Here is a 144,179-nt window from a genome sequence, read left to right on the forward strand (position 1 = left end):
AGTTGGTATCTTGTTTTGTAATTACTCTCTCCCTCGTATAAATTCCTTGAGTCTCATGTCATTTTATCCCTTCCTTGTTTCTTATTCTTGTCTCTTGGATCTATTACTAGTAGGAATAAAATAAGATTGTATTGTCTTGATTTAGAGTTTAACTAGTTCTTAAAGAACTTGAGCGGGAAACTCTTGAGGTAAAAGGCAAGGGAGTATGGGACTATTATTAGGAAAAAGTCAATTAAGAGTGAAACACAAGTAGAGTGTCAATATTCGAGTGTAAACACATAAGAGAGTGTGTGAGGTTTTTACTAGTAACATTCTTTTTGTGTAGCGCATTACGATGTCTCACAAGAGTGACTTATCACCAAGGGGGTGGTAGACAATTCATTTTTTGTGTTGCAATACATGCAACAAAAGTTTGAATGGTTGAATTTGGTGTTGGAGAAGTGAGAGATAGGATGAATCAATGAGGTGCAATGATTAGAAATCTGAAAGGTGGGAGAGATAGGAGGAGACGTGAGCCTAGTATTGAGAATATGCATGTGTATGAAAAGTATGGCGAGTCTCTTGTTATCAGGGGTGCTCTCAATACACAAATCAAGATGGATGATATGGAGTAGTAGAGAGAATATTTTTCATATTAAATGCCACATCAGCAACAATGTATGTAGTATGATCATTGATGGAGGGAGTTGTACTAATGTGGCTAACACTTCTTTAGTTGAAAAATTGAATTTACCTACCTTGAAACACACTAGACTATACAAGTTGCAGTGGTTGAATGATTGTGGGGAGGTTAGGATAAATAAGCAAGTACTAGTTTCTTTTTCAATTGGAAAGTAAAGGGATACGATGCTTTGTGATGTAGTGCCTATGCATGCTGGCCATATTTTGTTGGGAAGGACATGGCAGTATGATAGGAAAGTGATCCATAATGGGATAAGGAATATGTACAATTTTAAAAATGATAGAAGAACAATAAAGCTTGCTCCTTTAACCCCAAAACAGGTCCATGAGGACCAACTGAAACCAAAAAGTGAGGTTGATCAAAGAAGAAAGAGTGAAAGTGAAAGCGATAAAAAAAGAAAGAGTGACAGTGAGAGTGATAAAAAAAGAAAGAGTGAAAATGAGAATGAGCAAAAAAGAAAGAGTGGAAGTGAGTTTGAGGGAAAAAAGAAACAGTGAGGTCAAAAATGTGTGTGTGTGTGTGTGTGTGTGAGAGAGAGAGAGAGAGAGAGAGAGAGAAAATAAATGAGGGTGAGGCCTAAACATAAAAAAATTGGATTGAAAAAGAAAATAGAGAGGTGGTTGAGAGTAAAGAAAAAATAGTGGAGCCATGAGAGAAAAAAGAAAGAGAGCATGTAGAAAGAAAAGGAAAAATAAAAGTGAGTTTTTACGCTAAGGAGAGTTTTTATACTAACGAATTTAATGATTCTTTGCCTAGTGTTGTTGTTTTTTCGTTGTAGGGATATGAGGTCATGATTCCTAACGGAGTGTTTAGTGGATTGTCACATATGAGAGAGATAGAGTATTACATTAATTTTGTGCTAGATGCGACAATTCCTACCTGACCTTTCTTTGAAGAGCATGAGTCATTGATGCACCTAAAGGGACAAGGTAAGTTGAATAGAATAAATGCAAAGTGGGTGCAATTCATTAAGACCTTTCCTCATGTATCAAATACACACAAGGTAAGGAAAATTTTGTAGTTAATGCATTATGAAAAATGTATGTCCTTATCTTTATTTTAAATACAAAGTTATTAAGATTTGAATATGATAAGAAATTGTATGTTAATTAATGATGATAACTTTGCTAGTTGTCTGGAGTATGTAAGAAAGTATCATTTGGTAAGTTCTATAGACTAGATTGGTACTTGTTTAGAGAGAATAGACTTGTTGTCCCTAATAATTCTATGAGTGAGGTTCTTGTGCGTAGAGCACATGAAGGTGTTTTGATGGATCATTTTGGTGTAAAGAGGACTTTAGACGTGCTGCATGACCATTGGTGGGAGTTTTGTTTGCCATTCATTGAGTTTGTATATAATTGGAGTGGTCAGTTTGGTGTGAAGAAGATTTTTGACGTGTTGCATGAATGTTTGTAGGAGTATCATTTGCCATTCATTGACTTGTTCCATGCACGTTTGCGGGAGTATCATTTGCCATTATTAGAGTTTGCATATAATAGGACCATGCATACTATTATTTCCTATTCTCCTTTTGAAGTTATTTATAGTTTTAATCCACTTCCTCCGTTAGTTTTGATGCTTTTGATTGTTGATGACAGAAGTAGCTTGGATGGACTTTCCCAAATTCTTGATAAAATTAATGATAATTCTTATCAAGTGGATCTTACAGGTAAGTATCATGTTTATGCTATTAACATTGTTATTGATCTTTTTCCCTTTGATGCAGGTGGAGATTCGAGATCGAATCCTTTTGAGGAGAGGGGGATGATAGGCATCAAAGGTGGACCAAGTCTTAAAGATCCTTTGCAAGTTCCAAATGGGGCAAGCACAAGATCGAGAGCTAAAAAGCGTAAGGCAAAAATGCAATGATTCCACTTGGGACAAGTTTAGCAAGAGCCCAATATTCAAGATGGCCTTGAGAGAAGGAGATCCACAAGCTATGAAAGAGTGCAACATAAATTAGGGCCTATTATTATGCTTATATGATTGAAGGCCTTGGACTTGTTCATTTCATTAAGAGGGCTTATTTTATCAGTTATAGGAATTAGTCTAGAATAATTGGGCTTAAGGATGCTTAGCCCATATATGTTTTATTTTGTTGAATTAGGATTTTGAGAGGCTAAGTTACTATAGCGGTATTGTAGCCGATCATTGTTTACTCAAGGAAGTTTTTGGAAGTTGGGGATTTATTTTGGCTAGGGTTTTAATTAGGTTTTTGTTTAAATACTCTTTGTAGCCTCATTTTAAGAAGTTTATGAAATTTGATGAATTTTATTCATTGTCAAATGAGTTTATCTCCTCTTGTTCTTGAATGAACTTTTGAACTTGTCAAAGGTAAATTACAACCTTTGTGACATTCCTGCTTTGTAATCTGGGTTCTTGAGACAAGTTCTTCAACAGGTCTAGATTTTCATATAATCTAGGTTCTTGAAACGAGTTCCTCAATAGGTCTAGGTTTTTCCGTTGACTTGATCTTGGCTTTCTTGGGTGAATCTTTAAATTGGTTGTGGGTTCAAGCCTCAAATGACTCGGTTATGCATATGTATTCGGGTTTACAATATTGCTCTTTCACAATGGTATGCCTTAAATGCTATTGCCTATGTTTGTGAACTAAGTATTTGAATGTTCTAATATTTTCAAACCATAACATGAGATTTTTAATGTTGTGCCACATGTTTATATGAAATTTGGAATTTACATGTCACATGGTGCATAAAAAGAAAAGTGTCATAAGTCTTATGTCACATGCATTTGGGTTGTGTACTATTTTCAAAGAAAAGAGTCTTTACATGTTTTATCACACTAGGGCAGGAGAATGTCCTGGTGGAACTCCTCTACCACTCTGGAGTGCCTAAATTGGAGTGGTAGCCCCTGAGTCAACAAAGTACCATCGTAGGTCCTTGAATGGATCCTTATGAAAGGGATATTGGAGCGGGGTAACAGTAAAACTAGTGGGTGCCACATGTATTATATGTGGTGAAGGTGAAATGGTGAACTGTTGCATAGTAAGAACTATGATGTAGTCACCACGGTCAAGTGGGTCGTTGGATGATGCGGTAACTAGCGGGAATCAAAGGTGCATAGGGGACTTGTGAGGTATACAAATTACATGTTACAAGAAGTGAAACAAGCAATGAGTTGAAGATGTGTTATATGTAACTGTGAATGTGTTAATGAAAAAGATGTTTTATGTCAAAGGATCTCTGTCACATGTGTTTGAAAAGTCAAATTGCATGAACTTAGTTTTGTGTCAAGTACATGTCCATGCATTCATTTCATGGTTTGCCCTTTTATGCCTATATTATTTGTGGTATGTTGTTTGTTTACTTATTGAGATTTCTCGAAATCTCACCGTGGTAGTTATCACTACCATTCCTAACCTGGAATGATATAAATTATTACAGGACAAGAGATCGAATATGGTGAAATAAAGAGGTCGGCACTCCCAATAGTCAATGAGGCCCCAAAGAGCCTTGAGCACTTGGAGGAGCCATCCTTAGTTGAGAGGCTAGAAGCCGCTGATCAATTCATAGTTGAAGTTCTAAAGCTCTTTGAGGAGTTGAGGAAGATAATCAACAAGGATAAGGCGAAATAGAGAAGGCCTACTAGGATTTTGAGATGGATCCTAAAATTTGTAGTTAAAAGAGGGAATGGTTTAAGTTGTTGTCCTTTGGACCCTCTTGTATTTTGGGATGCTCAACATCGAAACTTTTTGGGATATTTAGTTTTTATGGTACCATGATATTTTGCAAAATTACTTTAAATCTTACTTAGATTTACGCGAATTTTTGTTGCGATTTATTGCATACTCAAATTACAATAGGTAAATTACATTTTAACTATCACCTACGGGGATATGTAGCCTTGGGTTACATGTTCCAATGCTTCAGTCACTGTCTAATTCCAAGTGGGGACTGAAGGGCATCACATCCTTGGTTGAGTTGTGCGAACTTTAAAAAAAAAAAAATGAATCGAGGTCACATGTCCAATAATGACCTCTTCCTAATTTTATTAAAAATCCTAACTTCTAACCGAGGAATACCATGGAAACAAAACAATTCACCTGAGAGTTTACAAAATATAACTGGAAGAAACAAAACTCAAATGCCAAAAATCCAAGGAAGACCAAATAAACATAACAAAAATAAACAAAGCAACCCACCAAACCAATAAACCAACAACGTCTAAGATAAGGAATGCTGTGACACCCCCAAATCCCACGTACGGACACGTGGAAATCGAGACGCGGGATGATGACAACACGGGTCACCATCCCAGTGCCAAGTGCCAAGTGTGTGTACATGCAGCAAGTGTGCAATTAAAAACACGCAGCGGATAACAAAAGTCCCATAAATAAGTACCAGAATTTTTCTTTGTTTAAAACAAACCCGCTCAAAACATACATAATAAAATATTACAATCCTCAAATATCGTTTCAAAACCAAACTACAAGGCATAAAACTCCAAATCAGTACTTTGGCGGAGCCGCCTCCTCGGGCTCAGCCTCCTCCTCCTCGATCTCTGCATCAAAATCTACGGTACCAAAATGATGCCGCAGGTAAGTAAGATCCAAACGCCATAAGATAAAAACATATTAAGCTCAACAATATGCATGAAAGAATGCAAATGCATATGTCCCATAAAAACTACATTTTTCCACGTACGCCAAAATCCTATTTTGGCCCAAAACATAACCTTTAAACCAGTCCTTACCATTATCCCAGATAATGGCCCAAAACAAGAAACCACAATTTTCCCAGAAAATGGATCATAAAGCCTCAAGCATAACCTTACAATTTTTTCAGAAAATGGCCCGTATCCAATAACCAAAACCTGTTCCAATTATTGCATGCACCATGATCTCTCCTAGGGATCATCCACACACTCTGGCTCCTGTACCACACCACAGGTAACGACTACGCATGTGACACCTAAACGAGCGATGCCCAGTTCTCGCGCCCAGCGTGTACCTAGACCAGGCCATCCTCTAGTCCCCGCCAACCTAGGAACCACGGAGTCGACACGACAACGTTATCGTATTGTCCGATCCGGTCGTCGCCCAGTGACAACCCAGGGGATGTCACTCAGTATTATCCACTCCCGAGTGACCAGAGGAGTTCCACTGAGATAATACCTCATCCCGGCTTGGGGTCGTGATATACACGCACCCGAAAATCCATTTACACAAATAAAACCAGTTTTTCTCAATTTAAATAAAAAGCACATGAATGCATCATGCAATGCACACCTCAAGATACAAATTATCCAACCAATCACAAAATCAACAAAACCAAGCAACTCTGTCCTCAATTCATCCGACCCCCGAACTCCTCGAACTCAGTCCGGAATCAACCAACCAGTCAAATAATTAATTGTAAGAGCAATAATATATTTAAATCTAAAATAGAGTTTGAAAAATACTTACATCGCTATAAGGTATTTTTTGAAGGATCACGACGTTGCAAAAGGCGGAGAAAAAGTAACGTAACAGTGTATTTTACACTGTGGCCATGGGTTGTAAATTACCCACTTTCGAACGGGGACAAACCAAGACTTGAAATTGATAGGGAATGGCCTAAATATATTTATGAAGCTAATGGAAGTGAGTTTTGGCAGTGGGTGGTGGTGGAAATGGCGGTGGAAGCGAAAAAGGAGCAAATCGTAGTTGAGCTCGTGGGAGCTGCTTCGACAATCAATCGGGGCCAGAAATGGGTGGGTTAGGACGGCAAGAGGTAGGGGATGAAGTGGTGAAGAGGTGGTGGCTGGAGGTGGAGCGATGGGGCTGAAAATGGCCAAAAACGCCGCGGCTTAGATAGGCTCTAGGGGTTTAACGGCGGCACGGATGTGGCTGGTTTTTAGTGGGGTGGTGCGCCGGCCGTGTGATGCCCGCAAATTCCCACGCACAGACACAGGGAAATCGAGACATCTGGATGATGACATCATGGGTAACCACCCTATCAACAAGTGCCAAGTGTGTGCATAAGCAAGGAATGTGCACGAAAAACACGCAGTGAAATGCAAAGTCAATAACTAAGTACCAGAATTTTTCTTAATTTAATATAAAACTATTTAAAACATACATAATAAAATATTACAAAGCATAAATATATTTTTAAACCAACAACAAAACTTAAACTTTAACTTCAGCACCTCGGCGGAGCCGCATCCTCGGGCTCGGCCTCCTCCTCTTCTTCGAACTCTGCACCAAAATCTATAGAACCAAAAATGGTGCCGCAGGTAAGTAAAATCCAAACACCACTAGATAAAAACATATAAAACTCAAACAATATACTTGAAAGGATGCCAATGCTCAAAACCCATAAAATCATATTTTTCTACACACGCCAAAACTCCCATTTGGGCCAAAAACATATCCTTACCAAATATCATGCCAAAAGTCACATTTGGCCCATATCCAACTCATATCCATTAACCAATTAATCCGTATGCACCATGACCTCCCCTAGGGGTCATCCGCACACCCTGGCTTCTGTGCCACACTGCAGGTAACGACCACGCGTGTGACACCTAAACGAGCGATGCCCAGTTCCACGCCCCGCGCGTTCGTAGCCAAGCATCCTCTAGCCCTCGCCAGCGGAGGGCCACGGAGTCGATGCGTAGAGCGATGCCCAGTTCCGCGCCCGGCGCATTCGTAGCCAAGCATCCCCTAGCCCCCACTCCCATCGTAGTCTTGCGACAACTTAGGGGACGTCACTCAGTATATTACGCTCCCGAGTGACCAGAGGAGCTCCACCGGGATAATAACCCATTCCGGCTTGGGCTCGTGAGACACACGCTCCCAAAATCCATTTACGCCAATAAAACGGAATTTTCTCAATTTAATTAAAATGCACATGTATGCAATATGCAACACACGCCTCATGGTACAAATAACCAAGCAATCATAAACAGCCAAAACCACGCACTCCGTCCTCAATCCACCCGACCCCCGAACTCCTCGGACTCAATCCGGAATCAACGAACCAACAGATAAATATTTATTGTAAGAGAAAAATACATTTAAATCTAAAAGTAGAGTTTGGAAAATACTTACAGCGCTATATGGTATTTTTTGAAAGCTCGTGGCGTTGCAAACGGCAGAAGAAAAGCAACGTAACAGTGAAATTTCACTGTGGCCGTGGGTTGTAAAATACCCACTTTTGAACGGGGACAAACCAAAGCTTGGGATTGATAGGGAATGGTCTAAGGATGTTTATGAAGCTAAGGGAAGTGGAGTTTGGCCGTGAGTGGTGGCGAAAATGGTGGTTGAAGGGCTGAAATACCCAAATCGGAAACTAGCTCGTGGGAGCTGTTCCGGCGACGAAATGAGGCTGGAAATGGGTTGGTTAGGACGGCAAGGAGTCGGTGATGAAGTGGTGAAGAGGTGGTGGCCGGAGGTGGAGCGACGGTGGCAAATCGGAGCAAAAGCTGCTTGGCTTGAAGATGGTTTTCCGGCTAAACGGCAGCACGGTTGGGGATGAAAGTTGGTGGGGTGGTTCACCGGAGGGAGGGGAAGAGATTGGTGGTGGTGTTGTGATGCACGGTGGTTGGCGGCAATGGGTCTGGGTGGTTGGCAGCTTCGGCGTGAAGGAGAGGAGAGAGAGAGAGAAACGCACGGGGGAGGGGGAATCGCACGGGAAAGAAAAGAGAGGGAAAAAGAAAGAAAAAAGAAAAAGAAAAAGAAAGAAAAGAGAAAAAGAGAAAAGGGAAAAAGAGAAAAGAAAAGATGGAGGAAAGAAATGAGGTCCAGTCCTCACTTCGAAAACCAAAACAGATTCGCCGAAAACGAGATTAAAAACCGTAAAACGACTAAATAAATTAAACACAACATCAAATAAATTAAAAAAATTTAAAAGAAAAAAATTTAAAATAAATAAACCAATATATTAAACAACCCTTTAGTGAAAATACATGTAAAATCGGATCATCACATCCCCCCCCCTTAAAAACAAATTTCGTCCTTGAAATTTGCAAGGTCAAACACCAACTTGAAACAAGCTACATAATATCACATAAACCACTTGTGACCAAGATTAAGAAACGTACCATCATTACTCAAACAAGTATGGGTACTGCTCCCTCATATCTGCTACTTGCTCCCAAGAGAAATCTTGAGCTAACGGATCTCCCCATGCCACCTTAACCAAAGGTATCGTCTTGGACCTCAACTATTGCTCCTTGCAATCCATGATCTGTGACGGAACAATCTCATAAGTAAGGTACGGTTGCAACTGAATACTCTTTGGGTCGACAAAGCGTGGCTCTTGTTGTCCAAAGCTCTTCTTCAAGGACGATACGTGGAAGACATCATGAATATCCCCAAAATATACTGGCAAAGCAACTCTATAGGCGATGAACCCTACCTTCTCCAAGATCTAAAAAGGGCCGACATACCTCAGATCCAGTTTCCTCTTTTTACCAAAATGCTTAACTCTTCTCATGGGAGAGACTTTGAGATAAACCCAATCACCTTCTTCAAAAGATAACTCTCTCCTCCTGGTATCAGCGTAGCTTTTCTGGCGACTTTGAGCTGTCGCCATTTTATCCCTGATGATACGAACTTGGCTTTGCATCTCTTGAATTATTTCGGGTCCAATTATCCTACTCTCCCCGACTTCATCCCAACACAAAGGCGATTTGCACTTCCTCCCATAAAGAGCTTCATAGGGAGCCATCTGAATGGTCGCATGGAAGCTATTATTATATGCAAACTCTATGAGCGGCAAATGATTTTCCCAACTCCCTTGAAATTCCATGACACATGCTTGCAACATGTCTTCAAGGGTCTGAATGGTGCGCTCTGATTGGCTATCTATCTGCGGGTGATATGCAGTACTGAACTTCAGCTTAGTACCCAATGCTACTTGCAAACTCTTCCAGAACTGAGACGTGAACCTTGGGTCTCGATTCGACACTATACTCTTCGGTATGCCATGCAGCCGCACTATCTCTTTCACGTACAAGCGTGTCAACTTACCCAAGGAATCGGTGTTATTAATAGGCAAGAAATGAGCACTCTTCGTTAACCGGTCAACAATCACCCAAACAGAATTTTTTCTATTAGGCGTCCTCGGCAAGCCCACTACAAAGTCCATCGTGATGTCATCCCACTTCCACTCAGGAATAGGGAGGGGTTGGAGCATACCTACGGGTCTTTGATGCTCGGCCTTGACTTCACGGCAGGTGTGACATTTTTCAACATACAAGGAAATATCCTTCTTCATTCCATCCCACCAATAAATTTTTCTTCAAGTCCCAATACATCTTCGTACTGCCAGGATGAACTGAATAAGGGGCCGCATGAGATTTTGCCATGATCCGCTCCTTGAATTCTGAATTTTTGGGGACCACCCTACGATCTCGGAACCGAAGAACTCCATCTTTATCCATACTATAGTGCAACGGCTCTCGAGATTTTCTGACTCTTTTTCTGATATCCAGCAGCTTCGGATCCTTCCTTTGAAGAGTCTTCAATTCTTCAAAATCAGTTACCCGAATATCAAGAACTGAAGATAAAATCTCTTCTTGCTGTGAACTTTCAATAAGGAGTCTTCTCATCCCACAAAGCAAAGAATCCAATTCTGATGGCTTGGCTTCATCTTCCAAGTGCGATTTTTGGCTCAAAGCATCAGCAACTATATTTGCCTTCCCCGGATGATACTTGATCTCGTACTATAGTCACTGATTAACTCCAGCTGTCGCCTCTGCCTCATGTTCAGATTCTTTTGGAAAAACAAGTGCTTTAAGCTCTTGTGATCGGTGTATACCTCGGAAGCTTCCCCATACAAAAAGTGCCACCAGATCTTAAGAGCAAAAACAATCGCAGCCAATTCCAAATCGTGCGTCGGATAATTCTTCTCATGGTCCTTTAGCTGACGAGATGCATAAGCAACAACCCGTCCTTCCTGCATAAGGACACAACCCAATCCGAATTTAGACGCATCGCTGAAGACTATGAATGGCTTATGCGGTTCTGGGAGCGCTAACACTAGTGCAGTCATCAACCTGTTCTTCAATTCTTAAAAGCTTCTCTCACACTTATCTGACCAAACAAATTCTGCATTCTTCTGAGTCAAAGTTGTGAGAGGTTCGGATAGGTGAGCAAATCTCTCCACAAATCTCCGGTAATATCTGACAAGTCCCAAGAAACTCCGGATCTCGCGCACTGTAGTCGGACGCTGCCATGACAAAATGGCTTCCACCTTACTAGGATCAACAGCCACTCCGTCTCGAGAAATCACATGCCCAAGAAATCTGACTTCCTCCAACCAGAATTCACACTTGCTGAGCTTGGCATACAACTGGTGTTCTCTCAATTTCCCAAGAACTAGACGAAGATGATACACATGCTCTTCAACATCTCGGGAATAAATCAGAATATCATCAATGAATACTACCACAAAGGAATCCTGATAAGGTCGAAATACCCGATTCATTAAATCCATGAAAGCAGCAGGGGCATTGGCTAATCCAAATGGCATCACCTTAAATTCATAATGCCCATATCTCGACCTGAAAGCAGTTTTGGGCACATCTTTGTCTCTGATCCTCAACTGGTAGTATCCCGACCTCAAATCTATCTTCGAGAACACAGCTGCTCCTTGAAACTGATCAAACAAATCATCAATCCGTGGGAGATGATATTTATTTTTAATGGTCACCTTATTTAATTCCCGATAATCAATACACATACGGAGGGTTCCATCTTTCTTTTTAACAAACAGAACTGGCGCATCCCACGGCGAAGTACTTGGTTGAATGAACCCCTTATCTACCAGCTCTTGCAACTGAGTCTTCAACTCTTTTAATTCAGCCGGTGCCATGCGGTAAGGAGCTTTATGTACAGGAGCTGCTCCAGGTTCCAAGTCTATAACAAACTCCATTTCTCGAACAGGGGGTAGTCCAGGCAAGTCATCCACAAACACATCGGGGAATTCTTCCACAACTAGAATGTCAACCAAGGACTTCTTCTCAGACGGCGTGGACACCATCTAGACTAAGAATGCATCCGCTCCCCATGCAATCTCTCTTCTTGCTTGAATTGCCGATATAATTACCGGCTTTTCTTTTAACTTACTCATCGTAAATTTCAGACAATCAACATCTGGAAGCTGAAAGCTAATTACCTGACTTCTGCAATTAATACTCGCAAAATATCGGTATAGTCAATCCATCCCGAGGATGATATCAAAACCCAATAGCTTAAATACCACCAAATCAGCATCCAAGAACCTTCCATCAAAATTTAATGGGCATCCCAAAGCAACCTTAGAACACCACACCATTTCACCATTGGGTAGAGCCACTACCAATGACTTCGGCAAAGGTTCCGTGACCAAATTACACATCCGCGCAAACGTGGAAGATACAAATGACTGTGAAACACCCGAATCAAACAAAGTGCAAGCATAAAACTCATATAAATAGACTCTCCCTGAACCAAACACATAAACCCATGAAATCCAAATACACAAAGAAATCAAAGCACACCAAAAATCAAATCCAACATTAAATTAAATTAAATCCATACCTGTAATTACTCTAGTATCATGGGTCGCTGGTGCCTCATCATCCACATCTCCGGGTGTGACAGCATAAACCTGGGCTTGCACTGCTTGTCTTGGATTTGTCCTTCCACCGCATCTACCTCCACGGCTTCCTTGAACTCTGACGGGGCACTCACGAGCAATATGTCCCACTTGGCCGCATCGGTAACACTGGGGTCCACCACTCAGCCGACACTCGCCCTCATGAGCTCTATTACAAACTTCACAAATTGGCACCCGTCATCCCATACGAACACCTGAGGACACTTGCGGTCGAGTTCCGGTCAGCTGAATAAATTTCTGAGGCGAACCCGAGCTGCTTCCTTCACCAGAAAAACTCTGCCTCTTATGTCCCGGAGGGGAGCCCATACTCAGATATTCTCTAGCTCTACAAGGGTGGCCACATCCACTAAGTCCTGAAAAGTGGATATCCGATGACTGACCACCATAAGGCATATATCAGGGCATAGTCCCTCCTGGAAACGCTTAGCTCGCATTTCCTCTATGGCGATGAGGTGGGGAGCAAATCGCCCAAGTTCTATAAGTCTTCGGGTGTACTGTTCCACTGTCGTGCTCCCTTGGACCAAATTTGAGAACTCTCTTGCCTTTCGCTTCCTTACAGAAGCGGGAAAGAAGCGATCATTAAACTCTTTCTTGAAGCACTGCCAGGTCACAGCGGCGAAAGATCCCAATTCTGATTCCAGCATTACCCTCTTGGCATTCCACTAATCAGAAGCGGTGCCTTGCAACAGATAGCTGGCGTAGAGTACTTGTTGCGCCTCAGTGCAACCACACACCTCAAAAGTTCTTTCCAAGTCTTTGATCCACTTTCCAGCTTGAAGTGGATTCTCTTCTCCAGTGAAGTGTGGAGTTCTATGCGCTAGAAAGCGCTCATAGGTGCATTCGGCTTGCACCATGCTACTAGGCCCTCCTGGGTATAGCCAAGACCCTCCCTGATGTGGCCAAGGACCTCCTGGTTGTGGCCAAAGCCCTCCTTGTTGTGGACAAGGCCCTCCTTGTTCTGGCCAGGGACCCCCTTGTTGTGGCCAGGGACCCCCTTGTTGTGGCCAAGGCCCTGCCTGCTGTGGCCTAAAATTCTGCTGCATGAACTCCGTCATCTGCCGTATTGCTTGGGCTATGGAGTCATCTCTCGATGTATCGTCCCGTGGCTCCTGAGTAGATTTCCTTGGTCTCACCATTTTTCCTACCACAATACAACCTTTGACCCCTTTAAGAAAAACAAAAAAAACCAACATAAAACCAAAAACCAAAACCAACACCACATAGCAAGAAACAAAAGAAACCAGCATGCAATAACATAACTAAATAAATAAATAAAAAAAAAACAAGCAAACAAGTTCAAACAAATAAAACAAGTAAAACAAATCAAATAGCAACTTTACTTAACATAATTTTTAAAACACAACTTTAAAAATATTCTGGTACTACCTACGGGACATGTGGTTTTACTCAGAGCCAAACTGGTCTGATACAACCTGTGACGCCCCCAAATTCCCACGCACAGACACTCGAAAATCGAGACGTCCGAATGATGACATCACGGGTCACCACCCTATCGACAAGTGCCTAGTGTGTGCATATGCAACGAATGTGCACGAGAAACACGCAGCGAAAAGCAAAGTCAATAACTAAGTACCAGAATTTTTCTTAATTTAATACAAAGCTGTTTAAAACATACATAATAAAATATTACAAAGCACAAATATATTTTTAAACCAACAATAAAACTTAAACATTAACTTCAGCACCTCGGCGGAGCCGCATCCTTGGCTTGGCCTCCTCCTCTTCCTCGAACTCTGCACCAAAATCTACGGAACTAAAAATGGTGCCGCAGGTAAGTAAAATCCAAACACCACTAGATAAAAACATATAAAACTCAAACAATATGCATGAAAGGATGCCAATGCTCAAAACCCATAAAATCATATTTTTTCACACATGCCAAAAATCCCATTTGGGCCAAAAACATATCCTTACTAAATATCATACCAAAAGTCACATTTGGCCCATATCCAACTCATATCTATTAACTAATTAATCTGTATGCACCATGACCTCCCCTAGGGGTCATCCGCACACCTTGGCTCCTGTGCCACACTGCAGGTAACGACCACGCATGTGACACCTAAACGAGCGATGCCCAGTTCCACGCCCCGCGCGTTCGTAGCCAAGCATCCTCTAGCCCTCGCCAGCGGAGGGCCACGGAGTCGGTGCGTAGAGCGATGCCCAGTTCCGCGCCCGACGCGTTTGTAGCCAAGCATCCCCTAGCCCCCGCTCTCGTCGTAGTCTTGTGACAACTCAGGGGACGTCACTCAGTATATTACACTCCTGAGTGACCAGAGGAGCTCCACCGGGATAATAACCCATCCCGGCTTGGGCTCGTGAGGCACATGCTCCCAAAATCCATTTACGCCAATAAAACGGGATTTTCTCAATTTAATTAAAATGCACATGTATGCAATATGCAACACATGCCTCATGGTACAAAAAAACCAAGCAATCATAAACAGCCAAAACCAAGCACTCCGTCCTCAATCCACCCAACCCCCGAACTCCTCGGACTCAATCTGGAATCAACCAACCAACAGATAAATATTTATTGTAAGAGTAAAATACATTTAAATCTAAAAGTAGAGTTTGGAAAATACTTACAGCACTATATGGTATTTTTCGAAAGCTCACGGCGTTGCAAACGGCGGAAGAAAAGCAACGTAACAGTGAAATTTCACTGTGGCCGTGGGTTGTAAAATACTCACTTTTGAACGGGGAAAAACCAAAACTTGGGATTGATAGGGAATGGTCTAAGGATGTTTATGAAGCTAAGGGAAGTGGAGTTTGGCCGTGGGTGGCGGCGAAAATGGTGGTTGAAATACCCAAATTGGAAACTAGCTTGTGGGAGATGTTCCGGCGACGGAATGAGGCCGGAAATGGGTGGGTTAGGACGACAGGGAGTCGGTGATGAAGTGGTGAAGAGGTGGTGGCCGGAGGTGGAGCGACGGCGGCAAATCGGAGCAAAAGCCGCTCGGCTTGAAGATGGTTTTCCGACTAAACAGCGGCACAATTGGGGATGAAAGTTGGTGGGGTGGTTCACCGGAGGGAGGGGAAGAGATTGGTGGTGGTGGTGTGATGCACGGTGGCCGGCGGCGGTGGGTCTGGGCGGTTGGCAGCTTCGGCGTGAAGGAGAGAAGAGAGAGAGAGAAACGCACGGGGGAGGGGGAATCGCACGGGAAAGAAAGGGGAGGGGAAAAGAAAGAAAAAAGAAAAAGAAAAAGAAAGAAAAGAGAAAAAGAGAAAAGAAAAGATGGAGGTAAGAAATGAGGTCTAGTCCTCACTCCGGAAACCAAAACAGATCCGCCGAAAACGAGATTAAAAACCGTAAAACGACTAAATAAATTAAACACAATATCAAATAAATTAAAAATCAATTTAAAACACAATAATTTAAAATAAATAAACCAATATATTAATTAAATTAAAAACAACCCTTTAGTGAAAATACACGTAAAAGCAGGTCATCACAGGCCGGAGGGGAGTCGACTAGTGGGGGCAGTGACGGCCACGTAGTCGACGAGCGGTGGCACTGGGCTAAGGAGCCGGACGACATTAGTGATGAGAGAGGGAAGAAAGAAGAAGGAAAAAGAAGAAAAAAAGAAAAGAAGGAAAAGAAAAAGAAAAGGAAAAGAGAAAAAGAAAAAGAAAAAAGAAAAAGAAAAGATGAGGGAAAAGAGATGAGGTCCAATCCTTGCCTCTGGAGTCCAAAAACTGATCCAACGAAAACAACTTTAAAAGCTATAAAACGATTAAAATAATTTAAACACCACATCAAGCTAAAATATAATAAATAACTAATAAAAACAACAACATAATTTTAAATCCAAAAACAAACTAAAATAAATTCAATTAAAATACAATTAATTAAAAGAAAAGAAGCAAAATATTAATTAAATTAAAATACTTCTTCAGTGAAAATACACGTAAAAAGGGGATGTCACATCCTCCTCCCTTAAAAAGAAATTTCGTCCTCGAAATTTGCAAGGTCAAACATCAGCGCCAAAATAAGATACAAGATACAACTCCGAACATATTTGAGAGATACACATCATCAACAACTTCCAACAAATTCCAATAGTTATTAACTTCACACCATAAATTGCTAATATCGACAACGTCTCTGCTTTACCTTCCGAATTTTCATCCTATTCCAACTTTGGTAACCTAATAGCCACTTCCAAAGTTAACCATCAATAAATGAAATTTGCACGACCAAATGATTAATCTCCCATTAAAACTTTGAATCACTACTAATTCCTCAAAATCAATACAAAATTTGAATTTCTAAGTATCTCCAAAAATCATGCTTTCGCGTGCACTCTGATAACTCGCCAAAATACATAAAGGTTATATCCTCATAAATTAACATCATCAAGTACAAACTCAATCCACACCTAATCACAAGAAAACCTTTACCACATTTCCATAGAAAATAATATACCTCCAAAAACCACAAATCTCCACTCATTCCTTAGTTGGCCATCGCAGCCCTAATAAAAAATCAACATTCTGCAAAAAAATATATCCATTGATTGATGACAGAAATCACTACTAATCAACCTCCAGGCCCCAAATTGAAAACACGTAACATTATCCCAAAATACACCTGTCTCTTCTAAAGATAAGGAACATATCCAAAAGACCCAAGTCCTTCCCGGCCAACCAACGAGAGCGCCTATAACCTCTATCCGATATCCCACACTTCAAGCTCATTACCTATATTTTGAATAGCTTCTTATCTTGCAATAACTAACTCACTATAAACTACCATTGACTTCACCTAGACATAATCGAAACGCTCTTGGTAACTCACCCACCTACTTGTACTTTCAAAAACTCTAGTTTTAGCACAACTAATTCCTTCAATAGCACTTCACAAATAAATCTCAAGACAGACCATACTGTTTAAATCTTCAATCCATCAAAAACTATTAAACAACACTCATGGATCCTAATGCTTTATTACTTCATACATATGATTATACTACCCACCGTTGATGCATAAGTTTCAACTTCCAATTTTTTTTTTTTTTTCATTCACCACATATGGTGACCTAACAATCTCTTTTCAAGTTAATTGACAATATCCCTAATTCTCCCAACTGGATACTTGATCTCCAAAGAAAAGTATAGCCTCACAAATTTAAATTCTTATGACTTCAAGTCGCAATTAATTCTCAAGATAAATACAACAGTTGTTTCAAACCATCATCCCAATGGGTAACCCGCTTTGACTGCACATTCCGTTCAACTTACCAAACAACTCAAAGCCAAAATCTCTTGAATTTAATATTATCACACAGATTCCTCTTCAACTCTTACCAAGCCAAAAATAGATGAGACTAGGACCAACACTCCCCGAAATCCATACACACTTACCATTACTACTCATCGATCTCATGCACTCTTAGCCAACACCAAAAATCATTCAAACATACAAATGATCCATTACCACATTTCCATCATCTGGATTTATATCCTCAACTCAACAAGAATCATTCATGAATCTACTCAACTTATATCCTTAAATCAGCAATTAGCCATTGTTTAAAGTTTGGTACCGAGAATGACCTTAAACCTGCTAAGAATCCATTCCCAAAAGTCTACGGATCATATAGCCTCAAAATCGTATTCAATATCAACACAAAATCTACTATTTCCAACACCCTGATGAACCTATATCTTTCGAATCAATAAAATCATTTTCTAAAATCTGCTACTACAACCTTGAGTTAACAATAATTATTTTCTAAACTAGCTCGATATCTTTAATCCTCAAAGAAATACACGAACTAGATCATTACCTCCAATCCTCAAAACAATCTACTCTAGAAAAATTTTCATATCAATAACTCAACTCTAATCAACCCCATTTTAATGGTTACAAACTAATCACTCACTATAGTAGATCAAGCTACAACACTAAGTCTGTAAAACTAAGAACTCAATTCCTATTATAAATCAGCCCTTCAACTCTGCAATTCTAAAACTTTAAATCAAATAAGAATCATCTTCCGGAACTTCTAAGATCAATGAACTTACATCCTATAATAGAAAAATCGACTCCCAAATCTTTCAAATTCTAAAACATTAATGGATAATAAATCATTTTCTGAAATTCTCAAGATTGGTGGCTTTAATCCAAAACATTCACCTTAAAAGCTTGTAAAATCTAAAGCCCCAATTGCTACCAAATTACTCATCTGAATCAACGAAATCTACAACTTGAAATTTAATTATTTCCCCAAAGCTTGTCGGACCTAACACCTTAATTACCATAAACTTATTTTCCTAAAATCTATAAGGCCCCAAACCTTAAATAAAATTCCCTTAAACATATCCTTAAAGTTCGCTGAACCTACACTCTCCTATCCTATAGCCTCGTTACATAAATTCTACAAAACCTTGACCTCAATCATCTTAAGCGACTTAAAGCTAATTCCGCTCCTCATTGCTACATGAGTTCCCACCTTACAAAGATTGCCTAAACCATGACATTCCCTTCAGACCTCAACATCATACAAGCAAACCACATCGCTAAAAATTCAAACCTACTACACTAAATATTCATGCCTAATATATCCTCAAGTATACTGCCTTCCTGCCATAGCGTAACCCTTAACCCCAATTTCAACTCTGAACAAAACAAGTCAAAACAAATAAAACAAATAAAACAACATACTTCCAATTCCAATAAGATCAAACCAAACCAAACCAAACCAAAACAAATGGAATTAAATCAAATAAAATCGAATCAAGTTAAATAAAAACAATTCAAATTAAACAAACAAGACAATATCAACTCGAGGTTTTAAAACTTTCTGGTACTCCACCTATGGGACATATGGTTTTACCCAGAGCCGAACTGCTCTGATACCACCTGTGACACCCCTAAATCCCACGTATGGACACGTGGAAATCGAGACATCGGGATGATGACAACACGAGTCACCACGCTATCGCCAAGTGTCAAGTGTGTGTACATGCAACAAGTGTGCAATTAAAAACACACAGTGGATAACAAAAGTCTCATAACTAAGTACCATAATTTTTCTTTATTTAAAACAAACCCACTCAAAACATACATAATAAAATATTACAATCCTCAAATATCGTTTCTAAACCAAACTACAAGGCATAAAACTCCAAATCAATACTCTGGCGGAGCCGCCTCCTCGGGCTCAGCCTCCTCTTCCTTCTCGATCTTTGCATCAAAATCTACGGTACCAAAATGGTGCCGCAGGTAAGTAAGATCTAAACGCCACAAGATAAAAACATATTAAACTCAACAATATGCATGAAAGAATGCAAATGCACATGTCCCATAAAAATCACATTTTTCCATGCACACCAAAATTCCATTTTGGCCCAAAACATAACCTTTAAACCAGTTCTTACCATTATCCCAGATAATGGCCCAAAACAAGAAACCACCATTTTTCCAGAAAATGGATCACAAAGCCTCAAGCATAACCTCGCTATTTTTCTAGAAAATGGCCCGTATCCAATAACCAAAACCCGTTCCAATTATTGCATGCACCATGATCTCTCCTAGGGATCATCTGCACACTTTGGCTCCTGTGCCACACCACAGGTAACAACTATGCATGTGACAGCGTTACCGTATCGTGCGATCCGGTCGTTGCCCAGCGACAACCCAGGGGATGTCACTCAGTATTATCCACTCCCAAGTGACCAGAGGAGCTCCACCGAGATAATACCCCATCCTGGCTTGGGGTCGTGATACACACGCACCCGAAAATCCATTTACACAAATAAAACCAGTTTTTCTCAATTTAAATAAAAAGCACATGAATGCATCATGCAATGCACACCTCAAGATATAAATTATCCAACCAATCACAAAATCAACAAAACCAAGCAACTCCGTCCTCAATCCATCCGACCCCTGCACTTTTCGGACTCAGTCCGGAATCAACCAACCAGTCAAATAATTAATTGTAAGAGCAATAATATATTTAAATCTAAAATAGAGTTTGGAAAATACTTACAGTGCTATAAGGTATTTTTTGAAGGATCACGACGTTGCAAACAACGGAGAAAAATCAACTTAACATTGTATTTTACATTGCGGCCGTGGGTTGTAAATTACCCACTTTCAAACGGGGACAAACCAAGACTTGAAATTGATAGGGAATGGCCTAGAGATGTTTATGAAGCTAATGGAAGTGAGTTTTGGCCGTGGGTGGTGGTGGAAATGGCGGTGAAAGTGAAAAAGGAGCAAATCAGAGTTGAGCTCGTGGGAGCTGCTTCGGCAACAGATCGGGGCTGGAAATGGGTGGGTTAGAACTGCAAGAGGTAGGGGATGAAGTGGTGAAGAGGTGGTGCCCGGAGGTGGAGCGACGGCGCCGGAAATGGCCAAAAACGTCGTGGCTTAGATGGGTTTTAGGGGGTTAACGACGGCATGGATGGGGTTGGTTTTTGGTGGGGTGGTGTGCCGGCCGGAGGGGAGTCAACCGATAGGGGATGTGATGGCCACATCGTCGGCGAGCAACGATGCTGGGCTGAGGAGCCGGACGGCGTTAGTGATGAGAGAGAGAGCAGGTCGTGTGCGAGAGAGGGAATTAGAAAGAAGAAGCAAAAAGAAGAAAAAAAGAAAAGAAGGAAGAGAAAAAAAAAGGAAAAGAGAAAAAGAAAAAGAGAAAAGAAAAAGAAAAGATGAGGGAAAAGAAATGAGGTCCAATCCTCACCTCAGAAGTCCAAAAACTGATCCAACGAAAACAACTTTAAAAGCTATAAAACGATTAAAATAATTTAAACACCACATCAAGTTAAAATATAATAAATAACTAATAAAAACAACATCATAATTTTAAATCAAAAAACAAACTAAAATAAATCCAATTAAAATACAATAAATCCAAAGAAACCAATATTTGCATACTCCTGATGCCAACCATCCAACTAAAACAATTGAATCCGACTCTGCGAATATATCCCTCAAACCCAATTGCTTGCACAATCGAAGCCCAGCAAGAAGAGCTCTACATTTGGCGATGGTATTAGTAGCATGACCATAAGAATGAGCAAATCCTGCCACTACTTCACCTATAGAATCTTGAATAATACCACCCCCACCTGACTCTCTCGGGTTACCATGAGAGCGTCCATCCACATGCAACTTTACCTTCCCTCTCTCTGGCGGCTTCCATGCAATTAATTTTATTTTCCTTTCATCAATAGGAATAATTGGGCAAGCTAACATGTCCATTACCGTCCGATCATGGTCTCCCAAACAATGAAATTTTTTTATCTTACTCAAGATATCTCTAATTAAGATTTTAACAAATCTATCATCAGGAATGAATTTTATACCTTCCATTCTGGCCGCACATCTTACTCTTCATAACGCCCAATAAATTACAATAGGAAGAACACCCCAAAGCCACCCAACGTGCATAGACATTGATGCTCTTTGCCACCAAAAACTCGTCATTCCCTCCCAATTCTGAATTTGTGATATTCTTATGTGACAAGCGTCAGCAAAAAATGTCCAAACTTTTTGAGCTCTTTTGCCTCACATAAAATATGTTGCAAAGATTCCATTTGGGGTTGATCACAACACTCATACTTAAAGACTAGAGGAATGCCTAAATGCTGAATAATGTCATCCACTGGAATTGCCCTCCTTTTAGCTCGCCAAACAAAAAACGACATTTTCTTTGGTCGCCAATTCTTCCAAAGCCATTTCTTCCATGAGCATAAATCACCGTGTTGATGAAGTAATTGCCAGGTGGACTTTGTGGTGAACTCTCCATCAATGGATGGCTTCCACACACACATATCATAGCCCTGCCATAACCTTATACCGGAATCACAAATCTTCCAGAACACATCATCCGGAACCATCTCCCTCAACATGTGTAAGTTCGGCCCAGTATCAGTAAAGACTTCCGCCACCCTCAAATTTATATTTCCTATTATAGGTATAGAAGAAATCAATGGCCCATCCCCTAACTAGTTATCCAACCAAAACTTAGATTGGCCTCCCCGAATAATCCACTTCGAATTGTCTAGAACCTTCGGCATGAGATCCATGACACCCTTCCAAAAATGAAAGCCTTTCCCTAGTTGCATCACTAAATAGAGATGAGAGTTTTCAATAAATTTGGTAGTAAAGAAATTCGACCACATCAAACGACCTTTAATTAACTTCCAAGCAAATTTCATAAGTAAGGACTCTTGGACCTCATGAAGAACCCAAATACCAAGTCCATCCTCTTCCACTAGCAAACAAATTTTCCTACATGATATCCACTTCCTTTCTTTATTCTCCATCAAAGAGCCCTAGAGAAGATCTGAAAAAATTTCTTAAGCTCCGATAACACTCCTTTAGGTAAATTCAAGATAGAGAGCATGTCAATACGCATACTATTCAAAACATATTTGATTAGCACAATTTTACCTCCAAAAGATAGAAGCTTACTTTTCCACCTAGCCAACTTCTTTTGAACTTTTTCCAAGAAAGAATCAAACATTCTGATTGTCATGTGGCCCACAAATAAAGGAACGCCCAAATATGTGCAAGGCCATCTATCTTCCTCAAAACCCGAAGTCATCTTCAATCCATTCTTAAGGTCAACTAAAATAGAGGATGAAAAAAACATTGAGGACTTACTCAGATTAATCATCTAACCAAATATCAATTGATACCTATGCAATACTACCATGAGATTTTGTATAGATGACTTCCCACCATTAGCAAAAGTTAGAATATCATCTGCATAAAGCAAAAGAGAAATCAAAGCTTCTCCACCAAGATGGAAAGGCTTAACACAACCCAAACTGAATGCTTTACTAAGCATCCGAGAAAGGACCTCCTCCAACAAAATAAATAAATACGGGGAAAGAGGGTCACCTTGTCATAGTCCACGTGAAGCCTTGAAAAAACCTTTAGTACACCCATTAAGTATCATCAAGTAAAATGGGGACGAAACAACATTAAAGACAATATTTTGCCAATTATTAGAAAATCCCAATCGATGTAGAATCTCTAGTAGAAAGCTCTAGTTAACTCAATCATAAGCTTTGGCCATATCAATTTTCATCATTACATTTCCACCTCTCACTTTCCTATTAATGCCTTGTACCAATTCCTAGGCCAAAAATATGTTTTCAAAAATACTTTTGCCCCAAATAAACATTACCTGCTTAGGGGATTTAATTTTATCTAGAATCAGAGCGAATTGGAAAACCATAATCTTCGACATAATTTTATAAACAACCGAGCAAAGACTGATTGGGCGAAACTGGCCAAAACACAAAGGCTCATCCACCTTTGGGATCAAAACCAAATTTCTAGACTCAAAGAAAGTAGAAATCGGTTGCCCTACAAAATAGTCTTTAGCCATCTCCAAAAGGTCATCTTTAACAATATCCCAAGCCATCATGAAAGAACTAGTATGTTGCCCAGATGACTAACACAAGAGGGGAGAGTGAATTGAGTTGTATTAAAAAAAAATAACAATTATAAATCAAATATATAATATAAAATATAAACAAAATATGAAATAGCAATAAATATAAAGAGTAAGGGTAAGAGAGAAGCAAACTCAGTATGTTAACGAGGTTCGGCCCCACTGCCTACGTCCTCGCCTCAAGCTACCCCTTGAGGATTCCCAAATTCACTATTCAACCTCCTTCAGGTGGAGATAGAAACCTATTACACCTTTGAACAACACCGCTACAAAGGATCCGTGTAGAACACCCTCTACACTTGCAATCACCTTACACGTAGTGATTTAACTATTCCCCGTGTATAACACTTTCTACACACACAAGGGTTATACACACCCTTTTTCTGATACAAGAGCTGATATTGGGTAGGTTATCAGAAAACACTCCTCAATGAGTGAAATAAGAACAATACAGTGCAAACTATATCTCTCAAAATGAACAAGGATTAAGGCTCAATACTTAGAGAAGAGAGAATGAAAGCTTTGAATGAATATTGTATGCTCTTGATGTTGTAAATGTGAAACTCTCAAATGATCTATTTATAGGCATATGAGACCTCATATTCAAATTTAAAAAGATTCACATGTCAAAGACAACATCATTCACTTTTTTCAAAAAAGTCAAACCCAATCTTTTACTTTTGGCATATGACAAAAGGAGCACACTTTCCTTTTCAAAAAATTCAAACCTAATCTTTTACTTTTTGTATATGACAAAAGGAGCACACTTTACTTTTCAAAATTTTCAAACAAAATCATCTACCTTTTGTATAAGTCTAAAAAAGCATCAATCACTTTTGAAAATATTCAAATAAAACATGTACATGTGAAAGATGACAATCAATCATCTTTCAAAATTTTCAAATTTAATTTTCAAAATATTCATGCACATGTAGAAAATGTATTTTAATACTTTATGATAAAATATTAATTTTGAGCCTTAATCCTAATTTCGAATTTTTAAGAGATTTACAACATTACTCTATAACTTTAATGTGAACTTGTTCCCTTCTTGCTCATGCTTGTTTCCTTGATGTGCTTGACTCCATTGTATAGACAACTTGAGCTTGAGACTTCTTTATTACTTGAATTCATTTGTTATCATCAAAATCCACGTATAGATATATAAATACACAAAGCTTGAAACCTTGGGTTCAACAATTTCCCCCTTTTTGATGATGACAAATACTTGATAGAACCTTAAACCTGTATTAATATTTAAGCTCCCCCTGAGAATGTGTGTTAGTTTTTCAAGCAAAAGTATAAATATAATTCCAAGCATATATAACAAGTTTAGCAATTCAAACAATGTTAATGTTCTAGTCTAACACTTCTCCCCCTTTTGGCATCATTAAAAATGATCCGCAACAAGTAAATGGACTGAAGAAAATGGTGCGTTAATAGACACTATAGATAGTTGAAAAAAAAATCCGTTCGTGACCCGACAAGTGTGGCGGGAGATTTGAAAAAAAATCGCCTGATGTTGTTGACAAACGAGATTGAAGGCTCCGAGTTTCTAAAAAATGTCATTTTCACCGATCGGGAAAAAAAGTCACATTGCTTTGACTTGGATGATAGCTCGTCTGGTTCTTTATGTTATCTCTATAAAATTAGTCTTAAAATTTATCCAATCCGCATCAAGTTTTCTTCTCATCTCTATAACTAATCTGCATTCCTTCAACATTCTCGTTTTAAGCCTTCTATTCTATTCTCAATGGCTCATTCTTCTAACATTTCTCTAGATCCATCCATGAAGCATTCTGCACCTCAACCTCCTGTCCTTTCTGCAGCTACCATTGGTGCCATGTTGCAGCAAAAAATAATAATCTGACTAATAAGTTAGATTCTGATGCTATCTATGACTTGGTGAGTCTTGGGACTCGCTACTCTTCCTCTATTGTTGCTTTTTCCCAGTGGCTACAAGCCAGAAATCATGAAGTTGAAAAGCTCAAAGAACAAATTATTGTACTTCAATGAATTGTTCAAGAGTCTCACACAAGGGAAGGAATCATTCGGCAAAAGAATAAACAGTTGAAATCTTTATTAGATTCTTCATTCCGCTTGCCAGTTCCCATGGATAAGAATGACATGATATTATATGAAGAGAATGAGCGTCTCAAACATGAGGCTAAGAATCTCAAGTTTATGTAAAAGTATTTAAAAAATCTATCTCTATTTTTATTGACTCTGGTCTATCTTTTAAGATATATTCATAGCATGCATCATACCTATTTCTCTTCTGATCATACATAATCTATCTTTTGGTAAAGGTTTTGTGAAAATATCTGCTAACTGATCATGTGTGTTTGTGAACTCTAGTATTATATCGCCTTTCTACACATGATCTTGAAAAAAATGATATCTTATTTCAATATGCTTAGTTCTAGAATGTTGTATTGAGTTCTTTGAAAGATTTATAGCACTTGTATTATCACATTTGATTGGAATGTGATTATACATGAGTTTAAAATCTTCAAGTTGTTGCTTCATGTAGAGAACTTGAGCACAACAACTACCTGCAGCAACATATTCTGCCTCAGCAGTAGATAGTGCAACATAATTTTGTTTTTTACTAAACCAGGAAAGTAGTGCATGACCTAAGAAATGACATGCTCCACTAGTACTTTTTTGATCTATTTTACAGCCAGCATAATCTGCATCTGTGTAGCTAATTAGATCAAAAGATGTGTGCTTAGGGTACCATAACTGTGATGACCCGTTTTTACGTGTATTTTCACTGAAGGGTTGTTTTTAATTTAATTAATATATTGGTTTATTTATTTTAAATTATTATATTTTAAATTGAGTTTAATTTATTTGATGTTGTATTTAATTTATTTTAGTCATTTTACAGTTTTTAATATCGTTTTCGGCAGATCGGTTTTTTAGATTTCGAAGTGAGGATTGGACCTCATTTCTTTCTTTTCTCTTTTTATTTTTCCCTTTTTCCTTTTCTTTTCTTCTTTTCTTTCCTTTCTTTCTTTTTCTTCTTTTCCCTTCTTGGTTTCTCTCTCCCCGTGCAGCTCTTCTTCCTTTTCTCCTTACCATTGCCGCCCCTTTGACCGCCAGGTGCGCTGCTGTCCGGCCGCCGTGTAGTGCACCACCCCCACCATTCTCTTCTCTTCCCACCAGAGATCATCCCCACCAATTTTCAGAGCCATCAAACCAGCCGTTAGCCGCCACGAGCCCCTGGAAGTCACGGCACCTGCTTTGTTTTTCCCCCTGTCGCCGGTTGCTTTTGCAGCCCAGAATCGCCGGTTGCTAGCGGCGTGGCCTACACCACCCATCCAGTTTTCTTCCCCTCTCACCGGTGAACATCCCCACCAAGTTTCACCTCCATCCGAGCCACCATTAGCCACCACTAGCCACCACGAGCTCCTCCAAGCCACACGATTTTTCACCGATTCCGGCGCCGTCGCACCACCTCCGGCCACCATCTCTTCACAGCTTCTTCCCCTACCTCTTGCCAACCTAAATCACCCATTTTCGGCCTCGATCCATTGCCGGAGCAGCTCCCACGAGCTCAACTCCGATTTGAGCTTTTTTCGCTTCCTCCTCCATTTCCACTGCCAACCACGGCCAAAACTCATTTCCTTTAACTTCATAAATATCTCAAGATCATTCCCTATCAATTTCGTACCTTGGTTTGTCCCCATTCGAAAGTGGGTAATTTATTACCCACAGCCACAGTGTAAATTACACTGTTATGTTGCTTTTCCTCCGCCATTTGCAATGCCGCAAGTTTTCAAAAAATACCATATAGCGCTTCTTCAGCTCTATATGGTATCCCTTACTAGTCTCAACATCTACACTCACAGGCTTCTTCAGCTCTGGTCTCACTACCTCTGATTCTTTCTCAACTTCATCAGTCTCTGTTACATCTTCAGGTGTAGGACCAACTACCTATGTGTCTATAGGCATCTCTGGTTGGGGAACTTCCTTCCCACTTCTCAAAGTAAGAACTGCCTTCGCTATCTCAATAACATCCCTTGAGACATTATGCACTTACTGTTGTTGCTGCCTGTATACTTGAGGATTAGGCTGAGGCTATGCTAGAAAATTCCCTTTCTCTAGGGTGCTCAAGGTTGTATTCATCTTATTAATAGTGCCTCACAACTCATTTATGGCCTGAGTGTTCTGATTATTTGTGGTGGCCTGAATCTGCATGAATTGCTGAAGTGTATTGACCATCTGAGCCATACTGTCATCTAGAGTCTTCTTTGCAGATGATGAAGGCTGAGAACTCTATGCAGCTACATGGAGCTAAAATCCAGGAGGAGCTACATAAGGATAGCTCTGAGGATTCTGATATGGTGGATACTGGTGCTGAGGAGCACCCTAATTAAATGGCTGCTGCTGAGGTGGTGGGGACCGACCAGGCTGATCATTTCTCCATGAAAAATTTGGGTGATTCCTCCACCCCGGATTATATGTGTTGGAGAAAGGCTGATTCTGTGCTCTATTAACCCAGTTAGCTGATTGCATCTGCTCAGACCCACCTTCTTGAAATACTGGCATAATCGGGCAGTCTTGGGTCTTATGGTTTGAATCAGCACATACAGAACATGCCTCTACTACTTTCACAGCCTTCACTTTTTCCATTTTCATGACCTATAGTCTTCTAGTCAATGTAGCTATTCGGGCTTGAACATTAGTGTCTTCTTTAAGCTCATATCTACCCCCTCTAGAAATAGCCCTCAGTGGCTGTGCTGCTAATGGAACTCAATCAGTACAAGTGTTCCACTGTTGTGCGCTCTCAGCAAGGTAGTCAAAAATGATAGTGCTTCATCAGGTTCCTTACTGAAGAACTCCCCATTGTACATTGTCTGAACAAACTGCTTACATTCTAGAGTGAGACGAGTGTAAAAATAGCTCACCAACCTCCAAGATTCAAAACCATGATGTGGACAAATGTTCACCAAATCTTTAAATTTTCCCAACTGGCCTGAAAGGTCTCATCAGGTCTATGATTAAACTGGTTGATTTGCTCTTGCAAAAACTGAGGTCTCTGAAAAGGGAAAATTTTTTGTAAGAATTCACGCTGCATATCAGACCAACTAGAAATAGAATTAGGCCTCAAAGAATTAAACCAAATCTTCGCTTTATCCTTTAAAGAGAAAGGAAATAAGCGAAGTCTAATAAATTCATCAGTAATAGCCCTAGCGATAAAAGTAGTGCAAGCCAACTCAAAATCTGTCAAGTGCTGGTAAGGACTCTTAGAATCCATCCCGTGGAACTGAGGTATCACTGACATCATGCCATGCTTAATAGAGAAATTAGATGCATTTTCAGGTAAAACAATGCATGAAGGTGTAGTGGTGTGAGTGGGTTGCAAATAATCCTTAAGAGTGCATGGTGCAGGTGCAGCCATGTTTTCTGGTTCAATTTCAATTTCCTCACCTGACTCACTAATAGAAAAGACAAAAGAGCTATCTATCTCCAAACTGTGTATACTACTTTCAACACTCGATGTGACTCTAAGCAACCTATTTGAACTGTCCCTCACCCATGACATGAAACATTAGTTTAAAGAGCATAACAAAAATAACGAGTTTAAATTTAAGCTAAAATACTTTCCTCGGCAACGGCGCCAAAAACTTGACTCACTCAAAAATGAGTAGAACTAAAGCTATCCCAAGTGCAGGAGGATGTCGTGTAATAATTAGGAATAAATTCCTAGATCATCTCCTCAGGGAAAGTCACTTAAAAATCAAACTTGTTGAAAAAGGTGAAAAACTTCACAAAGAGAAAATAAAATGATGCTATGTGCAATGGATGGAAAAGGGTACTAGCCATGTATTAGATTCATTTTTTAGATTTTGATTGTCGGATTGGAATGTAAAGGACTAATAGATTAAACTCAGAAATTAATGAAACTAAATTAAGAATTAAATTAAATTAGGAAGTAATTGACAAAACATGCACTGAAAATTGAAAAGCCCCAAAATCAATGTTCTAGGGTTCATCATTCTATTCAAATCACAAATTCTCAAATTAAACCACAGTAATTATAATCACTATTAAAATGAAAGCTTAACGAAATAATAAAAATACATAACATGAATTAAATGAATAACAAATAAATTACTCAAACGTCTAAATCAAAATTCTCCAAAATAATTCAGAAACTTAAAACTGAAATGAAATAGCAAGTAGGGAATTAAAAAGATCAAGTCAATTGAATGAAAATGAAGATTCAAAACGGTGGAGGAGGCTAAGCTGCAGTGGCAATTGGACCCCTCAAGGAGTTCTTCAATCTGCTGCAGTGTGAGTGAATGATCCAGTGGAAATTGTGTAGCTGCGTGAATGATCGATTGTATGAATCATCCTCTCCGAATCTGAATGAAAATCAATGGAAAATAATGAATTCTAAGTGTTTCTCTACTCAAAACTGAGTTTTCCAGCCAAAGGTTCGTCCTAAGATGTAAAAAAAACATATATATACTTTGACGGCGGAGTAAACCCTGATCTGTAAAATACGATATTCGCTCGAGCGGTTTGTCGAGCAAACATCGAGCGTTCGACTCTATCTGAATTCGCTTGAGCGGCCTGTTGAGCGAACATCGAGCGTTTGAATTTGCCTGACTTCGCTCGAACGGCCAGAAGCCGCCGCTCGAGCGATATGTACCATAAACCATATTAATCAACAGTTGATAAAATTAGAGCAAAAATTCATGCTTTTAATCAATTAAAATCACAACTTTGATTTATTCATTTTTCGATATAAAACCAATGATAAAATAATGAAAGAATTAATATATATTGGTTCCAAAAGCATTAAAAATGCAATAATTCAGCTCAATCAAACTCACGTAGCAATGAGGAGAGGAATTAGCTTTAAGTCGCTTAAGATGATTGAGGTCAAGGTTTTGTAGAATTTATGTAACGAGGCTATAGGATAGGAGAGTGTAGGTTCAATGAACTTTAATGATGTGTTTAAGGGAATTTTATGTAAGGTTTGGGACCATATTTATGCAAAATGGTAGTTTGCCACCGGGTTACAATATTTCAGGATTTAGTGAATTTGGCTACTCTAGCAGAGCGTGAGGTTAGTTTGAGTGTGGGCTCCCCTCTAGGACATAAGAGGCAGAGTTTTTCTGGTGAACGAAGTAGTTCGGGTTCGCCTCATAAATTTGTTCAGCGGATCGGGATCCGACCACAAGCGGCCTCAGGTGTACGTATGGGAGGACAGGTGCCAATTTGCGGAATATGTCATAGAGCTCACAGAGGCGAGTGTCGTCTGGGTAGTAACAAGAGTTTTGAGTGCGGTCAAACGAGGCATTTTGCTCATGAGTGCCCTAGTCGAGTTCAAGAAAGCCGTGGAGTTTGTCGCAGTGGTAGAACTAACCAGAGGCAGTTAGCTCGGGTTCAAATGTACGTAGTGACTCTTGGTACCATTGGAGGTGAGGTTACGGAGACTCAGAATGTTGAAGTCATGGCAGGTAGGGGCTAATCTAATCTTTAGTGATGAACACTTTGTGTGGTTTGTTTTTTTTTTTTTTTTTTTAACATTATCGAGGCTTGGAGAGAATGGCATGATCGGGGTGATCTTTTAGGGAAGTAGAATAATTGAGTTCTTTGGTTCCATGGAGTTTATGAAATGGTCTATAACATAGTAGGTTGTGAGTTCAACAAATTTCGATGTTAGATTTTATGAAGTTTCAGCAAAGTTTTAAAGTTTGGGGCCTTATAGATTTTAGGAAAATAAGTTTATGGTAATTAAGGTGTTAGGTTCGACAAGCTTTGGGGGGGGGGGGAATAATTAAATTTCGAGTTTTAGATTTCGTGATTCGGATGAATAATTTGGTGGCAATTGAGGCTTTAGATTTTACAAGCTTTTAAGGTGAATTGTTTGGATTAAAGCTACCAATCTTGAGAATTTCAGAAAATGATTTATTATCTAGTAATGTTTTAGAATTTGAAAGATTTGGGAGTCGTTTTTTTTTTCTTTTATGGGATGTAAGTTCCTTGATCTTAGAAGTTCTGGAAGATGATTCTTATTTAATTTAAGGTTTTAGAATTGCAGAGTTGAAGGACTGAATGATAATACGAATTGAGTTCTTAGTTTTACAGACTTAGTGTTGTAGCTTGATCTACTCCAGTGAGTGATTAGTTTGTAACCATTAAAATGGGGTTGATTGGAGTTGAGTTATTGATATGAGAATTTTTTTTCTAGAGTAGATTCCTTTGAGGATTGAAGATATCGAGCTAGTTTAGAAAATAATTATTGTTAACTCGAGGTTGTAGTAGCAGATTTTAGGAAATGATTCTATCGATTCGAAAGATATAGGTCCATCAGGGTGTTGGAAATAGTAGATTTTGTGTTGGTATTGAATATGATTGAATTTGAGGCTATATGATCCGTAGACTTTTGGGAATGGATTCTTAACAGGTTTAAGGTCATTCTCGGTACCAAACTTTAAGCAATGGCTAGTTGCTGATTTAAAGATATAAGTTGAGTAGATTCAGGAATGATTCTTGTTGAGTTGAGGATATAAGTCCAGGTGATGGAAATGTGATGATGGATCATTTGTACGTTTGAATGATTTGTGGTGTTGGCTAAGAGTACATGAGATTGATGAGTAGTAATGGGAAGTGCGTATGGATTTCGGGGAGTGCTGGTCCTAGTCACATCTAATTTTGGCTTGGTAGGAGTTGAAGAGGAATCTGTGTGGTAATATTAAATTCAAGAGATTTTGGCTTTGAGTTATTTGGTAAGTTGAACGGAGTGTGCAGTCGAAGCAGGTTGCCCATTGGGATGATGGTTTGAAACGACTGTTGTGTTTATCTTGAGATTTAATTGCGACTTGAAGTCATAGGAATTTAAATTGGTGAGGCTATACTTTTCTTTGGAGATCAAGTATCCAATTGGGAGAATTGGGGATATGGTTATTTAACTTGGAAAGAGATCGTTAGGTCACCATGTGTGGTGTATGAAGTAATGAATCTTGGAAGTTGAAACTTATGCATCAAAGGTGGGTAGCATAATCATATGTATGAAGTAATAAAGCAGTAGGATCCTTGAATGTTGTTTAATAGTTTTTGATGGATTGAAGATTTAAACAGTATGGCCTGTCTTGAGATGTTTTTTGTGAAGTGCTATTGAAGGAATTAGTTGTGCTAAAACTAAAGGTTTTGAGAGTACAAGTAGGTGGGTGAGTTACCAAGAGCGTTTCGATTATGTCTAGGTGAAGTCAATGGTAGTTTATGGTGAGTTAGTTATTGCAAGATTAGATGTTATTCAAAATGTAGGTAATAAGCTTGAAGTGTGGGATATCGGATAGAGGTTATAGGCGCTCTTGTTGGTTGGCTGGGAAGGACTTGGGCCTTTTGGAGATGTTCCTTATCTTTAGAAGAGACAGGTGTATTTTGGGATGAGGTTATGTGTTTTCAAATTGGGGCCTGGAGGTTGATTAGTACTGGTTTCTGTCATCAATCAATGTATGTATTTTTGCGGAATGTTGGTTTTTGTTTAAGGCAGCGATGGCCAACTGAGGAATGAATGGAGATTTGTGGGTTTTGGAGGTATATGATTTTCTATGGAAATGTGGCAAAAGTTTTCTTGTGATTAGGTGTGGATTGAGCTTGTTCTTCATGATATTAATTTTTGAGGATATAGCCTTTATGTATTTTGGTGAGTTAACAAAGTGCGCGCGAAAGTATGATTTTTGGAGATTCTTAAAAGTTCCAATTTTGTGTTGATTTTGAGGAATTAGTAGTGATTCGAAGTTTTAATGGGAGATTAATCTTTTGGTCGTGCAATTTGGTTTATGGATGGTTAACTTTGGAAGTGGCTATTAGGTTAACAAAGCTGGAATGGTATGAAAGTTTGGAAGGTAAAACAGAGACGTCGTTGATATTAGTAATTTATGATGTGAAGATAATAACCATTGGATTTGTTGGGAGTTGTCGATGATATGTATCTCTCAACTAGGTTCAGAGTTGTATCTTGTATCTTTTTGGCGTTGATGGTTGATCTTACAAATTTCGAGGACAAAATTTGTTTTAAGGAGGGGAGGATGTGATGACCCGCTTTTACGTGTATTTTCACTGAAGGGTTGTTTTTAATTTAATTAATATATTGGTTTATTTATTTTAAATTATTGTATTTTAAATTGAGTTTAATTTATTTGATGTTGTGTTTAATTTATTTTAGTCGTATTACGGTTTTTAATATCGTTTTCGGCGGATCGATTTTTTGGTTTCCGGAGTGAGTATTGGACCTCATTTCTTTCTTTTCTCTTTTTCTTTTTCCCTTTTTCATTTTCTTTTCTTCTTTTCTTTCCTTTCTTTCTTTTTCTTCTTTTTCCTTCCCGGTTTCTCTCTCTCCGCGTAGCTCTTCTTCCTTTTCTCCTTACCGTCGCTGCCCTTTTGACCGCCTGGTGTGCCGCCGTCTGGCCGCCGTGTAGTGCACCACCCCCACCATTCTCTTCCCCTCCTACCAAAGATCATCCCCACCAATTTTCAGAGCCATCGGACTAGCCGTTAGCCGCCACGAGCCCCTAGAAGTCACGACACCTGCTCTGTTTTTCCCCCTATCACCGGTTCCTTTCGCAGCCTAGAACCGCCGCTTGCCGGCGGCGTGGCCTACACCACCCACCCAATTTTCTTCCCCTCTCACCGGTGAACATCCCCACCAAGTTTCACCTCCATCCGAGCCACCGTTAGCCACCACGAGCTCCTCCAAGCCACACGATTTTTCACCGATTCCGGCACCGTCACACCACATCCGGCCACCATCTCTTCACAGCTTCTTCCCCTACCTCTTGCCGACCTAAACCACCCATTTTCGGCCTCGATCCGTTGCTGGAGCAGCTCCCACGAGCTCAACTCCGATTTGAGCTTTTTTCGCTTCCTCCGCCATTTCCATCGCCACCCACGGCCAAAACTCGTTTCCTCATAAATATCTCAAGACCATTCCCTATCAATTTCATGCATTGGTTTGTCCCCGTTCGAAAGTGGGTAATTTATTACCCACGGCCACAGTGTAAATTACACTGTTATGTTGCTTTTCCTCCGCCGCTTGCAATGCCACGAGCTTTCGAAAAATACCATATAGCGCTGTAAGTATTTTCCAAACTCTACTTTTAGATTTAAATATATTTTGCTCATACAATAAATTATTTGCTATTATTGGCTGATTCCGAACTGAGTCCGAGGAGTTCAGGGGTCGGATGGATTGAGGATGGAGTTGCTTGATGTGTTGATTTGGATTGGTTGGTTGTTTTATGCCTTGAGGTTTCATTTATATTGAATTTATGCTCATTTGATTTTAATTGAGAAAATCGTGTTTTATTGGCGTAAATGGATTTCGGGTGCGTGTCTCACAAGCCCAAGCCGGGATGGGTTATTATCTCGGTAGAGCTCCTTTGGTCACTCGGGAGTGGATAATACTGAGTGACATCCCCTGGGTTGTCGCAGGGTGGCGACCAGATCGCACGATACTGTAATGCTGTCGTGTCGACTCCGTGGTCCCTAGAGTGGCGGGGACTAGAGGATGGCCTGACCAGGTACGCGCTGAGCGCGAGTCTAGGCATCTCTCGTTTAGGTGTAGTCTGGGCATCGCTCGTTTAGGTGTCACATGCGTAATCGTTAATTGTGGTGTGGCACAGAACCAGGGTGTGCGGATGATCCCTATGGGAGATCATGGTGCATGCATAATTGGATCCTTTTTTTAATGGTTTTTGGATGCGGGCCATTTTCTGGGAAAATGACGAAGTTTGGTTTTGAGGTTTTTGATCCATTTTCTGGGAAAATGGTGGTTTGGGCCATTATCTGGGATAATGGCGAGGCTTGGTTTTAAGCGATATGTTTTTGTGGGCCAAATGGGTTTTTGGCGTGTGTGGAAAAATATGGCTTTACGGGACATGTGCATTGGCTTTTCTTTCATGCATATTATTTGAGTTTTATATGCTTTTATCTAGTGGTGTTTGGATTGCACCATTTCTGGTACCGTAGATTTTGGTGCAGAGATCGAGGAAGAGTAGGAGGAGGCTGAGCCCGAGGATGCGGCTCTGCCGGAGTTCTAAGTGGAGTTTATGTTTTGTATTTGGCTTTGAAATAATATTTGTGTTTTGTAATATTTTAATATGTATGTTTTGATCAGTTTTGTATTAAACTAAGAAAAATTCTGGTATTTAGTTATATGACTTTGCTATCCGCTGCGTGTTTCTTCGTGCACAATTGTTGCTTATACACACACTTGGCACACGTCGTTAGGGTGGTGACCCATGATGTCATCATCCGGACATCTTGATTTCCCCGTGTTCGTGCATGAGAATTTGGGGGCGTCACAATAACCCTAGGTTAAATGTACCACTAAGATATTTAAGAATGCGCTTAACTGCAATTAAATGTGATTCTTTTGGAGATGATTGAAAGCGTGCACATAAGCACACACTAAACATAATATTTGGTCTACTGGTTGTTAAATATAATAAGCTACCAATCATACCTCGATATATTTTCGAGTCAACTGGCTTACTGGATTCATCGTTATCAAGTTTAGTTGATGGGCTCATTGGTGTTCCAATTTCCTTGGCACTTTCTATCCCAAACTTTTTCAGTAATTCCTTAATGTATTTTGATTGATTGATGAATGTCCCAGTTTTTGTTTGCTTAATTTGCAATCCGAGAAAGAATGTAAGTTCTCCTATCATACTCATCTCAAATTCTTCATGCATAGTCTTAGTAAAAACTTGACACATATTTTCATTAGTAGCACCGAATATTATATCATCAACATAAATCTGAATCAAAAAAATATCATCATTTTCATATTAATGAAAAGAGTTGTGTCGATTTTTCCTCTTGAAAAACCTTTTCCAATCAAGAAACCACTGAGTCTCTCGTACCAAGCTCTAGAAGCTTGTTTAAGTCCATATAGTGCTTTTGTGAGTTTGAAAACATGATTTGGGAAAATATGATTTTCAAAACCTGGAGGTTGCTCAACATATACTTCTTCATTTATAAAACCATTTAAGAAAGCACTTTTAACATCCATTTGAAAAAGTTTGAAATCTTTATAACAAGCATATGCAAGTAGCATTCGAATAGTTTCTAATCTTGCGACTGGTGCATATGTCTCATCATAATCGATTCCTTCTTCTTGATTAAAACCGTGGGCTACAAGTCGAGCCTTATTTTTAGTAATAACTCTGGACTCATCTTTCTTATTTCTAAAAACCCATTTTGTTCCAATAATAGTATGATTTTTGGGTCTAGGAACAAGTATCCAAACATCATTTCTTTCAAATTGATTCAACTCTTCTTGCATAGCTAGAATCCAAGATTCATCGAGAAGTGTGTCATCAATATTTTTGGGTTCAATCTGAGATAGATAAGCAGTATGATTGCAAATATTTCTAAGAGATGATCGAGTACTTACACCTCTGAAGGTTCTCCCAAAATTTGTTCCACTGGATGATCTTTCACAAATTTTCACTGTTTGGTTGCATCTTGTATTAAATTTTGATGATCTTTCCTGATGGTTTCATGTTGAACTTCTTCTATTGTGTTCTCTTTGTTGAGATTGAGACTTTCCGTGTTATTTATACCTCCTGTTTCTTCATCAATAGATTTCTTGGAGAGTGGAGAATTAGATACATCAAATACTACATGCATAGATTCTTGTACAGTTAAAGTCTTTTTATTGAATACTCTATAAGCTTTACTATTAGTAGAATATCCGAGAAAAATACCTTCATCAAATTTTGCATCAAACTTGCATAAATTATCCCTGTCATTCAAAATAAAACGTTTCCATCCAAATACATGAAAGTAACCAATGTTGGGCTTTTTCTCATTCCAAAGCTCATAGGGGGTTTTATCTAATTTAGACCTTAGCACAACTCTATTTATAACATAACCTGCAGTACTTACCGCTTCGGTCCAAAAATAACTAGGCAAGTTGTTCTCATTGAGCATTGTTCTTGCCATCTCTTGAAGAGATCTATTTTTCCTCTCTACTACCCTATTTTGTTAAGGAGTTCGAGGAGCAGAAAAATTATGTACAACACCATTTTCATCACAAAATGTTTCAATATTTTTATTAACGAACTCTTTTCCCCTATCATTTCGGATACTTGAAATAGTATAGCCTTTTTCATTTTGAATTCTCTTGCATAACTTGGTAAAGGCATTATGTGCCTCATCTTTATGAGCAAGAAAGATGACCCAAGTATATCTAGAGAAATCATCAATAATAACAAATGCATAATATTTTCCTCCTAGACTTGCAACTCTATTTAGTCCAAAAAGATCCACGTGTATCAGTTGCAATGGTCTAGTAGTGGAAATATGTTTCTTGGTTTTAAAAGAAGTTTTTGTTTGTTTACCAAATTGGCATGCATCACAAATTTTGTCTTTAAGAAAATATGTTTTTGGTAAACCTCTCACAAGATCATTTTTTGAAAGTTGAGAAATAAGTTCTATGTTGGCATGACCTAGTCTTCTATGCCATAACCAACTAGTTTCATTTTGAGCTGAAAAACAAATTGCATCTTGTGAGATAATTTCTTTAAAATCGATTGTATAAACATTGTTACTTCTAAAAGCAATAAAACAAATATTACAATTATGATCATTCAAAATAATGCATTTATCCATTTTGAAAGTAACTGCAAATTCTTTATCACATAATTGACTTATGCTTAAAAGATTATGCTTTAGACCTTCAACAAGTAGAACATCTTCAATTATGAGAGAAGATTCATTACCAATTTTACCTATTCCCACGATCTTCCCTTTCGAGTTGTCTCCAAATGTCACGTGTCCTTCTTTTTTAGATCTAAGATCAAAGAACTTAGTCTTGTCTCCCCATGTGTCTTGAACATTCACTATCTAAAAACTATTTGTTTTTGCTTGTGGATGACTTCATGCATACCTATAAAAATAATTAAAATGATTTTTCTTGGTACCCAAGTTCTTTGGGTCCTTTATTTATTAGTATTAGAAGAAACAAGATTTTTAGGTACCCATATGGCCCTAATAGTCATTGTATGATTTCTTCTAATAGGACAAGTATGATAATTATGACTATTTCTATTACAAAAATTGCAAATAGCATGTGACATATATGAAGAACTTGAATGATTATAATAATATCTTTTTTTGACAAAATTATTTTTATGAAAAGAATTTTGAATATTGGTTTTTGATGTAGAAGGATTATCAAAGAAATTTTTATAAGGTTTGTATTTTTGTTTTGGCATATATCCCAAGCCTGCCTTGTCAAAAACACATCTTTGACTACCAAGAAGTTTTTCAAAATTTCTTTTTCCATTCATAAAGTTTTCAACAATATTTTCTAAATCAGTTTTCTTCTTATTCAACTCAAGATTTTCATCTTTCAAAATGATACTTTCTTTTCTTAAAATATCAATTTCGTTTGTTAAAGAAGAATTTTTCTTTTTCAAAGCAGTATACTTGATACCCAATTTTTCAAATTCCTCGTATACCTCTTCTAAAACATTTTGCAATTCTTCATATGAAGGATTTTCAATATTATCAAGATTTGTTACCTCAATGTCATCTTTAGCCATAAGATAAAAATTTGCTAGTTCTCCATTGCTTGCTTCACTATCTGAGCTACTTGAATCATCATCCCATGTAGCTTTCATTGCTTTCTTGCCCTTGTTTCGATCTTTCTTTAGCAGAGGACAATCTGGCTTGATATAACCAGGCTTATTCCATTTATAACAAATTAAAGTGTCATTTTTACCTGAATCTTTCTTGGAAAACTTTTTGAAGGATTTCCTCGGAGGAGTTCTATTTTTCTTCAAGAACCTCTGAATTCTTCTTGTTATCATCGTAACTTTTTCATCTTTATCGTCATTTTCCTCATCTTTATCACTTTCACTTTCATGAGGAACAGCCTTAAGTGCTAAGCTCTTCTTTGGCTTTCCTTCTTCTTCTCCTCTTTTCAATGTGTACTCATGGGTGATAAGTGACCCGATGAGTTCATTGACTTCGAGCTTCTTGAGGTCTCTAGCTTCAAGAATCGTTGTAACTTTTGATTCCCAACATTTTGGTAAAGAGTTAAGAATTTTTCTTACTATCTCCACCTTGTAATAAACCTTGCCAAGAGCTGTCAAGTTGTTTATGATGTTAGTAAAACGAGTGTGCATACTAGAAATAGATTCATCATCATTCATCTTAAACATTTCATATTCATGAGTAAGAATATAAATTTTTGATTCCTTGACTTGCGAAGTTCCTTCATAAGTTACTTCCAAGTTATCCCAAATTTCCTTTGTCGTAGAGCAATTCATTATTCTATTAAGAGCATTATATAATAAATTCATAGCAGTTAAATTTAAAGTATAAAGTCTATCGTCTTCACGATCAAACTCTTCTTCTTCCTTTTTGCCCTTTACTCCATCAACCACTTTTGTTGGAATATAAGGTCCATTTACAATACATTTTCAGATTTCTCTACCTTGAGCTTGAAGAAATATTCTCATTCTAACTTTCCAGAATGAGTAATTATCTCCACAAAAGAGTGGAGGCCGACTGTTAGATTGACCTTCATCAAATGAAGCTGTAATGTTAGCCATAAGATCTTAACTCAAAAGATAGTTAATCTTATAATAGAGCTCTTAGCTCTGATACTAGTATGTTGCCCAGATGACTAACACAAGAGGGGGGGTGAATTGAGTTGTATTAAAAACAATAACAATTATAAATCAAATATATAATATAAAATATAAACAAAATATGAAATAGCAATAAATATAAAGAGTAAGTGTGATGACCCGCTTTTGCGTGTTTTTTTCACTGAAGGGTTGTTTTTAATTTAATTAATATATTGCTTTATTTATTTTAAATTATTGCGTTTTAAATTTGGTTTTTATTTGTTTTACGGTTTTTAATCTCGTTCTCAGCGGATTTGTTTTGTTGTCCGAAGTGAGGATTGGACCTCATTTCTTCCTACATCTCTTTTTTTTCCCTTCTTCCTTTTTCTCTTTTTCTCTTCTCTTTTTCTTCTTTCTTTTTTTTCCTTTTTCTTTTTTTTTTCCTTCTTTTTTCTTTTCTTCCTGCGCGTAAACCCCCCCGATCGTCTCTCTCTCTCTCTCCTCTCCCACGCCGGAAGCACCCTCAGCCCCGACCCACTGCCGTCCGACCACGGTGGTCGACACCACCCCCACCGGTCGAACCCCCTCCCTTCGGCGCACCACCCCACCGAACCCCAGCCCCATCCGGCCAGCTGTTTGGCTGGAAAACGCCCAACTAAGCCCCAAGGATTTTGTCCCGATCTGCCGCCATCACTCCACCTCCGGCCACCACCTCTTCACCACTTCATCACCGGTTCCTTGCCATCCTAGCCCACCCATTTGCAAGACCACGTGTTTTCTAAAAATACCGTATAGCGCTGTAAGTATTTTCCAAACCCTACTTTCAGATTTAAATATATTTTGCTCATTCAATAATTATTTATCTGTTGGTTGGCTGATTCTGGACTGAGTCCGAGGAGTTTGGGGGTCGGATGGATGGAGGACGGAGTTGCTTGTTTATTTTATTTATGGTTGGTTGATCGTTTTGTGCATTGAAATCGCATTTACATGGTGTATGCACGTGCGTTTTATTTAATTTGAGAAAAGCCTGTTTTATTGGCGTAAGTGGATTTTCGGGTGTGTGTGTATCACGACCCCAAGCCGGGATGGGGTATTATCTCGGTGGAGCTCCTCTGGTCACTCGGGAGCGGAATAAACTGAGTGACGTCCCCTGAGTTGTCGCTGGGCGACAACGGGAGCGGGGGCTAGGGGATGCTTGGCTACGAACGCGCCGGGCGCGGAACCGGGCATCGCTCGTTAGGTGTCACATGCGTGGTCGTAAACTGCGATGTGGCACTGGAGCCAGGGTGTGCGGATGACCCCTAGGGGAGGTCATGGTGCATACGGATCAATTGGATAATGGGTTGAGATGGATATGTTTTTGGGCCAAATGGGATTTTTGGCGTGTGTGGAAAAATATGTTTTTATGTGTTTGAGATGTGGTTTATGAGAGATGTGCATTGGGCATACTTCATGCATATTGTTTGAGTTTTATATGTTTTTATCTGGTGGTATTTGGATTTTACTTACCTGCGGCGCCATTTTTTTGGTTCCGTAGATTTTGGTTCAGGGTTAGAGGAGGAGGAGGAGGCTGAGCCCGAGGATACGGCTCCGCCGGAGTTTTGAGTTGAAGTTGTGCTTTGTAGCTGTTTTTAAAACTATATTTGTGTTATGTAATATTTTATTTATGTATGTTTTAAACAGCTTGTATTATATTAAGAAAAATTCTGGTACTTAGTTTTATGACTTTCGTTATCCGCTGCATTTCCTTTTTGCACATTTGTTGCTCTTACACACACTTGGCACTCATCTTAGAGTGGTGACCTCGGTTGTCATCATCCGGGCGCCTCGATTTCCCCGTTTCCGTGCGTGGGGATTTGGGGGCGTCACAGTAAGGGTAAGAGATAAGCAAACTCAGTATGTTAATGAGGTTCGGCCCCACTGCCTACTTCCTTGCCTCGAGCTACCCCTTGAGGATTCCCAAATTCACTATTCAACCTCCTTTAGGTAGAGATAGAAACTTATTACACCTTTGAACAACAACGCTACAAAGGATCCGTGTAGAACACCCTCTACACTTGTAATCACCTTACACGTAGTGATTCAACTATTCCCCGTGTATAACACTTTCTGCACCTACAAGGGTTATACACACCCTTTTTCTGATACAAGAGCTGATAGTGGGTAGGTTATCAGAAAACACTCCTCAATGAGTGAAATAAGAACAATAGAGCGCAAACTATATCTCTCAAAATGAACAAGGATTAAGACTCAATACTTATAGAGGAGAGAATGAAAGCTTTAAATAAATGTTATATGCTCTTGATGTTGTAAATGTGAAACTCTCAAATGATCTATTTACAGGCATATGAGACCTCATATTCAAATTTAAAAAGATTCACATGTCAAAGACAACATCATTCACTTTTTTCAAAAAAATCAAACCCAATCTTTTACTTTTGGCATATGACAAAAGGAGCACACTTTCCTTTTAAAAAAATTCAAACCTAATCTTTTACTTTTTGCATATGACAAAAGGAGCACATTTTACTTTTCAAAATTTTCAAACACAATCATCTACCTTTTGTATATGTCTAAAAAAGTATTAATCATTTTTGAAAATATTCAAATAAAACATGCACATGTGAAAGATGACAATCAATCATCTTTCAAAATTTTCAAATTTAATTTTCAAAATATTCATGCACATGTAGAAAATGTATTTTAATGCTTTATGATAAAATATTAATTTTGAGCCTTAATCCTAATTTCGAATTTTTAGGATATTTACAACATTACTCTATAACTTTAATGTGAACTTGTTCCCTTCTTGCTCATGCTTCTTTCCTTGATGTGCTTGACTCCATTGTGTAGACAACTTGAGCTTGAGACTTCTTTATTCTTTGAATGCATTTGTTATCATTAAAATCCATGTGTAGATATATAAATACACAAAACTTGAAATCTTGGATTCAACATAGTAGAAAATCCATCCAGGCTCGGGCTACTATTTGCAGGAATATACCCTAAAGAAATCTTGACCTCATCCATAGACGGAATAGCACACAATGCCTCATTATCTGCCACGGAAACCACGAAATTTAGCAAATCTAGATTAGCCAAATCCCTCTCAACAGGTGAGACTGAAAGGAGCTGCTTGAAAAATAATACCACACCCTCATGCACCTCATCCATCGAATCAAGAGTTCTTTCGTCATCAAGCCTTATCTTCTTTATTTTTTTGTCTTTTTCTCTTCAATCTCTTGGAATCATGAAAGAAACTTGTAGTAGAATCCCTTTCGGTGAGCCACTTAATCCATGATTTTTGACATGCCATAACATCCTCACGATGAACCCACTACAGATGGTCTTGCTTACATTCAACAAATCAGCCTGAACCGAGTAATTGCTGGACAGATCTAATTCTAGCCCAATAATACAGTCTTCCAATTTTTTTTAACTTTACATCTCCTCAAACAAACACCTCCTTATTCCACGTCGTCTAAGCACTTTTGAGCAACTTTAACTTTCTACTGGTTAGTTTCATAGCTTACTCTTCCACTTTGTTATTCCAGATCGCCTGTACTAAAAGGAATAAGCCCCTTATGAGAACCCTACATACGAAGAAATTTGAATGGCTAAACAATTGACTCTCTTTCTCTAATTAGCTGCACAAGCATCAGTGCGTGACTGAAGAGGTCCGAGGAAAATACGTAAACATAACATCCCAAAAGCAATTTGAGAATTGCATATTAATGAGTATACAATCCAAACATGCCCAAATTCTTCAACCCCCTAACCTCCCATTACACCATGACAATCGATTTCCTTCACAATGGAGATCCACCAAAGCACAATCATGAATACACTCATTAAATTCCCTTTTTGCCAGAGAATCCTACAAGAGACCATCCACCTTTTCGCTATCATTTTGAATTATATTAAAGTCCCCCCTAATGAACCATGGAAGTCCACAAGAATTTTGCGCTTTTAGGAAATCCCAAAGCTTCACTCTTTTAGCTTGAAAACAGCAAGCATAAACAAAGGTTGCAAGCACTCAGCAATTACCATGGACAAACCAACCACTAATAGCTTGATCTAACATTGAAATCAACTCAAAATCAACTGCCCAAAAAATCCTAATTTTACCACCCACCACAGCATTATTGAAATAATATTGCAACTTCATCCATCTTGCCCATCTGCTGCATTTATTAGAATTTAAAAATGGTTCTAAAATAGCTACCATTGAAGGACGACTTTTATTCAAAATGCACCGAAGTCTATTCTTTGATGAAAGAATTCCTCTAATATTCCAAGTAAGTATATTCATCAACAAATTAAAGAATTTTTTTGGAGCTAGTGTGATGCTCCAGCACAACAATATATTTTTCTTTTCTTACCCCCTTAACGTTTTTCAATGGAACATGCATGTTGGGGTCTGAATCGAAAGACTTAGCTGCTAACTCATTCAGATCCTCCTCAGACTCACCATCAGACCTAGCCCTGCACAAAACATCCACATTCTCAAAGTCTTTTGCAACAAAAAATTTCCTACCACCCAAACCACCTAACTCAAATATCAAAGCTTCATCCACTAGTCTCAAAGAGCTCTGCTGTTTGGATTTTTCAAGAAACTCCTGGGCATCACCATCAGATTCTTCCCCTGTGATTTCAAACCAACTCTCTTGTTGTTTAGAAGGCTACCCCTTCGAGTGATCATGATCCTCCACATCACCTGTAAAATAAGGAGAAGAACTAGCAATTGGCCAATCATCAACAACCTTAGTATGCAATGCCTTAGAATGATCATATATACTTAGCCAAACACAAATCACATAACTCCCCTTTCAGTGAAATGAACCACACATGGTTTGAATCCCCTTTGGTCCCTGCTCTGTAATCCTGGATGGACTCCATAATAATATCTCATCTAGACTTCAAAGATTCTTCCCCACAACCTTTTCTGCAACTAGAATGGCATTCTCACTCTCACTGCTACCCACCACCTTCCAAATATTTTTCATGGAATTCTTTTTTCCTTCAACCTACACAACAATCGTCTTTTCTTTTTTTCCTACTGCATTAGATTCACGCCTTAAGCAATTGGCCTCAAGATGTCTCTGCTTCCTATAGAAAACACAAAAATATGGGATTAAATAAAAAATAACCTCTTAATAGTGGCTCGTCAGAAGATCCAGAGGACCTAACCGAAAGGATTTACACAAGGGTTGAGAGACATCTAATTCAACACATATCCGCGCGACCTCAGAACGAGTCACACACAGCGTTGCATTGTCTCTCTTCAAATGGGACAAATTTGAGGGTGACGTGGCAAGGGTAAACATTTTCTCTCAACTTTGGATGGGCGATTAGGGTTTTTCATGGCACTAGCAACCGGCCCCTTGCCTCTGACGACAAGGTAGTGTGCTGGAAAGTTGCTGTCTATTCAAGCGAAACAGGGGAGGAAGATGGTGCTGCCTTTGCGCATGACAGGAACGCCTTTTACGATCGGTTTTGAGGATGTGGTGGTTGCAAAACCGTAGCTTCTACTAGAGGTTGACATTCCTCTGCGGGAACCTTGGTTTCAAGATGGAGAGATATTTTTCCTATTTTCGAAGGCTGAAATTCAACAATCTTTAGAGCCTTTTCGGTTCTCAATGGTTCTAAAATTCCTTTGTCGTTGGCCTTCTCTCAATCATATTCGTAGTTTTATAAAAAATTGTTGGGGTTTGAAATCGTTACCGGTTATTGGCTAATTGCATAATCACATAATGTGCTAGTCTGAATGGCAAAGGAGGAAGATTTTATTGGTGTGATGGCAAGAGGAAATTCAGAGGTTCATGGAATTCCTTTTCAAGGTTTTCATTGGACTTCGAATTATGTGGAAGATGAGGATTCTCCATGGGTACCTGTATGGCTCACTTTGCCGAGGTTGCCTCCAAATTATTTTCAGGACTAAGTTGCACAAGCTACTGAATGAATTAGCCTAGTAGTTGCTTTAGTTCCTGCTTGTACCTAAGGAGCTCGGTCTCCAGTACTCTTACGATTACAGACCTTTTGGACTTATGCTGTAATAAAGAAGGTCTATCATTTTAATGTTTATATATTATGTTTCAAATATGTTGGGATATATCTCAGTTGGTGCATAGTATTGCTTAAAGAAAAAAATTAGCTGTTGTAAATATTGCATATTGCTAGATGCATGCTAGGTGTATTGCATCTTTATTTGTTATGAATAAGGGCAGGTAACCTAGTGTTGCATATCCCAACACTTCAGAGTTCATCCAATCCCAAGCAAAAATCTGGGGGCTTCACACCTCTAGCCTTGCCAAGTGACATAATAGTGGTCTCCGCCTCACCACAGGATGTAATAGTGGTCTTCAGCCCCACCAAGAGACATTATAGTGGCCTCTGACCCTAGCATGAGATACAATAGTTGCCTCTGGCCCTACCATGGGATATAATAGTGGTCTCTGTTTTGAGTGCATCACCTTGGTGACAAAACACTGATATGTTCTACTTGGTTAACCACAGACATGCACAACCCTGCCATGGGTTGAAACATGGCATCTGCTTATGTTTCTGATAATGTTTCAGTTATGCTTATGCCTATGGTCTTTTGTATATTGTTATTGAAATGAAAATTCTTTGAAAATACCATAGCCATATTTTGAGAACTATCTGTTTCTGCATATTGTGACTAGCTTATGTTTACACACTAGCAAAGGCTCACTACTGATTATCTCCATTAGTCTTTTGATGATTTGGATGTTTCAGCTTGGGATCAAAAATAGAAAGCATGGGCAAAATTAGTTTAGCATAGTGGAATAAGTGCCAAAAGTTACAAGAGTCTATAAGGGTATTTTATTCAAGAAACTATCATTTTCTTTGAGTGTTATTTCGGAATATTGATGTTGTTACTGAGACTCGTGGTGTTCTTATTTAATTATGCTCAAGTAGTTCATTAATTTTCTTGTAGAGGATCGTATATGTTGGATTGAATCAATGAGATATATGTGTTATTGAGACTTTGGGGTCTATACCTATATTGTGGAAGGCGATTTTAAGTGACAGGAAGTAACTCCCTAACCCTCTGAGTACGAGGCATTACATTCCATGGTTCCAAAAACACATCCTTTCCTTATAATCTTGTGTAATAGTCAGCTAAAAATTCAACGGTCAAATTCCTATAAACTTTAAGAACCTCGTGAAAACTCTGTCAGCTTTCACTAATCAACTAATCGCATAGGTTTTAGTTTGTCAACATAGTCAATGTTATCACTCACTATAGTGACAGAAATGCGATTTTAATTATTTGAGGTAGTTCGAAGTGTCAAAGTTCGTTATGGTCTGAGCCACTAGACTTAGTTGATTTTTTAGGATTTTATGGCGCAATAACTCATTTTCATAATTTCAGACGAAACGCCTATTCGAAACTATTAAATTATTTTTAGGGGCACTTCAGGGTTGAGGTTTGGTAAATGATTTTCACTGTAGGTTAATATAAATATTTAGAATTTTTCAATACTAAGTTTGTTATGAATTTTTTTCGGAGTGAATAGTAACCTCAATAAGCGTGTTAAGTGGAGTTTTTTCAAAATCACGACATGGAATATCCAAATTAGGTTAGAGAAGTTTTATTTGGACACTTGGCAAGATCTTCGCACACATAGTGAATAGTATTAGACACTTGGCATAAAGAGGAACCATTAGATGGATTTGTGAAGGAAATCAAGGTGTGAGATCATGCCACCTAAGCAAAACTTTTTTTAATCTGATTAACCAAATTGTGCCAGACTAAAGAGGGTTTCAACTCTAGATAAAACCTAAAATGGTTGAAATCCAATTAAAACCTCAAAAGCTTAGTTGAAAACTGAAACCCTAAGCGGTTTCCCTAAACCCTAAAGTTGGCCTCCAAATCCCTTTTGATCCGATTTCTAGCATTGTGTTTAATCACTTGATTAAATCATTTAAACATGCTATTAATTCATTAAATCCTTGTTATGACATCATTATCCAACCTTTTAAATCTTGAAAATTTGATTGGGCCAAGAAAATTGGATTTGCGCATATAGCTTCTCAAACCCTAACCAAACCCCCTTTAAACCCCAAATTGAAGCCCACTTGGTTGAGACCCCACGAATTTGGCCACCTTGGCAAAACTTCTTGAAGAATTTTCCTCCCCCACATGGTAGATCATCCACTGCCCTTGGCTGTGTGATGACCCGCTTTTACGTGTATTTTCACTGAAGGGTTGTTTTTAATTTAATTAATATATTAGTTTATTTATTTTAAATCAATGTGTTTTAATTGGTTTTTAATTTATTTGAGGTGGTGTTTAATTTATTTTAGTCGTTTTACGGTTTTTAATATCGTTTTCGGCGGATCTGTTTTTGGTTTCCGGAGTGAGGATTGGACCTCATTTCCTTTTTTTTTCTCTTTTTCTTTTTCCCTTTTCCTTTTTATTTTTCTTCTTTTCTTCTTTTCTTCCTTTTTTCTTCCTCTTTTCCTTCCCGGTTTCTCTCTCCCCGCGCAGCACTTCTCTCTTTTCTCCTTCCAGTCGCCGCCCCTTTGACCGCCCAGTTCTCCGCCGTCCGGCCACCGTTTAGTGCACCGCCACTACCATTCTCTTTCCCTTCCAGTAGAGATCATCCCCACCAATTTTTAGAGCCATCGGACCATCCGTTAGCCTTTGAGAGCCGCCGAAAGTCACTGCACCTGATCTGTTTTTGCCCCTGTCGCCGGTTGCTTTCGCAGCCCAGAACCGCCGCTCGCCGGTGGCGTGGCCTACACCACCCACCCAGTTTTCTTCCCCTCTCACTGGTGAACATCCCCACCAAGTTTCACCTCCATCCGAGCCACCGTTAGCCGCCACGAGCTCCTCCAAGCCATACAGTTTTTCACCGTTTTCGACGCCGTCGCACCATCTCAGGCCACCATCTTTTCACAGCTTCTTCCCTTACCTCTTGTCGACCTAAACCACCCATTTCCAGCCTCGATCCATTGCCGGAGCAGCTCCCACGAGCTCAACTCCGTTCAACCCCTTTTTGGCCTTCGACTGCCATTTCCACCACCACCCACGGCCAAAACTCATTTCCCTTAGCTTCATAAATATCTCAATGCCATTCCCTATCAATCTCGAGCCTTGGTTTGTCCCCGTTCAAAAGTGGGTATTTTACAACCCACGGCCACAGTGAATTTGCACTGTTACGTTGCTTTCCTTCTGCCGTTTGCAACGCCGAGTGTTTTCTGAAAATATCATATAGCGCTGTAAGTATTTTCCAAACCATACTTTCAAATTTAAATATATTTTGCTCATTCAATAATTATTTATCTGTTGGTTGGCTGATTCCAAACTGAGTCCGAAGAGTTCGGGGGTCGGATGGATGGAGGACGGAGTTGCTTATTTTATTGATTTATGGATGGTTGTTTATTTTTATTTAATTGAGAAAAGTTTGTTTTATTGGCGTAAGTGGATTTTCGGGTGCGTGTGTCTCACGACCCCAAGCCGGGATGGGGTATTATCTCAGTGGAGCTCCTCTGGTCACTCGGGAGTGGAATAAACTGAGTGACGTCCCCTGAGTTGTCGCTGGGCGACGACGGGAGTGGGGGCTAGGGGATGCTTGGCTACGAACGCGCCGGGCTCAGAACCGGGCATCGCTCTACGCACCGACTCCGTGGCCCTTCACTAGCGAGGGCTAGAGGATGCTTGGCTACGAACGCGCAGGGCGCAGAACTGGACATCGCTCGTTAGGTGTCACATGTGTGGTCGTAACCTGCGGTGTGGCACTGGAGCCAGAGTGTGCGGATGACCCCTAGGGGAGGTCATGGTGCATACAGATTAATTGGATAATGGGTTGAGATGGATATGGGCCAAATGTGACTTTTGGCGTGATATTTGGAAAGGATATGTTTTTGGGCCAAATAGGATTTTTGGCGTGCGTGGAAAAAAATATGTTTTTATGGGTTTTGAGATGTGGTTTATGAGACATGTGCATTGGGCATACTTCATGCATATTGTTTGAGTTTTATATGCTTTTATCTGGTAGTGTTTGGATTTTACTTACCTGCGGCGCCATTTTTTGGTTCTGTAGATTTTGGTGCAGGGTTCGAGGAGGAGGAGGAGGCTGAGCCCGAGGATGCGGCTCCGCCGAAGTTTTGAGTTGAAGTTGTGCTTTGTAGCTGTTTTTAAAACTATATTTGTGTTATGTAATATTTTATTTATGTATGTTTTAAACAGCTTGTATTATATTAAGAAAAATTCTGGTACTTAGTTATATGACTTTCGTTATCCGCTGCGTTTCCTTTTGCACATTTGTTGCTCTTACACACACTTGGCACTCGTCTTAGGGTGGTGACCCGGGTTGTCATCATCCTGACGTCTCGATTTCCCCGTGTCCATGCGTGGGGATTTGGGGGCGTCACAGGCTACACCCAATAGTGCCTTGATGTGAAGTAGAAATCCATCTCATCAACCTTCATATCTCACAGCTTCTCCAGCCAGTCCTTTGCCCCTCACTATTCTCCACTTTATGTCACATAGCCACCTCCAATCAAGGGTCAGTAAAGCCCATATCTCCCCCTTCCAAAAGTCTAGAATTGTACAAGACACATTTCACTCTCTTTCATTTTTCACTCCATTCTTAGAGAGAAATCCAAAAGAGGTCTCTCAGGTAGATTTCTAGGTCTTTTTGTGTGGAGATTTTAGACCCTTTGTAAGTATTTCCACACGATGAATCATTCATAAAAGTTGTTTTTATTCGAGTATAGTTTTCTTAGATATATTATTTGCCTCATTCCATTGTTATTTGGTTACTCAAAAGTATTTTAAACCATGGAAAGGTCATTCTGGGCATGAAACTGCAGAGTATGTTATGTTTAGGAAATTTTACCAAGCTAATGACATATCTTGGTCTGAAACTTTTATGGAGTGTTTTTAGCATGTATTTATGAGTGTTCATTGAGGTTTTCTTGCATGAATAAAGCCCTTGATGATAGATTTTAGTAGATTTAGAAACTTGAAAACTGGAAGTGGAAAAACAGTTTTTATTTGGAGAAAGTTTGAATATTTTGTGGTTTGATCTTACTCTAAAGGTTTTGATATTTTTATATGATGATCCTAAGTCTCTTATTTTCATTTTAGGATGTTATTTTGAGGATATTAGTATTATTTTGAAAGATATGATTTTTCTATGCTAGAGGATTCCGGTTAGGCCTAAGATTTAATATTTTTGGATTAGATCCATGTTTTATTGATTTTTAGCCAAGCGATTTTAATTTTGATGGTTGTATATTCTTTAGGACACATTTTTAAACCATGGGATGTTTTAGTTTGAAGACATCATCTTTTTAAGCCATGGATCAAGAGATTGATTAAAACTAGTTAAGAAAAAAGTTTATGTTTTTGGACTAAATGTAAAACCAAAAGCTCCAAGTGTTATTTTGTGATTTTTGTGACTTTAGTTTGATGATTTAAAACATGGTTGATTTTAGAATGATGTTATGAATATGTTAGAAGTAAGATTTTATTTTTTGGAATTTCTTGGAGATGTTTTGATTTAGGGTCAAAACTTGTGATTCAAGGGTTTGGATCTTTTTACAGAAAATTTAGTGTTGATTATTGTCTTTTTCTAAATGGATATTTTAAATATGGTTTTAAAATTAGGATAGAGAGATCTTTGTTGTAAAGTTTTGGTTTAAGCATGAGTTTTGAAATTGGAAGGAATTGCAACAAAAATCAAGAGAAATGGCTTATGGATGTTTTGGCCATAGTGTGTTTTCCATAATTGTAATTTGTTTTAAATTTTTCTGAGTTGATATTTGAGTTTAGGAAAAAATTTATATGAGGAATGCAAATTTTAGAAAATTTTGAAATTAAGATGTGAAATCCTTAAGTTAGGGGTAAAGTGGTCATTTTCTCACATGTAGAGGGTAAAATGGTAATTTTACTCTAAGTTAGCTTGTTTTAATGCTTCTAATTGTTAGTAATTAAATTTCTAATTTTTTTAGAATCATTATTTTCAGTTCCTCGTTTTTTGAGCTTTATTATCTTAGAACGCGACGATCGAAGTAAGTTAACTCTCAACTTACTATCAGTTTATTGTGTATGTGTGATAGGTAATGGATTTACATTTTATTTTCGTATGTTGTTATATATGCCATAACATGTCATGTCATCATATGTTTATCTGTTATACAAATTATTCTATCATGAAATACTTATCTGTTACACAATATATTATGTCACATGTTGCTATCGATTGCAAGTATGTCACGTTATGTATTCCATCTGTTACATGTATGTCATGTCACGTAATATTAACTTCACATGTTATGCCATGTTACGAAATATTGTCTGTTACATATTATGTCATGTTATGAAATATTGTCTGTTACATGTATGTCATATTATAAAATGTTGTCTGTTATATTAATGTCTCAAAGTACGTCATGTTTGTCATCTTACATTCATGTCATGTTACACTAGGTCAAGACTTCTGCCCTTTCGTATTCATATCACATCCTATCTTGAATATAGTTTGTGTATATCGAGAATAATCATGTTAAGTTATTCATATCAATCACGACCCTAAGTATTAGGATTGGGTAATATCCTAGTGAAACTCATTTTTTCACAATGGAGTGTCTAAATAGGTGTGAAATTTCTTGGGTTGATGAAGTACAATCAATAGGTTACGAATATGGCCTAACTAGCTGGTCACCGGAGAGCACCAGACACTGACGCCAATGGAGCCATATTTTTATTTTATGTATGTTCACAACAAGTGTGACACAAACAATTCATGGGGCCACAAAAACTGTGGAGCATGAAGTATGGGGCCACAACAACTGTAGAGCATACACTAAGTGAGATACAACAATTATAACACGTAAAATACGTGGGGCCACAACAATTATGGAGTATTTATTAATGCCCTCATAGTTGGTATAGATACCTGTGTTGTGATGCAGTAATCGGCTGGGACACATGACTCAAGGGGACCTGTTTAACACTCATATGGTCACTTTAATTATTAAGTCTATTGAACATGATTCTAAGTTCATGTATTTCACGTTCAAGTCATGTTTCACGTTACTTTGTATTCAAGTTTATGTTCATGTCAAACTTCAAGTTCACGTCTATGTTATGTTTCAAGTTCAAGTCCATATTATGTTTCAAGTTCACATCCATGTTATGATTCAAGTTCATGGCACGTCAAGCTAAGTTTCAGTTTCAGTTCATGTTATGTCAAGTTATGTTATGTTTACTATTGACTTTGATGGTGCATTCATGCTTTTATTGCTATGCATGCATCATGAACCTGTGTGGAAGTTTCCCATTAACTTGCTAAGATTTGTAATCAAATCTTACCGTAGCAATCCCAACTACCATTCCTCCCAAATGGTAGGCGATGTGTCAGTATCAGAGTAAGGAGTGGACACCGATAAACTAGAGGAGGTTGACTAGATGCTATAAACCCGATGTGGAACTTACAACTTCTATAGTTAGTTTTTTGGACAGTATTCTAGCCTCGTTAGTCGAGTTACCCGAATTACTCAACGAACTAGCTCAATAGTATATTTTGGTAATATAAATATAGAGTCTAGTCTCTTATGTTTTGAGATTACAGTCTTATGAGACTTGTATTATAATCGTGAATGTTTATTTTGTTAAGTATGCATAAATTATGCTTTAATTATTTGAGATATTATAAGTTTGGTGCATAGTATTGCTAAAAATAAAATTATCCGTTGTGAATATTACATAATACTAGATGCATGTTAGGAACATTACATCTTATATGTTTTGAACGGGGGCAGGTAACCTTGTATTACATATCCCGACACTTGAAATGTCCGTCCAATCTCAAACGAAAATCTGGAGGCATCACATCTTATACCTTCATGTCTTCCTCTCTTAGCTTTGTGAATTAATCTTCTTTATAAGTATGATTTCAATAAAATCAAGTATTGTTATTAATTACTTTATATATTTTATAGATGGTTCTGCCGTCTATTATCTTTATATGCAATTCCTATTTCCCTTTTTTACATCATAAGCATTTATTGGCTATTAATATATTTCTTTTATTGCTTTATATGTATATATATAAACTTTAACGTACAAATAATGGGACTAGGTAGCGAAGGACGTTTCTCCCTTCAACATAAATAAGACACTGTACGGACGTATATCCGTATGATCGGTCCTAAAGTAGAAATCTTTGGAGGCCTATTTTGTAGCCGGTTTTTTTGACATCCTCTTGAACTCTTTTCCTGTATTCTCCAAAAGTGAACTTTCTATAGATTGAAGGTTCTTTAAAACTGGCAATCAAAGAATCATAGGAAGGGCAAAGGAAGTATGCTATAGAGTATCTTTCCGTCTTCCTATTAACCATCACCTTGTGCTCCACGCTTTTATATACATCGTTGCTCCATGCCTGCAATTAATATAGCTCCGAGGAGAGCAAACAGTACATCTTATTAGCCAAATCATTCAGTGCAACAAAATGAAAAGATTTGGTTGGTTTTTGATGGGCCAAGTGACACAAAAGATAAAAATGCCAAAATATATACAGTAGAGTGGCACTGGGGTTAGCGAATAATCAGCTAAAGTACAATGTTTCTTGTAATGTTTTGTTTTGTAGTGACAGCAGCAGCACTGCCCGCAATCTTGGATGTCACACTTACGAGGCGACTTTGACTAGTGTTCTTTAATTCACCAACAGTATGCACATCAATTGGACATTCTTTTCAACAAACTAAATTTGTCGCATTATACTCATAAAACAAAAGGGAAATTATTTTACCTGGAAAAGATCTCCAATATTGACGAGCAGTGCATCTTGGATAGGTTTTACAGCCACCCATTTGGAACCTTTCTTGAGCTGAAGTCCACCGACTTGATCTTGGCAAAGTATTGTAAGGAAATCACTGTCAGTGTGGGGCACTAAGCCGAAAACTTCTGGAGATATCTGACAGGCCGGATAACGATTCAAGCGAAGAAAGCATGTGCTTTCATCACAAAGATCTTCAAGCTCTCCCTTTTGGCTGCCCAAATTCTCTGATAGAATCTCTGCTAGTAATCGTGCTAGTTTCGACATGGCTGCTGCGAATTCCTTCATCACTTCCCTGTTGCCAGACGTTGAAAACGAAAGTATCAGATTGTACCTGTGATTTAACCATCCATTCTGTCTCAAACAACACGATCATTTCCATATTATTGCATTGGCAAGAGAAGATGGCCTATCTAGTTCTGGGATGTATTTCAACAAGTTGGCAGCTTTGTTCTGCCACTAGAGGGGGGCGTTTCTGGGTTAAGTGGCCGGTCCCGGTATTAGATTTTGAGTATTGCTACGTACAACATAGCTATTTTACTTTTATCTTCCTATGTAAATCTAAAACTTTTCAGAACCCTTTAAATTATCTTTTAAAAAAATAAAAGTTGTTGAATAATGGTACTCCATCATAATGAGATAAAAGTAGATAAAAGTGTAGTTTTTAAAATTTTATTTTGATTTGTATAATAATACTACATATAACACTCCTATTTCAGGCACTGTTGTACACCCAAGGTGATTCTAGATTGAGAGTTGTCTCCAGTGGCAGCTTGCTCTTTCCACAGTCTTCAACTTTAATAAACGATATAAAACAGTTGACCCGAAGAAAATGACAAGCATTATGGTGAAAAAGTGTCGGTACCTTAGAGAGCTGAAGTACTCTCCATAGTAAGTTTCTTCCGAAATCTCTGTGAGAGGAATGTGGAATGCTTCCGACCATGAGAACTGATTTGGAGAAGTAGCTGTTGTCGTTCCCCATGTATATGAATTATTTAGAAGCCCACCAGAAACCTTCATCTCGAAGGGAGCTTGAAACAGCTTCACCTGCTCTCTCTTCATCTTCCGGAGTAATTCAGAGCTAATCCCATGATTTATTACTTGGAAGAATCCCCACTCTGATGACGCTCTACATATTCTTGTAGAGCAAGCTAGCCTCTCCATCACATCATGACATTTTAGACCGTTCAGGTCTATCAGTGGCAGCTGGCCGATTTCCTCCATGAATTCTCCACTTTGCCGTTCATCGCATTCAAGTGCAGGAATTTCTGCCGGGTGGCGCAAAAGCGCTTCAAAATGCCGTAGGAGAGGGGGATTTGATTCTAGCATTGATTTTCTTTTTGTGGTCTACGTAGTTGTTAACTAGATACTACTTACCAAACACTAGAGCAGGGTACCGAGGTGAATCGTGTTGATCGTATTTATATGGCTGGAAAGAGAGAGAGAGAGAGATTAGAGTGTGTCAGGTTCAATGAACAATGCCAGAGGACAGAGCACAATGGGGACGTCGCACAAAATAAGAAGAGATCCAAAGTGGAGCTTCCAAATGGCGACAAAAGCAAAGAGAGGATGTTTCTTTGAAATTGCCTTGACAGAGACTACACACAAATATTCTAAACCATTCATATGTCCTCTGTGTTGATTCATGCATGAATCAACACAGAGGGCATATCAATACTTAAAGAAGTGTGAAAATGATTATAAAAAGAAAAAAAAAAAAGGATCGATCCAAACCTAATTTCGTCTTTTGACTTTGACGACATGGAAAGGTCGACGCAAATGGGGATAAGTACCCTTTTACAGTCACATGGCAAAACTTTTATCCCATGAAAGCAATAGAAATTGTTTTGGACTTATTCTTCTTCTTTTCCCTTTTTAATCTAAATCGGTTTGAAAGTTGGGACCGTTGGGGAGCTGCTTCACAAAATTCCGAGACTCTCCAAAGTGGGTCAAGCAAAATTTGAGGAACTGACGCTCGATCGATTGCCAAAAAATGGATCAAGTAATTGGTTCTTTATGATATTAACTTACAGTAATGATGGAATGGTTTTCATGTTAATGGCTAAGCTGCAAAGAGAATTGTTTGTTTGTTTCTTTTCTTTTTATTCTTTTTTTTTTTCTTTTACCTGATTGTCCCAAAAGTTCGTGCATCTGATGAAATTTATTGGCGAATTGCGTATTGATCTTAGGTACAGCCCAGCCTACCGGATCCAATTATTGTCAACGCTTGTTTGGTGTTAATGATTGCCCAGCTTTTCTTTTTCGTCGTTCTTATGGTTTGGTCTGGATTTGAATCCTGGGGTACCTTGAAAGTTGCAATCCATTAAATAGACGTGTGAAATTGGCCGATCTACGACAAAAAAGTGATTGGCAGAAGATGCAGTAATAGAAATGATGAACCCAAAGATTTTGTAACCAAACATGTAATTACATACATTTATGTAATATCTACAACAGATTGGATTTTTTGGGATGAAAGTTTAGTCCCCACAAATACCATTGTCGACCCAAAAGGATTTAGAGACGAAAGTCTCCAATTCGTTCTAAAAAGTCCTTCTCAAAAAGTTTTTGGAGATGAAATTTTTTTCATCCCAAACAATTACTTTTAAGGATGAAAGTTTTGTTGGGTAAAAGTAATTTTGGAGACGGAACGGTTTCATCCCAAAATCCTGTTCAAATTTAAAAAATTCATATTTGAACTATCGGGTACTTGTTCGGATGTTACGGAAATTTAATTCGAATGATACGAATTTATTTGATCTAATTCGAAAGAAGAAAGTGTTCAAATACTATTCATTTCCTCGAACAAATTGGTTAGTGTTCAAACATAAATAATCCGATCGAACGTTCTTGAGAAATGTTCTAATGAAAAAATCTGTTTGAACTTTTAGTATGACTTTCTTTGTTCGAACGGTTTATTGTTCATTCGAATGATGTGACGGAACCTGCTTGAGATTGGATAGAGACTAAAGCATCGAAACATGTAATTCAAGGCTACACACCCTTGTTCATGACAGATAATATATAATGCACCTACCATCTGACTAGCAGTATGCAATAATCGTAGTAGAACAATTTGATTCTATGTGAAGTTTAGAGCAAAAGCATGGTACCTTTTAAAACTAAAATCCCAAAAACAAAAGTGTTCAAAATCCCAAAATACAATAGGGCTTTAAACCATAACCCTTATAATCCCAAGTTCACCACAATCCATTGCATATAAAAAGACGTTGTTTCCTCAAGGAGCATGGAGTCCTAACTGCTGGATCTCCAAACATAGAGTGGCCTTTTGGGCTTCAACTGCATACTCTCATTCTTGTCTTATATAGTGAGTTACGTAGTCCATTTGATTTTCTAAAGCGAGGGCTCCCTCAAGCTCTGGGGGTCCTTGTGGCATATGATCCTTATTAAGGATGTCCTCGATTTCCTTAAGGAAGTGCGAAGTAGTCTTTAGGCAAGAAATAACGAAATGGAAACAGGCCTCAAGGGTGAACTCATCCTCGAGGAGGTCAGGCAACTCATCTATCTTGAGCGGAATCTTAGGATCCTGTTACAACTTCAACCATTCCAAGTGAGGAATGGTAGTGAAAACTACCACAATAAGATTTCGAGAAATCTCAATAAGTTAACAAATAATATATAATGAGATAATACAAGCATGCAAAGGCAAACCATGAGAATGTATGCATGGACATATACTTGACCCAAAAACTTATTTCATTCGTGTACTCTTTTCTTCTCTCTCTCTTTCAAGGAAGCATGAGACTTGTAAACATGTAACCAGAAATCAATATAACAGAGTGCTATTTCTTTATAACTCTAGTACACTTTTCAACATAATAATGTAGGTAGATACCTCATAGCTCCCCTATGCACCATGGGCTCCTTGCTAGGTACCACATCACATAACTAACCCTCTTGACTGGGTGTGAGTACATCGGAGTGCATATAACATGGTAGTTTACAATTCACCTTCACCGTTTTCAATGTAGTGCACCCAATAGCATTAGGCACTATATTGCTCCGAAATCCTTTAAGAATAACCCATTTGAAGTCTGTTGGTTGTTCGTCAACATAAGGGTTGCCACTCCAATTTAAACACTCTAGAGTGGACAAAGCAATTCCACTAGGATATTCTCCCATCCTAGCATTTGGGGTCATGATAAAACATATATTTAACTTTTCAAAAAGAATGTACAACCCGAAATGCATCTGACATGTGATTAGAACAAAACTTGTTTTGTAACACCCATCCATGTGGTGAGACTTTTAGAAAATGATTTTAAAAAAGAGACGGGAATTATCGTTCATTTAAAAAAAAAAATTCCTTGCCTACCTAGGATACGAAAAACTCCATGTCTATAAAATAAAACGTTATTCTTAATTTAAAAAGAGTTACAGTGGAAAATATTAAACTTTACAATTAGAAGTATTTCATACAAAGCATCATGCATAGGCTTCTGTGCTCTTTCAGGGGGCCATGTCCGTCCTGACGCTTTTTGCTCATCTTATTTCTGGGAAGGGCAAACATAAAAACTAAAATGAGTTGAAGACTCATAAGCATTGCTTCATACAGTCAACATATACTAACATATGCTTTCAATCATACATTCATCACTTCATACATACTATCATAAGACATTTGTTCATTTAAAACATTACGAGGTGGGGTTTTCTTTTATAAAACATTCTCCCCACGCCTCGTGCCTTCATTTCTTAAAGTGTCTGAGCATACATACATTCTCTTATCACTTTCCTTTAGCCTGTACATACTGTTACGTCCCGTGTGCGAAGGTTAGCAGTCTTCCTTTGGACCTAGACTTCACCTGTGGCCACATGTTGGGAATCTCTTTCAGTCAGGGGTCAACACTGGGTACACTGCTAATACTACTTACCCAGCATTGCAATCTGCCCATTCATTGACCCTTTCATTCATATGGCTATTACGTATTTTCATACATTAAAACTTTCCTGTAGGTGGGAATAACAGGCGGCAGGGGGGACTTACCACCGTCCCTGCTTACCACCGTCCCTACAGTTCCTTTTCTTTTCTTGCTTTCTTTTCAGTCCATTCATTCTTAAACGTTATTTAAAAGCATGAGTTTAAACATCATCTTTCAAGGCATCATTTAAAAAAATCAGTTCATAGCATCCTTAAAGCATCAGTTCTCAGGGACATTTCAAAACACTTTCTTCATGTCATTTAAAGCATAAGACACAAGCCTTAACATTTCATTTCATGAAAATACATCCAATACTTACTATGTATAGTCATCCATTCACATGCATACAATTAAATACTTGGGGTGCATAAAAAGGGGCTACCAAGAAAGGCCATTACATACATATACTTGAAGATTTATACTTTGCATGTTTTCGTACCTAACACACCTAACATACAAACTTGGTCGGCAGGACTTTCCCTACTTCCTAGCCCATTTACAAGTTCATCCCGACACTTGACACTATAGGACTCCTTCCCAACCACACCTAACATCATGTCATGTAGCTCGATATTACTCCCGAGCTACACCGTGACCTTGTCACATCACCTGGCATCCTGCTACATCACTTCTATGCTAACTCCTCACTCATCATGAGCATGAATTCCCACTTGGCCATGTCACTTCTTGACATTCCCCCATCATGCTCCCACTACGTCACTCTTACACCACTCTATCACTTCACAAGTACTCCCAGACATAACACAGCTACACAGTGACACCCATCACTGGGACTACCGGTTACATCCCAGCCACTTCGGGACATTGTTCCATAGTTTCCAACACTTCTCATCACGCTCTACGCTTCTCAACTATGCCATCCAAACTTTCATGACATGCCATCTGGTGCATCACGACTTCACTGCATAGAGTACACTCCACGCGAACTTCCTACCATCCACACTATACCATGCCACCACTACAACACATACTTCATGCACACACTATCCACAACACTGGGCTAGGACTGGTGTACGGTGGTGCTAAGGTGGTGTGATGGTGAAGCCACGTAGAGGAGAAGACCCATTTTGGGAAAGAGGGAAAGAGCAACACGTGGGGCTACTGTGGCTTGGGTTCTACTGATGGTGGTCTGGTGAGGCATGGCTGGTTGTTGGCAGTAGTGCTAAGGCTGTGCAAGAAGGAGAAACCCATCGATGAAACCCATCTCGGGTTGGGCTATCGTGAAAGAAGAAACGCTCGTGGCGGCTTGGGTTCGATAGGTATGTGGTCGCCAGAGTGAGAGTAGCCGCTGGTGGTCAGTGGTGAGGCAGGTGAGTTGAGAGGAAGAATTGGCTAGGGGGAGGAGTGGGTGCATGTGTGAGTTGAAGGGAGAGGGAGGAAAGAGAGGGAAAGAGAGGAAATGGGGGAAAAGCTAAGAGCCTTGGGGTTTTAATCCCAACCCTTCATCTTTGGATCTTCAATCTGATCTGATGGTGAGGATTAAAGCACTGATTCAACTTAAAAATACTCAGAGTAGTTAAGATAGAATATTATTTAACTAAACTTTTAAAATATAATCTTTCATCATTAATTAAATGATGAATTTTGCTAAATATCTTTAAGAGAATAAAACCATTTGAATAATTAGAGTTTTCAACATAATTTAAATCTCATAATATTTTTAAATGACCTGTGACACCCCCAAATCCCCACATCTGGACACGGGAAAATTGAGACGTCCGGATGATGATAACACAGGTCACCAACCTATCAATGAATGCCAAGTGTGTGTAAAAGTAACCAATGTGCACGAAGAAGCACGCATCGGATAGCAAAGTTATAAACTAAGTACCAGAATTTTTTATAGTTTAATACAAAGCGGTTCAAAACATACATAATTAAATATTACAAGATACAAATGTAGTTTCAAAGCCAACTACAAAGCACAACTCCAACTCAAAACTCCGGCGGAGCCGCCTCCTCGGGCTCAGTCTCCTCCTCCTCCTCGAACTCTGCATCAAAAACTACGGTACCAAAAATGGTGCCGTAGGTAAGTAAGATCCAAATATCACTAGATAAAAACATATTAACTCAAACAACATGCATGAAAGAATGCAAACACACACGTCCCATGAAAACCACATTTTTCCACGCACGCCAAAATCCCATTTGGCCCAAAAACAAAACCTTTAAAACCAAGCCTCGCCATTATTCCAAATAATAGCCCAAATCAATAAACCATCATTTTCCCAGAAAATGGATCACATAGCCACAAAACAAACCTCGCCATTTTCCAAAAAATGGCCCGTAACCAAAACCATAAAAACCGATCCAATTATGCATGCACCATGATCTCCCCTTGGGATCATCCGCACACTCTGGCTCTGTGCCACACCGCAGGTAATGTCTACGAGTGTGACACCTAAACGAGCGATGCCCAGTACTCGCGCCCAGCGCGTCCCTGACCAGGCCATCCTCTAGTCCCGTCCACTCTAGGGACCACGGAGTCGACACAACAGCGTTACCGTATCGTGCGATCTGGTCGTTGCCCTGCAACAAGCCAGGGGTTGTCACTCAGTATTATCCACTCCCGAGTGACCAGAGGAGCTCCACCGAGATAATAACCCATCTCGGCTTGAGCTCGTGAGACACACGCACCCGAAATTCCATTTACGCCAACAAAACATGATTTTCTCAATTTAAATAAAATGCACGTGCATGCACCATGTAAATGCAACCACCAGGCACAAACCAACCAACCAATCATAAATCAACAAACCAAGCAATTCCGTCCTCAATCCATCCGACCTCCGAACTCCTCGGACTCAGTCTGGACTCAACCAACCAACAGCAAATATTTATTGTAAGAGCATAATATATTTAAATCTGAAATTAGAGATTGAAAAATACTTACAGTGCTATACAATATTTTTCGAAAGTCGTAGCGTTGCAAACGGGCAGAGGAAAAGTAATGTAACAGTGTATTTTACACTGTGGCCGTGGGTAAATAAATTACCCACTTTCGAACGGAGACAAACCAAGACATGAAATTGATAGGGAAGGGTATTGAGATGTTTATGAAGTTAAAGGAAGTGAGGTTTGGCCGTGGGTGGCGGTGGAAGGCCAAAAAGAGGCTGAACGGAGATGAGCTCGTGGGAGCTGCTCCGGCAATGGATCGGGGCCGAAATTAGGTGGGTTAGGTTGGCAAGAGGTAGAGAAAGAAGCTGTGAAGAGGTGGTGGCCGGAGGTGGAGCGACGGCGCCGAAATCGGCAAGAATCCGTGCGGCTTAGAAGGGGCATAGGGGGCTAACGGTTGGCCGGATGGGGGAGATATTTGGTAGGGTGGTGCGCCGACCGGAGGGGAACCGAACGCCGGTGTCAGCCACGTCAGCCAGCGGCGGCAGGTCTGGGCTGGTCAATGGCGGCGACAGGAATGGAGAAAGGAGGCTATTGCGCACCGGGGAGAGAGAGAGTAAGAAGAAGGAAAAAGAAGAAGAAAAAAAGAAAGAAAAGGAAAGAAAAAGAAAAGAGAAAAAGAAAAAAGGGAAAAAGAAAAGAAATGAGGTCCAGTCCTCACTCCGAAAACCAAAAACTGATCCGTCGAAAACGATTTTAAAAACATAAACGACTAAAATAAATTAAACACCACGTCAAATAAAATAAAACCAATTAAAATACAATAATTTAAAATAAAAGAACTACTATATTAATTAAATTAAAAACACTCATTCAGTAAAAATACACGTAAAAATGGGTCATCACATCCTCTGCCCTTAAAAACAAATTTCATCCTCGAAATTTGTAAGGTCAAACATCAACCCCAAAAAGATACAAGATACAACTCCGAATATATTTGAGAGATACATATCATCAACAACTCCTAACAATTCCAATGGTTATTATCTTCACACCATATGTGATGACCCGCTTTTGCGTGTATTTTCACTGAAGGGTTGTTTTTAATTTAATTAATATATTGCTTTATTTATTTTAAATTTTTTTGCATTTTAAATTTGGTTTTTATTTGTTGGATGTTGTGTTTCATTTATTTATTTGTTTTACGGTTTTTAATCTCGTTCTCGGCGGATTTGTTTTGTTGTCCGGAGTGAGGATTGGACCTCATTTCTTCCTACATCTCTTTTTTTCCCTTTTTCCTTTTTCTCTTTTCTTTTTCTTCTTTCTTTTTCTTTTTCTTTTTTCTTTCTTTTCTTATTCTTCTTCCTTTTCTCTCTCTCGTGCGTCGACCCTCTCTCTCTCCTCTCCCACGCCGGTTGCAGCTCAGCCCCGACCCACCGCCATCCGGCCACCGTGGTCGACACCACCCCCACCGGTCGAACCCCCTCCTGCCGGCGCACCACCCCACCGAACCCCAGCCCCATCCGGCCAACCGTTTGGCCGGAAAACGCCCAAGAAGCCCCACGGTTTTTGCCCCGATCCGCCGTCGTAGCTCCACCTCCGGCCACCACCTCTTCACCACTTTATCACAGGTTCCTTGCCGTTCTAACCCACCCATTTCTGGCCTCTAATAACCACCAGAACAGCTCCCACGAGCTAGCTTTCCATTTTGGGATATCCGGCCATCAACCACCGTTTTCGCCCCCACCCACGGCCAACCACCACTTCCAATAGCTTCATAATCATCCTTAGACCATTTCCTATCAATCCCAAGCCTTGGTTTGTCCCCGTTCAAAAGTGGGTATTTTACAACCCACGGCCACAGTGAATTTTCACTGTTACGTTGCTTTCCTTCCGCCTTTTGCAACGCCGCGAGCTTTCTAAAATATACTATATAGCGTTGTAAGTATTTTCCAAACTCTACTTTTAGATTTAATTATATTTTACTCTTACAATAAATTATTGCTGCTGGTTGGTTGATTCCGGACTGAGTCCGAGGTGTTCGGGAGTCGGATGACCCGCTTTTACGTGTATTTTCACTGAATTGTTGTTTTTATTTTAATTAATATATTGGTTTATTTATTTTAAATTAATGTATTTTAAATTAGTTTTAATTTATTTGATGTTGTGTTTAATTTATTTTAGTCGTTTTACGGTTTTTAATATCGTTTTCGGCGGATCGGTTTTTGGTCTCCGGAGTGAGGATTGGACCTCATTTCTTTTCTTTCCTCTTTTTCTGTTTCCCTTTTTTCTTTTCTTTTTCTTCTTTTCTTTCTTTTCTTTCTTTTTCTTCTTCTTTTTCTTCCCGTTTTCTCTCTCCCCGCGCAGCCCCCTTCTCCTACCCATTCCCGTCGCTGCCCTTTTGACCGCCCAGTTCTCTGCCGTCCAGCCACCGTTTAGTGCACCGCCACCACCATTCTCTTTCCCTTCCACCAGATATCATCCCCACCAATTTTCAGAGCAATCGGACTAGCCGTTAGCCTTTGAGAGCCGTCGGAAGTCACTGCACCTGCTCTGTTTTTGCCCCTGTCGCTGGTTGATTTCGCAGCCCAGAACTGCCACTCACCGGTGGCGTGGCCTACACCAACCACCCAGTTTTCTTCCCCTCTCACCGGTGAACATCCCCACCAAGTTTCACCTCCATCCGAGCCACCGTTAGCCACCACGAGCTCCTCCAAGCCATACGGTTTTTCACCATTTTTGGCGCCGTCGCACCACCTCCGGCCACCATCTTTTCACAGCTTCTTCCCCTACCTCTTGCCGAACTAAACCACCCATTTCCGGCCTCGATCCGTTGCCGGAGCAGCTCCCACGAGCTCAACTCCATTCAGCTCCTTTTTGGCCTTCGACCGCCATTTCCACCACCACCCATGGCCAAAACTCGTTTCCTTTAACTTCATAAATATCTCAAGATCATTCCCTATCAATTTCATGTCTTGGTTTGTCCCCGTTCGAAAATGGGTAATTTATTACCCACGGCAACAGTGTAAATTACACTGTTACGTTACTCTTCCTCTGCCGTTTGCAACGCCGCGAGCTTTCTAAAAATACCATATAGCGCTGTAAGTATTTTTCAAACTCTAATTTTAGATTTAAATATATTTTGCTCATTCAATAAATATTTATCTGTTGGTTGGCTGATTCCGGACTGAGTCCGAGGAGTTTGGGGGTCGGATGGGTTGTGGACGGAGTGCTTGGTTTTGTTGATTTATGGATGGTTGATTATTTTGTGCATTAATATCGCATTTACATGGTGCATGCACATGCATTTTTATTTAATTGAGAAAAGCATGTTTTATTGGCATAAGTGGATTTTCGGGTGCGTGTGTATCACGACCCCAAGCCGGGATGGGGTATTATCTCGGTGGAGCTCCTCTGGTCACTTGGGAGCGGAATAAACTGAGTGACATCACCTGAGTTGTCGCTGGGCGACGACGGGAGCGGGGGCTAGGGGATGCTTGGCTACGAACATGCCGGGCGCAGAACCGGGCGTCGCTCTACGCACCGACTCCGTGGCCCTTCACTGGCGAGGGCTAGAGAATGCTTGGCTACAAACATGCGGGGCGTGGAACTGGGCATCGCTCGTTAGGTGTCACATGCGTGGTGGTACTCTGCGGTGTGGCACTGGAGCCAGGGTGTGCGGATGACCCCTAGGGGAGATCATGGTGCATACGGGTTAAAATGGATAATGGTTTGAGTTGAATAAAGGCCAAATGTGACTTTTGGCGTGATATTTGGAACGGGTTTGGTTTTGGGCCAAATGGGATTTTTGGCGTGTGTGGTAAAAATATGATTTTATGGGTTTAGCGCATTGGCATCACTTCATGCATATTGTTTGAGTTCTATATGTTTTTATCTGGTGGTGTTTGGATGTTACTTACCTGCGGTACCATTTTTGGTTCCATAGATTTTGGTGCAGGATTCGAGGAGGAGGAGGAGGCTGAGCCCGAGGATGCGGCTCCGCCGGAGTTTTGAGTTGAAGTAATGTTTTGTAGCTGTTTTTAAAACTATATTTGTGTTATGTAATATTTTATTTATGTATGTTTTGAACAGCTTGTATTATATTAAGAAAAATTATGGTACTTAGTTATATAACTTTCGTTATCCGCTGCGTTTCCTTTGCACATTTGTTGCTTTTACACACATTTGGTACTCGTCGTTAGGGTGGTGACCCGGGTTGTCATCATCCGGACGTCTCGATTTGCCCATGTCCGGGCGTGGAGATTTGGGGGCGTCACAGGTGGTATCAGAGCGGTTTGGCTCTGGGTAAAACCACATGTCCCGTAGGTAGTACCAGAATGTTTTTAAAGTTGTGTTTTAAAATTTATTTTAAGTAAAGTTGCTTTTGAATATGTTTTAATTGTTTGAGCTTGTTTGCTTGTTTTTATTTATTTGGTTATGTTTTTGCATGCTGGTTTCTTTTGTTTCTTGCTGTGTCGTGTTGGTTTTGGTTTTTGGTTTTATGATGTTTTTATTTGTTTTTCTTAAAGGGGTCAAAGGTTGTGTTGTGGCAGGAAGGCGGTATAATCGAGGATACTATTATTAGGCTTGAACCTTTAGTGTAGTAGGCTTGAATTTTTTTGCGATATGGCTTGCTTGTATGATGATTGAGGTCAAGGTTTTATAGAATTTATGTAACGGGGCTATAGTATAGGAGAGTGTAGGTTCAACAAACTTTAAGGATGTGTTTAAGGGAATTTTGTTTAAGGATTGGGGTCTATTGCCACTGTGACCTGGTAGCGCTTTAAGAAAGAATTTAATGATCGCTTCTTTCCTACTTCAGTGAGGTGGCAAAAAGTATGAGAGTTCTCAAGCTTAGTCCAAGGGAGCATGACCGTGGAGCAGTACGCCCGAAAGTTCATAGAACTTGGGCGATTTGCTCCCCACCTCATCGCCACAGAAGAAATGCGAGCCGAGCGTTTCTAGGAGGGTCTACGTCCTGATATATGCCGTATGGTGGTCAGCCACCGGATATCCACTTTTCAGGATTTAGTGGATGTGGCCACTCTTGTGGAGCGAGAGAATAATTTGAGAATGGGATCCCCTCCAAAACATAAGAGGCGGAGTTTTTCTGGTGAAGGAAGTAGTTCGGGTTTGCCTCAGAAGTTTGTTCAGCAGACTGGGATTCAACCATTAGCAGCCTCGGGAGTGCATATGGGAGGACGAGTGCCAGTTTGTGGAAGATGTAATAGAGCTCATGGAAGCGAGTGTCGTCTAGGTAGTAACCAATGTTTTGAATGCGGCCAGACGGGACATCTTGCTCGTGAGTGCCCTAGTTGAGTTCAAGAAAGCTGTGGAGCTTGTCGCAGTGGTAAAACTAACCAGAGGCATTTAGCTCGGGCTCATGTGCGCAATGACTCTTGGTACCGTTGGAGGCAAGGTTACGGAGACTCAGAATGCTAGAGTCATGACAGGTAGGGGTCTAATCTAATCTTTAGTGATGAACGCCTTGTGTGGTTTGTTTTTCTTATATTATAGAGGCTTAGAGAGAGTGGCATGATCTGGGTGATCTTTTAGGGAAGTAGAATAATTGAGTTCTTTAGTTCCGTGGAGTTTATGAAATGGTCTATAGCGTAGTAGTTTGTAAGTTCAACAAATTTCAAGGATAGATTTTATGAAATTTCATTAAAGTTTTAAAGTTTGGGGCCTTATAGATTTTAGGAAAATAAGTTTATGGTAATTAAGGTGTTAGGTTCGACAAGCTTTGGGGGGGAAATAATTAAGTTTCGAGTTTTAGATTTCGTGATTCGGATAAGTAATTTGGTGGCAAATAGGGCTTTAGATTTTACAAGCTTTTAAGGTAAATGTTTCAGATTAAAGCCACCAATCTTGAGAATTTCAAAAAATGATTTATTATCTATTAATGTTTTAGAATTTGAAAGATTTGAGAAGTCAATTTTTCTATTATGGGATGTAAGTTCTTTGATCTTAGAGATTCCGGGAGATGATTCTTGTTTAATTTAAGGTTTTAGAATTGTAGAATTGAAGGACTGATTTATAATTGGAATTGAGTTCTTAGTTTTACAGACTTAGTGTTGTAGCTTGATCTACTCTACTAAGTGATTAGTTTGTAACCATTAAAATGGGGTTGATTAGAGTTGAGTTATTGATATGAAATTTTTTTTTAGAGTAGATTCCTTTGAGAATTGGAGGTAATGATCTAGTTCGTGTTTTTCTTTGAGGATTGAATATATCGAGCTAGTTTAGAAAAATGTTTACTGTTAACCCGAGGTTGTAGTGGCAGATTTTAGGAAATGATTCTATCGACTCGAAAGATATAGGTCCATCAGGGTGTTGGAAATAGTAGATTTTGTGTTGGTATTAAATACGATTGAATTTGAGGTTATATGATCTGCAGACTTTTGAGAATGGATTCTTAGCAGGTCTAAGGTCATTCTCGGTACCAAACTTTAAGCAATGGCTAGTTGCTGATTTAAGTATATAAGTTGAGTAGATTCAAGAATGATTCTTGTTGAGTTGAGGATATAAGTCCAAGTGATGGAAATGTAATAATGGATCACTTGTACGTTTGAATGATTTGTGGTGTTGGCTAAGAGTACATGAGATCGATGAGTAGTAATGGTAAGTGCGTATGGATTTCGGGGAGTGCTGGTTCGAGTCTCATCTATTTTTGGCTTGGTAGGAGTTGAAGAGGAATCTGTGTGATAATACTAAATTCAAGAGATTTTGGCTCTGAGTCATTTGGTAAGTTGAACGGAATGTACAGTCGAATCGGGTTACCCATTGGGATGATGGTTTGAAACGACTGTTGTATTCATCTTGAGAATTAATTGCGACTTGAAGTCATAGGAATTTAAATTGGTGAGGCTATACTTTTATTTGGAGATCAAGTATCCAGTTGGGAGAATTGGGGATATGGTTATTTAACTTGAAAGGAGATCGTTAGGTCACCATGTGGGGTGTATCAAGTAATAAATCTTGGAAGTTGAAACTTATGCATCAAAGGTGGGTAGCATGATCATATGTATGAAGTAATAAAGCAGTAGGATCCTTGAATGTTGTTTAATAGTTTTTGATGGATTGCAGATTTAAATAGTATGACCTGTCTTGAGATGTTTTTTTGCGAAGTGCTATGAAGGAATTAGTTGTGCTAAAACTATAGTTTTTGACAGTACAAGTAGGTGGGTGAGTTACCAAGAGCGTTTTGATTATGTCTAGGTGATGTCAATGGTAGTTTATAATGAGTTTGAAGTATGGGATATCGGACAGAAGTTATAAGCGCTCTCGTTGGTTGGCCGGGAAGGACTTGGGCCTTTAGGAGATGTTCCTTATCTTTAGAAGAGATAGGTGTATTTTGAGATAGTGTTATGTGTTTTCAAATTGGGGCCTGGAGGTTGATTAGTACTAGTTTCTGTCATCAATCAATGGATGTATTTTTGCGGAATGTCAATTTTCGTTTAGGGCAGCGATGGCCAACTGAGGAATGAGTGGAGATTTGTGGTTTTTGGAAGTATATGATTGTGGTAAACGTTTTCTTGTGGTTAGGTGTGGATTGAGCTTGTACTTCATGATATTAATTTTAAGGATATAGCCTTTATGTATGTTGGTGAGTTATAAGAGTGCGCGCGAAAGCATGATTTTTTGGAGATTTTTAGAAGTTCAAATTTTGTATCGATTTTGAGGAATTAGTAGTAATTCAGAGTTTTAATGGGAGATTAATCTTTTGGTCGTGCAAATTTTATTTATTGATGGTTAATTTCGGGAAGTGGCTATTAGGTTACCAAGGTTGGAATAGGATGAAAATTCGGAAGGTAAAGCAAAGGCGTCGTCGATATTAGCAATTTATGGTGTAAAGTTAATAACCATTGGTTTTGTTGGGAGTTGTCGACGTTATGTATCTCTCAAATATGTTCCTAGTTGTACCTTGTATCTATTTGGCGCTGATGGTTGATTTTGCAAATTTCGAGGACGAAATTTGTTTTCAAGGAGGGAGGATGTGATGACCTGCTTTTACGTGTAGTTTCACTGAATTTTTGTTTTTATTTTAATTAATATATTGGTTTATTTATTTTAAATTAATTTATTTTAAATTGGTTTTAATTTTTTTGATGTTGTGTTTAATTTATTTTAGTCGTTTTAAGATTTTTAATATCGTTTTCGGCGAATCGGTTTTTGGTCTCCGGAGTGAGGATTGGACCTCATTTCTTTTCTTTCCTCTTTTTCTTTTTCCCTTTTTCCTTTTCTTTTTCTTCTTTTCTTTCTTTTCTTTCTTTTTCTTCTTCTTTTTCTTCCCGTTTTCTCTCTCCCCGCGCAGCCCCCTTCTCCTACCCCTTCCCGTCGCTGCCCTTTTGACCGCCCAATTCTCTACCGTCTAGCCACCATTTAGTGCACCGCCACCACCATTCTCTTCCCCTTCCACCAGAGATCATCCCCACCAATTTTCAGAGCCATCGGACCAACCGTTAGCCTTCGAGAGCCGCCGGAAGTCACTGCACCTGCTTTGTTTTTGCCCCTGTCGCCGGTTGATTTCACAGCCCAGAACCGCCGCTCGCCGGCGGCGTGGCCTACACCAGCCACCCAGTTTTCTTCCCCTCTCACCGGTGAACATCCCCACCAAGTTTCACCTCCATCCGAGCCACCGTTAGCCACCACGAGCTCCTCCAAGCCATACGGTTTTTCACCGTTTTCGGCGCCGTCGCACCACCTCCGGCCACCATCCTTTCACAGCTTCTTCCCCTACCTCTTGCCGAACTAAACCACCCATTTCCGGCCTCGATCCGTTACCGGAGTAGCTCCCATGAGCTCAACTCCGTTCAGCCCCTTTTTGGCCTTCGACCGCCATTTCCACCACCACCCACGGCCAAAACTCGTTTCCTTTAACTTCATAAATATCTCAAGACCATTCCCTATCAATTTCGTGCCTTGGTTTGTCCCCGTTCGAAAATGGGTAATTTATTACCCACGGCAACAGTGTAAATTACACTGTTACGTTGCTCTTCCTTTGCCGTTTGCAACGCCGCGAGCTTTCTAAAAATACCATATAGCACTGTAAGTATTTTCCAAACTCTAATTTTAGATTTAAATATATTTTGCTCATTCAATAAATATTTATCTGTTGGTTGGCTGATTCCGGACTGAGTCCGAGGAGTTCGGGGGTCGGATGGGTTGTGGACGGAGTGCTTGGTTTTGTTGATTTATGGATGGTTGATTATTTTGTGCATTAATATCGCATTTACATGGTGCATGCACATGCATTTTTATTTAATTGAGAAAAGCCTGTTTTATTGGCGTAAGTGGATTTTCGGGTGCGTGTGTATCACGACCCCAAGCCGGGATGGGGTATTATCTCGGTGGAGCTCTCTGGTCACTCGGGAGCGGAATAAACTGAGTGACGTCCTCTGAGTTGTCGATGGGCGACGACGGGAGCGGGGGCTAGGGGATGCTTGGCTACGAACGCGCTGGGCGCGGAACCGGGCGTCGCTCTACGCACCGACTCCGTGGCCCTTCGCTGGCTAGGGCTAGAGAATGCTTGGCTACGAACACGCGGGGCATGGAACTGGGCATCGCTCGTTAGGTGTCACATGCGTGGTGGTACTATGCGGTGTGGCACTGGAGCCAGGGTGTGCGGATGACCCCTAGGGGAGGTCATGGTGCATACGGGTTAAAATGGATAATGGTTTGAGTTGAATAAAGGCCAAATGTGACTTTTGGCGTGATATTTGGAACGGGTTTGTTTTTGGGCCCAATGGGATTTTTGGCGTGTGTGGTAAAAATATGATTTTATGGGTTTAGCGCATTGGCATCACTTCATGCATATTGTTTGAGTTCTATATGTTTTTATCTAGTGGTGTTTGGATTTTACTTACCTGCGGTACCATTTTTGGTTCCATAGATTTTGGTGCAGGATTCGAGGAGGAGGAGGAGGCTGAGCCCGAGGATGCGGCTCCGCCAGAGTTTTGAGTTGAAGTAATGTTTTGTAGCTGTTTTTAAAACTATATTTGTGTTGTTATGTAATATTTTATTTATGTATGTTTTGAGCAGCTTGTATTATATTAAGAAAAATTATGGTACTTAGTTATATGACTTTAGTTATCCGCTGCGTTTCCTTTGCACATTTGTTGCTTTTACACACACTTGGCACTCGTCGTTAGGGTGGTGACCCGGGTTGTCATCATCCGGACGTCTCGATTTCCCCATGTCCGGGCGTGGGGATTTGGGGGCGTCACAAGTATTATCCAAACTCTACTTTTAGATTTAAATATATTTTACTCTTACAATAAATTATTGCTGCTGGTTGGTTGATTCTGGACTGAGTCCGAGGAGTTCGGGGGTTGGATGGATTGAGGACGGAGTGCTTGGTTTTGGTTGTTTGTGATTACTTGATTTATTTGAGCCATGAGGCGTGAGTTGCATATTGTGTATATGTGCATTTTATTTTATTTGAGAAAATCCCGTTTTATTGGCGTAAATGGTTTTTGGGTGCGTGTGTTACACGAGCCCAAGCCGGGATGGGTTATTGTCTCGGTGGAGCTCCTCTGGTCACCCGGGAGTGGATAATACTAAGTGACATCCCCTGGGTTGTCGCAGGGCGACGACCGCATCGCACATACGGTAACGCTGTCGTGTCGACTCCGTGGTCCCTAGAGTGGCGGGGACTAGAGGATGGCCTGGCCAGGTACGCGCGGGGCGCGAGTCTGGGCATCACTCGTTTAGGTGTCACATGCGTAGTCGTTACCTGCGGTGTGGCACAGAGCCAGGGTGTGCGGATGATCCCTAGGGGAGGTCATGGTGCATGCATAATTAGATTTATTTGGCTTGATTCAGAGGCATGCGTAGGGATGGTAGTGAGCAGGGATGGTGGCAGAGTCCTGCCTGCGATTCCCGATTACGGTGCTCTGATGGTTTGGTTAGTGGGCCATTTTCTAGGAAAATGGCGAGGATTGGTTTCAAGGCTTGTGATCCATTTTCTGGGAAAATGGTGGTTTGGGCCATTATCTGGGATAATGGTGAGGCGTGGTTTTTAAGGATATGTTTTGTGGGCCAAATGGGTTTTTGGCGTGCGTGGTAAAAATTATGGTTTTGCGGGACATGTGCTTTGGGTTTTCTTGCATGCATATTGTTGAGTTTAATATGTTTTTATCTAATAGTATTTGGATTTTACTTATCTGCGGTACCATTTTTGGTTCCGTAGATTTTGGTGCAGAGTTCGAGGAGGAGGAGGAGGAGGCTGAGCCCGAGGATGCGGCTCCGCCGAAGTTCTGAGTTGGTTTATGTTTTGTATTTGGCTTTTGAACTATATTTGTGTATTGTAATATTTTATTTATGTATGTTTTAAACAGATTGTATTATATTAAGAAAAATTCTGGTACTTAGTTATTGACTTTGCTTTTCGCTGCGTATACCTCGTGCACATTCGTTGCTTTTTACACACACTTGGCACACGTCGTTAGGGTGATGACCCGTGATGTGATCATCCGGATGTCTCGATTTTCCCGTGTCCGTGCGTGGGGATTTGGGGGCGTCACACCATAAATTACTAATATCAACGACAACTCTGCTTTACCTTCCAAACTTTCATTCCATTCCAACTTTGGTAACCTAAAAGCCACTTCCAAAGTTAACCATCCATAAACCAAATTGCACGACCAAATGATTAATCTCCTATTAAAACTTCGAATCACTACTAATTCTTCAAAATCGATATAAAATTTGAACTTCTAAGTATCTCCAAAAATCATGCTTTTGCGCGCACTTTGATAACTCACCAAAATACATAAAGGCTATATCCTCAAAAATTAATATCATGAAGTACAAGCTCAATCCACACCTAATCACAAGAAAACCTTTACCACATTTCCATAGAAAATCATATGCCTCCAAAAACCACAAATCTCCACTCATTCCTCAATTGGCCATCGCTGCCCTAAACGAAAACCAACATTCTGCAAAAATACATCTATTGATTGATGATAGAAACCAGTACTATTCAACTTCAAGGCCCCAATTTGAAAACACATAACATCATCCCAAAATACACATGTCTCTTCTAAAGATAAGGAACATCTCCAAAAGGCCCAAGTCCTTCCCAGCCAACCAACGAGAGCGCTTATAACTTCTATCTGATATCCCATACTTCAAGCTCATTACCTATATTTCGAATAACATCTAATCTTGCAATAACTAACTCACTATAAACTACCATTGACATCACCTGGACATAATCGAAATGCTCTTGGTAACTCACCCACCTACTTGTACTCTCAAAAAATCTAATTTTAGTACAACTAATTCCTTCAATAGCACATCACAATTAAATCTCAAGACAGGCCATACTGTTTAAATCTTCAAGATCATACACCACACATGGTGACCTAACAATCTCTTTTCAAGTTAAATAACCATATCCCCAATTCTCCCAACTGGATACTTGATCTCCAAAGAAAAGTATAGCCTCACAAATTTAAATTCCTATGACTTCAAGTCGCAATTAATTCTCAAGATAAACACAACAGTCGTTTCAAACCATCATCCCAATGGGTAACCCGCTTCGACTGCACATTCCATTCAACTTACCAATAACTCAAAGCCAAAATCTCTTCAATTTAATGTTACCACACAGATTCCTCTTCAACTCCTACCAAGCCAAAAATAGATGAGTCTAGGACCAGCACTCCCCAAAATCCATACGCACTTACCATTACTACTCATCGATCTCATGTACTCTTAGCCAACACCACAAATCATACAAACGTACGAGTGATCCATTACCACATTTCCATCACCTGGACTTATATCCTCAACTCAACAAGAATCATTCTTGAATCTACTCAACTTATATCCTTAAATCAGCAACTAGCCATTGCTTAAAGTTTGGTATCGAGAATGACCTTAAACCTGCTAAGAAACCATTCCCAAAAGTCTACAGATCATATAGCCTCAAATTCAATCATATTCAATACCAACACAAAATCTACTATTTCCAACACCCTGATGGACCTATATCTTTCGAATTGATAAAATCATTTCCTAAAATCTTCTACTACAACCTTGAGTTAACAATAATTATTTTCTAAACTAGCTCGATATCTTCAATCCTCAAAGAATTACACGAACTAGATCATTACCTCCAATCCTCAAAGAAATCTACTCTAGAAAAATTTTCATATCAATAACTCAACTCTAATTAACCCTATTTTAACGTTACAGCCTAATCAATCTCCAAAATAAATCATACTAGCATACCAATCCTGCGAAACTAAAAACGTCAATCTCATAAAAAAAAAAAAAAATCAGTCCTTCAAATCTGCGACCCTATAACCTTAAATTATTCAAAACTCCTTCCCCAAAATCTGTTAGGTCACAGAACTTATATCTAATAATAAAACAATCGACTCCCGAAACTTCCAAAATCTAAAACATTAATAGATAATAAATCATTTTCTGAAATTCTCAAGATTGGTGGCTTTAATCCAAAACATTCACCTTAAAAGCTTATAAAATCTAAAGCCCCAATTGCCACCAAATTACTCATCCGAGTCACGAAATCTAAAACTCGAAATTTAATTATTCCCCCCCAAAGCTTGTCGGACCTAACACCTTAATTACCATAAACTTATTTCCTAAAATCTATAAGGCCCCATACTTTAAAACTTTGCTGAAACTTCATAAAATCCATCCTTGAAATTTGTTGAACTTACAACCTACTACGTTATAGACCATTTCATAAACTCCATGGAACCAAAGAACTCAATTATTCTACTTCCCTAAAAGATCACCCAGATCATGTCATTGTCTCTCCAAGCCTCGATAATATAAAATACAAACCACACAAGGTGTTCATCACGAAAGATTAGATTAGACTCATATCTGCCATGACTCCAGCATTTTGCGTCTCCGTAACCTCGCCTCCAACGATACTAAGAGTCACTGTGTACATTCGAGCCCAAGCTAAATGCCTCTGGTTAGTTCTACCACTGCGACGAGCTCCACAACTTTCTTGAACTCGACTAGGGCACTCACGAGCAAGATGCCCCATCTGACCGCATTCAAAACATTGGTTACTACCTAAACGACACTCACCTCCGTGAGTTCTATTATATCTTCCACAAACTGGCACTCATCCTCCCATACGCACTCCCGAAGCTGCTTGTGGTCGAGTCCCGGTTCGCTGAACAAACTTTTGAGGCAAACCCGAACTACTTCCTTCACCAGTAAAACTCCGCCTCTTATGTCTTGGAGGGGAGCCCATACTAAAACTAACCTCACGCTCTACTAGAGTGGCCAAATCAATTAATTCCTGAAAAGTTGTAATCCGGTGGCAACCTACCATTTTGCATATATCTGGTCACAAACCCTAAATAAAATTCCCTTAAACACATCCTTAAAGTTCGCTGAACCTACACTCTCCTATCCTATAGCCTCGTTACATAAATTCTACAAAACCTTGACCTCAATCATCATACAAGCAAACCACATCGCTAAAAATTCAAACCTGCTACACTAAATGTTCATGCCTAATAATAGTATCTTCGATTATACCGCCTTCCTGCCACAACACAAACCTTGACCCCCTTTAAGAAACGAATAAAACCAAAACCAAAACCAAAACCACATAACAAGAAAAGAAAAAGAAACCAGCATGCAATAACACAACTAAATAAATAAAAACAAGCAAACAAGCTCAAACAAATTCAAAACAAATAAAACATGTCAAATAGCAACTTTACTTAAAATAAATTTTAAAACACAACTTTAAAAACATTCTGGTACTACCTATGGGACATGTAGTTTTACCCAAAGCCAAACCGCTCTCATACCACCTATGACGCCCCCAAATCCCCACATCTGGACACGGAGAAATTGAGACGTCCGGATGATGACAACACGGGTCACCACCCTATCAACGAATGTCAAGTGTGTGTAAAAGCAACAAATTTGCACGAAGAAGCACGCAGCGGATGGCAAAGTCATAAACTAAGTACCAGAATTTTTTATAGTTTAATACAAAGCGGTTCAAAACATACATAATTAAATATTACAAGATACAAATGTAGTTTCAAAGTCAACTACAAAGCACAACTCCAACTCAAAACTCCGGCGGAGCCGCCTCCTCGGGCTCAGCCTCCTCCTCCTCCTCGAACTTTGCATCAAAAACTATGGTACAAAAAATGGTGCCGTAGGTAAGTAAGATCCAAATACCACTAGATAAAAACATATTAACTCAAACAACATGCATGAAAGAATGCAAACACAGGTCCCATGAAAACCACATTTTTCCACGCACGCCAAAATCCCATTTGGCCCAAAAACAAAACCTTTAAAACCAAGCCTCATCATTATCCCAGATAATAGCCCAAATCAATAAACCACCATTTTCCCAAAAATGGATCACATAGCCACAAAACAAATCTCGCCATTTTCCCAGAAAATGGCCCGTAACCAAAACCATAAAAATCGATCCAATTATGCATGCACCATGATCTCCCCTAGGGATCATCCGCACACTCTGGCTCTGTGCCACACCGCAGGTAACGTCTACGTGTGTGACACCTAAACGAGCGATGCCCAGTACTCACACCCAGCGCGTCCCTGACCAGGCCATCCTCTAGTCCTCGCCACTCTAGGGACCACAGAGTCAATACGACAGCGTTACCGTATCGTGCGATCCGGTCGTTACCCTGCAACAACCTAGGGGTTGTCACTCAGTATTATCCACTCCCGAATGACCAGAGGAGCTCCACAGAGATAATAACCCATCCCAGCTTGAGCTCGTGACACACACGCACCCGAAATTCCATTTACGCCAACAAAACATGATTTTCTCAATTTAAATAAAATGCACGTGCATGCACCATGTAAATGCAACCACTAGGCACAAACCAACCAACTAATCTCAAATCAACAACCCAAGCAACTCCGTCCTCAATCCATCCAACCCCCAAACTCCTTAGACTCAGTCCAGAATCAACCAACCAGCAACAAATATTTGTTGTAAGAGCATAATATATTTAAATCTAAAAGTAGAGAGTTTGGAAAATACTTACAGTGCTATACGGTATTTTTTGAAAGTTCGCGGTGTTGCAAACGGTAGAGGAAAAGCAACGTAGCAATGTATTTTACACTATAGCCGTGGGTAATAAATTACCCACTTTCGAACAGGGACAAACCAAGACACGAAATTGATAGAGAAGGGTCTTGAGATGTTTATGAAGTTAAAGGAAGTGAGTTTTGGCCGTGGGTGGTGGTGGAAACGGCGGTGGAAGGCCAAAAAGAGGCTGAACAGAGATGAGCTCGTGGGAGCTGCTCCGGCAATGGATCGGGGCTGAAATTAGGTGAGTTAGGTCGGCAAGAGGTAGAGGAAGAAGCTGTGAAGAGGTGGTGGCCGGAGGTGGAGCGACGGCGCCGAAATAGGCAAGAATCCATGCTGCTTAGAAGGGGCGTAAGGGGCTAACGGCTGGTCGAATGTGGGAGATATTTGGTAGGGTGGTGCGCCGACCGGAGGGGAACCGAACGCCAGTGGCTGTGTCGGTCGGCGGCGGCAGGTCTGGGCTAGTCAATGGCGCCGACAGGAATGGAGAAAGGGGGCTGTTGCATGCCGGGGAGAGAGAGAGAGGAAGAAGAAGGAAAAAGAAGAAGAAAAAAAGAAAGAAAAGGATAGAAAAAGAAAAGAAAAAAAGAAAAAAGGGAAAAAGAAAAGATGAGGGAAAAGAAATGAGGTCCAGTCCTCACTCTGGAAACCAAAAACTGATCCGCCGAAAACGATTTTAAAAACATAAAATGACTAAAATAAATTAAACACCACGTCAAATAAAATAAAACCAATTAAAATACAATAATTTAAACTACTATGTTAATTAAATTAAAAACACTCATTCAGTGAAAATACACGTAAAAATGGGTCATCACAACTAAAATCATTTAAATAAAATATTTTTCTACAATTATAATATTTTTGGAGCTTTTCAAAAATATTATGATTGAGCTCCAAAATATTATAATTGTCTTATTTTAAATTAGGCTTGGTTCAATAACACTGAAAACATCCCATTTAAAAGATTCCTTGGACATTTAAAATACACGAGGGCTGCAAAGCACTGGGCTAGCTTTAGAAATCACTTGATATCTTTAAAGACAAATCGTCGAGGTTCGGCATGCAAAACGAGGCTCATGACCATTAAAGAGATAAAGGAGCAGGTTGTTACATGTTTTCTTTCATGTAAGACTTGAATATGCATGACATGGACAATAAGACATTCATGTTACAAAGCACATAGTCATTGCTTACATGTCAAACTGCACCACCTTTATGGTTTGAAAATATTAGAACATTCACTAATCTTATCACAAAGTAAGGAATAAGAGCTTAAATAATCATACAACAACTCGGTTTGTGGCATGTTATATCTAAAGCAATAAGTAGTTTTTAAATACAGTAACGACAAACATGGTCGAGCATTACAAGCAACAATTTCCAATCATTAAAGACATTTATTCAATTGCAAGAATATACTTAGCCAATTACAAAGCATGCAACAACAACCAATTCATAATCCAATTTAATCAATGACATGCAAAGTTCACTTGCTACATACAAACATTATCACAAGGTAAGTTAAGAGCTAACTTACAAATATCCGATGAAATGAAATATCAACGACAAGCAAGTTGTAAATATATTGCGCAAATCGTTAGTTTTAAGGGTTCATCACGCTTGGTTCTACGCATTCTTCCTCTCTTTGTATGACCTTTCATGGATTCAGACCTAAAGGGAAAACCCTAAATCGAATGGTGTTTGTGCCTCTTCTTAGTATTTCAGTCCTTGGAACCTCTAGTAGTAACTTGTGAGTGTGATGTATGTGTGAAATACACTTCGTATGTGCCTATCTACTTTCATGGCCAAGAGCTTCATTAGAAGGAAGACCCTTCTCCGAAACCCTAGTGGTGGTCGTGTGCCATCTATCCTTCAAGGTTCTTTTACTTCAAATCTTGCTAGTTGTGGTTCGGTTTCCTTGAGAGAAAAGCCTTAAACTCTCACACTTGACAAGATCTAACATGGTTGAATGGACATCCCACCATTTCTCACGCTCAAGATGAAGGGATGTCACGTATCTCTTACTCACCCAGGCTGAAATCCGTTAGACCAATAAAAACCCTTGTGAGTGAGTGTGTGATCAAAAGAAAAGAAATGGAGTAGAAGTGCAAAGGTTTCTCACCATGCAAATCCTTCGAGCGTGATCTTCTTGCTTCACTTCTCACCCTTGTGGTTGGATGGTAGGGAATGATATGGGCATACGAGGTGTTTGGTTGAAGAGAAAGTGAGTCTTTCCCTAGGGTGGTGGTGGTGGTGTGTGTGTGTGTGTGTGTGTGTGTGTGTGTGTGTGTGTGTGTGAGAGAGAGAGAGAGAGAGAGAGAGAGAGAGAGAGAGAGAGAGAGAGAGAGTGTGAAGGTGAGTGATATGAAAATGCAAGATGGCCAAAATGACTATTGGGTATCCCCCTTCGGGCGCCAGCCCCATAAAGGCTTCCCTTATATAACTCCTTATTTTCTCACACAATCCCATTCTCTCATCATTATTTTTTACATAGAGAAACTAAAAGTCTCTCTACATGGGCGCCTTGTGCCACCATGCCACTTGCTTGGCCGAAACACCTCCTTTATCTTCTTCATCATTGCCTTACGTTGGGAATTCCAAAAGCTTCTTTACATGTGGCATGGTCCTCATGTGGTCCAGGCTCATTGAACCTCCAAGGGCATGTAGGCCTTGTAGGATTTTTATTTTGGGAAGGGATCATGGAAGTAGTATTTAGAAAAGAAACGAATTGGGTTTTGATATTATTTTGATAGTCCCTTGTTTTTAGAAGACTTTTGAAAACAATGTTTCCTTTGGGAGTACTTGATTAGAAATTTAAAATCTTTTGGGACATTTAAACTGTGGTACCATGTTATTATATTTACTGCAAGTCTTATTTAGTTTATGAGAATTTGTTCATTGCGATTTATTGCATACTACAAGATCATTAGGTGCATTGCATCTTGTCATGTACGAGACTATGTTATAACAGCCCGCTTGAGTATTAATGGTGGAATTTCTATAGACTTTAGGAACCCCGTAAGTTTTCACGAATCGACTAATCGCAAAGGTTTTAGTTTGTCAACATAGTCAGTATTATCCCTTACTATGATACTAGAAATGCGATTTTAATTGTTTGAGGTAGTTAGAAGTATCAGAATATATTATGGTTTGTGCCACTAAACTCAGTTGATTATTTAGGATTTTATGGCGTAATAACCCGTTTTCATAATTTCGAACGAAATGCCTGTTTGAAACTGTGAAATTATTTTTATGGGCACTTCAGGGTTGAGTTTTGGTAAACGATTTTCATTGTAGGTTAATATGAATATTTAGGATTTTTCATTAATAAGTTTATTATGTATTTTTGGGAGTGAATAGTAATCTCGATAAGCGTATTAAGTGTAGTGTTTTTAAAATCACAGTGTGGAATGTCAAAATTAAGTTAGAGAAGTTTTATTTGAACACTTGGCAAGATCTTAGCCACACATAGTTAATAGCTTGGCACAAAGAGGAACCATTAGATGGATTTGTGAAAGAAATCAAGGTGTGAGATCATGCCACCTAAGCAAAACTCTTTTTCATCTGATCCACCAAATTGAGCCAGATCAAAGAGGGTTTCAACCCTAGTGAAACCTTAAATGGTTGGAATACAATTGAAACCCAAAAAGCTTGGTTGAGACCAAAACCATAAACGGTTTCCCCAAACCCTAAAGTTGGCATTCAAACCCTTTTTTATCCAATTTCTAGCATTATGTTTAATCACTAGATTAACTCACTTCCACATGCTAGTAATTTCTCAAAGTCTTGTTATGACATCATTATCCAACCTTTTAAACCTTGAAAATTTGATTGTGCCAAGAAAAACTGGATTTGGGCTTGATAGGATCTCAAACCCTAACCAAACCTCCTTTAAACCCTAAATTGAAGCCCACTTGGTTGAGGCCCACAACTTTGGCCACCTTGGCAAAGTTTCTTGAAGAAGTTTCCTCCCCCCACATGGCAGACCATCCACTGCCCTTGGATGCACCCAATAGTGCCTTGATGTGAACGAGAATCCACCTCATCAACCTCCATACCTCACAGCTTTTGTAGGCAGTCCTTTGTCCCTCGCTAGTCTACACTTTATGTCATATAGTCACCTCCAATCAAAGTTCATTCAAGCCCATATCACCCCCCTCCAAAATTCTAGAGTCATGCAAGACACACTTCTTCCTTTTTAATCACTTCTTCACCTCGTTCTTAGAGAGAAACCCAAAAGAGCTCTCTCGGGCAGATTTCTGGGTCATTTTACATGGAGATTTTTGACCCTTTGTAAGTATTTTCACACGATGATTCCTTCATAAAAGCTTTTTCTATTTGAGTATATATTATTTGTATCATTTTGTGATCATTTGGTAGGTCTAAAGTATTTTTAACCATGTAAAGGTCATTCTAGGCATAAAACTAGAGAGTATATTATGTTTTGGAGTTTTTGACCAAGCTAATGGACATATCTTGGTCCAACAATTTTATGGAGTGTTGTTAGCATATGTTTATGAGTTACCATTGGGTTTTCTTTGCATGAATAAAGTTTTTGATGATATATTTTCTTAGATCTAGAAACTTGAAAACTGGAAGTGGAAAAACAGTTTTTGTTTGGAGAAAGTTTGAATATTTCGTAGTCTAATCTTACTCTAAAAGGCTTTGATATTTTTATATGATGATCCCACATCTCTTATTTTCATGTTAGGATGTTTTTTTGAAGATATTTAATATTATTTCTAAAGATATGATTTTTCTATGCAAGAGGCTTTCGGTTAGGCCTAAGATTTGATATTTTTGGGTTAGATCCATGTTTTATTGAGTTTTAGCTATGTGATTTTAAGTTTGATGGTCAGATCTTCTTTAGGACACATTTTTAAACCATGTGATGTTTTAGTTTGAAGATCTCTTCTTTTTAAGCCATGGATCAAGATATTGATCAAAACTAATTAAGAAAAAAATTTATGTTTTTGGACTAAGTGTAAAACCAAAAACTCCAAGTGCTAATTTGTGATTTTGGTGACTTTAGTTTGATGATTTAAAACATGTTTGATCTTAGAATGATGTTATGAATATGTTAGAAGTAAGATTTGATCTTTTCGAATTCTTGGAGATGTTTTGATTTAGGATCAAAACTTGTAATTCAAGGGTTTGGATCTTTTTACAAAAAGTTTGGTATTGATTATTAGCTCTTTCTAAATGGATATTTTAAGTATGGTTTTAAAATTAGGATAGGAAGATCTTTGTTGCAAAATTTTGGTTTAAACATGAGTTTTAAAGTTGGAAGGAATTGCAATAAAAATCAAGAGAAATGACCTATAGATGTTTCGGCCATAATGTGTTTTCCATAGTTGTGATTTGCTTTAAGTTTTTCTAGGTTGATATTTGAGTTTAGGACAAAATTTATAAGAGGAACGTAAATTTTGAAAATTTTTGACGTTAGGATGTGAAATCCTTAAGTTACGGGTAAAATGGTCATTTTTCCACATGTAGAGGGTAAAATGGTAATTTTACTCTAAGTTAGCTTGTTTTCATGTTTCTAATTATTAGTAATTAAATTTTTAACTTGCATACCCTCTTACAGTTCCTCGTGTTTCACGTTTTATTCTCATAGAACGCGACGATCTATGTAAGTTAGCTCTTAACTTACTATCAGTTTATTATATATTTGTGATGGGTAAGGAAAGTACAATTTATATATGTATGTTACCATATATACCATGCCATGCCACGCCACGTCATTACATATTTATTTGTTATGCATGATTTATTCTATTATGAATATTTATCTGTTACACAATCTATTCTGTCATGTATTACTGTATGTTATAAGTATGCCATATGTTACATGTATGTCATATCTATAAATATTCATTGTTGCAAGTATGTCATGTTAAGTATAATATCTGTTACATGTTCGGTCATGTTACGAAATGTTTCCATCCTAAGTAAGTCATGTCTTTCGAGTCACGTTCAAGTCAGTTATGTCTAGGATACTCGCGATGTAATCATTATGATTGTCCGAGCATCTCCATTTGTAATTCACTTGAGGTACTTTTGGCGAAATCATTTTGATTGTCAGAATGCAGTTCAAGTTTAGTTATACAGATACTCCTGGTGTAATCATTCTGATTGTTAGGATATCTTATTTAAAATACTCGTGATGTAATCATACTGATTATCAGAGTATTACTAGGTACTCCTAGTGTAATCATTCTGATTGCTAGGGTACATGATTTAAAATACTCGTGATATAATCATTCTGATTATTAGAGTATTACTAGGTACTCCTGGTATAATCATTCTGATTGCTAGGGTATGTGATTTAAAATACTCGTGATATAATCATTCTAGTTATCAGAGTATTACTAATGGAATATGTTGGGCGGAATCATTCTAATTGTTCACTATTCTTGATGAAATGACTAGCAGAATCATTTTGATTGTCAAAATTCAAGTCCAAGTTTTTGTCAAGAAGTTAAGAATAAGCAATCATGGTAACCCCATGAGATAAGAATAAGCAATCATGGTGACCCCATGAGATAAGAATAAGTTTCAAATCAAGTCCACGTTAAGTCAAGTTTCAGATCAAGTTCATGTCATGTTATGTTATGTTATGCTCACGTACATGTTATGTTCATGTTCACGTTAAGTTTCAAGTTCATGTTCATATCATGATATGTTCACGTTTATGTTATGTTCAAGCTCACGTTCATGTTATATTATGTTCATATTCATGTTATGTTTCACATTCATATCATGTTATGTTCACATACATGTTATGCTCAAATTCATGTTCATGTTATGTTATGTTCACGTTCACATTATGTCTCAATTTCACGTTTATGTCATGTTATGCTCAAGTTTATGTTAAGTTCAAGTTCATGTTTGTGTTATGTATGTTCACATTCATGCTATGTTTCAAGTCCATGTTATGTTTCAAGTTCATGTTCATGTTATGTTGCTAGTCCATGTTATGTTTTGAGTTCAAGTTCATTGGAGGAGGTTGACTAGACGCTGCAGACATAACGCTGAACTTACAGCTTCCATAGTTAGTTTTTGGACAGTATTCTGACCTCGTTAGTCAAGTTACATAAGTTACTTGATGAACTTTCTCGATAGGGCATTTTGGTAATGTAAATATGGAGTCTAGTCTCCCATGTTTTTGAGATTACAGTTTTCTAAGACTCGTACTGGAATTGTGGATGTTTATTTTGTTAAGTATGCTTGGATTACAATTTAACTATTTGAGATATTATAAGTTTGGTACATAGTATTGTTCAAGAAAAAAAAATATCCACTGCGAATATTACATAATGCTAGATGCATGTTATGAATATTGCATCTTATATGTCATGAACGGGGGGCAGGTAACCTTGTGTTGCATGTCCCGACGCTTCAGATGTCCATTCGATCCCAAACGAAAATCTAGAGGCGTTGCAGTAGCCTTGAGTTACATGCTCCAACGCTTCAGTCACCATCCAATCCCAAATGGAGGCTAGGAGCATCACATGCATCTTGCATTTTCACCAAGCTGATGAAAAACAAGTGAAATTAGGGACTGGGCATGAAGAGGAAAAAGGGAAATCTACTTGGGATAAACTCCCATGGGTACCGCAATGATCTCTTCCACCCCCACTGCATTTTCTACGGCCACCATTGCATTCCCATTGGGGATTTCTTTGAAATCTTGTGCAATTTCATGAAGAGTCTCTGGAATGGTAGTGTCTCTTGTTTCCTTTTGTTCTTCTCTAGCTATGGGATTTTCTTTTCCTTTTGTTGAACTCGCTAATTTTTCTATAACAATATTCTAATTTTCCTGTAAGTTCTAAGAATATTGTTCTGATTTTCCAGTAAGGTCCGCACCATCTCCATCAACTGACTCAAGCAATCCTTGATCTTCTAAAAACTCTTCTCCTGACAGTCTACCTACCACTATAAGATTTCTTGTTGCTACTCGAAATGTGATTCATCCTCCAATGATCGCCAGCACTAGATACCACTTATTATGATTCTTCTTGATGGAGTCTAGGGTGGACCAAGTCTTAAAGATCCATTGTAAGTTGTCAAAGGCAAATCACAACCTCTGTGACGTTCCTCCTTTGTAATCTAGGTTCTTGAGACAGGTTCTTTAATAGGTCTAGATTTTAATATAATTTAGGTTTTTTAAACGAGTTCCTCAATAGGTCTAGATTCTTCCATCCATTGATTTAGTTTTGGTTTTCTTGGGTGAGTTTTCAAATTGATTATGGGTTCAAGAGATTCCAATTCTATGGGTGCATATTATTTGGTATCAAAGCAAGGTTTTCAATCATGTCTGATTCTATCTTTTATTTATTGCATCTTTAAATTTTAGGGCTTTATTGTTCTAGGGTTGCCAAAAAAAATGTAAAAATTTCCTTGTTCCTAGGACTGTTGAATTACTCTATTATTAGGGTTCTTTGTGTTTTGGTCTTGGGCTGCCATATTGATTAGGAGCCAAAAATTGCATCATTTAGGGTTTCTAAATTCTAGGGTTTCCTGCATCTCTAAGTTTGTGAATTGCTTAAAATGTCGTTTCATTGATTCTCTTCTATTTTCTTGTCAATTTTTGTGTGGTTGAATTCAATTGTTTGATTGTCACAATTGAATCAATTGTTTGTGATTGAATTAGTGAGAAAAGAAAATAAAATAAAAGAAATGAAAAGAAAATAAAAGAAAAATGAGAGAGAGAGAGAGAGAGAGAGAGAGAGAGAGAGAGAGAGAGAGAATGATTTTGGGTATAGTTGTTTGAAATACTTGCAATCTGAAATTGAGTGATTTAGCATTGATTGAGCTTTATCACCAAAGGGGCTGAAGACATATCATTATAGTTGGTATCTTGTCTTGTGATTACTCTTTCCCTCGTATATTTTTTAGTTTTGTGTCATTTTATTCCTTTCTTGTTTCTTGCTCTTGTTTCTTGGACCTAATTACTAGTTGGAATAAAACAAGGTTATATTGTCTTTATTGAGTTCAATTAGTTTTTAAAGAATTTGAGTGGTAAAACGCTTGAGGTAAAAGGCAAGAAAGTGTGAGATCATTATCGGAAAAAAGCCAATTAAGAGTGAAACACGAGTGGAGTGCCATTATTTGAACTTAAACACGTAAGGGAGTGTGTGAAGTTTGTACCACTAACATTCTTTTTGTGCAGTACATAACGATGCCTCATAATAGTAACTCAACACCGAAGGAGGTGACAGACAATTCATTTTTTTGTGTTGCAGTCCATACAATAAAAGTTTGAATAGTTGAATTTGGCATTGAGGGAAGTGAGGGATAGGATGGATCAACGAGATGCAATAATTAGAAATCTACAAGGTGGAGGGATAGGAGAAGATGTAAGCCTAGTATTGAGAATGGGTATGAGTATGAAGAGTTTGGTGAGTCTCTTATTGCCTAGTGTGCTCTTAATATACAAATTAAGATGGATGATACATAACAGCAAAGAGAAAACATTTTTCATACTAGATGCCACATCAACAACAAGGTATGTATAAGACTGTTCATATGGGCCAAATTTTATCCAGCCTGGTCCAGAACCCGCCTAAACCGGATTTCGGTTACGGGTTTCGACCTGGATCAAATCTGGGCCAGTACCCATATCTTTAAATCCAGATCCATCCGGCTTGGATGCAGTTTTATAACATCCGGTACCGGTTTAAACCCGTTACCCGTGTTCTAATAAAACCCTTTCCTAAACCAAATGTTGCCCTAGTTGCCACCCCTTCCCCCCATTTGAATTCAGTCTCATCTTCTTCTCCCTCTCCCCCCGATTCACTTTCTTTGTTATGCTCTCTCTCACTTTCTCTCATCTACTTTATCTCTCACTTTGCTCTCTGCTCTTTCTATGTCTCTCTAGCGTGCATGCCCCGTCGATGAATCCCTAAGTTTCTGCATCTGTCTCTCTCAATGCTCTCACCGCTGACATTTCGTTAAGTCTCTCTCTCTCTCTCTCTCAATGTCGATTTGGGTATTAGAATATATCTTATATTGAGTTTGGGTATGTCTTATTCTTGTTGTTTATTTTTTTCTCTCTTTGTTGATTTTGGGTTAGATTTGTAATATTTTTATGAGTATGTTTGTTCTCTTTATAATGGCGTGAAAATTTTGATGGGTTTGCTTGTTTTGTTTTATGTATTGTTTTGTTTTGGAACCTGTCAAATGGGTTTTTTCTTGCTAGTTTATTTGGTTGCTCTATAACATAACCAATATCCAAACAAGTTATTTATGATATATGTGCATGAATCCAAAAAACTACACACTTATAATATCTATATATCAACCCTTCCCTTTTTAATTAACTATGAAAAATCTCTCTGCTTTTATTTTGTTTTGTTTTGAATAACTCAAAATGTTTTTGTTGGTTTATCAGTAAATATTTTAACTACATATCGAAATATTGCTGTATACTCAAACATGGAACCCTGAATCTTGGCTCTTTTGCTCTCTGCTCCTCTTTGGCTCAAAAAGGTCACTACCATAAACACTGAACCACCTTAATCACCTATTAACAAAAAAGGAAATTAAGAAATGATGGCTTCTAATTCTTGAAGGGAAGCAAGAAGGGTCATGCTTCTTAAAAAAGAACACATAGAAACCAGAAAATTTAAAGAAACAAATGATTAGGAGTTTGTACACATCTGAGGAGGAGTTGTAAGAAAACTTTTAACTAGAAGCTGAATAAATTGTTTGAAAAAACCATACTGTTTTGGTTGTTTGGGAAGAAAATGTAAGGGGTTTGGACATTTTCTTGAGCTTTCATGGGACTTATTTTTGTGAACTCCATTGGGGAGATGGCAAATTGGAATATGTTGGGTGGTGAAGACGAACGGAGTATTTATAATGTTAAGTACACAACATGTGAGCTTGGGATTCATATTTTCTCAAGTAGGCTTCCTGATCTTATAAAAAATTAGAAAAAGTATAATTATGGTTTTATGTATATATTGGTTATTTGTTTTTATATAAAAAATTAGAAAAAACATAGTAATGGTTTTATATATTTGTTATCTGTCATATGAGTTGATATAATATGTTTTTTATTACTTGTTTGGTTCTATCCCTTCACAAGTCATTAATTAGTTGACTGCTAGCTGCATTCTAGAACGATTGATTACATCATCCCTAATTTCTTGCTTACTCAGTAATATTGTGGAATTTGTTGGCCATTATTTTAGGTGATTTAAATTTATACAAAGATGCTAGCCCAAAAATGAGTGGTAGAGATCTCACCAATGGCAAAATTGAGTTTGATGTCTAGAGCATGATATTTTTGATCAAGTGTTTTTGTATTATTCGATTTTTGTTGTTGAAGCTGAAACAATTATTTGATTTTTTTGTTGTTGTTGGTCTGCTCTCTTGAGACTAAAATGTGCAAATAGGTAAGTTTAGTTACAAACTGGGAAGACAAAGCAGATTTCTCCTGTTCCTATCCATCTCAGTAAATCTTACCTAACACTTTTGTTTCCTTGATTGGTAGTTGTCAATTTAGCCTTGATTGATCTACCGAGTTTGACAAAAGTTTCTGTTGATATGTCATGTGAACTTTTGTATAGTCTTTTTAGTCTTTTCTATTTTCAGTAAGATACAATTTTCTTACAAACATGGAACCTTAGAATTTTCTGGAACGACGAGAGTTTAGTTTTTCGTTTTATACAAGAGTAATGCTAAGATTTTAGTCCTTTTTTTTTTCAGCCTTGTATGACCTTGCTTAATTATTAGCAAGTGCAGTTCTTTTTAAGTTGAGAAATCTGAAATTTAGTTTCATGTGATGTTCATTAGGTGAGTTGATACTTTGACTATAGTCAAAGTATGAAGATCCAACTAGAGCAGTGAAGGAGATCTGGCAGAATGTTGCAGAAGCTCGTCTGATTGGACTAAAGATGATCAATCTATGACAATGGCTTGTAATTTTGTACTTTGTAATGTAATTAAATACCAAATACTGTAATATGAAGTGAGTTGAATTATGTATTGCATGCATTTTACCTTATAAATATTGAATTTCTATTTTTTAGATGCATTTAGTTAAAAAGATAATTAGTTTTATATAAAAAAATGTTTTTCAAAATTTTTTCTAGAAAAAAATTGTAATAGAATATAGGCTTTTAGATAAACAATTTTCAGCAATATATTTTACTAGAAAAAATATTAATAATATAGCCTTTGTAAAAAAAATATATGTATAAATAAATAAAAGCGAGTACAGCCTGGAACCCGAAATTTCGGGTTGTTAAAATTCGGATCCATCCGGGTTTTGGCTCGAGTCAAAACCCGTGTATACTCAGTCAAGAACCCAACCCGGGTTTGAAATCTAGGTTCCGGGACAGGTATACCTAGATACCTGGTCCGAAACTCGGATTAACAGCCCTAGTTATGTAATATGTTCATTGATAGATAGAGTTGTACTAATGTGACTAGTACTACTTTAGTTGAGAAATTGAATTTACCTATATTAAAATACCCTAGACCATACAAACTACAATGGTTGAATGATTGTGGGGAGGTTAGGGTAAATAAGCAAGTATTAGTTTCTTTTGCAATTGAGAAGTACAAGGATAAAGTGCTTTGTGATATAGTACCTATGCATGCTGGCTATATTTTGTTGGGGAGACCATGGTAGTATGATAAAAGAGTGGTACGTGATGGGGTCAAGAATATATACAGGTTTGTAAAGGATGACAAAACAATCAAGGTTGCTTCTTTAACCACAAAACAGGTCCATGAGGACCATCTGAAGCTGAAAAGTGAGATTAACATAAAAAAAAAAATAAAAATAAAAAAAAAAAAAAAAAAGAGAGTGAAAGTGGGGTTGATCAAAAAGGAAAGAGAGGAAGTATGATTGATCAAAAAAGAGGAAGTAAAAGTGATAGTGATTAAAAAAGAAAGAATGAAAGTGAGATTGAGGGAAAAAATAGAGAAAAAAGATGAGGCTAAGGCTGAAACCTCAAGAAAAAAAAAAAAAAAAAAGAATGAGTTGAAAAACAATTGTGAGATTGAGAGTTAAAAAAAATGTTGAAAAAGAGAGTGGAAAGGAAAATTTGAGTGAAAGAAGAAAAAAAGAGTGAAAAGAAAAGCAAGAATGCAGAAAATGAGAGAAAAACAAAGAAAGAAGTGAGTTTTTATGCGAAGGAGAATTTTAATACTAAATAATTTAACGAATCTTTGCCTAGTGTTGTTATCTCTTTGTTGCAGGGATATAAGGTCTTGATTCCTAGTGGTGTGTTTAGTGGATTGCCACCTATCAGAGAGATAGAGTAATACATTGACTTTGTACCAAGTGCAACAATCCCTACCGAACCTTTCTTTAAGGAACATGAGTCCTTGACACACTTGAAGGGACAATGTAAGTTGACCAGTATGCATGCCAAGTGGGAGTAATGTATTGAAACTTTTCCACATTTAATCAAGTATACACAAGGTAAAGAAAATTTTGTGATTGCTGCTTTAGCAAGAACGTATGTCCTTGTCATCATTTTAAATACAAAGTTATTGAGATTTAAATATGATAAGAAATTGCATGCTAACGATGATAACTTTTCTAGTGTGTATGGGGTACATGAGAAAGCATTGTTTGATAAGTGTTATAGACTAGATTGGTATTTGTTTAGAGAGAATAGACTTTGTGAGCCTACTAGTCTTATGCGTGAGTTGCTTGTGCATGGGTGTGGTTTGTTGGGACATTTTGGTGTAAAGAGGACTTTAGACGTGTTGCATGACCATTGGTGGAAGTATTGTTTGACATTCATTGAGGTCAAATATAATTGGAGTGGTCATTTTGGTGAAAGAAAGACTTCAGATGTGTTTCATGAATGTTTGTGGGAGTATCATTTGCCATTCATTGACTTGTATAAACATTTCTTTTGACCTAAGATGAAAAGAGATGTCAATCTTATTTGTGGTAGGTGCATTATATATAGAAAAGTCAAATCTAAAGTTTTGCTAGTATACACCCTTTCCCGTTTGTTGCCCAGATGACTAACACAAGAGCGGGGGTGAATTGAGTTATATTTAAAAAAATAACAATTATAAATCAAATATACAATATAAAATATAAACAAAATACAAAACAGTAATAAAGATAAAGAGTAAGGGTAAGAGAGAAGCAAACTCAGTATGTTAACGAGGTTCGGCCCCACTGCCTACGTCCTCGCCTCAAGCTACCCCTTGAGGATCCCAAAATTCACTATTCAACCTCCTTCAGGTGGAGATAGAAACCTATTACACCTTTGAACAACACCGCTACAAAGGATCCATGTAAAACACCCTCTACACTTGCAATCACCTTACACGTGGTGATTCAACTATTCCCCGTGTAGAACACTTTCTACACGCACAAGGGTTATACACACCCTTTTTCTGATACAAGAGCTGATAGTGGGTAGGTTATCAGAAAACACTCCTCAATGAGTGAAATAAGAACAATACAGCACAAACTATATCTCTCAAAATAAACAAGGATTAAAGCTCAATACTTAGAGAAGAGAGAATGAAAGCTTTGAATGAATGTTGTATGCTCTGCATGTTGTGAATGTGAAGCTCTCAAATGATCTATTTATACGCATATGAGACTTCATATTCAAATTTAAAAAGATTCACATGTCAAAGACAACATCATTCACTTTTTCAAAAAAATCAAACCTAATCTTTTACTTTTAGCATATGACAAAAGGAGCACACTTTCCTTTTCAAAAAAATTCAAATCTAATCTTTTACTTTTTGCATATGACAAAAGGAGCACACTTTCCTTTTCAAAAAATTCAAACCTAATTTTTTACTTTTTGTATATAACAAAAGGAGCACACTTTAATTTTCAAATTTTTCAAACAAAATCATCTACCTTTTGTATAAGTCTAAAAAAGCATCAATCACTTTTGAAAATATTCAAATAAAACATGCACATGTGAAAGATGACAATCAATTATCTTTAATATTTTCAAAGTTCAACCCTTTAATCAAGGCATGCACATGTAAAAGATGACAATCAATCATCTTTCAAAATTTTCAAATTTAATTTTCAAAAATATTCATGCACATGTGGAAAATGTATTTTAATGCTTTATGATAAAATATTAATTTTGAGCATTAATCCTAATTTCAAAATTTGAAGAGATTTACAACATTACTCTATAACTTTAATGTGAACTTGTTCCCTTCTTGCTCATGCTTGTTTCCTTGATGTGCTTGACTCCATTGTGTAGACAACTTGAGCTTGAGACTTTTTTATTCTTTGAATTCATTTGTTATCATCAAAATTCATGTGTAGATATATAATTACACAAAGTTTGAAATCTTGGGTTCAACACCGTTCCTAGTAAGGCATTTATCTATGGACTTTGTTTTGGGGGTGCCTAAGATAAAAAAGGGGTAGAGATTACATTTTTATGGTTGTGTATAGATTTAGCCAAATGGCACATTTCATTCCATGTCATAAAACTGATGCTCCCCCAAACATAGTTGACTTATTTTTCAGGAAGATAGTGCGACTTCATGGTGTGCCTAGGAGTATTGTGTCTAATAGAGATGTTAAATTCATTAACTAATTTTGAAAAGTTTTGTGGGAAAAATTGGGTACTAAGCTTTTATTTACCACTACTTGTCATCCACAGACTAACTGCCAAGCTGAAGTAGTTAATAGGACCTTAACTCAACTCTTACGCATTGTTGTTCATAAGAATTTAAAAACTTGGGAAGATTGTTTGCCATTTATAGAGTTTGCATCTAATAGGATCATGCATACTATTATTTCATATTCTACTTTTGAAGTTGTTTATGTTTTTAATCTACTTGCTCATTTAACTTTGATGCTTTTACTTGTTGATGACAGTAGTAGCTTGGATAGACCTTCTCAAATTCTTGAGAAAATTAATGATACTTCATATGTAGTAGATCTTACAAGTAAGTATCATGTGTCTGCTATTTTCAATGTTATTAATCTTTTTCCCTTTGATGCAGGAGGAGATTCGAGGTCGAATCCTTTTGAGGAGAGGGGGAATAATGGGCTCCAAGGAGAACCAAGTCTTAAAGATCTCTTGCAAGTTCCAAATGGGGCAATCACAAGATCGAGAGCCAAGAAGAGCAAGAAAGCAATGTAAGGATTTATGCAATCCACTTGGGACAAGTTTAGCAAAGGCCTAATATTCAAGATGGGCTTGAGAGAAGGCGATCCAATTCTTATCCACGTGGTACAAGCAATAGATGAGTGCAACATAAATTATGGCCTATTATTATGTTCATGTGATTGAAGGATTTGGACTTGTTTATTTCATTAAAATGGCTATTTTATTAGTTTAGAATAATTTGGCTTATTATGAGAAGGACTTAAGGGTATGTTGGGAAAGTAAATATTTTGTTGAACTAGGGTTTCAAGAGGATTACTGTAGCCGATTTACTATAGTGCGATATTGTAGCACAATACTATTCACTCAGGGGCATTTTTGGATGATGGGGGCTTTATTTTACCTAGGGTTTTGTAAGGTTTTAGTTTAAATACTCTTATTGACTCGTTTTGAAGTTTATGAAAGTTTATGAAAATTGATGTATTTTCTTCATTGTGAGTTGAGTTTATCTTTTGTTCTTAATTGAACATTTGAACTTATCAAAGGTAAATCACAACTTTTATTGCGTTCTTTATTTGTAATTTGGGTTTTTGAGACAAGTTCTTTAACGGGTCTAAATTTTAATATAATCTAGGTTCTTGAAACAAGTTCCTCAACAAGTCTAGATTCTTCCATCCATCAATTGAATTGATTTTGAGTTTCTTGGGTGAGTTTTCAAATTGACTGTGGGTTCAAGAGATTTCAATTCTGCGGGTTCATAATTTCTACCTCAAAAATGGATTGTAACTGAGTATTGTCGTAAATTAGAGGGAAAATCTGCAAGAATGGAATGGAAATAGAGCTTTCATATATTCATCGTAAGTTGTAATTACAAACGGTATTCAAGCAGCCCAGACCTCCAGGAAAATAAATCAAACTTCTCTTAGATTCCAGAATAATCCCATATTTTTCTCCCCATTCCCCCTATACCTTCATTCAACCTTGACAGCATATCCACTAGTAACATCAATATGAAAACAATAAAGTGATTGTAGAAAAACACTAGCTAAACGACAGACATGCAAACTTCATTCTAATTAAAACTTACAAAGACTCAAGAGCACAGCTTAACTAAAGACCTTCAAAGTGCTCAGTTTATTTTCTTCTCCTCAACGACATGTTTCTCTTCAAGTCTTCAATGGCAGTGCGACACCATTTCGCATCAAATTCATAACAATCTCGTTCCCTAACTTGAAGGACTATAGGTTCTCAATATCTTCTACATCCCCAAAGTATAGAAGCTAAAGCCAATTGTGCCTAAAAGAGTTATTTGTAAATTATGGATTAATTTTCTGTAATGGTTTATGAGGGTGAAATTATGGAAAGAAAAGGAAAGAGAAATTAGAAATAGCATTTTTCTTTTCAACTTTTGGGATAACTTTGCAAAGTAGTACTGCTTAGTACATATAGCTGGCATGGTCTAACAAAATTGTTCCTATGATGGGCCTGGGCCAAATAATGAAGTAAATAATAGATTGTACTTAAAACCTAACACTACGGGCTCCAACCACTAATACAATCCGGTCCAACAAGATACATGACGAACTACATAAAGAAATGCAATAGTGAGGCCCATGAGCCAACGAGCCTTAAGCATTGGCATTGGATTGGCTATCTCAATCTTCAAAATTTGAAGAATATGTAACTTTTTAATTTTTAATTAATCACTCAACACTTAAAATCTACATTAGATTAGTCATCTCATTCTCTATAATAATAAAATATTATTATTTATTATTTATATTTCTTTAATTAATTTTTATTTTTTAATTAATTTTTTATTTTATTTTCACAATCTCCAATAACCTCTAACAATCATGTTCATTTTCATTTTCACAATCCAACAATCTATAAAATAAAAATTACATATATACATAGATGGTAAAATCTCATATGTAAATGAAAATCTCATATGTACAATCCAACAATCCAACATTGCCTATTATCCAACAAACTGCTCCAAAGATTCTAACTGCTCCAAAGTGAGGGGAACGTTGACAATGGTGCAAAATGTTGAGGTTTGCTTTCCACCGTTATCAGATGTGATTTGCCAAGGAGGCCACCCTTTCCTGATCATAAACGTTTCTGAAATCCAGCACGACTGTGACCATAACTTTCCTGATCAAATAGGGGTTTGCAGTTCTAAACGCTAGCTGAAATCAGACTCTAGCAGGGCTTTGGATGCAAGGAATAGTGGTAATAAGAAAGGATTTGCTCAAATTTTATAGCAGATATATATATATATATATATATCAAATTTGGGAAGAACCGTAGCAACCTCCCATCCCTGAAGTTATTTCTATTATCCACCCTTGGAAAATCTTCTTGTTAGCCACTATTTAGCTGAAGCCAGAGCACAATTTACATGGCATAATGTGATTTTCTCTTTTTCTCCCTACTGCTCGTTCCACATTTCCGTTCCCTCTCTCTATTTCATTTCACTTCATTTCAAATTTCACCCATCCTCTTCCCCCCTCCTCGCATCGCTCTCCCCCATCCCAGTGTCGCTTCCTCTCCCTGTGTGGCATACTACCTCCCTAACCCCAACCCGTGTCACCCAGCCCTAAACCCACCCCAAACACGCATCGCCCATCCCTAAATCCATCCCTACCCCTGCGTCGCTAGCCCTAAACCCATCCCCACCCTCGCGATGCCCAATTGCCACCCTTCCTCCGCCCAGAACTGTAGCTTCTGTCGACCCTCTCACTGCCCATCCTCTGATTATGCTGATTGAAAAGTTTTATTTCTACTGGGAGATCTACGGCCATGGGTGAAGGTATTGACCAATCTTCATCTTCATGAAATTTTTCATGTTATGGATTTTTCAGCTTTAAAGTGTGTGTTGGTTCAGTTAGAAAACCATTTGATGAAAGCTTCCATCATGTACTCATACTCCTAAATGTCAATCTCACTTAACTTATGCTGTCATATAGGCTCAAATGAGTGCTGGAAATTCAAACTAAACTTGTATGTATACGATGAAGAAAGTTTCTAAACTTGATGTTAATAGATTGATGAAGATTATAACTTATCAAAAAAAAAAAAAAAAAGATTGATGAAATTATGTAATTGTAATATTGTATATTGCTTTCTTTAGTAATCTTTGGTGTAACCGAGTCTATGAAATTCATACATGTAAATTGACCTCTAATTAGTCCATGGTAATTGAGTTGAAATTCAATAAATGTTATTAAGCCAAAGTAAAGTACCACGTTTGGAATGAATTGAAATTTGTTAATGGTATGGCTAGGGGTATGGAGATAAGTTCATAACTTGTGCATGATTATAAGCATGATTCTAAAATTGAAACCATTTTGGATTAAGCCTATAATGTATTCAGCTATTGTCTAAGTTAAGAGGCAAGTTTCTCACTCTTCAAGTTTGAAACCTGGAAAAGAGAGAGAGAGAGAGAGAGAGAGAGAGAGAAGAAGAAGAAGAAGAAGCAAGTTGGAAAGAAAGAAGCTATGGCTCATCATAAGTAAGAATATTTATGTTATAAGAAAGCTTTCAATTAGTTTATATTTTTTCAAGATGATTTTGTTGGTTTATTTTACTTCATAAAGAAAATACTTGACATATAACTCGTGCTTTGATGTCCATTGAAATTATGAGAGCATGTAGTTTGTTAAATTTTTGAGGGCACGTGGGTACTTTAATTTAATGTGATTGGGCGAAGTGCTCTCTCTCTCTCTCTCTCTCTCTCTCTCTCTCTCTCTTCTAGCACAAATAGATTAATAGCTTAAGACACAACATTGTAATGGCTTATATTTTATTGCACCTCTTAAAATGTATGTTATAAGTTACATGTGCCTGTCTAAATTACGATATGAGATAATGGCCTTACGGTTTTAGTATTGAAGAGGTTAAATAGTATTTTTTTTATATATAAAATAAATTAAAAGAAAAAACAAAAAAGAAGGAAGGTAAAAGTGGCCTGGAGTGTTGGCTTAAAATAAAATTAAAAAAAGGAAAAACGGCCTGTATAAAAAAATGTTAACTAAGTGCTTCTTCTGCTTTACAGGAACTAAAGGAAAAATTACAATAAGAAAATAAAAAATAAAAAACACAAGGAAGATGTGACACCCCTAGATTCCGCTTGGGATCGAAAGGACATCTGAAGCGTCGGGACATGCAACACAAGGTTACCTGCCCCCGTTTATGACATATAAGATGTAATATTCTTATCATGTATCTAGCATTATGTAATATTCACAGTGGATAATTTTTTTAAGCAATACTTGACTCACTTAAAAATGAGTAGCACAAAAGCTATCCCAAGTGCAGGAGGATATTACGTAATAATTAGGAATAAATTCCTAGATCGTCTCCTCATGGAAAGTTACTTAAAATCAAACTCGTTTAAAATGGTGAAAATATTCACAAAGAGAAAATAAAAATGATGGTATGTGCAATGGATGGAAGAATGCAACAAGAATAAAATGGGGCACTAGTCATGGACTAGATTCATATTTTTAGATTTTTGAGTGTCGAAATGAAATGTAAAGACTAACAAATTGAAATTAACAACCAAATAATCAACTAAACTGAACAATCTTAATTAATTTGAAAATTAAACAATAAAACTAAAATTATTTAAATCCTAATTAAACTTTAATCAATCTAATATGCAATGGAACTAAGAGATTAATAAAATTAGGCTAATAATTAAACTAGATTAGAAAATAATTGACAAAATATAAACTGAAAAATGAAAGGCCGCAAAATCAAGATTCTAGAGTTCATCCTTGTATTCAAATCACAAATTCTCAAAATTAATAATAGCAATTGTAATCACTATTAATGAAAGCTTAGAGAAGCGAGAAAAATAAATAATACTAAGTAAATAAATAGCAAATAAATTTCCCAAACTTCTAAGCCAAAAATTTCAAAAATATTTTGTAAACTTTAAACTGAAATTAAATAAAAAGTATGGAGTGAAAATATCAAGCCAAATGAACGGAGATAGAGATTGAAAGCAGTGGAGGAGGCTAGACTGTAGCATCAATTGGACCCCTCAAAGAGTTCTTTAATGGCACCGCAGTTCCTCTTCTACTAATTAATAATTCCGTGCGACATTGAATAGAAGCTCCTAAGAGAAAAATTGGTACGGCTGAAAAACGCTCCAAAGAAAAATATCTGTGTTGCAGCGCCCAAGAGAGAATTCTTTATCTTTTTCGGCGTTAGATGAAATAAAAAATAAATAAAAAATTGCCTCTCTCTCTTCCCTGCGCAGGTCAAAGTCCCCAAGACGTAAAATTATCTTCCGTGTGTGATTGAATCTGTTCAAAGTTTTTAAAAGCCAAGCGAAGTCCTCCAAGGTTAAAGTCGGCGTGAATTTAACTAAGTCAAGCGTGCCGCCCAAATACCTACAAAGAAAATAAATATATATGTAGGTCAAAAGTCTATCAATAGTCATATTGGCCGTCCAAAACTTAAAGTCCTTTAATATCAAATGAAATCTCAATCCGTACACTTCTCTTTGACTTTTCAAACTGAAAAAATTTTTTATTTTATTTTATTTTTTTTGCATTTCTTTTGATCACTATATATAAAAATAAATTAAGAATAATAAAATATATAAAAAAATATGTGTTGTGCATATAAAGAATGTGACGCCCCCAAATCCCCACGCACGGATACGGGAAAATCGAGACGTCCGGATGATGATATCACGGGTCACCACCCTATCGACGTGCCAAGTGTGTGTAAAATCGACGAATGTGTACGAGAAATACGCAGCGAAAAGCAAAGTCAATAACTAAGTACCAGAATTTTTCTCAATATAATACAAGCTGTTTAAAACATACATAAATAAAATATTACATAACACAAATATAGTTTTAAAAACAGCTACAAAGCATAACTTCAACTCAAAACTCCGGCGGAGCCGCATCCTCGGGCTTAGCCTCCTCCTCCTCCTCGAATCCTGCACCAAAATCTACGAAACAAAAAATGGTGCCGCAGGTAAGTAAAATCCAAACACCACCAGATAAAAACATATAGAACTCAAACAATATACATGAAGTGATGCCAATGCGCAAAACCCATAAAATCATATTTTTCCACACACGCCAAAAATCTCATTTGGCCCAAAAACATATCATTTCCAAATATCACGCCAAAAGTCACATTTGGCCCATATCCATCTCAAACCATTATCCATTTTATCCGTATGCACCATGACCTCCCCTAGGGGTCATCCGCACACCCTGGCTCCAGTGCCACACCGCAGAGTACCACCACACATGTGACACCTAATGAGCGATGCCCAGTTCCACGCCCCACATGTTCGTAGCCAAGCATCCTCTAGCCCTCGCCAGCGAAGGGCCACGGAGTCGGTGCGTAGAGCGATGCCCGGTTTCGTGCCTGGCGCGTTCATAGCCAAGCATCCCCTAGCCCCCGCTCCTGTCGTCGCCCAGCGACAACCCAGGGGACGTCACTCAGTTTATTCCGCTCCTGAGTGACCAGAGGAGCTCCACCGAGATAATACCCCATCCCGACTTGGGGTTGTGATACACACGCACCCGAAAATCCACTTACGCCAATAAAACAGAATTTACTCGATTAAATAAAAACGCACGTGCATGCATTATGTAAATGCAATATCAATGCACAAAATAAACAACCAACCATAAATTAATAAAACCAAGCACTCCGTCCTCAAACCATCCGACCCCTGAACTCCTCGGACTCAGTCCGGAATCAACCAACCAGCATCAATAAATTATTGAATGAGCAATATATATTTAAATATGAAAATAGGGTTTGGAAAATACTTACAGCGCTATACGGTATTTTTAGAAAGCTCGCGGCGTTGCAAACGGCAGAAGAAAAGCAACGTAACAGTGTAATTTACACTATTGCCGTGGGTAATAAATTACCCATTTTCAAACGGGGACAAACCGAGGCACGAAATTGATAGGAAATGGTCTTGAGATATTTATGAAGCTAAAGGAAACGAGTTTTGGCCGTGGGTGGTGGTGGAAATGGCGGTTGAAGGCCAAAAAGGGGCTGAACGGAGTTGAGCTCGTGGGAGCCGCTCCGGCAACGGATCGAGGCCGGAAATGGGTGGTTTAGGTCGGCAAGAGGTAGGGGAAGAAGCTGTGAAGAGATGGTGGCCAGAGGTGGTGCGACGGCGCCGGAATTGGTGAAAAACCGTATGGCTTGGAGGAGCTCATGGCGGCTAACGGTGGCTCGGATGGAGGTGAAACTTGGTGGGGATGTTCACCGGTGAGAGGGGAAGAAAACTGGGTGGGTGGTGTAGGCCACGCCGCCGGCGAGCGGCGGTTCTGGGCTGCGAAAGCAACCGGCAACAGGGGCAAAAACAGAGCAGGTGCAGCGACTTCCGGCGGCTCTCGAAAGCTAACAGCTGGTCCGATGGCTCTGAAAATTGGTGGGGATGATCTCTGGTGGAAGGGGAAGAGAATGGTAGTGGTGGTGCACTAAACGGTGGCCGGACGGCGGAGAACTGGGCGGTCAAAGGGGCGGCGACGGGAAGGAGAAAAGAGAGAAGTGCTGCGCGGGGAGAGAGAAACGGGAAGGAAAAGAGGAAGAAAAAAGGAAGAAAGGAAGAAAAGAAGAAAAAGAAAAAGGAAAAGGGAAAAAGAAAAGGAGAAAAGAAAAGAAATGAGGTCCAATCCTCACTCCGGAAACTAAAAACAGATCCGCCGAAAACGATATTAAAAACCGTAAAATGACTAAAATAAATTAAATACCACCTCAAATAAATTAAAAACCAATTAAAACACATTAATTTAAAATAAATAAACTAATATATTAATTAAAATAAAAACAATACTTCAGTGAAAATACACGTAAAAGCGGGTCATCACAAAGAAAAATTACTAAATTAAATTACAAGTTATAAAATTAAGCATAAACCATGTTATTCACTAATTTAAATCACAACTCGAATTTATGCATCTTAACCATTTTTTTTATTTAAAACATATAATAATGTAGTGAAAGAATTAAAATATATTGGTTCTAAATGTATAAAAATATGCAATATTTCAGCTCAATCACACTCTCAACTAGCATTTTGCTAATCCTTGAGCAAAATAGTGAAAATTAATTGAGATAAACAATGCATAAAGATTGAAATTCAAATAAAAACAATCAAACACAATTCTAAATTCTCACAAAAGTGACACGTTATTACTCAACCCCTAGGGGCTATACCCACCAAGACTATCTCAACAATCTTTCACATAAAATTGAGACAAATGTCTCAGAACTCAAATGTGTGTGTGGAGCTAAACTGGCTGTGTATTCCTCATTACTAGCCATGATTTGTCATCGGATTTTTCAACCTTACGATTAATTATTGCTGATTCTAACTACCTCAAAACCTAAGGGACTAGCAGTTTTCACGCTAGCTCTGTTTTTAAAAAATGTTGAACACTCAACCCCCAAAGTCTTGGGTAATTGTTTCTAGCCCTTTTACTTAAGAAAGTTCACTAAGTCGCCTTTATTCTTTTTTTTTTTTTTCTAATCCTTTCAAATCTCTTTTTTTTTTCTTTTTTTCTCATCTTTTTTTTTAGGCATGGCACGGTAGTCTTGCAGTTTACTTCTCCTGTGTTAAATCAGTGAATAGTAAATAATGAACACTACAAGCATAAGCATGTGCAAAATATCCGTCAAAATTTGCCTTTCGTTCTACAAAAATCTTATCAAGTCTTATCTCAATAACTATAGCATCCTGGTGTTTCAAGCCACACATCAACAAAATATGATGCATAAAAATCATGTTCTATGCTTAAACTTGAAAATAAACCTTTCCAAAATAATTCCGCTCAACTACTTCACCAAGATGCTCAGATTTTACAAAATACCAGAGAATTGAGTGTGTCAATCATATATGTATAAATGCACATCATATTAATTTTTAATTTTTTTCTATGCACGCATGCTATCCCCCAACTAGTGAGAGACATGGTCCTCAATGAATCGAATGAAAGAAAACAAAGTGCACAGAAATAAACAAGCAAAACAAAAAAAAATCAACATGAAATATAAAATCAAAGCAAAATAACAAATAATAATAATAATAAATGCAAGTAAAGAAAACTATAAAGAGGGAAAAAAATCGAAACACTTCCCTGGAATCCTGCACAAGCAGGATCTCTTCGTGTGGATCAAAGACATTCAGAAATGACTTTAGACTTTATTCGTTGATAGTGAAGCAATTGCCATTATTCGGATTGACAATGTCTACCGTGTCGTGAGAATGATTCTTCTTTACAATGTACAGCCCACTCCATCGAGATTTCAATTTACCAGAAAAAATATGTAAGCGAGAGTTGTAAAGAAGAACTTCCTGGCCAAGTGTAAAATGCTTTGGATGAATTTTCTAATCATGTAGAATTTTCATGTGTTCTTTCACCAGCTGAGCATTGTAATAAGCATTCCTACGAGTTTCATCCAATTCATTGATCTGTAATTTTCTCAACCCAGAAGTTTCATCAAGTGACATGTTAACATGTTTTATAGCCCAAAGAGCTTGATGCTGAATATCAATAGGTAAATGACAAACTTTACCATAAACTAATCGATAAGGAGACATTCCTAGATTTGTTTTTTATCGATTAGTTTTAAAAGCTATCCTATAAGCCCACAAAGCATCAAGAAGCTTAACTGACCAATCTTTTTTATTAGGATTGATAGTTTTCTCTAAAATGATTTTTATCTCTCTGTTTGCCAATTATGCTTGCCCATTTGTTTGAGGGTGATAAGGGGTAGAAACTCAATGTGTGATACCATATTTCTTCATGAGTGTAGAAAATGGTTTGTTGCAAAAATGAGAACCCCCATTTTTAAACATGGAAGGCCAGTAAAAACCGCTTTGAAACTTAACGTGAACATGAACATAATATAACATGAACGTGAGCTTGAACATAACATAAACATGAACTTGAAACTTAATGTGAACATGGACATAACATAACATGAACTTGAACTTGAACATAACATGACAGTAGATTATACTCCTTCACCGTAGTACTCGACATCGCATAGTCTTGACCACAGTACCAGGCAGCGCGTATCATCCTTCTGTAGTACGATAGATTATACTCATTCACCATAGTATTTGGCAGCGCATAGCCTTTACCACAGTACCAGGCAGCACGTATTATCCTTGACCGCTAGTAACATATTGCTTATTCTTAACTTCTTGAATAAACTTGAAATCTTATTCAATAGACTTAATTAATAACATGACCATATGAGTGCTACACGGGTCCCCTTGAGCCGTGTGTCCATGCTGATTACCGCATCACAACACAAGCATCTACACTAGCTGTGAGTGCATTAATACGTACTCCACAGTTGTTGTGGCCCACGTATTCTACGTGTCACAATTACTGTGTCTCACTTAGTGTATACACCACAGTTGTTGTAACCCCATGAATTATTTGTATCACACTTGCTATGAACACACGTAAAATAAAATATGGCTCCATCAGCATTAGTGCCTAGCGCACTCTGGTGACCAACTAGTTAAGCCCCATTTGCAACATGTTGACTGTACTTCGTCAACCCAAGGAATTTCACACCTATTTAGACACTCTAGCGTGAACAAATGAGTTCCACTTGGATATTACACCATCCTAACACTTAGGGTCGTGATTGACATGAATAACTTAACATGAACATGATATGAAACTTGACTTAACATAAACTTAATCTGACTTCTTTACTTAACATAAACTTGGACTTAAATTCTAACAATCAAAATGATTCCGTCAGTCGTTTCATTAGGAATTAGTGAACAATCATAATGATTCCGCTCAATATATTTCGTTAGAGATACTCAGACAATTAGAATGATTTCATCATGAGTATTTTAAATAAGATACCCTAACAATCAAAATGATTACGCTAAAAGTATCTGCATAACTGAACTTGAACTTAACTCGAAAGACATGACTTACTTGAGATAGAAACATTTTGTAACATGACCTAACATGTAATAGATATCATACTTAACATGATATACTTGCATTAGTGAATATTATATGATATGACATACATGTAACATATAGCAATACGTGATAAAATAGATTGTGTAATAGATAAATATTCGTCTCTTCTTACTTCTCTCTCTGAAAACTCTCTATCTATCTTCCCCAACCTAGAGGAGCGACAGGGGGGTGGGAGCTTCCTCTCCCGCTCCCCTTCCTTTTTTCTCTGTTAGTGGTCTTTTTTTTTTCTTTCTTTTTGGTTTTTTCAAACCAATAAGGGAGGAGTGCCGCTCCGAACTGTGCAGCTGCCGACCGTCAACACGCACCCCTCCAGATATTGGTCAACCGCCGATCTACAAGCCCACCGAATGTGGTGCCAAACGGAGTGGGGCGTTGCCTGCACACACGGGATGAAGGCTCGGCTTTATGCAGCGTGTGGCTGCCATGCGCCACCAAGGGGCCACCTGCTGACGAGTTCCTCGGCTTTTTTGGTTTCTTAGTCTTCAGTAGTTCAGGTTCCAAGCGGCGGTTTCCTCCCAGAGTTTGTTTTTTAGTCTAGCCCAGTCTCTATTTGCCGACTATTATGTGTTCTGTTTTTCAGTTTTTTCAGAGCCCGACGTTTTTGTTCTTGCATGGTTTCTGCCACTGTGGGTTGATGTCGCTGGTGTGTGTTCTTTATCTCCAATTTTGGAGTTGTTTTTGTGTCTTGCAAGGTTTCTACCGCTATGGGTAGATGTCGCTGGTGTGTGTTCTGTATCTCTGATTTTGGAGTTGTTTTTGTGTCTTGCACGGTGGGTTTTTGTGTTTTGTGACACCGCCGTGGGTTGGTTTTTGGTCACAGATGTTTGTGTGTTGCACGGCCTCTGCCTCCATGGTTCTTATTGTTTTGTTGTTCTGTTTGTTTTCATGTGAAGTCCAGAGTGAGGTGTTGAGCTATTGAGCGGTTGCTTTCTGAGGCAAAGAGCTGAGAGCGGCTGGTAATGTTATGGCCGGTGGTCGTACGGTCGGCCTCTGCTGTGGAGGTTGTTGTGGTCCGTACGCAAGCTAGGTGCTCGTGGCGTTGGGGCTCATGATGCCGATTGCCTGTGGAGGGTGTGCCGTTGGAGTTCATGTCGTGCTCGTGGTTGGGTTGTGTTTGTTGGTTTTTTGTTTTGTGGGTTTGTCTTTTTTTAGTTTTAGTGTAGGTAAATGCTATTGGACTATTTGTTCACATTATCTCCCGTATTCTGCCTGTCCGAAAGTCGGAGGGGCCATCCCGTCTCTGGTCATACAGAACGTTTACTCCCTTTTGAGAGTTTTAAAAGTTAAGACAATGTCCATCACTTTATGTGCAGGGAAGCTCCTGAGCAGTTGCGTTAGTTGACTTATAGTATGGTTCTCTTGTATTGATAAGTCACAACTGTAACTTCATTTATGAATGAATGCAATGAAGCATATTTCCATAAAAAAAAAATAGATAAATATTTGTGACAGAATAAATCATGCATAACATATAAACAATGTAATGAAGTGGCATGGCATGACATATATGATAACATACATACATAAATTGTATTTTCCTTACCCATCATACATACATAGTAAACTGATAGTAAGTTAGAAGCTAACTTACCTCATTTGTCGCTTTCAATAAAAATAAAGTGCGAAACATGAGGAACTGTAAGAGGATATTCTAAAAGTTAGAAATTTAATTACTAACACTTAGAAATGTGTAAAATAGACAATTTAGAGTAAAATTATCATTTTACCTCTATATGTGAAAAAATGACCATTTTACCCCTAACTTAAGGATTTCACATCCTAATTCCAAACATTTCCAAAATTTACATTCCTCATATAAATTTTGTCCTAAACTCAAATATCAACTCAGCAAAAATTTAAAACAAATCACAACTATGGAAAACACAGTATGGCCGAAACATCCATAGGTCATTTCTCTTGATTTTTGTTGCAATTCCTTCCAACTTCAAAACTCATCCTTAAACCAAAATTCTGCAAACAAAGATCTTCCTATCCTAAGTTTAAAATCATACTTAAAAAATCCATTTAGAAAAAGCTAATAATCATCACCAAACTTTTTTGTAAAAAGATCCAAACCCTTGAATCACAAGCTTTGACCCTAGATCAAAATATCTGCAAGAATTCCAAAAAATCAAATCTTACTTCTAACATATTCATAAAATTATCCTCAAATCAAAAATGCTTTAAATCATCAAACTAAAGTCACCAAAATCACAAAATAACACTTGGAGTTTTTGGTTTTATACTTAGTCCAAAAACAAAAACTTTTTCCTCAACTAGCTTTGATAAATCTCTTGATCAATAGCTTAAGAATGTGAGATCTTCGAAATAAATCATCACATGGTTTAAAAATGTGTTTCAAAAATATCCAACCATCAAACTTAAAATCACATGGTTAAAAATCAATAAAACATGGATCTAATCCAAAAGCATCAAATCTTAGACTAATCCGAAATCCTCTTGCATAGAAAAATTATATCTTTGAAACTAATACTAAATATCTTCAAAATAAAATTCTAACATGAAAATATGAGACTTGGGATCATCATATAAAAATATCAAAGCCTTTAGAGTAAGATCAAACCATGAAATATTCAAACTTTCTCCAAATAAAAGCTGTTTTTTCCACTTCCAGTTTTCAAGTTTCTAGATCTAAGAAAATCTATCATCAAAAAATTTATTAATGTAAAAAAGTCTTAATGGAAACTCCATAAAATTTTTGGACCAAGATATGTCCATTAGTTTGGTCAAAAACTCCAAAACATAACATACTCTCCAGTTTCACGCCTAAAATGACATTTCCATGGTTACAAATACTTTGGAATGACCAAATTATCATGGAATGATACCAATAATATATCTACAGAAATTATACTCAAATAGGAACAACTTTTATGAAGGATTCATCATATGAAAATACTTACAAAGGGTCAAAAATCTCCATGCAAAAAGACCCATAAATCTGCCCGAGAGAGCTCTTTTGGGTTTCTCTCTAAGAACGGGGTGAAGAAGTGATTAAAGGGAAAGAAGTGTGTCTTGCACGACTCTAGAATTCTGGAGGGGGATAATATGGGCTTGAATGACCCTTGATTGGAGGTGGCTATGTAAAATAAAGTGGAGAATAGTGAAGGGAAAGGTCTGCTTACAGAAGCTGTGAGGTATAGAGGTTGATGGGGTGGGTTTCTCCATCTCATCAAGGTACTATTGGGTGAAGTCAAGGGCAGTGGATGGTCTGCCATGTGGGGAAGGAAAGTCTTCAAGAAACTTTGCCAAGGTGGCCAAATTCGTGGGCCTTGGTGGGCCTTAACCAAGTGGGCTTCAATTTGGGGTTTAAATGAGTTTGGTTAGGGTTTGAGATGCTATCAAGCCCAAATCTAATTTTTTTTTGCCCAATCCAATTTCCAAGGTTTAAAAGGTTGAATAATGATGTCATAACAAGAATTTGAGAAATTAAAAGTATGTGGAAGTGATTTAATCAAGTGATTAAACGCAATGCAAGAAATTGGATCAAAAAGGGTTTAAAGGCCAACTTTAGGGTTTGGGGAAACCGTTTAGGGTTTCGGTTTCTACCAAGCTTTTGGAATTTTTCAATTGAATTCCAACCATTTAGGGTTTCACTAGGGTTGAAACCCTCTTTGATCGGGCTCAATTTGATTGATCAGATAAAAAAGGTTTTGCTTAGATGACATGATCTCACACCTTGATTTCCTTCACAAATCCATCTAATGGTTCCTTGTCGTGCCAAGTGTCTAATACTATTCACTATGTGTGGCTAAGATCTTGCCAAGTGTCCAAATAAAACTTCTCTAACCTAATTTGGACATTCCACATTGTGATTTGAAAACACTGCACTTAGTATGCTTATCGAGGTTACTATTCACTCCAAAAAAATGCATAATAAACTTAGTACTGAAAAATCCTAAATATTCATATTAACCTACAGTGAAAATTGTTTACCAAAACTCAACCCCGAAGTGCCCCTAAAAATAAATTCACAATTTCAAACAAGCGTTTCGTCTAAAATTATGAAAAATTGGTTATTCCGCCATAAAGTCCTAAATAATCAACTGAGTCTATGGCGCAAACCATAACATATTCTGACACTTCTAACTAGCTCAAACAATTAAAATTGCATTTATAGTACCATAGTAAGTGATAACACTGACTATGTTGACAAACTAAAACCTTTGCGATTAGTCGATTTGTGAAAACTTACGGACTTTTCACAATGTTCCTAAAGTCTATAGAAATTCCACCATTGAATTTCTAGCGAGTTGTTACAGAAGAGTTGGCTTAAAATTCACAATGGCTTCTTTATATTTCTATCTAAAATATCTATCTACGATAAATGGCCTTAAGCAAGAGTAGAAATGGGTTAGATTTCATAGAATGCATCCTGGTTCATTAATTGTAGATATTGAAGTACCATTCCAAAACTTGGGCATAAGCCTAGAGAAACTAATTTTGTCTACCATTAAACATGTTAGTTAGTCCAGGTTGTGACAGCCCCAAATTTCGTTTGGGATTGGACGGACATTTGAAGCGTCGAGATATGCAACACAAGGTTACCTGCCCCCGTTCACGACATATAAGATGCAATGTTCCTATCATGCATATAACATTATACAATATTCGCAGTGGATAATTTTTTTCTTTAGCAATACTATGCACCAAATTGAAAATATCACAAATGCTTAAAACATACTTCATACATAAAGACCCATTGAACAGATCACAACACTAGTCCAAAATGGTTATGATCCAAAAAGTACTAGAGATGCAACTCCATCGTACAAGTAGTAATTTACATTAACTACTATATTAACATTGACGTCGCATCGTCGCTTAGTCAACTGTGTCTAGTTGATCAACTCCTGATTCTCCTTCAGGTCCTGTAACAAGATCTACCATTCGGGGGGAATGGTAGTTGGGACTACCAAAGTGAGATTTGATTACAAATCTCAGTAAGTTAACAAAAAACTTCCACACAAGCTAATGATGCATGGATGACAGTAAAAGCATAAATGCATAATCAAATTCATAAGTAATTAAAGCATAACTTGGCGTACAACATAACATAATTGACATAACTTAAATTGAAACATGAACTGAACTTGACTTGACATGAATTTGATCTGAAACTTGACTTAGCATGAACTTGCTTTGAAACTTGAATTAACATGAACATGATATGAAACCTAACTTATCATGAACTTGTTCTGAAACTTGACTTAATATGAACATGATATGAAACTTGACTTACCATGAACTTGTTCTGAAACTTGACTTAACATGAAAAATACATACTCCACAGTTGTTGTGGCCCCATGTATTCTACGTGTAAATACATACTCCACAGTTGTTGTGGCCCCATGTATTCTACACAAACTTGACTTAACATGAAAAATACATACTCCACAGTTGTTGTGGCCCCATGTATTATACACATCACAATGCAGTTAAATACATACTCTACAGTTGTTGCGGCCCCATGTATTCTACGTGTAAATACATACTCCACAGTTGTTATGGCCCCATGTATTCTACACGTCACAATTGCTGTGTCTCACATAGTGTATGTGTCACAATTGCTGTGACCTCATACTTCGTGTGCCACAGATGTTGTGGACCCCACGAAACTAAATGTACTCAAGATGAAACGTGACTGGAATACGAAAGGATTGAAGCCCTGACGTAACATAACGTGACTTGAACATAACTTGAAATACATGACCAACTTGAGATAGAAACATTTCGTAACATGGCATAACATATAATAGACAACATATTTAACATGACATACTTGCAACAGTGAATATTACATGACTTGACATACATGTAATAGATGGCATACTTAGCATGACGTACTTGTAAGGTACAGTAATACATGACAGAATATATTATGTAACAAATAAAAATTGATGTCGGAATAAATTCTGTATAATAGACAATTACGTGATAACTTGGCATGACATGACATATATGATAACACACATACATACACTGTAGTTTCTTTACTTAGCATACATACACAGTAGACTGCTAGTAAGTTAAAAGCTAACTTACCTCGATCTCCGCGTTTCTTATAAAACCTCAAGCGCGATCACGAGGAACTGTAATTAGTGATTCTAAAAGTTAGCACTGAATCACTAATAACTTGAAATATGAAAAATACTAACTTAAAGAGTAAAATTTATATTTTACTCTCTACATGTAGGAAAATGACCGTTTTACCCATAACTTAAGGATTTTGCATACTAACTCCAAAAGTCACTAAAATTTACATGCCTCATGTAAATTTTATCCTTAACTCAAATATCAATTTAGAAAAATTTAAAACTAATCAGAACTATTAAAACTCCATAGGGCCGAAATTCTCATATACTATTTCCATTGATTTTTGTTTCTAACTTGTTTTGATTAACCTTTTGATCTATGACTTATAAAAACGTGATCTTCAAACCAAACCATCACATGGTTTAAAAAGATATCCTAAAATATATATAAGCTTCTAATTCAAGATCACATGGTTAAAAATTAACCAAAACATAAATTTAGCCAAGAACATCCATACTTTGGCTTATCTGAATATCTCTTTGCATAAAATTTCATATCTTTGAAACTAACATCAAATGTCTTCAAAATAATAATATAACATGTATATAAGATGCTTATGATTCTCCAATAAAATTATCAAAGTCATTGGAATAGGTTTAGACCACCAAAGAGTTAAACTTTCTCAAAACAGAAATTGTTTTTTCTCTTCCAGTTTCTAAGTTTCTAAATCTTAGAAAATCTTTCATCAAAACCTTTAATCATGCAAAAATCCTCAACCAATAGTCATATATATATGTTAACAATACTCCATAAAAATTTCGGACTAATATCTATCCATTAGCTTGGTCCAAAACTCCAAACTATACCATATTCTCCAGTTTATCTTCTAGAATGACCTTTCTATAGTTTACATAATATTTGACTGACCAAATGATATTCAAATGGGACAAATAAGATATCCACGTAAACTAGACTCAAAAAGGAACAACGTATATGAAGGAGACTTTATGATAAAACACTTACAAAAGCTTCAAAATGGGTGTGCAAAAGAACTCCTAAAAGCTGTCCGAGAGAGAGTGTTTGATATTCCTTTAATGGAAAGTATAAATGAAGATAATTTCATGGGGAGGGGTGGCTGGAGATACTTATGGATGAGATATGGAAGAGATGAGGCTGGAGTGAGAGTTAAGTGTAGGACTCTCTTACCCGGAATGAAAGTGGAGTGTAGGACTCTCTTACCTAATAATATCTACAAAAATCAATTCAAGATATTTTTACCCAATAATATCCACAAAATTAGCTTAAAATATTTTTATCCAACAATTTCCACAAAATTAGCTTAAGATATTTTTATCCAATAATATCTACAGTTTTGAACAGACATTTTGTCCGAAAATATGAAAAAATGTTATTGCGCCATAAGACCTTAAATAACCCTCCGAGTCTAATGGCACAAACCATAATACATTTTGACACTTCTAACTATCTCCAATAATCAAAAACACACTTCTGATACCATAGTAAATAATAACACTAATTATGTAGTTAGACAAAAACCTATACGATTAATGGATTCGTGAAAACTTATGGGGTCTTCACGAGGTTCCTAAAGTTAATAGAAATTTTACAATTGAATTTCTAGCGGGCTGTTACACAGGTGATGGTTTATATTTTATTTCACCTTTTAAAATGTTTGTTTTAAGTTATATGCACCTATCTACCATATGATATGAGATAACGGCATGCATTGATGTCTCACTGGCTTTGTTACTAAAGTTTCAAGTTCCTGGTTCACTGGTTTTACCTGTCACATGTGCCTGTTTCACTGGTTTTTGAAAGGATTTATCTTAATTTGGCATGATAATGAGCTACTCATATTGGCTTCCTTGAATTCTGCTTAAGTTTAAATTCTCTTCAGTCTTTGTTGCTCATACACTCACTAGGCTCTATTACCATGTATTCAATTCCATAAATGAGACATACTCTTGTATTTGATTTTTTTTTTTCATTTTCTAAAATCACACATGACATTATCCCAATCATCATTTTTATCTAATGATGAAGACCAACTTGTTGGTGTGGCTTGAAAATATCACTAAAGACATCCCACACTAAGTCGAATCCTGGAAGGAGATTTTATGCCTGCCCAAAGTATGATTCGTGTTGAATCCAAGGTTTCAAGTTTCGTGTAATTATATATCTACACATAGATTTTGATAATAATAAATGAATTCAAGCATAAATGAGTCTCAACCTCAAGTTTTCTACACAAATGGAGTCAAGCACATCAATTGAACTAAGCATGAGCAAGAAATTGAACAAGTTCACATTAAAGCTCATAGAGTAATTTTGTACATCTCTTAAAAAATTTGAAATTAGGATTAAGGTTCAAAATTAATATTTTATCATAAAGCATTAAAATACATTTTTCACACGTGCATGAATATTTTGAAAATTTGAAAGATGGTTAATTGTCATCTTTCACATGTGCATGACATGATTAAAATTTTGAATTTTGAAAATATTAAAGATGATTGATTGTCATCTTTCACATGTGTATGCTTTATTTGAATATTTTCAAAAGTGATTGATGCTCTTTTTGACTTATGAAAAGGTAGATGATTTTGTTTGAAATTTTTGAAAAGTAAATAATACACCTTTTGTCATATGCGAAAGTAAAAATATTAGGTTTGAAATTTTTGAAAAGTGAATGATGTTGTCTTTAACAATTAAAAAATAAGAAACTTTTATTTGAATTTTTTAAAAAATGAATGATGTTGTCTTTGACAAATTGAAAAAGAAGAAACTTTTATTTGAATTTTTAAAAAAATGAATGATGTTGTTTTTGATATGTGAATTTTTTCAAATTTGAATATGAAGTTTCATATGCCTATAAATAGCTCAATTGAGATCTTCAAATTCATAACACCAATAGCATATGCATATCATTACAAGTTTTGCAACATTCATTCAAAGCTTTCAATCTCTCTTTTATAAGTATTGAGCCTTAAAACTTGTTCATTTTGAGAGAAATATAGTTTACGCTGTATTGTTCTTATTTCAGTCATTGAGGAGTATTTTCTGATAACCTACCCACTATCAGCTTTTGTATCAGTAAAAGGATGTGTATAACTCTTGTGTGTGTAAAAAGTGTTCTACACAAGGAATAGTTGAATCACCACGTATAAGGTGATTGTAAATGTAGAGGGTGTTCTACACGGATCCTTTATAGCGGTGTTATTTAAGGTGTAATAGGTTTCTATCTCCATCTGAATGAGATTGAATAATGAATTTGAGGATCCTCAAGAGGTAGCTTGAGGCAAGGATGTAAGCAGTGGGGCTGAACCTCGTTAGCATACTGAGTTTACTTCTGTCTTACCCTTACACTTTATATTTATTGTTGCTTCGTATTTTGTTTATATTTTATATTGTGTATTTGATTTATAATTTATAATTTTTAAATACAACCCAATTCATCTCCCCTCTTATGTTAGTCATCTGGGCAACAATATGGTAAAGCAACTCTTTTATTTGTCATATTTGCATATTGATTTGCTGCTTGTGGGGTGTACTTTATCATGTTAATTGGGAGTTCGTACTATGTGCAAGAGATGTGAGGTGTGAATTCTTTGTTTGGATGGATATATTTCATTTGCTTAATCAGAATATTCATACAAGAGAAAAGAAAGTTTGGAAGATGTGGGATGATGTGCTACTTCGAGAGTACGAAGTTCGGGAAAGGGAAGATAAAGTGTGTGTGTGTGTGTGTGTGTGTGTGTGTGTGAGAGAGAGAGAGAGAGAGAGAGAGAGAGAGAGAGAGAGAACTCTTGAAAAAAAGTGAAAATTATTGTATTTGTATTGGGTTCTCACAATTGTAATACTGTTAACTTGGTTCGGATAAATTGTATGCAACTTTACATTTTGTATGGAGTACATCATTTTGAAATTGGTTCTAATGTAATTGTACTCCCTATGTTTTGCTTCTTATGTACAAAAGGGGAATCTATAGGTTGTGGAAAATTAAGGTGTGTTTTAATGAAGTTTCGGGTGTGACAAGTTTTGTTATTTTCTAGCATTCATTCGTGGTTCTCAATGTTACTATAATTGCTTTTTATCCAAAAACATCATATATCAGTACATATGTAGAACCATATAGGTGTCTCAGCTACAATTTTCCCACCTAACCTTTCAATTAAGAGTATAAAATGTCCATTGTGGATTGCCATGTACCAATTACATGTGGCCACCTACCCATTGTGGTTGGAATACCTCACAAAATACCAGATAGTCACATGGATGGATCAACACAGCATGAGGATGAACCTTAACCATTTTTCATGTGCATAAATGAAACCAAAATTTCCATTAAATTCAAGCATAAATGATGATGTCGTTCGTGTTGGCAATGATGGAGATTACTTGTACTAGTCTTGGAATACTCTTGGAAGGAATGGAGCAACCCAACGTATATCACAAGTTTCCCAAATTGAATTAGTTTAAAATGTACATCGTGGGAAATCAGGTTGGTAAGCTGATAATGAGACCAATATAATAGTTTGAGAAAGGAATTAGAAAAGCAAGACTAATTTGAAATATATATATATACTTTCGTTGTAGGTTTGATGATGTAGCTTCCTTAGCTAACTAAATCCAAGCAAACAAAAGCAAGTAAGTGTATTTTGATTATAGCAAGTCATTCTACAAATCAGATGATTGCAATGGTTTTCATTAAAGGAGGCATCAGCATTGTCTATAATCAAAAAGCACCATTGTAAGTGCGGGTCAAAAATTACATATTAACACATTTAGAGATGCGACTCCCTATTTAAACACTAGAATTCTTATACCTAATTACTGTACAGAAATTCAAGCACAAGTTATCTGTCTACCCTTAAGCATCTTTTCCAAGTTCTTTAAAGCCATTGCAGTCAAATTAGGATCTTCAAATCCAAGCTCTACACCAAGTCTGTCGTTGACAGAAAAAAGAATATGCCTTTCGGGGTGGGGGGGGGGGGGAGGAGGAGGAAGGGGTAACAGATCAACAAGATAAGAAAATTAAGATGAGATTTACTTACTTTGGATCCAGGACCAATTTCTAAACTTCTTTAATAGCTAAACTTGCGACATAAAGTGATATTTTTCCTACCTGTCTCAGAAGCCAACACAAAAATGAGAACGTTTACTAAAAAATAAACAAAACAAGAATAGTTCAATAGAAAATGGGAGGAAAACAAAACAAATGAACAATATCAAGGTATACAACTAAAATATAAAGAATGAAATGAAAAATGAAGGAATTGAATACTTCTAGGGAAATTTCCTTTATTTGACCTCCAACACCTGTAGTTTTGCCTCATGGTCATTTGGAAGACAGCGGATTTCCTCAGCCAACCTCACAGACTCCTCCAAAGCTTGAACAAAGTTAAAAAGGATCATAACTTTGTCCAAGTCATTAATACTAGACATGTCTCAAACATGCTGCCTAACAACCTCCTCAACAGCTTGATTAATAATTAGAAAAATCAATTGCTACTTGTCCTTACCAAATTCTTCCTTCAACTTTCTTTTATGATGCTCATTCAAGAACAATGTTTCATCATAAAGAAGCCTTTTCACCTGAGATTTAAAAAGTTTGATAAGAAACATACAACAAAACAAGGCAAATACAATCAAATATGTTCATTCAATCCAAATAAAGGAGCAATTTCTTTATGAGATTGTGAGAACAAAACTTACAAAAACATTTGACACAATATCAGTCTTCCAAATTCCTTCCAGTGAATTCTCATATATTCAGTCACCTTTGGAATGTAGGAGCCAGTGAAACACATCCCAAAGGACTCCAGGATGAGTCTTTTCCAAAACTTCTCCACCATATATGTTTGATTGCTCACAAACATTATTCTCTTCAACATCATTACTTTCAATACTTCCATCCACCACTGACTCATTTTCATGGGTATCCAATTTTTCCCACATGTATTCTGCAAATATTGACCATCAAATGACATATCAGGTGACCTATTGTCCAAACCTACTTGTGGATCCTGCAATGATTCATTAGCCTCAGATGCCTTGGAGGATTTCTGTAATTTTTCTATCTGTGTCCTCTGCCAACCTTTTAGCTTCACATCACATGTATGCACCAATAGGTATACTTGACCATAGCTTAGAGGATGTCAATAAATATTGAGAGATCACTTTGCTGGCTACATCAGATGATACAACAAAGGATAAGAATAACATAAATCTCAAGATGTAAGACTCAAGGTACATGTGGTTTAGGGGTTTCAATCAAAACGCTTTATAAATTAGATATGACTTACTACTCTTCCCGGTACAATTGGCACTGTTTCCTAATCACTATGTCCTAAGCACAGTAGATCAGATGACAAATATGGGAATGAACTAATGAAAGTTAACATCAATTAACAAATATAGCTAAAAGATAAAGTAATGAACTACTTATAAGATTGGGAATTACTCAAAGCACATACTCTTAGAAGAAGAAAAATAAAAACACAAATACCAACACAGATACCTTCTTAAATAATCCTTCAAAATGACTTAGTGCGAGGAACTAGCAAGTCTTAAATCACTATAATGACTTGGTAAAGAGGCCTCTCAGGTTCCTTTCTCTGCTGTTTTTGAAGGTCAAACACATCAGCCTCAAATTAACAAACCCAATAGATACAAATAAAACTTTTTCAGCAGACATATTTTTTACCAATACTAATATCTAATCTCTGCAAAAGTGAATATGATGCTCCAACAAGGGCAACCTATGGACAGAATCATGGGAACCACGCAAGTCAATATACATTATTAATCTGGGAAACTTTCAAGCAATAGCATTAATCTATGGGGAGGAAAAAGTTGTAACCTAGAATGCATTACCTAATAAAGGGGTGGCAAGAAGATAAATGAGTATAAAATCTACACATATGGCCATTACCTAAGAAAGGTAATGAGAGGAAGTACACATTCCAAATAAAAAGTGAGAATTTCTAAAAATTCACATACTCTGAAGAATGAAATAAGATATAATTAAAAAATATCTATATATATATATATAAACACAACTTTCCTTGTTATTGCCACAACAAATGGGATTGATGCCCAATCTTTCCTTATCCTTTTTCACTCAAATATTCAGGCAATAAATTTTGAAATGAGAATGGAAAGAAACCAAATCTCAGCATTTTACCCATCATCAATAGTCATAGTTAACCAACCTACACAAAAAACTAGCTGCAAGAAGACTAGTCGGCTCATGGTACGAAAACACCCCACCTTTCCAAGAGGTACAAAAAACCAATTCCCCACGTTTTGCATGTTCACAAACTACATCCTACCCTCTCCAAGTGGGAAAAAAATGAAACACCTTGCATATTCACAAACTACACAAAACCCTCTCCAAGAGGGAAAAAAAAAAACACTTTGCATATTCACAAACTATACACAACCCTCTCCGAGAGGGGGGGGGGGGGAACACTTTGAATATTTTCAAACTACACACAACTCTCTCTGGGTGGAACAAAAATGACTTCACATCAACAGACACAAACTACACCATGACCATTACCAACTAGGGTTATTCATCCAGGTTCCGACCTGGGAATCCGGGTTTATCCGGACCGGAACCTGGGTTTCAAACTTAGGCTGGAACCCGGACCTAGTTAGCCAGGATCATATCCGGGCCGGAACCCATGTTCTTTTTTCTTTTTTTTTTTTGTAGGGATCTTTTTGGTTTGAGGAAATGTCAAGAGAAAATTAATGAAACACAAGGACTTCTTAGAATATGTAAGAACGTAGAAAACAAGTACTTGACTTCAAACTTTTCGACATTTTTGTGCATGTTGTGTGCAACTTTAACATCAAATTCAATACTTTGTTCTCATATATGAGAACTCAATTATATCAGAAGTCTAATAGAGGCTAGGAGAAGGACTAAATTTTAAAGCAAATAAGAAAGAAATGGAATTTAATGAAAATGAAACCATTTTAATGAAAATGAAGTAAAAAATAAATCCTTTCTCTTCTAATCTGGGCATTAGCCAAACTTGGAAGGAAGAGAAAAATCAAATGGAAAAAGAAAAACGAAGAAAAAAAATGGAGAGAAACTTTGCAAGTGGAGTCCAATGAAAGATCCTAAGCTAAACCCCACATAGGACCCATAGATCTAATTTCTAGGACCAAAAAAAATCACCTTTCAGAACAAGTAGAAACAAAAATTGTTCTTGTGTTAAAAGAGAAACAAAAATTGCAAAAAAAAAAAAAACATCCAAGCCAAGTTTCATGAGAAAATGAAGGAAAATACCAAATCAACAATCTCGTTCTTGATCTTCAAAGATTCTTCCACTAGAGATGAAAAGAATAGGGCAGTATGAAGGATATAAGCCACAACTAACTATGCACCCTATAATAATCCAAAGCACCTACAATCTGTCAATCATGAAAAAGAAAAAAAAATTAATAATAATAGCAATAAATAATAAATAAAATTGGAGGTATGCACCTCGATTTCCATCCCTGTCAATCATGAAAAGAGAAAAGTGGAGGTATGCATCTCAATTTCCATCATTTCGGCTTACTTACTGAAGAATCATAATCAGAACGAATGGTCTTTTCAATTGTCTGAAAAATTCACTGTCTGGCATGAAAATCCATCTCCTTCCAAACTAGAGATTCTGTTTTTTCAAAAAACGGGTATCGAATGTTAAATTCAGGTTTTGGTTTAAATTTCAGTACCCGGACCAGATATATCCAGATTTTTCTATTACAGTTATCGGCCCAAAATAATTCCATGCTAGAACCCATAACCTAAATCTGGTTAACCTGGTTTTGAACCAGGCCAGATAAAAACTTGCCCGAATGAACAGTCTTATTACCAACAGGCACAAAAACAACAACTCAATTATGGCGGCACATCTGAAAGAAAACAACTATAATGTAAACAAATTTTACATTATGCATGCAATCTTTAACTGAAAAATATATATTCAAAGACACATTTAACCAAGTGCTGAAGACCTCCTGATTTTCACAATAGCATCAATTGTGTTACAATGTTGTTTTGTGTCCCAACACCAACCCCATCATCAAATTGGTGGTGTTGAGATCATAGGGTCTCACCCAATTGTATTTCATCATCCAATATTTTCCTGCAAGCCTAAGTTAAAAAATAAAAAATAGACATAGATTCGAAAAAGAATACTAACTAGTAACTGAAATTTGGAAAGTCTACTACCTTTCTCTTTCTTGCCACCTTCTACATGAGCAGAACCTTTCTTCTACTTAGGGGTCTTCCTTTCCCTCGGACCACAGGGGGGCTTAATATCTTCTTACCCTTATATGCGACTACGTTTGGTCCAACCTTTGTTGATTCAAATCAAGACCCAAATGTTACATCATCACATTTTGAATCAAAGTCACTGACAATGCACAGGAATGCATTGACACGCTCATCACTTGGGGATATTTTAGTTGCTAATTGCATGCATCTTTTAACCACCATCTCATACCTCCATGCATCTCCACTGGCCCGCAAGTCATCATAACTACTTTTAATCAATGTGTATGTCCTCTTCTCGTCCCCTCTAGCAATCCAAGACATATGTATCTGGCACCACATTAATTCGGGACAACTGAAAAACTTTAAGTGCATGCCTACATAAAATTTCCCAAATCTCAAACAATGCACACGTGCATTTTAACTCGCACTCCTTTTCATTATAGTAAAGTGTGTAGTGGACTATTTTGTTGCAATCATGAATAGAGATTTCATCCAAGATATCGAAGGTTGAAATGCAACCCTGCTTGCTTAACAGTGTGCTATTACAATACATTAGGGCCATCAAACCTTTTTGGAACTCTTTAAACTTTGCATTTGTGTATACCTTCTGAAACCACTTCTCAAAGTTGAAAGGGAAAACGCAAGGGATTGTTTGGTTACTAGAGTTGAAATCAGCCATTGTCTCTACCTCCACTTTCTTAGAGCATTATCAAATTGGTCCATGAATTCCTTCAAGATCATACCAGAATGGACATACCCCTCTAAGAAAGCATTCGTGCTTTCTGACCATTGTGTCGTGCTCATACCAACCCAAAATATATCCTATAGGTAAACCGGAACCCAAAAAGTCCTTTCCTCATATAAGGACTTGAGCCAATTATTACCTCTATGATCATACTTATCAAGAAGTTGACCCCACCTCTCCTCAAATTCTGTGCAGGTCTATGAATCATACAATGCAGCCTGAATGGAGGTCTTCAACCCTATGCTGAAATGGGAGTGAGATCCTAACTTCTCTAGAAGTTTGCACATTATATGTCATAGACAATATCTATGGCTGGTTTCCGAAAATACAATCGAAATTGCGTTCTTCATTGTCCAGTCTTGGTCGGTTATGATGGCTTTAAGTACTCGATCATTCATGCAATCCAACCACGTGCGAAACAACCAAACAAATGAATGTGTGTCCTCGCTTGACAGCAACCCCACCCCTAGTAGTATGGACTACCTATGATGGTTAACACTAACAAATGAAGCCAAAGACGACCCGTACCAGTTTGTTAGATACATTGTATCAAAGGTTACAACGTCTTTGAATACTCATAGGCAGCACGACTCCATGCATCAACCCAAAGCACATTTTGTAACCTTCCCTCATCATCGACATCCATAGCAGAAACGAAGCCATCATTCTGGTTTCTCATTCTTTGAAAATACTCATAAAGGGTATCGCCACCTCTTTTACCCAATCTTAAATGTCTAGCCTTGATAATGAAATTCTATCAATCTCTCTCTTGAAAATCTAGATTCTCAAAACCACCTGCATCAATGACAAGAGAAAAATAATTTTTGTTCATTCGAATGCTGGCTCTATCATTGAGGTCGAGGATCCTTTGGCTGTAGTCATCTAGACGCTTGTGAGATCGCAAGTCTTGTCTTCTTGGGGCTGATAGTAATGTGATTGTTCACATTTTCAACTATGGTGAGAACCCATTTGTCATTCTTGTTCAACGTCGCATTTACCTTCGCTTTACAATCTCATTTAGTTGTTGCACATGGCTTCGAAATATTAATGTTCTTAGGTTGGTATTTTCTGCCATGGGCACATCCAATCATCACGTACACAGGCCTCCCATCATCATCTCTCTTAATCCTCTATGTCTTTACACCAAATCTCTCACTCTCAAATTCCATACTGGATCTTAGTGCTTCAACCCATACCTCATCATCCAAGAAAACAATGGTACCCTCTAAATCTTCATCTATGTCAAAGAACATCTCTAAACATGGAAACATAGGGATGGATTAGCATCAATTCCATATTAGCGTCATTGAAGTGAGCAAAAAAAAAGTGTAATACCATCAGCAACATCAGAAAATGTCCAACATTTCCTTCAAATTCTGGAAAGACAAAAAATTCTTGCCTAAAGTTATTTGGATTACTCGGAGGTGAAGGGTAGAACATATTTACATCAAAATTATGCTGCAATTATGCAAATAATTAGATTAATAAGCACGTCAAATGCACTTTTTTAAAATAATAAAAGACATCATCATGCACACTCACATGGTAATCGTTTGGATCTCCAAATTTATTTTGAGGCATCATTAATGACTGCGAAGTCGAAGTCAAAGGCCTGGGTGCCATTCCATCTTCCTCTTCCACCATCACACTAATTCTATGAATGTCTTCCGAGACTTTAAAGGGAAAGTACATGATGGAAAAAGAAGAAAAATGAACATTAAATTCTAATAATTGATGACCATTAATTTAAAAAAAAAGGAAAAAGAAAAAAGAATATGAAAAGTAAAAAAATAAAAAGCATTTAAGCATAAGGGGACACTTTATCATTCTTGCATTCACCAACATTAACATTATTTTTAATTGTATAAATAAATTCACTTCAATCCTTTCATGAGAATATTGTAAACAAGGTAATGAAAATGGTCTTGCCTAGATATTCATTTTTTCATTGTTCTGATCAAATTTGAAATGTATAGTTTGGGTCCAACTATACTTGTGACTATTTATTGATAAAATTCTATAGTCTTGGGCTCATGTAGTTGCTTGCACTGTCAAATAAATTAGATTGAAGGTGGGAATTAAGTAGCTGCAAGCTCTTAACTTGTCCTAGGATTGTGTCTAATTTGTCTCTCTAGCTGATCAGCCTTTCCTTATCATTTCTTTCATCACTGTGTCTTGTTTAGTTCTAAACGTGACTGAGTAGCTGATTAATTTGGCCAATGTGAGTGACGGTGCACTGATTAAAATCATTATAATTCCACAATGTTAATTAAGGCTCTGCTCTTTCTTTTCCTTGATGATTTGTTTTCTAAATCTCATTGATATATGGTTTATATTATTCAGAAGGATGTTTCTGTTGCATGAAAGACATGATGTTGTGTATTAACTTCAATATTTCAATGACAAAAGAACGATTCATCAAAGAAACAAAATACTCTAAAAACACAGCCACCATGTCTTATGAAATTGAAAACATCCAATCCAAAATGAAATCCAACATAATCTTTTAATTTCTGGGACACACCCACGAGAAGAATATAGAGAAGAGTCAATTTATATGAATATATCAAAGGAGTCCTTACTCATCAAATTCACAGAGAAAAACCTAATATTCAATGGCAAATACAAAAAAGAACTTTGATTAAAAAAAAAAAATTACCAGCAGAAGTAGAAAGAATTGAATCCCAATTCTTCTTGTTCTTGTTCGTTATCTCTTTCTACTTCTGCCAATCTGGCACTAGATGTATATTATCTATCTGTCTCCCACTCTCCTTCTTCAAGCTTATCTTCGTCTGTCAAGAAAATCTCACTCATGAAAACCATTTAAAAAATAAACGTGACAATCCAAACAAGCCCCAAAAGGACTCTGGCCCAGTTCAAATAGGTTTCACAATTACTTCATTAGCATAAACGATATCTTAATAAAATGAAAATGGACTTAAATAATCATTTTTTATTTATTATTATTTTGTGTGATGGACTCGTACGTTTCTTTCCTCTTTCTGAAAGAAAAACCAACACTACACACCACTACGTGGCATACATGCACCACAACAAAAGAGACATGAGTGCCTTTCAGCGACTCTGCTTAATCATTCATCTCTGCTAAATAATTCTAATGCCATTAGTCCCAACCATTCCCTATGTCTAGGGGTAAACACTGTTGCGCTGTCTCCACATTGGATTTGGAGCTTCGCAATAGAAATGTACTCCATGGCAAATCAGTGAAAAGATTACATGTTTTAGCCTAGAGGACTAAGATCGACATTAGATTACATGTTCTAGGGTAAGAAACCACTCACCCTTTGATGAGCATGTGCAGACAAGCTCGGTGTTGCTTGAAAGAGAGACAGTGTCGTTAATGGTGGTGGGCAGAGGACGTTCGAAGCGGGCAGGGAGGAGATTCGATGTGGGCTAGAGTTCTACACGGGGGGCGGCTTGAATTCAAATGGGAATAATATGAAAACTTCCTATCAAAAAATGGTGCATTTCAAAGAACTAAGAAAAAAAAAAAACAATTGCCACTTAGAATGTGCAAAATTGCACTCTGCTGCAGTGGCTAATTGATCGGTGCAAAACTGGAAGTGCACAGTATCGTAGTTTTATAGTAAAGTGATAAGAAAAGTATCGTCCTCAGGGATTGGTAACTTACTTTTAACAAATACCAAAATTATACTAATCTTGATTTTATCTAGAGAAGTCACTTAGATTTTTGTAATTGCAATTTCAAATAAAATCAATTCAAAGAAAAGTATGCAAAGGAAAATAAAAATGATGTTCGAAGATCAAATTAATGGGAAATAAAACTTCTAGGAAATCAATTTCACCTAATTCATCACTATGCTTTACTCATCTAACTAATTGAATTTAATTCTTTTATTGTTTATTAGCAAATCTCTAATTCATCCAAAAGCCTCTTTCGATAGTCAATTGGAAATTACTTTTGTTCATCATTTTACATAAGAGTATGCAAATTAATAAAACAAGAAAGCAATAAGACCAATGATTTAAATACTACATAGGTTCATACAAGTCTTTCTATCTCTATATTTACCTATGCCGAAATATTCAAGATCTATCCTATAATTCCCTCTTTCGATAGCAAATCATAAGATTAAAATCATCTAATTAATGACCAGTTAATTAGAAGCAATAAACTCATAATAAATCAGATAAACAAAAAAAATTACTTTAAATTAAAATAGAAAATTAAGCATAGTTTGGAACTAGATTACATCGTTTTCCTAGAATAAATAAAATTTAGTTCCTGCTAAAAATTAAATTCAACATAAATGCATTCACCATAATTTTTTTGAGAATAATGGAAGGAAAATGAACACTGAGAAATACTCCTCGCAAATGCAGCTCTTAGTCCCAGCGTCCTCACAGTCACAACTCGTCTTCAAGAACACTAGGAAAAATATTCACTGTCCTTCTATCTCGTCTATGCCCGTCTATGATCCAAGCGTATGTGCAATGCATGGCATTCGCTCAAAACAAATAACTTCAAATCTGCTACCTCTTCCGTAAAATCAAAAATGAAATGCTAAGCTGCTCTCTTCCTTTCGAAAAGACCAAGTCAAACTCTCCTGCTGCCTTCCACGTCCAAGAGCATATTAAAGATGATTTCATGTAAAACTAACAGCCCAACGTACTCCATATTATCATTAGCTTCTAACTTTTGATTTATTTTATTTTATTTTTTACCAAGTCAAACTTCCATGAATAAAGAGGGCCCATGTACATGATTTCAAATCATCTCCTTTCCTTTTGCTTTTTTCATCCAATCTCTTCCCTTTTTTTTTAATAAGATTCTCTATCTTCTTCATGCATGAAGTCCATGCGTAGTTAGGATCCTTCAACTTTTTTTTTTCATCAACTTATCCCTTCTATCTTTAGCATCTTGAAAAAAGAATCAAACTTGATCTTTATCCTCAAATTGCACCGGTAAAATTTAGATCTTTATTTTCTTCAAATCTGACATAAAATTTAAATAACAATAATGAAACCTAAAATCAATGAAAATAAATAAAATTAGACTAAGTTTTAAAGTTAAGAGGTGATAAAATATATTAAATTATGCAATTCATCACTAATCCCTATCCAAACTCTAAACTACCAATGATTGGTGCAACAATTCTGTTATTTGGCATCATATTTTTTTTTTTGATAGAAATATGCTTCATTGCATTCATTCATAAACGAAGTTACAACTATGACTTATCAATACAGGAGAACCAGACTATAAGTCAACTAACGCAACTGCTCAGGAGCTTCCCCGCACATAAAGTGATGGACATTGTCTTAACTTCTATAACTCTCAAAAGGGAGAGTAAGCGCTCTATATGACCAGAGACGGGATGGCCCCTCCAACGTCCAGAGAGGTGGAATATAGGAGATACTATGAACAAACAGTCCAATAGCATATACCTACATAAAAACTAACAAACAGACAAACCCACAAAACATAAAACCAACAAGCACAACCCAACCACGAGAACGGCATGAACTCTGACGGCACACCCTCCATAAGCAATCGGCATCACGAGCACCAACGGCACGAGCACCCAGCTTGCATACGGACCAGAGCAACCTCCACAACAGAGGCCGGCCATACGACCACCGGCCATAACATCGCTCGCCGCTCTCAGCTCTTTGCCTGAGATAGCAACCGCTCAACAACTCAACACATCACCGTGGACTTCACACGAAGACAAGCGGAACAAAAAAACAAAAAAACCCACGAAGGCATAGACCGTCCAACACACAGACATTTGTGACCAAAAACCACCTACGACGGCATCACAGAACACAAAAACCCACCGTGCAAGACACAAAACCAACTCCAAAATCGGAGAAACAGAACACATAAAAACAGAAAAGAAAAGCCGGCCTCCTAAAAAAATAGAAAAATAGAACACATAATAGCCGGCAAAATAGAGGCCGGGCCAGACGCAAAAACAAAACGCTGGGAGGAGACCGCCGCTCGGAACCTGATCGACCGAAGACTAAGAATCCAAAAAGGCCTAGGAACTCATCAGTAGATGGCCCCTTGGTGGCGCGTGGCAGCCACACGCAGCACAAAGCCGAGCCTTTGTCCTGCGTGTACGAGCAACACCCCACTCCATTTGGCACCACGTTCGGTAGGCTTGTAGATCGGTGGCTGACTAACATCCTGGAGGGGTGCGTGTTGGCAGTCGGCGGCTGGACAGTCCGAAGCAGGGTGTCCACACCACCTACGGCGGCATCACAGAACACAAAAATTCACCGTGCAAGACACAAAACCAACCCCAAAATCAGAGAAACAGAACACATAAAAACAGAAAAGAAAAGCCGGCCTCCCAAAAAAATAGAAAAATAGAACACATAATAGCCGGCAAAACAGAGGCTGGGCCAGACGCAAAAACAAAACGCTGGGAGGAGACCGCCTCTCAGAACCTGATCAACCGAAGACTAAGAATCCAAAAAGGCCGAGGAACTCATCAGTAGATGGCCCCTTGGTGGTGCGTGGCAGCCACACGCCGCATAAAGCCGAGCCTTTGTCCTACGTGTACGAGCAACACCCCACTCCGTTTGGCACCACGTTCGGTAGGCTTGTAGATCGGCGGCTGACCAACATCCTGGAGGGTTGCGTGTTGGCAGTCAGCGGCTGGACAGTCCGGAGCGGCACTCCTCCCTTATTTGCTATTTGGTATCATATGACATCCAAATCCCACATAGCCAAAGTAAATAAATGTTACTCCAAGAGAAAATCATGCTAAGAAAAGAATTACAATCCATGGCAAAGATGCAAAAACAAAAGATGGGCAATGGAGTGTAGGTTAGGAAACAAGGGAAAAAAATGGACAACTATTAGGATTAAGCTAGCCATAAACTTGATGAAGGATCCATATCCAATCAACAAGAAAATTGTAAGCCAATACTGAAGACACACCCAAACTAGTTTGCCAATGTTTAGGATGACTAGCATCATGGCATTCAAAAGGGTATGCTGATTACATCAATTATAATTTATAACCCAAATTCAGAAATTCGAAGTGAATCGACACATACCAAACTAGATTCATTGTGACGCCCCCAAAATCCCCACGCCCGAACACGGGGAAATTGAGACGTCCGGATGGTGACACCCCGGGTCACCATCCCATCGACGGGTGCCGAGTGTGTGCAAGGCAGCAATTGTGTACAGAGAGACACGCAGCGGATAAGAAAGTCATAACTAAGTACCAGAATTTTTCTTAACGTAATACAAGCTGTTTAAAACATACATAGATAAAATATTACAAAACACAAAAGCAGTTTTAAACAAATAAAAAGATAACATCAGCAACCCGGCGGAGCCGCATCCTCGGGCTCAGCCTCTTCCTCCTCCTCCTCAACTCCTGCACCAAAAGCTACGGAACCACAAATGGTTCCGCAGGTAAGTAAAACCCCAAACACTACCAGATAAAAACACATATAACTCAAACAAGATGCATGAAACATGCCCAATGCACAAAGCCCAAAATCACCAGTTTTCCACACACGCCAAAAACCCATATGACCCAAAAACATATCCTTTCCGAAAAACATGCCAAAAGTCACATTTGGCCCAATATCTCGCCAGAAGTCCATCTGGCCCACGCCAAAAGTCCCATTTGGCCTCACAAACCATTATCCAATTTTAACCCGTATGCACCATGACCTCCCCTAGGGGTCATCCGCACACCCTGGCTCCAGTGTCACACCGCAGAGTACCACCACGCATGTGACACCTAACAAGCGATGCCCAGTTCCGCGCCCCGCGCGTGCGTAGCCAAGCATCCTCTAGCCCTCGCCAGCAAAGGGCCACGGAGTCGGTGAGTAGGGCGATGCCCGGTTCCGCGCCCGGCGCGTTCGTAGCCAAGCATCCCCTAGCCCCGCTCCCGTCATCTCTCTCGACAACTCAGGGGACATCACTCAGTTTATTCCGCTCCCGAGTGACCAGAGGAGCTCCACCGAGATAATAACCCATCCCGGCTTGGGCTCGTGATACACACGCACCCGTAAAACCACTCACGCCAATACACAGGCTTTTCACACAAATCCCACAAACACATGTGCATGCACCATGAAATGCCATATCAATGCATAATAAAATAATCCAACAACATAAATCAATAAAACAGACAACTCCGTCCTCCATCCATCCGACCCCCGAAACTCCTCGGACTCAGTCCGGAATCAACAACCAACAACAAATATTTATTGAATGAGCAATATATATTTAAATCTGTAAATAGGGTTTGGAAAATACTTACAGCGCTATACGGCAATTTTAGAAAACAAGCGGCGTTGCAAGCGGCGGAAAAACAGCAACGTCACAGTGAAAATTCACTGTGGCCGTGGGTCCGAAAAACCCACTTTTGAACGGGGACAAACTAGGACACGGGATTGATAGGGAATGGTCTGGAGGTGGTTGTGAAGCTATTGGAAGTGACGGACGGCCGTGGGTGGCGGCGGAATGGCCGGAAATGGCCGAAAATGGCAAATCGGAAAACAAGCTCGTGGGAGCTGCTCCGGTGGTCGATGGAGGCCGGAAATGGGTGGGTTAGGACGGCAAGGGACCGGTGATGAAGTGGTGAAGAAATGGTGGCCGGAGGTGGAGCGACGGCGGCGGATCGGAGTGAAAACCGTGGGTGCTTGTTGGGCTTTTTCCGGCCAAATGGCCGGCCGGTTGGGGGTGGGTTTTGGAGGGAAGGTAGACCGGAAGGAGAGGAAGAGAATGGGACCGGTGGGAGGCCGAACGGTGGCCGGACGGCGGCGGTAGGGGCTGGGGAAGGCTGACGCCGGCGTGAGGGAGAGAGAGAGAAGAGAGAGAGTGCACGGGGGGGGGGGTCCGAGTCGGGGGAGAGAGGAGAGAGAAAAGAAAGAGAAAAAAAAGAAAAAGAAGAAAAAAGAAAAGAAGGGAAAAAGAAAAAAGGAAAAAGAGAAAAAGAAAAAAAAGATGTGAAAAGAAATGAGGTCCAGTCCTCACTCCGGGAAAAGAAACAAACCGCCAAAAAGATTAAAACCACAAAAACAACTAAAAGAAATAAAACACAACCTCAAATAAATTAAAATAAATTAAAAACCGACTTTAAAAACGCAGTTAAAATAAAATAAAATATCTGATATATTAATTAAAATAAAAACAATTATTTCAGCGAAAATACACTTAAAAGCGGGTCATCACATCCTCCCCTCCTTAAAAACAATTTCGTCCTCGAAATTGCAAATCAACTACCAACTTAAAGCAAGCCACATAAACGCTCACAAACTAACAGAGATCAAGATTAAAATGCATACCTTCATCATTCGAACAGATACGGGTACTGCTCCCTCATGTCCGCTGCTCGCTCCCAAGAGAAGTCTTGAGCTAACGGATCTCCCCAAGCCACTTTAACCAACGGTATCGTTTTTGACCTCAATTGTTGCTCCCTCCAATCCAAAATCTGCGACGGAACAACCTCGTAAGTGAGATCCGGTTGCAACTGAATACTCGTTGGGTCGACGAAGCGTGGCTCTTGCTGTCCAAAGCTCTTCTTCAGGGATGATACGTGGAAGACATCATGAACATCCCCAAAATAATCCGGCAAAGCAACTCTATAGGCAACGGACCCTACTCTCTCCAGAATCTGAAAAGGGCCGACGTACCTCGGATCTAGTTTCCTTTTCTTACCAAAACGCTTAACACCTCTCATGGGAGAGACTTTAAGATAAACCCAATCACCAACTTCAAATGACAATTCTCTCCTCCTGGTATCAGCGTAGCTTTTCTGGCGACTCTGAGCTGCCGCCATTATATCTCTAATGATCCGGACTTGGCTTTGCATTTCTTGAATTATTTCGGGTCCAATAATTCTACTCTCCCCAACTTCATCCCAACACAAGGGCGACCTACACTTTCTCCCATAAAGAGCTTCATAGGGAGCCATCTGAATGGTCGCATGGTAGCTGTTATTGTAGGCAAACTCAATGAGCGGCAAATGATTTTCCCAACTCCCTTGGAATTCCAGGGCACATGCTCGCAACATGTCTTCCAGGGTCTGGATGGTGCGCTCTGACTGGCCGTCTGTCTGCGGGTGATAAGCAGTGCTGAACTTCAACTTAGTACCCAAAGCTGCCTGCAGACTCTTCCAGAACTGCGATGTGAACCTCGGGTCCCGATCCGACACTATACTCTTTGGTATGCCGTGTAGCCTCACTATCTCCTTAACATACAAACGGGTCAACTTACCCAAAGAGTCGGTGTTGTTAACAGGCAGAAAATGAGCACTCTTCGTTAACCGGTCCACGATCACCCAAACAGAGTTCTTCCCACTAGGTGTTCTCGGCAAACCCACTACGAAATCCATCGTGATGTCATCCCACTTCCACTCAGGAATAGGGAGGGGTTGGAGCATACCTGCAGGTCTCTGATGCTCGGCCTTTACCTGACGACACGTGTGGCATTTCTCCACATATAAGGCAACGTCCTTCTTCATTCCATCCCACCAGTAAATTTTCTTCAAGTCTCGATACATCTTTGTACTGCCGGGATGAACTGAATACGGGGCCGCATGAGCTTCCGCCATGATCCGTTCCTTGAAATCTGAGTCCTTTGGGATCACTCTGCGATCTCGGAACCGAAGTATTCCATCACTATCCATGCTATAGTGCAACGGCCCTCGAGATTTTCGGACTCTTTTCCTGATGTTCAGCAGCTTCTGATCCTTTCTTTAGAGAGCTTTCAATTCTTCAAAATCTATTACCCGAATGTCCAGAACCGAAGACAAAATCTCTACTTGCTGCGAACTCTCTATAAGGAGCCTTCTCATCCCATAAAGTAACGAATCCATTTCTGACGGTTCGGCTTCATCCTCCAAATGAGACTTCCGGCTCAAAGCATCAGCAACTATGTTAGCCTTCCCCGGGTAGTACTTGATCTCACACTGATAGTCACTGATTAGCTCTAGCCAACGCCTCTGCCTCATATTCAAATTTTTCTGGGAAAACAAATGCTTCAAGCTCTTATGATCAGTAAATACCTCACAAGCTTCCCCATACAAGAAATGCCGCCAGATCTTGAGTGCAAAAACGATCGCAGCCAACTCTAGATCATGCGTCGGATAATTCTTCTCATGGTCCTTAAGCTGACGAGATGCATAGGCTACAACCCGTCCTTCCTGCATAAGGACACAACCCAAACCGAACTTAGACGCATCACTGAAGACTACAAACGGCTTATGCGGTTCTGGGAGTGCTAACACTGGTGCCGTCGTCAACCTGTTCTTCAATTCCTGGAAGCTTCTCTCACATTTCTCTGACCAAACAAATTCTGTATTCTTCCGAGTCAAAGCTGTGAGAGGTCCGGATAAGCGAGCAAAACCCTCTACAAACCTTCGGTAGTAACCGGCGAGCCCCAAGAAACTCCTGATCTCGCGTACTGTAGTTGGGCGTGGCCATGACAAAATGGCTTCTACCTTACTGGGATCAACTGCCACCCCACCCTGGGAAATTACATGCCCAAGAAATTTAACTTCTTCCAACCAGAACTCACACTTGCTGAGCTTGGCGTACAACTGGTGCTCTCTCAATTTCTCAAGTACCAGACTAAGATGATACACATGCTCTTCAATATCTCGGGAATAAATCAGTATATCATCAATAAATACTACCACGAAGGAATCCAGATAAGGTTGGAACACCCGATTCATCAAATCCATGAAAGCGGCAGGAGCATTAGCTAGCCCAAACGGCATCACTTTAAATTCATAGTGTCCATACCTCGACCTGAAGGCAGTTTTCGGCACATCCTGCTCTCTGATTCTCAGCTGGTAGTATCCCGACCTCAGATCAATTTTAGAGAACACCGCTGCCCCCTGAAGTTGGTCAAATAAATCATCTATCCGCGGGAGAGGATATTTATTTTTGATGGTCACCTTGTTCAACTCCCTATAGTCAATGCACATACGAAGGGTTCCATCTTTCTTTTTAACAAATAAAACTGGAGCACCCCACGGCGACGTACTAGGCTGAATAAACCCCTTCTCTACTAATTCTTGCAACTGAGTCTTCAACTCTTTCAATTCAGCCGGTGCCATGCGGTAAGGAGCCTTATGCACAGGAGCCGCTCCAGGTTCCAAGTCTATAACAAACTCCATCTCTCGCACGGGGGGTAGTCCGGGCAAGTCATCCACAAACACATCGGGGAACTCCTCCACAACTGGAATGTCTGCCAAGGACTTCTTCTCAGACGGCGTGGACACCATCTGGACCAAGAATGCATCCGCTCCCCATGCAATCTCTCTTCTTGCCTGTATCGTCGATATAATCATCGGCTTTTCTTTTAATCTACTCCCCGCAAATTCCAGACAATCACCATCCGGAAGCTGAAAGCTAATTGTCCGACTTCTGCAATTAATAGTCGCAGAATATCGGTATAGCCAATCCATCCCGAGGATGATATCGAAACCCAACAGCTTGAATACCACCAGATCAGCGTCCAAAAACCTTCCCTCAAAATTTAACGGGCATCCCAAAGCAACCTTGGAACACCACACCATCTCGCCGTCGGGTAGCGCCACTACCATAGCCTTCGGCAACGGTTCCGTGACCAAGTTACACACCCGAGCAAATGTGGAAGACACAAACGATCGTGAAGCACCAGAATCAAACAAAGTACAAGCATAAAACTCATACAACCGGACTCTTCCTGAACCAAACACACAACCCATGAAATCCAAAAAAAACAACGAAGAAACCAAATACACCAAAAATAAATCCAACTTAAAAGATTAAATTAATCCATACCTGTGATTACTCCAGCATCATGGGTCGCTGGTGCCTCATCGTCCACCTCTCCGGGCGTGACAGCATAAACCCGGGCTTGCACTGCTTGTCTCGGGTTGGTTCTTCCACCGTGTCTACCTCCACGGCTTCCTTGAGCTCTAACGGGGCAATCCCGAGCAATATGCCCCACTTGGCCGCACCGATAACACTGGGGTCCGCTACTCGTCCGACACTCGCCCTCATGAGCTCTATTACAAATTCCACAAACAGGCATACGTCCTCCCATGCGAACACTGGAGGATGCTTGAGATCGGGTTCCAGTTCGCTGAACAAACTTCTGAGGCGAACCCGAGCTGCTTCCTTCACCAGAAAAACTTCGCCTCTTTTGCCCTGAAGGGGAGCCCAAACTCAGATTATTTTCCCTCTCTATAAGGGTGGCCACATCCACTAACTCCTGAAAAGTGGATATCCGATGGCTGACCACCAAACGGCGTATATCAGGGCGTAGTCCCTCCTGAAAACGCTCAGCTCGCAGCTCCTCTGTGGCAACAAGATGAGGAGCAAACCGCTCAAGTTCTATGAACCTCCGGGCGTATTGTTCCACTGTTGCGCCCCCTTGGACCAGATTAGAGAATTCTCTTGCCTTTTGCTTCCTTACCGATGCGGGAAAGAAGCGGTCATTGAATTCTTTCTTGAAACGCTGCCAGGTCACCGCAGCGAAAGATCCCAATTCAGATTCCAGCATCACCCTCCTGGTATCCCACCAATCAGAAGCGATACCCTGCAAAAGATAGCTGGCGTAGAGTACTTGCTGAGCTTCAGTGCATCCACACACCTCAAAGGTTTTCTCCAGATCCTTGATCCATTTTCCAGCCTGAAGAGGATCCTCATTTCCAGTAAAGTGTGGGGTCCGATGCGCTAGGAAGCGCTCATAGGTGCATCCGGCTTGCACCATGCTACTGGACCCTCCTGGATACATCCAAGGTCCTCCCTGATATGGCCAGGGACCTCCTGGTTGTGGCCAATACACTCCCTGTGGCGGACAAGGCTCTCCTGACGGTGGATAGGGCCCTCCTGATGGTGGCCAAGGACCCCCTTGTGGTGGCCAAGGTCCTTGTGGTGGCCAAGGCCCTGCCTGTTGTGGCCTAATATTCTGTTGCATGAACTCCGTCATCTGCCGAATTGCTTCGGCTATGGAGTCCTCCCTGGATGTATTGTCTTGCGGTTCCTGAGTATTTTTCCTTGGTCTACCTGGTCTCCCCATATTTCTGTCACAACACCACTCTTGACCCTCCTTTAAGAAAACAAAAAAAAACCATCATAAAACCAACAAAACAAAACAGCACCACGCAGCAAGAAACAAAAGAAACCCGCATGCCAAAACATAACTAAATAAAACAAGCAACCAAACATAAACAAATAAAACAAATAAAACAACTATACTTAACATAATTTTAAAACACAACTTTAAAAACATTCTGGTACTACCTACGGGACTTGTGGTTTTACCCAGAGCCAAACCGCTCTGATACCACCTGTGACGCCCCCAAAATCCCCACGCCCGAACACGGGGAAATTGAGACGTCCGGATGGTGACACCCCGGGTCACCATCCCATCGACGGGTGCCGAGTGTGTGCAAGGCAGCAATTGTGTACAGAGAGACACGCAGCGGATAAGAAAGTCATAACTAAGTACCAGAATTTTTCTTAACGTAATACAAGCTGTTTAAAACATACATAGATAAAATATTACAAAACACAAAAGCAGTTTTAAACAAATAAAAAGATAACATCAGCAACCCGGCGGAGCCGCATCCTCGGGCTCAGCCTCTTCCTCCTCCTCCTCAACTCCTGCACCAAAAGCTACGGAACCACAAATGGTTCCGCAGGTAAGTAAAACCCCAAACACTACCAGATAAAAACACATATAACTCAAACAAGATGCATGAAACATGCCCAATGCACAAAGCCCAAAATCACCAGTTTTCCACACACGCCAAAAACCCATATGACCCAAAAACATATCCTTTCCGAAAAACATGCCAAAAGTCACATTTGGCCCAATATCTCGCCAGAAGTCCATCTGGCCCACGCCAAAAGTCCCATTTGGCCTCACAAACCATTATCCAATTTTAACCCGTATGCACCATGACCTCCCCTAGGGGTCATCCGCACACCCTGGCTCCAGTGTCACACCGCAGAGTACCACCACGCATGTGACACCTAACAAGCGATGCCCAGTTCCGCGCCCCGCGCGTGCGTAGCCAAGCATCCTCTAGCCCTCGCCAGCAAAGGGCCACGGAGTCGGTGAGTAGGGCGATGCCCGGTTCCGCGCCCGGCGCGTTCGTAGCCAAGCATCCCCTAGCCCCGCTCCCGTCATCTCTCTCGACAACTCAGGGGACATCACTCAGTTTATTCCGCTCCCGAGTGACCAGAGGAGCTCCACCGAGATAATAACCCATCCCGGCTTGGGCTCGTGATACACACGCACCCGTAAAACCACTCACGCCAATACACAGGCTTTTCACACAAATCCCACAAACACATGTGCATGCACCATGAAATGCCATATCAATGCATAATAAAATAATCCAACAACATAAATCAATAAAACAGACAACTCCGTCCTCCATCCATCCGACCCCCGAAACTCCTCGGACTCAGTCCGGAATCAACAACCAACAACAAATATTTATTGAATGAGCAATATATATTTAAATCTGTAAATAGGGTTTGGAAAATACTTACAGCGCTATACGGCAATTTTAGAAAACAAGCGGCGTTGCAAGCGGCGGAAAAACAGCAACGTCACAGTGAAAATTCACTGTGGCCGTGGGTCCGAAAAACCCACTTTTGAACGGGGACAAACTAGGACACGGGATTGATAGGGAATGGTCTGGAGGTGGTTGTGAAGCTATTGGAAGTGACGGACGGCCGTGGGTGGCGGCGGAATGGCCGGAAATGGCCGAAAATGGCAAATCGGAAAACAAGCTCGTGGGAGCTGCTCCGGTGGTCGATGGAGGCCGGAAATGGGTGGGTTAGGACGGCAAGGGACCGGTGATGAAGTGGTGAAGAAATGGTGGCCGGAGGTGGAGCGACGGCGGCGGCGGATCGGAGTGAAAACCGTGGGTGCTTGTTGGGCTTTTTCCGGCCAAATGGCCGGCCGGTTGGGGGTGGGTTTTGGAGGGAAGGTAGACCGGAAGGAGAGGAAGAGAATGGGACCGGTGGGAGGCCGAACGGTGGCCGGACGGCGGCGGTAGGGGCTGGGGAAGGCTGACGCCGGCGTGAGGGAGAGAGAGAGAAGAGAGAGAGTGCACGGGGGGGGGGGTCCGAGTCGGGGGAGAGAGGAGAGAGAAAAGAAAGAGAAAAAAAAGAAAAAGAAGAAAAAAGAAAAGAAGGGAAAAAGAAAAAAGGAAAAAGAGAAAAAGAAAAAAAAGATGTGAAAAGAAATGAGGTCCAGTCCTCACTCCGGGAAAAGAAACAAACCGCCAAAAAGATTAAAACCACAAAAACAACTAAAAGAAATAAAACACAACCTCAAATAAATTAAAATAAATTAAAAACCGACTTTAAAAACGCAGTTAAAATAAAATAAAATATCTGATATATTAATTAAAATAAAAACAATTATTTCAGCGAAAATACACTTAAAAGCGGGTCATCACATTCATGGTAATATTAATTGATGAATCTCACCACAAACCATCCTACATAAAAGCACATTTTTGTCTTAATAAGCAGCAGCTTATTCATAAGAAATACGCATCTTATGCTTAGCGCAAGCAAAGAGAAATTTCAGATGACTGCAAAAGCTCACACGGAAAACATACTCACCTCAAAACTCACAGAACAGTAGAAGGGAATAAGAGGTAGAGCTTTGAGACAAACAAACACCCATTCTAAAAATAAGGAAAAAAATCTATTAATGCAAAGAGGAGGTGCTAAAAAGAGTAGCATACCCTATGGCTGTCCTCAAATTAAAGCTAATCATTTTTCCTTCAAATGAGCTATGAGTATAGTTGTCAACAACAAAATTAACCATCTTCTGTTCTAAGTCAGTGCGCTTTAAACCAAAACAATCAGCATTAATGTCATGCATCAAAGATCATGTTATGGTGTTTTAAAATAAATAGAAGCAAAGATTAATCATTTATGGCATATGCATGAGAAATCTATTCAACATCCTCACTAATCATATCCACAGGACCACAAGCACCACCGCTCCAACTATTTAACACAGAAGACAAAGCCCATGAGTACTTTTATGAAGAATTACCAATCAACACCCCTAAAATTTTAAACCAAAAAATAAAGGCAAACACATACCTCTAAAACCTAGAAACCCATAGCTCGAAACCCAAATTTGAGGTAAGAAAGAAAAAGCACATAGAATTTACCCTATAAATACTAAATGAAAATATTTATCAAAAGAGAGGAAAGTAAAGACAGAAGTTACCCCATTAGATGTTGAAGAGCGAGGGAATTGGGGATGGTGTTCCAGAGAGAGAGAGAGGAAGAAGCTGAACAAAAGCTTTGCTGGAGAGAAGTTGCTGACGGAGAGGAGAGGAGAGGAGGGAAGGTATTGTGCAAGTCGTGTAGGAGAGAAGGAGAATGCAGGAGAGAGAGGGAAGAGATGAGCCGTAGGAAGTGCCGAAATACAATAAAAAAAAAAAAGAGAAAGAATAACTTCACACAGGCCAACCTATTCTTCCCCACATAATAGATGCGAATGAAAACATGCCACATAGGTCATATACCCAATCTGTTGTGCAATGCGATGCAGAGGAAAAAACTTATTCTTCCTCGTTGGTCTCCCCCCCGCCCCTGCGGGGCCCCCATCTCTCTTATTTTTTTTCTCTTCCCCCTCTCCCCCCCCCCCCCCCCCGGAAAAAAACAATGCCCTTTGCGTCTGTCCCCCCCCCCCTCTCTAAAACTTTTTGGAACTACCCAAACGCCCAAACATAATCTCCCCGTCGATTCTCCTACTCTCTCTATGTTAATTACTAAAAAAGCTTTTCGGGCTTTTTGTATTTGATCTGTTAAGGGGCAACATCAAGGATTGGAATTGAAACTGCAAGAGTCTAAGCAGGGGAGTGCGAGGGTTGTAATTCCAGCAAGGGATCTAAGGAGGGTAGCTAAATTGATGGAAGAGATTCAAAAGGAGAGTCCTCAAGCTGAGATCATATTGTTGGAGAAGAAAATGACTTTTTTGCAAAGGCGTGCCAGTGATGGCATGCCACTAGCCTTGCTAAGTGGTGTTGGGGTACGCATGCATGCCCAGGTGCACACTCAAGGGCACGCACAAGCCTGTACACATGGTCTGGGTGCGGCCAGTAGCCTTCATGGTTGCCCACTGCATGTCATGGTCTAAGCTAAGGCATGCAAGTAGGCTAGCCATGTGACTGTCCTGACCCTCCATGAGTCGTGTCGAGTTGTGGCCCCGGGCAATTCTCCTGGGGGTTGTAACATTCCCCCTCCCTTCAAGCACATCCTTGCCCTCAAGGATCAACTGTGGAACCCTCAACAGCCTCTCATCATCTCCATGATCTACCTCCAGTAACGAACTCCCCTCGCGCCTACTCAAGGCATCCACCACTTTGTTCTCTTTGCCAGTTGGTAGATGATATCATATTCAAATCCAAGCAACTTCAAGAAGAACTTTTGTTACTCGGATGTCACTATTTCTTGTTTAAGCAAATGCCTCAATGCTTGTTAATCCGTGACAATGGTAAATTTTCTTCCCAACAAAGAAGGTCTCCATACCTTCACGGCATGCACAACTGCTAGCATCTCCCTAGCATAAGTACTCTAAGCCTTTTTCATAGGTCCAAGTGCTTTAGAAATAAAGGCTATTGGTCTTTTTTCTTGAACCAAAACTGCCCCTATCCCTTCACCACTAGCATCGGTGTATACCTCAAAAGGCTTCTCAAAGTTAGGTAGCGCTAGTACGGGAGTGGTTGTCATAGCCCTCTTCAACTCATCAAAGGCCTCCCTTACCTCTTGGGTCCATGCAAAATTGTCCTTCTTCAACAAGGATGTAAGTGGCTTAGCAATAAGCCCATAGTTCTTCACAAACTGCCTATAATAGCCTGTCAACCCCAAGAAGCCCCTCAATGCCGAAATGTCATGTTGTAGTGGCCAATCAACCATGATCTCAATCTTCCTTTGATCCACTTTCACCCCTCCCCCGATATGAAGTGACCAAGGCACTCAAGTTGCTTCTCCATAAAGGCGCATTTGGAAGCCTTAATGAAGAAGTGGTGCTCTTCCAAAATCTTCATCACAATTCTCAAGTGGCTCTTGTGCTCTTTAATAGTCTTGGAGTAGACCAAGATTTCATAAAAAAATACCAACACAAACTTCCTCAATAATAGCTTGAAAATTGTGTTCATGGTGGCTTGGAAAGTGGATGGAGCATTACACAATCCAAATGGCATAACAAGGTACTCAAAGTGCCCGGAATGTGTTCTAAAAGCCGTCTTGTGTATGTCTTCACTCTTCATTCTTATTTGATGGTAGCCCGCCCTCAAATCTAACTTGGAAAAAATTCTTGCACCATGAAGCTCATCAAGCATCTCATCCATGGTTGGGATAGGGAATCTATCCTTCACCGTGGCCTCATTTAAAGCTCTATAATCGGTACAAAACCTCCATGTCCCATCTTTCTTCCTCACTAGTAGCACGAGTGAGGAAAATGGACCAGTACTTGGCCTTATCAAGCCATTTTTCAATATCTCATCTACTTGCCTCTCTATCTCCCCTTTTTGAAAATGGGCATAACGATAAGGTGGAACATTCACCAGCTTCTTTTCTTCAACAAGCACAATCCGGTGATCAAAGAGTCTAGATGGTGGTAAAGTGGAAGGCACCTTTAGAACTCCTCAATGGTCTTCCAAAACTTCTCTTATTTCCACGAGCAGCCCCTTGCCTTCTTTTTCACTCTTTTCCACATTACACAAGTAGTCTTCATTGGCCACCATAATGGCATTCAAAGATAATTCGGCCTCCTCTAATGGCTCAGTAGATTCAACCTCTTCTTGTTCCAACTCTTCACTAGTTCTCTCAACATGGCCATCTTCTTCTACTTCACTTGTTTCATCTTCAAGCAACACATATGCTTGTCCAACCTTACATTTGTGCTCCTTGCTTCATTTGTCACCACATTTGAAGCAAAAACCTTTCTTTATCCTTTCTTGGACCTCTTCTCTAGATAACTTTTTCACTTCATATGGCTTTGGTTTTGATGCACTCCCTTCCCCCTCCTTGCCTTTCCAAGGAACTTTGGTTTGCAAAGGTTTGGAAGGTTTGGAAACTTTGCTCCCTATGTCCTTAGAATGACGCTTCTCAATATGAGTGCTCTCCTATAGTCTTTCGGCCATTCTCATAACTTCTTGTAAACTTGTCGGTTGCTTCAACTTTATCTCCTTGGCAAGCCAAGATTTCAACCCATCCACAAAAGTACTAATTAGTGCCTCTTCGGACCAACCCCTTACCAAGGTTTGGAATTGCCAAAACTCATCAATAAAGTGGTATACTTTTCCCTCTTGTTTCAACTTTGCCAATTGCCCATGATGGTTGACAATTGGTAAAGGCCCAAATTGCATCAAAATTTCCTTTTCAAAGGCCGTCCACCCTAGGCGCTTCCTCTCTTTATCATATTGATCATGAAGCCAACGCCACCACTTACTTGCTCTTCCTTCAAGATGAAAACATGTCAAAGAAACTCTTTCTCTTCTTGAAACTTCATACACAAGGAAATAATGGTCCACCTTGTCCAACCATTCATATGGATCCCCTACATTGAACTTGGGGAAGTCCACCTTTGGTCTCTTAGGTCTTCGATCATAAGCCCGGTTTCCAACTCTATCATCATAGTGGTGACCATCACTATTTCTTCTACCATGATGTCTTCTATCTCTCTCATGGTCATGGTGTCTTCTCTCAAATCGGTTGTCATGGCCCAAAGGCCTCTCCTCCTCATGCTCATACTCGGCCTCATGGTCATCATCATGGCTTGGAATCTCATACCTCACCCCTTGGTATTCTCCTCTCATGCTTCGGGTTCTAGTGTGATTCCTCTCATTATGGATCCATCTCTCCACGGCCACATGATCATTCTCAACACGACATCCTCTTCTCATTTCAACTCTCAGTGGCTCATGCATAGACTCGGTCACACTTGTTTCTACACCATCAACAAAAGCATCATGCCTTTGTCCATTAGTCTCATGGCGTTGCCCTTGGCCTTCAACAAGTCTCCTCTACAATCTTTCTATGCTCTCATGTGTCTCTCTCCACATGGTATCTATGGCTCTTCTATTTTCAAGACTTGCCCGAGTAGTGGCATTCAAGGCCATCCTTAGTTCGGCCATATTATTGTTGACCTCACTAAGAATGTCCATGATTTTGGAAGTATGCCCTTCAAGCATCTCTAGATGTTCCTGTTTGGAACTCCTCTCTCCTTCAATTTCTATATTGATCCCAGACATGGTGCTTGCAAACCAGCCTCTCAAACAACTTGCAAACTGAAAAATTTTGTTTGGTGAAGCTTGGACAACAACTTGGACTCTCTTTGGATGGTAGAATAGTCCTCAAAGGTCCAACCTTGAGTTGCCTACATTTGTGGATGGACAACCCCTCTTGCATAAGCACAAGTCCAACCACAGGTCCTCCACCTTCAAGGGTGGCCGAACCCTTCAAGTAACACTACTCCGACCTCCTCCTCAACCCCCAAACTACAATTTTCATATTCACAAACAACCAAAAAAGAAACAATGTCGAGGTCCTCCATGGACCTCCCAATCAAATTCATAAGGTTTGATTTAACTCGTCGTTTACCTCTTGGAGAAGTGAGAACTTCTCAAAAATTCCACCAAGCAAAAGTCTCGGGATGAGACTCTCAATGAAACCCTCTCAATGAAAGCACCAATTTAGTGTTGGGGACCTCGGTCAAGCCTCCAAACACTAAAGGTCCAATCCTCTCCTTGTTGCTCCTTAAGTGATCAATAGGACTCATTTGCTTGGTGTAGATCACATGTAGCCCAAAGAGAGCTTGGGTGAGATGAGGCTAGGCTTCAATGGTGTGAAGTATGGATGGTGTTTAGGCTAGATGATCATGGGTTGGGTGATGATGGTGCACGGATGAG

The 144,179-nt window shown here is 38.7% G+C and overlaps 1 protein-coding gene across 2 annotated transcripts; it reads right to left on the reverse strand.

Annotated features, from left to right (window-relative positions):
• Nucleotides 1–54,407: 54,407 nt before the first annotated feature.
• Nucleotides 54,408–56,627, reverse strand: LOC122314059 (gibberellin 2-beta-dioxygenase 6-like). Of its 2 annotated transcripts, none has more exons than XM_043129443.1 (3): nt 56,036–56,627; nt 55,144–55,465; nt 54,408–54,774 (listed from the first exon to the last, which is right to left on the reverse strand). In XM_043129443.1, the coding sequence occupies exons 1-3, from the start codon at nt 56,497–56,499 to the stop codon at nt 54,544–54,546; spliced, it is 1,017 nt and encodes a 338-aa protein (XP_042985377.1). In that variant the 5' UTR covers nt 56,500–56,627; the 3' UTR covers nt 54,408–54,543. The 2 variants fall into 2 exon arrangements, with proteins under 2 accessions (XP_042985377.1, XP_042985376.1); XM_043129442.1 differs by having other exon boundaries at nt 55,144–55,504.
• Nucleotides 56,628–144,179: the final 87,552 nt, after the last annotated feature.

The sequence above is a fragment of the Carya illinoinensis genome, chromosome 6, assembly GCF_018687715.1.
Source record: "Carya illinoinensis cultivar Pawnee chromosome 6, C.illinoinensisPawnee_v1, whole genome shotgun sequence".
NCBI classification, from domain to species: Eukaryota; Viridiplantae; Streptophyta; class Magnoliopsida; order Fagales; family Juglandaceae; genus Carya; species Carya illinoinensis.

Excerpts from the sequence above, each read along its gene's own strand:
- LOC122314059 (XM_043129442.1), bottom strand. The coding sequence starts at position 56,499 with ATGCTAGAATCAAATCCCCCTCTCCTACGGCATTTTGAAGCGCTTTTG. Across the intron at positions 55,505-56,035 it reads GAGTACTTCAGCTCTCTAAG|GTACAATCTGATACTTTCGT; the intron begins GTACCGACACTT and ends GTTAAATCACAG. Across the intron at positions 54,775-55,143 it reads ATATTGGAGATCTTTTCCAG|GCATGGAGCAACGATGTATA; the intron begins GTAAAATAATTT and ends TATTAATTGCAG.